This window comes from Pyrus communis, chromosome 11 (assembly GCF_041283825.1).
Source record: "Pyrus communis isolate YQ-2024b chromosome 11, ASM4128382v1, whole genome shotgun sequence".
In the NCBI taxonomy this organism is placed as follows: Eukaryota; Viridiplantae; Streptophyta; class Magnoliopsida; order Rosales; family Rosaceae; genus Pyrus; species Pyrus communis.
Window position 1 is genome coordinate 3,174,433 of NC_142575.1, and position 139,216 is coordinate 3,313,648.

General features: G+C 38.0%; 16 protein-coding genes across 39 annotated transcripts; 14 read left to right on the forward strand and 2 right to left on the reverse strand.

Moving 5' to 3' along the window:
* Positions 1-16: 16 nt before the first annotated feature.
* On the forward strand, positions 17-7,707 carry LOC137742170 (ABC transporter B family member 25, mitochondrial). The gene is made up of 18 exons (XM_068481957.2): positions 17-903; positions 1,034-1,095; positions 1,227-1,270; positions 1,464-1,566; positions 1,745-1,852; positions 2,486-2,569; positions 2,690-2,750; positions 3,285-3,430; positions 3,529-3,645; positions 4,020-4,105; positions 4,463-4,551; positions 4,839-4,894; positions 5,434-5,514; positions 5,658-5,723; positions 5,832-5,924; positions 6,111-6,175; positions 6,286-6,421; positions 6,901-7,707. Exons 1-18 carry the CDS (start codon positions 297-299, stop codon positions 7,042-7,044), a joined length of 2,148 nt encoding a protein of 715 aa, XP_068338058.2. The 5' UTR covers positions 17-296; the 3' UTR covers positions 7,045-7,707.
* A 232-nt stretch (positions 7,708-7,939) lies between these two features.
* LOC148692683 (uncharacterized) lies at positions 7,940-13,299 on the forward strand. 6 transcript variants are annotated; one of them, XM_088679737.1, is made up of 10 exons: positions 7,940-8,092; positions 9,582-9,805; positions 10,029-10,137; positions 10,219-10,285; positions 10,411-10,456; positions 10,544-10,642; positions 10,840-10,908; positions 10,982-11,231; positions 11,372-11,499; positions 11,810-13,299. In XM_088679737.1, the coding sequence occupies exons 2-10, from the start codon at positions 9,584-9,586 to the stop codon at positions 13,046-13,048; spliced, it is 2,229 nt and encodes a 742-aa protein (XP_088535863.1). In that variant the 5' UTR covers positions 7,940-8,092; positions 9,582-9,583; the 3' UTR covers positions 13,049-13,299. The 6 variants fall into 6 exon arrangements, with proteins under 6 accessions (XP_088535863.1, XP_088535866.1, XP_088535867.1 ...); XM_088679740.1 differs by having other exon boundaries at positions 10,994-11,231; XM_088679741.1 differs by having other exon boundaries at positions 10,035-10,137; positions 10,994-11,231.
* A 14,793-nt stretch (positions 13,300-28,092) lies between these two features.
* On the forward strand, positions 28,093-31,211 carry LOC137742680 (uncharacterized). The gene is made up of 7 exons (XM_068482607.2): positions 28,093-28,723; positions 28,844-29,014; positions 29,159-29,284; positions 29,608-29,754; positions 30,191-30,355; positions 30,575-30,754; positions 30,841-31,211. Exons 1-7 carry the CDS (start codon positions 28,430-28,432, stop codon positions 30,904-30,906), a joined length of 1,149 nt encoding a protein of 382 aa, XP_068338708.2. The 5' UTR covers positions 28,093-28,429; the 3' UTR covers positions 30,907-31,211.
* A 3,223-nt stretch (positions 31,212-34,434) lies between these two features.
* Positions 34,435-38,238, forward strand: LOC137742325 (KH domain-containing protein At3g08620). Its single transcript, XM_068482167.2, has 6 exons — positions 34,435-34,912; positions 35,554-35,702; positions 36,635-36,751; positions 37,054-37,170; positions 37,322-37,465; positions 37,743-38,238. The coding sequence occupies exons 1-6, from the start codon at positions 34,744-34,746 to the stop codon at positions 37,887-37,889; spliced, it is 843 nt and encodes a 280-aa protein (XP_068338268.1). The 5' UTR covers positions 34,435-34,743; the 3' UTR covers positions 37,890-38,238.
* Positions 38,239-39,835: 1,597 nt separating this feature from the next.
* LOC137743669 (putative disease resistance protein RGA4) lies at positions 39,836-97,418 on the forward strand. 3 transcript variants are annotated; one of them, XR_015953303.1, is made up of 11 exons: positions 39,836-40,152; positions 40,236-41,191; positions 42,222-45,435; positions 45,560-45,739; positions 45,843-45,912; positions 46,405-46,757; positions 46,848-46,917; positions 47,585-47,741; positions 47,862-47,904; positions 48,463-48,553; positions 48,653-49,048. XR_015953303.1 is itself a non-coding variant. In XM_088679628.1 (4 exons), the coding sequence occupies exons 1-4, from the start codon at positions 39,978-39,980 to the stop codon at positions 97,298-97,300; spliced, it is 4,353 nt and encodes a 1,450-aa protein (XP_088535754.1). In that variant the 5' UTR covers positions 39,836-39,977; the 3' UTR covers positions 97,301-97,418. The 3 variants fall into 3 exon arrangements, 1 of the variants encoding a protein (XP_088535754.1); XR_015953304.1 differs by lacking the exons at positions 47,585-47,741; positions 47,862-47,904; positions 48,463-48,553; positions 48,653-49,048 and adding an exon at positions 47,361-47,498; XM_088679628.1 differs by lacking the exons at positions 45,560-45,739; positions 45,843-45,912; positions 46,405-46,757; ... (3 more) ...; positions 48,463-48,553; positions 48,653-49,048 and adding an exon at positions 97,293-97,418.
* Positions 49,270-50,799, reverse strand: LOC137743670 (large ribosomal subunit protein uL16). Its single transcript, XM_068483602.2, has 3 exons — positions 50,211-50,799; positions 49,637-49,718; positions 49,270-49,533 (listed from the first exon to the last, which is right to left on the reverse strand). Exons 1-3 carry the CDS (start codon positions 50,720-50,722, stop codon positions 49,462-49,464), a joined length of 666 nt encoding a protein of 221 aa, XP_068339703.1. The 5' UTR covers positions 50,723-50,799; the 3' UTR covers positions 49,270-49,461.
* On the reverse strand, positions 52,251-60,421 carry LOC137742001 (putative LRR receptor-like serine/threonine-protein kinase At1g06840). Of its 6 annotated transcripts, none has more exons than XM_068481730.2 (21): positions 60,022-60,421; positions 59,436-59,628; positions 58,928-59,078; positions 58,451-58,522; positions 58,237-58,308; positions 57,846-57,989; positions 57,668-57,739; positions 57,478-57,549; positions 57,224-57,298; positions 56,802-56,870; positions 56,593-56,661; positions 56,346-56,417; positions 56,042-56,128; positions 55,820-55,888; positions 55,198-55,697; positions 54,655-54,813; positions 54,197-54,480; positions 53,755-53,806; positions 53,333-53,583; positions 53,109-53,243; positions 52,251-52,921 (listed from the first exon to the last, which is right to left on the reverse strand). In XM_068481730.2, exons 2-21 carry the CDS (start codon positions 59,542-59,544, stop codon positions 52,574-52,576), a joined length of 2,862 nt encoding a protein of 953 aa, XP_068337831.2. In that variant the 5' UTR covers positions 59,545-59,628; positions 60,022-60,421; the 3' UTR covers positions 52,251-52,573. The 6 variants fall into 6 exon arrangements, with proteins under 6 accessions (XP_068337831.2, XP_068337828.2, XP_088536499.1 ...); XM_068481727.2 differs by having other exon boundaries at positions 53,333-53,586; XM_088680373.1 differs by having other exon boundaries at positions 59,864-60,034.
* Positions 66,225-69,731, forward strand: RPT2 (Phototropic-responsive NPH3 family protein). The gene is made up of 5 exons (XM_068481665.2): positions 66,225-66,485; positions 66,675-66,744; positions 67,021-67,398; positions 67,490-68,215; positions 69,034-69,731. The coding sequence occupies exons 1-5, from the start codon at positions 66,424-66,426 to the stop codon at positions 69,529-69,531; spliced, it is 1,734 nt and encodes a 577-aa protein (XP_068337766.2). The 5' UTR covers positions 66,225-66,423; the 3' UTR covers positions 69,532-69,731.
* LOC137742413 (26S proteasome regulatory subunit 6B homolog) lies at positions 71,046-75,227 on the forward strand. Its single transcript, XM_068482273.2, has 6 exons — positions 71,046-71,741; positions 72,728-72,958; positions 73,173-73,331; positions 73,534-73,686; positions 74,139-74,222; positions 74,738-75,227. The coding sequence occupies exons 1-6, from the start codon at positions 71,241-71,243 to the stop codon at positions 74,870-74,872; spliced, it is 1,263 nt and encodes a 420-aa protein (XP_068338374.1). The 5' UTR covers positions 71,046-71,240; the 3' UTR covers positions 74,873-75,227.
* On the forward strand, positions 77,788-78,683 carry LOC148692684 (putative disease resistance protein RGA1). Its single transcript, XM_088679635.1, has 2 exons — positions 77,788-78,104; positions 78,192-78,683. Exons 1-2 carry the CDS (start codon positions 77,930-77,932, stop codon positions 78,443-78,445), a joined length of 429 nt encoding a protein of 142 aa, XP_088535761.1. The 5' UTR covers positions 77,788-77,929; the 3' UTR covers positions 78,446-78,683.
* LOC148692685 (putative disease resistance protein RGA3) lies at positions 79,285-97,640 on the forward strand. Of its 5 annotated transcripts, none has more exons than XM_088679629.1 (12): positions 79,285-79,457; positions 79,553-79,750; positions 79,838-80,793; positions 83,083-86,215; positions 86,352-86,549; positions 86,651-86,720; positions 87,214-87,566; positions 87,657-87,726; positions 88,170-88,548; positions 88,669-88,711; positions 89,270-89,360; positions 89,462-90,007. In XM_088679629.1, exons 1-5 carry the CDS (start codon positions 79,430-79,432, stop codon positions 86,375-86,377), a joined length of 4,341 nt encoding a protein of 1,446 aa, XP_088535755.1. In that variant the 5' UTR covers positions 79,285-79,429; the 3' UTR covers positions 86,378-86,549; positions 86,651-86,720; positions 87,214-87,566; positions 87,657-87,726; positions 88,170-88,548; positions 88,669-88,711; positions 89,270-89,360; positions 89,462-90,007. The 5 variants fall into 5 exon arrangements, with proteins under 5 accessions (XP_088535755.1, XP_088535756.1, XP_088535757.1 ...); XM_088679630.1 differs by having other exon boundaries at positions 88,392-88,548; XM_088679633.1 differs by having other exon boundaries at positions 79,318-79,457; positions 79,564-79,750.
* LOC137743666 (putative disease resistance protein RGA4) lies at positions 91,630-100,658 on the forward strand. Its single transcript, XM_088679634.1, is given in 14 exon segments — positions 91,630-91,893; positions 91,977-92,932; positions 93,959-94,115; positions 94,118-97,153; positions 97,293-97,440; positions 97,557-98,101; positions 98,258-98,334; positions 98,802-99,007; positions 99,120-99,195; positions 99,298-99,397; positions 99,533-99,606; positions 99,748-99,831; positions 100,064-100,138; positions 100,267-100,658. Coding segments are annotated over 5 exon segments (4,332 nt in total). The 5' UTR covers positions 91,630-91,718; the 3' UTR covers positions 97,301-97,440; positions 97,557-98,101; positions 98,258-98,334; positions 98,802-99,007; positions 99,120-99,195; positions 99,298-99,397; positions 99,533-99,606; positions 99,748-99,831; positions 100,064-100,138; positions 100,267-100,658.
* Positions 100,659-120,674: 20,016 nt separating this feature from the next.
* Positions 120,675-124,431, forward strand: LOC137741720 (putative inactive receptor kinase At5g58300). 3 transcript variants are annotated; one of them, XM_088680604.1, is made up of 4 exons: positions 120,698-121,139; positions 121,460-121,928; positions 122,037-122,813; positions 123,561-124,431. In XM_088680604.1, the coding sequence occupies exons 2-4, from the start codon at positions 121,538-121,540 to the stop codon at positions 124,184-124,186; spliced, it is 1,794 nt and encodes a 597-aa protein (XP_088536730.1). In that variant the 5' UTR covers positions 120,698-121,139; positions 121,460-121,537; the 3' UTR covers positions 124,187-124,431. The 3 variants fall into 3 exon arrangements, with proteins under 3 accessions (XP_068337529.2, XP_088536729.1, XP_088536730.1); XM_068481428.2 differs by having other exon boundaries at positions 120,675-121,139; positions 121,460-122,813; XM_088680603.1 differs by having other exon boundaries at positions 120,680-121,139; positions 121,463-122,813.
* Positions 124,432-124,775: 344 nt separating this feature from the next.
* LOC137743206 (Late embryogenesis abundant (LEA) hydroxyproline-rich glycoprotein family) lies at positions 124,776-126,144 on the forward strand. Its single transcript, XM_068483090.2, has one exon. The coding sequence runs from the start codon at positions 124,973-124,975 to the stop codon at positions 125,711-125,713; it is 741 nt and encodes a 246-aa protein (XP_068339191.2). The 5' UTR covers positions 124,776-124,972; the 3' UTR covers positions 125,714-126,144.
* Positions 126,145-126,865: 721 nt separating this feature from the next.
* On the forward strand, positions 126,866-129,863 carry LOC137741721 (ubiquitin-conjugating enzyme E2 28). Of its 6 annotated transcripts, none has more exons than XM_068481433.2 (5): positions 126,866-127,072; positions 127,280-127,357; positions 127,832-127,959; positions 128,925-129,029; positions 129,487-129,863. In XM_068481433.2, the coding sequence occupies exons 2-5, from the start codon at positions 127,288-127,290 to the stop codon at positions 129,628-129,630; spliced, it is 447 nt and encodes a 148-aa protein (XP_068337534.1). In that variant the 5' UTR covers positions 126,866-127,072; positions 127,280-127,287; the 3' UTR covers positions 129,631-129,863. The 6 variants fall into 6 exon arrangements, with proteins under 6 accessions (XP_068337534.1, XP_068337533.1, XP_068337535.1 ...); XM_068481432.2 differs by having other exon boundaries at positions 126,877-126,951; positions 127,248-127,357; XM_068481434.2 differs by having other exon boundaries at positions 126,877-126,951.
* A 4,367-nt stretch (positions 129,864-134,230) lies between these two features.
* LOC137742794 (pathogenesis-related genes transcriptional activator PTI6-like) lies at positions 134,231-135,622 on the forward strand. Its single transcript, XM_068482746.2, has one exon. The coding sequence runs from the start codon at positions 134,504-134,506 to the stop codon at positions 135,419-135,421; it is 918 nt and encodes a 305-aa protein (XP_068338847.2). The 5' UTR covers positions 134,231-134,503; the 3' UTR covers positions 135,422-135,622.
* Positions 135,623-139,216: the final 3,594 nt, after the last annotated feature.

The following is a 139,216-nucleotide window of genomic DNA, read 5'->3' on the forward strand; positions in this document are numbered from 1 at the left end:
GGACTCCCCCTAGCCATGGGGCTGATGCCCCTCTCCTTGGCCCAGCAACCTTACCATACGCTGAAAGAACCCAATATTCTCCTACAAAGTTAAAGCTTTGAACTTTGGAAGACCAACAATGGCTATGCTCTGAAAATCATCAAAGAATCAACCTTGACTTTCTCCCCCCTTCCCTTCTTCTCTGTCCTGATTCATCCTTCCCTCCCTCCATAAAGCCTTCCCAATTTAGGGTTTTCAGATTTTCCCTTTGAGCTAAGCTTGCTGGCTGGGTCCAAGCAACAGCCAACAACTAGAAGATGCTGGGTCCCACCGCGTCGAAGTGGCACAGAGCCGGCGGGAATCTCCTCCACCTGAAACCCCACCGGAGCTTCCAATCAAACGCCTTCACCACCAGAACCGCCTTCCACGGCAGGGCCATTCGTCTCCCAAAGTCTTTGACTTCGAACACCGTCCGTACAGCATCAATACTCCCTTTCCGCGTTAACGCCTTCATCGCCGATGGCACGTCCGCCCCTTCTCAGCCGGACGGGCGGTCGTTGTTCTCCACATCCCCGGACAAGAACAACCCGACTCCTACAGTGTCTAAGGGGAATTCCGTCGAACAGATTACGGACGTGCAGATTTTCCGAACTCTCGCCAGTTACTTGTGGATGAAAGGTAACTATGAATTCCGCATCAGGGTCATTGCTGCTTTGGGGTTCTTGGTTGGCGCGAAGGTACTCAATGTGCAGGTGCCTTTCCTTTTCAAGCTTGCCGTTGATTGGTTGAGCTCGGCCACTGGCAATGCCACTGCTCTGGCTTCTTTCACCGCCGCCAATTCGACCCAGTTGGCTCTTTTTGTAACCCCGGCTTCGGTTTTGATTGGATATGGGATTGCACGTACTTGCGCTTCTGCTTTCAACGGTACTACTACGCATAAAGTAATTGCTTTGCTCATACCATTGTCTTTGGATATTCATGCTTAACTGACATGTTTTTATGGAACTGGGGTTGTTGTTTATATCTAAAACTTTGCATAATTATATGGTTGTAGAATTGCGGACTGCCGTGTTTTCTAAGGTTGCGCTGCGAACAATCCGATCAGTATCTAGGAAGGTATGAGAGTAGCATTCCCCAACATGTTTCCTTTATTGGTTACATATATAGCATGCTTGGATTACTCCAAGAAATTAGATTCTCTATATCCTAAAGTTTTCCTTGCCAAATGCAATTTCAACATTTTGCAGGTCTTCTCTCATTTGCACGACCTTGATCTTCAATATCATCTTAGGTATCTATATCTATTACTCTCCATGTTTGTTTAGAATGTATCCATAAGTTGTAGAGGAGGGCTGAGAATTTAGTTGTCCTTAGGGGAGATATCGTGCTTTAGTTTGTAATAACAGCCTTTTCAATAAAGTTGATATTTTGAGCTATTAGTTGCATGCTGACAATTGTGTTATCCCTTGTCTACTTAATTTCAGTCGAGAAACCGGTGGACTAAATAGAATAATTGACCGTGGTAGCCGTGCAATAAATTTTATTCTCTCGTCTATGGTGTTCAATGTTGTACCCACCATCTTAGAGGTATGATTTGTACCTTTGGTTATTGTCAAGCTTGTTGACATGTATACACTGGACTTAGTAACGTTGTGCTCGTGCGAAGGTTGATGTTCCATCTCACTTCGTATATATAACAGAACTACATTACTAAGTTTCTAAACAAATTCAACTGATTTGACATGTACCTTTCGGTCCTTTCCAGATATCTATGGTTTCAGGTATACTGGCTTACAAATTTGGAGCACCTTTTGCGTGGATAACTTCACTATCAGTTGCTGCATATATCGCATTTACATTGACTGTCACACAGGTATTGTGTCTCTTGTCAATTGTTTGCTTACAGTTTGTGGAATGAATTGTGCACTTTTTTCCTGTTTGTTAGAGCATCTGCAAGGGACTAGCTAATGAAAGTGCCACAGCTAAAATGTAGAGAAATTTCAAAAAAGATGCCCACATCATACTACTAGCTATTTTGTCCCTAAAAGTTACTCAACCTCTACGAGCTCATACATATGAGGGAGAGAAAGTGATTCCTAGTGACTTACTATCTAATATTTTAATATAATTAGCGAGCAAAATTCTTCATTTTGAATATTCTTGAGAGAGAGAAAAAATTTAGAGACATTCATGACTACTTAAAGTAGGCAGCAGGGTTGGAGTAACATTCAAAAGTGGCTAGCGAAAATGAATTTTTTGTAATTTTAGCTGAATATGAAGAGTCCCCTTGGGGATGCTCTAATTTCTATTCCTTGTAGGTGACACCTTTTTTCTTTTATTAGTGATCTGTATTGGCATGTACTTTTTTCTTCATACATGCATATTATGCTGTATTGAGATATGTCTAGAAATATCTTGAACCATTTCATCATCTTATCCTGTCTATTAATATGCTGATAGCTTTTGGTTTATGAACTTTTCGTTAATGATTTTCTTGCCTTTACAGTGGAGGACTAAGTTTAGGAAGGCCATGAATAAGGCTGATAATGATGCTAGTACAAGGGCAATCGATTCACTTATAAATTATGAGGTAACGTGAAGTACTTTGTATGGCTTCTACTCACTTTATGCACAAGATGCCTTCAAGTCTCTTATCTTTTCAAGTTATTTTTCTGTTATTTCATCATCTGATGCTATTTTCTTTCAACAGACTGTGAAATATTTCAATAACGAAACTTATGAAGCCACTAAATATGATGAGTACTTAAAGAGTAAGTTTTTTTCTTTTTTATATTATCACAGTATGTAGTATGTTGCATGGTTATCAATCCTGAATTAGCATTGGTCTGGAAACTAATATGAATTATACCCACTAGTTCATGGTACACAAAATGTAAAAGCTGCTGTTAGTCTTTCTGATAAACTTAAAGTCATAAAATGTCAAATTATTTTGAAGTTATGCATAAACATGTATTTATTGCGACATATGCACTGCTTGCTTACTGGTCAAGAAAATTCTTTCATGAACCAACATTGATGCTTCCTTCTGTTTCATGCATTTATGGGTTTGCATGGTAATCTCAGGTGGCATTCCACCAAGCCGACTCTTATTTTACTTTATTGAGTGTTCTTTGTGGGTTATTTCTTCCCACGGTATTGGACTTCTTGTTCCACCCTGAAATATTTTGCTTTCACTAATAATAGTAGTTTCCTTAGTTTGAAATTGAGCACTTATGTACCCCAAAATGTTATTTTCATGGTTTCTTAATGCTTCTTCTGTTGCTTTTCGTTATTCTATCTTTCAGGGTATGAGGATGCTGCTTTAAAAACACAACGCAGTCTTGCTTTTTTGAACTTCGGCCAAAATATTATATTTAGCACGGCTCTGTCAACTGCTATGGTGTTGTGTTCAAATGGTATTATGAGTGGCAATATGACAGTTGGTGATTTGGTAATTTTCCTTTAGGTACTGACTTAGTTTTTGAATTTTTATGTATTTCGAAGAGATTCTCTAATGGTCATTCAAATTATGGGTGAATCAATACACAGGTCATGGTGAATGGACTTCTATTCCAGCTCTCGCTTCCACTCAATTTTCTTGGTAGTGTTTATCGTGAGACTATACAGAGTCTGGTTGACATGAAATCTATGTTTCAGTTACTGGAGGTAAATGAAGGAACTTCACAGTTTACTTGCAAGTTGGCTTTCAGTTGATGTATAGAGTGTTTCTCTTGATTATTTTTTATTCACTTGTTCACTATAAAAAAAAATCTATCTTATAATGGACAAAACCTATGCTCTTTCTATTTTCAAGCCTTGTTGGTCAAGAAACAAGAAGGAAATATATATAACACTCTTATTCTTTTACTTGTGAGTTTGTACTTTGTACTTATAACTTTTATATGGATGAGATAGATTTTGTTTGCCATTCAAGTTATTTCAATATTTGTTATCCTGTACGTTGGTGAGTTGGCAATTTTTCACTTTCTAATACGCTTTTCTTGTTTCAACTTGTACTTTTGTTTTCATCACTACCGTAGGTAAAGGCTGAAATTGGTGACAAAGCTGATGCAAAGCCTCTGGAGTTACGTGGGGGGAGCGTTCAGTTTGACAATGTACACTTCAGGTGGTGTATGCTTCTCTTTCTATCCTTCTATTATTAATAGAGCATTTCAAGATCATTGATTTTTAATATTTAAAGGCTGAGAGTTCAAGGACTTTGTTTCTTTTATAATTTTGGGTGTTTAAAAGAACTGGATCTCAGAAGAAGGCTTAAATTGGGTGCAAGTGAAGGCTTTGCTTGCCTTCCCTCTGAGTCGGCATTTCTCAACATCGTTAGCAACTTAGAATGATGATGTAAAGGGTTTCTTGGACGATAGACTTGATCTTTATGTCCCAGATTTGCATGTGATATTATTATAAGTGTATTGTTTGTATGATCCATTGCTGATGCACTATATTTTCCTATTTTCCATCTATTCAGTTACCTGACAGAAAGAAAGATTCTTGATGGGATATCATTTGTTGTACCTGCTGGAAAGAGTGTGGCTATCGTTGGAACCAGTGGAAGTGGTAAGGGGACCGTCTCTTGATACAATGTTCCTTTCCTCATAGATATAATTTAATGTTCGACATGAAATACTATATGTTTATGGTTTGTGTGCTTCCTTTGGTGACATGGTTCTACCATAGTTCTGCTCACATTGCTTGATGTAAGCCCGGCAGTTATTAGGATAAGCAAGTGATGCCCATGCATATTTATTTCTTTTATTTTTTGTATTATTGCATGATATAGCGTATGTTTATTTTCTCAATATGCATGGATTTATGAATGTATTGAATTTGCATTTTGCCTGCAGGCAAGTCCACCATTCTCAGATTGCTCTTCAGGTTCTTTGACACCCATTCTGGAAGGGTAAGCGAACTAATTCTGTTTTCTGTTATTGTTTCCTATTGGTACAATATGGGCCTTATTTACAAAGCATGCAGTGTTATCTTAGTGTTCGAGTCTGATCCTGATGGTTCAAGTCGTGAGTGGTCGTCACTTGTTAGGTTTTGCCTTGCTTATTGTCATTGCTGAAAGTTTTTATGCTGTTTGCAATTTCTAATCATTTAGACAAAGTTTTATGATGATAATAGTACTTTAAGAACTTGCCATCAATCTTCTCATCAGCTCGAAACATATTTTAAGCTGTTTTAAATTTTTAATCTGCTAGGTAACAGGAAACAGCTTGGTTATCACCACCTAGGGATGATTAAAGATTGAATTATTAAAAGGAAGAACAAAAATATTCCCTGAAAATAACAAGCTTTGTAACTAAACAAGGAATTGGATTGAATTATGACTTGAATTAGAGATGACCAAACAAGGGTTGAGTTAAGAGGTTTTAATAAATTGCATTTCACGTCAAATGGAGAGTCTTCCCATTCTCATAAAATGTTTGTCATTGACAGATAAAGATAGATGGTCAAGATATTCGCGATGTGACACTTGAGAGTGTACGGAAGTCTATTGGTGTTGTGCCCCAAGATACAGTAAGTCCAAATAAGCAACTTCAATTTTGTTTTGTTTCTGGTTTTAGTTGGTACTACGGCAAACCCTGAGGTGGCTGTGCAAGATCTTGCTGGTCTTAAGTAGTAACAGCCTAATAAGGAAATATCTTGTGGTTCATTGGCAGGTACTTTTCAATGATACGATATTTCACAACATTCATTATGGTAATCTTTCAGCAACAAAAGAAGAGGTATAAGATGGATGAGTATCTCTTTTAGTTTTATTCTTTGAAAAGCTTATTGTGCATTATTTAATCTACTGTGCTATTTTCTTGGCCTAAATAAATATTTTTGATAAGGTGTATGATGCCGCTCGACGCGCAGCAATACATGACACTATCATGAAGTTCCCTGACAGGTACTCTACTGTTGTAGGGGAACGAGGGCTTAAGGTGAGAGTACTGATACTGTCTACCAATTAATTTGTTTGCTGTAGTCATGGTATAAACATCCCCCTCTGAGGGCTAGGTTGGGTTAGGGTACTACATGAGTTTAATGTAATCTTTTTAATGTTGACTGTTTGTTAATCCTTCGTGGAACTATTGAATTCTGAAAAAATTGATAATAATTCTGTGCAGTTAAGTGGTGGTGAGAAACAGCGTGTGGCACTGGCTCGTGCATTCTTGAAAGCGCCTCCAATTCTGTAACCATTCTCATCTTTTTCCATAATTTTTTTTCTTTTTATTCATGCTTTAATCTCCTTTAAGGAGAAAGTAATTATTTTATGATGTTCTTTTTATTTGATATCCACAGCTTATGTGATGAAGCTACAAGTGCACTAGATAGTACCACAGAAGCAGAAATATTAACTGCATTGAAGTCCTTGGCAACTAATCGAACATCAATTTTCATTGCCCATAGGCTAACCACTGCAATGCAGTGCGATGAGGTAAGCATTCTTCCACCTGTGTGTGGATTCTCCTGCATTTTAAAATCTTTTTCACCTTAACATCTAAGACTTTGTAATTCTTAAGTTGGGTTCGTGGGCATGAAAGAGTGTGAGTTGCAGTTTTGTCATACCTTTTAAACTATTGAACTCCTTGTTTGATGGCTGCACTTGGCTTGCATTGGATAACTCGCTAGTTCAATGAATGTTGAATGAAAAAGTAGATATTCAGTTGAATAGTTTGTCCAAGTGTAGGTAGAAGATGGATTAGGAGGGATAAGTTTTCTTCACAATTAATCCATCTCATGCTTTCCACTTCATTCAACATGCATTGAATCTAGTGAGTTACCCAATCCCAGACACCAAATGAGGCATAAATGTTTTGTTATCAAAACCTTTGTTGGACTACCCTCTGTCCTACAATTCCTTTAACTTTTCATATTCCTTTTATCTTATTCCTCTCTTTTCGAATCAAATCTCAGATAATAGTTCTGGAAAACGGGAAAGTAGTAGAGCAGGGACCCCATGATGTTCTCTTGTCTAAGGCAGGAAGATATGCACAGCTCTGGGGACAGCAAAATAACACAATTGATGCGCTTGATTCTACCGTTAAATTGGGGGCTTGACCTTGTTCCTATTCCTCCACCCCTCTCCCTCCCAAAATAAGAAAGAGTGGCTTAAGAAGCTGTTTTTCTGTCAGTCTTGCTGTACTTTATTAGCTGCCTTGGATAATCAACTTATAGATATATTGAATTGGTATACATGAGGATGCACTTGGGTTTAAGCAATGCTCTCGCGTGCGCTTGAAAGATTGATAAATGGCATGTGGATTTCTCCATACAATTCTTCTATGATCTTCACTTGACTAAGTTTCAAGCCCATGCTTCTATGATAAGGTAGGTAGTGCTGCTTGGTTCCTTCTGATAAATTGTACAGAAGCCAGTTTAGCTTGGAGAAGCATGCACCGTGTTACCAGGGCAGCCTATGAACATCGGAAGAAATTTTGTGTAAATTATCTAACTGATACCTGAGGTAGCTTCTTAACTATATCCTTGCTGCTTAGGATTGAATTCAGTTCACTTTTATACATCATTTTAGGAAGGACTGTAGAATTTTGTGGCTTAGTGCTTTTAGTTCTATCCATCCATGCACAAGATGTAAATCAGTGTGAAATTTTGTCAATTTGTGTTTACACATGTATCTTCTTTTTCGCGCAAATTGCGCCTAGCATTTTGTGAATTTATGGATCTTTATTGTGTTTGTGGAGTGAAAGGTAAATTCTTACGTTATTCTTTTGTCGTATAGATAGCAACATTGTGTAACGTATTAGCGTTATGCCAAATCTGGCGTAACAATTGCATGTTGAACAGATTAGGAAGTCACTGGCACTTGTAGAAGTCGAGTTTGTTCATCGCACAGTTGTCAAAATAATCGTTGCATGTAACGCTTACTTGGCCACCTACCCCGAGCATGGACAAAAGTGCCCGGTGTATAAACTTATCTCTAGAGAAGTCCTTGATCACTTGAGTCTGAGAGTGTGACTTAAATGCATGTTATGTGATGAGAATTTGCCAGTTTTGAAAGAGTTATAGGGTTGTGACTGTTCATTTGGTAATTTTACCTGCACTTTCCCATTTGCTTTTACCTCAACTGCTGCATTGGCTCTCTCATAAGGTTTGTTCTCTTCTCTTTGCTCCAATCTACCTTTCCTTCTATGTAGAATCTGTACATAGCTGCATTTTTACAGGGTTTTTTTGTAACATCTTTGTTTCAAGCTTCTAAGGTCCGGTTGGCGGGGTTTTCCCGTCCCGTGTTATTTTTCTTATTTGGTTTACAGTAATTTTTCATTTGCCCGTATCCTTTATAACCATCCTTGCTTCAAATTTTGAAAGTACAAAAATTTACTTGTGCTGCAAAAGGAAAAAGAGGGGAGGAAGACTACCATTTGGGCTATGTAGCATTCTTTCCTATTCTCCTCTCCTTTTGCATGTACATATTAACACTGGATCCTCAATGTGGGAATTTGAAATTGAGTATTGAATTGAGGAAATCAAAATAGGATGTGGGAAAAGCCAGCAGGAATGCTTCTTCAGGAAGCACTTATGCAAACAAGCGTTTTTGCTATTCAAATTTGAATTAAAGTCTTAAATGTTCTTTTGAAAGTGCTTTTAATAAACTAGAAACACTGTTTATTTTTTCTGTCAAAAGTTGCCAAAGACGTATTTTTGGCTATTTCACAGCGTTTTTAGCCTTTTTGAAAGCACTTCTAGACAGATACCTTTAGAAAACAAGAGTTGCGGTTATTTCAATAAATTATCGGGGTAAAAATTTCATGTTCTACTTTTTATCATAAGGAAATATGTTTCAGGCCGTTATTGTTGACAGAAAGAAAAGAAAAAAAAAATTTTACCTTGCAAACCTTATCTCTTTGTTGAGGTGGTGCTTCAAAAATCACTTTTATATCTAAGCACTTTTGCTAGGAGTACGTTGAAATTTAATTAAAATCTAAAAAGTACTTGTAACATGCTTGTGTAATCTAAATGTACGTCAAACAGGGACAAAAATGCTTTTTGTCAATAAATCATCTCGGTAAAAAGTTCTAGTTCTACTTTTCATCAGAAGGAAATTTGTTTCAAACCGTTGTTGTTTGAAAAAAGTAGAAATATTTTCACCTTGCCAAAACCTTCTCTTTGTAGTAAAACTAGCAAAGAAAGTGACGTCATCAGTGATGAGCTGTAAAATATTTTGGTGATGATGCTGACGTGGTGCATCCGTTACAAATGAATTGGTGTTTTGCATTTACCGAATTACCAAACTATTCATTAGTTGTTTTCCTCCCCCTTTAGCAGTTAACAATTTAACCTATTAACACTATCATTTATAAATAAAATAAAAAAATGTTTTCATGTTCTTGAATTTCTTATAAAAGCTGATATCTAAATAGTACAGAAAATTAGAAGCGAATTATATACAAAAACTGATTACAAACTTTTAATAAAAAATGAAACTCGAGAACACTAAATCATGGTTTATGTCCGACATTATTATAGGTTTAGTATGCCTCTGGTTCTAGTTTTGACTAAAAGTTTGTAACCGGCTTTTTGTGCGCATTTTCTACATTACAAACATGGATTGAAATTAAAATGTATATGGCACAATCCAGCTATGGAAATATGGGAGGGAAGTGAACTAGTTGAAGGGAGAAGGAAGAGTGCCCGAATATCGGCATTGAAGGAGGCTAAGAAGAACAAACAAATCCCCAAATCCAAAACTAATGTCGGTAGCGAGAACGGTAAGACACCTGTTGCAGCAAAAGCAGCAGCTTCTGGTTCCAAGAGGGGCCGAAAGCGCAAAAAACTTGAAGATGTAGTTCTATCTTCTCAACAGGTCGTTCTGTCCCTGCCTTACTCTTACATTATGTATTGACATAAATTCTCTGTAGTGTATCAGTAACACATCGGTACTTATTGACAATGATATCGACACCTTAACGATACAATATGGATAGTTTGTTCTCTAATAATGAACAATGTTCGCTTAAGTGAAGAACTGACTTATATATGTGCATGCATAAATTGGAACTCTAGTTTATCTTGGATACTTATTTCAGCTGCAGGGTCCTTTCCAAAAGTTGCGGCTCTGCAATCCTTCCCTTCTCATTTGCCGTTGCATGCAAGTTTTTGAAGACCGAATACATGATGTCGACGCGAGCAAGATCAGTGAGACTCTTATTTGCAACATAGATTTTGTTTAGTTCAAGATTTCCGAATGCAGTAATGTAGTTATTGTTCATGTTGCAGATCAACTGTTATCTACGCCAGTGGCGGTGAAACAAGTATGCGAGTACATCCTTAATACGTTACAAAGGTGTGTGCACATTGTTTTCTTTCTTCTGGAATGCTTGAATTACTAGTTGGAAAATTACTCAAGGACGTGGATTGTTTAAGTACGTATGGTATGGTTTTTTAACCTAATGTGTCTGCTTTACATAGAAGGGATACACTTGATGTATTTGCTCAGCCTGTTGACCCTAAAAAGGTTAGCTCTATACGTGTTGCCAAATTTTTCTCACATTTGTTTCATCTTTCAAATCAGATAACAGTGATATGTTTCTTGGTTTCCAAGGTAATAACCTATTACACAACCATAAAAAAGCCAATGGATTTTGGCACCCTTAGAGATAAACTTCATGCAGAAATGTATGCAACCCTGCAACAATTCAAGGTTTGCGCCGAAACAAACGCTCTACCTCCTGTCCCTATTCTTTCTTCTTCTTCTTTCTTGCAATCTTCTACTCTCCTTTGTATCCGGTGTCCATCAGAAACCGGAAAACATTACCGCATCATTTTATGTTTTGAATTGCACCGAGTGGCATGTGTAATTGACGAAATTATGAACTTTTTTTTTCTTTGAATTAACAGCGTGATGTGCTGCTGATACCCAAAAATGCAATTCACTTCAACGGAAAAGCCACCATATATTACCAAGAGGTAGGCTAATTTATATAATTTTCCTTTTCATGGTTTTTGTTTTTATAAATATAAACTACCATGAAAATCTTAGTTTTCTTACCAGGCTCAAGGTATAAAAGATCTTGCCAACGAACTTTTCAGAACTCTGAGATATGATCGAAGGCGTTTTCTGTTAAAATATTACTTCCATGAAATACTCTGCCCTGATGGGAATGGTGGAGATATACACTCAAAGTTTCTTGAACCAACTGGGAAGCCAAAGTTTTTTGAACCAACTGGCAAACCACAGCGCTTGTGTGGCTCATCTCTCAGAAGAGAAAAACAAGCTGATCCAAATCCTGGTAATTATTGCAATGGCCTAGAGACTGTTGATTAGAAGATAACTAAAATAGGCGGAATTCGAAGAATTTTTCTACCTTCATGCATTTTTATGGATGGAAAAGGAAGCTAACCTGGTTTGCCTTTCCCTTGCTTTGAACAGGACTGAGAAATGGTAGGGGTTCAAATTTAGCCGAAGTGCAGAGCCGTTATAGTTATTGTACGCCTTCCAATGAGAATGAATCTTTAATCTCAGCTGTCTACAACGCCCCCAGCAAATTACTTGCCCATGTAAGTTACTATGATATAACCTCACCTCCATAAGGAAGCACAGCATGTTAGTTTTTTATACGCAAGATTTTTCGTAACGTCTGCACCGATATGTTTTCATATGAAAAGAGAAAAGGACTTACTTGGCTTGCAATTTGTTCCAAGACCGGAGACTGCGATACCCTGCCTGTTTCATATGGTGCTCATAGAACTTTATGGAAGTGTTTGAAAAATGTTTTAACTTTGAGATTATTTACTGGTTTCGGCAAACTTGTTGTATAAGTATAAATAATTAAATATATAACTTCGTTGCTTCTTCATGACAATGTAGATTGATGCTGGTTTCGGATACAAAGAAAGTCTCATACGGTTCATTAAAAATTTGGGGCCAACAGCTCAAATGGTTGCTAAGAAGAAATTAGAAAGTCTACTTGCAGCTCAGCATTGCCAGCCCCAGGCAACCCCTCCAATTCAGAACCAAAATTATCCGGCTTTCGCCCTATCTGCATCACCAGCACTTGGTCATCCTATTGGTGTTAATAGTTCTCAAATGGCTCATATGCAACATAATTCCCTGGATAATTTGCCAAGGGATGTGAATGCTTCTTATTTCCATGGCGATGCTTCTGCACAAGGATATGCCCCGGTTAGAGCCAGTGTATGCATCAATGAGGGTGCTTACAAGGGAAAGATGAATGCAGCCGACACATCCAGATTAGGCATGGAGGGTAATGTCATTGACCCGAAAGGGAAAGCACCCGAGGAACAAGATACTTCTGACAAAACTTTCCCGAAACGGATGGCTATTGACATAAACAAAACCATGGACTTCACCAGTCTTCCCAATGGCATAAGACTTCACGGGAGCAACATTGAAGGCAGGCCTCATCAATATCAGAACGGAAACGTTCAGTTGGGGTCGCACATTTGCGTTGTTAGAGATTTGGGTGGTCCTGGGACAAACAGCATAAAGTTTAGGACTGTGGATATGCTAGCAGAACGTAACAATGTAGGAAACCTGCTGCAGCAGCTTCCGCAAGCTCCGATGTCTAGGACTGCATCAAATCAGTCGAGGCTGCAAGAGATCACGTCGAAAACTAACACCTATCTGAGGCCTTCACCCGCTCCTGAGCTGTCGAGTTTGATCCAGGCAACAACTTGCTTCAATGGTTCCGACACGCAACTCAATAGAAACTATGCAGCTAACTCTTTTCGTGCAGGTCAGCTTCCTCAAATGAATAACTATATAGCTAACCCTGCACAGGCAGGTCAGCTCAAGCCTCATCCCAATGCGGCGCAAGGTGTGCAAGAAATGAGTAGCTTTCCGAGCATGAAACTGAAGCTTGGTGAGGATCATAGTGCAATGGCAAAGGGTGGCATGTATATGAGGAGAGAACAAGGGGAGGTGTCGCTGGCGGCTCGGGGAATGATGAAGCCTCCTCCCTTGTACAATGCATTTGGTAGCCATGAAAGAGCTTCTACTCAATGGTACCAAAGGGAGCCTACTACTGAATCTTTTCTGCCCTGGCAGGTGGATTCTCATCAGCCTAACTTGGCTCTTCAGCTGTGAGTTGAGTGAGCTAAGGGAGGGGCTCCCTTGAACTTTCATCCCATGCATGTTGATCAAATGGACTTGTTTTGTATTTCTCTTTTCAATGTCCTTTGCCTTGTCCTAAGTTCACAGACGGTTTTATGTTTTATGTTCTAATGTGTAATGTCTCCTTTGAGTTGTTCATCTATGTCGTCCCTAAACTGCTTTGGTAGGCACCTCAGACTATGTTTTATGTTCTAATGTGTAATGTCTTCATTTGTGTTCATCAGTGTCCATCCCTTATTAACTGTTTGGTAGCATATCTGACTTCCCTTTAGGCTTCAATTTTTTTTATTAATTATTGTGATATTTTAATCTAATTTAAACTATAAGAAAGGGGATTCGAATTTGCATATAGAGAAAAGAACACTAATCTAACCAACTTGACTAAGGTAGATCTACTAAGACTTCAAATTTCTTTTAAACGTCCGAACTCCAAATTGAATTTTTCCTTCACTTACAAGTGAAGTACAAGAGGCCAAAAGATGAATGTCGAAATCACTAACACTGATGAATTCTCACAATGCGGCATCAAAAGACTCGTAAGTTGTCAAAGAGGGCAAGTGAAAAGCAGACAAAAAGCACTCATTCCTAGTGAAACCCACTTCACTTGATGGGCTGGCTCCTTCCTTCAATCCTTTATAGTATGTATATTTTAATTAGGCTCGTGTGTACCATTCTAAACAGATACTTAACCATCCAATAACAAATAACTAAGTGAAAATTAATCATTAAACAACACATGCAGATATGTTAAGTTATTCAAATTTATGATCAACTTATCAACATGTCAACATATGATACGATGTTGGCAGGGTCATAACCACCTCTAACTATTTTAGTCTTTAGCTCTCAGGGAGGGGGGACCATTACTGTACGTATCGTTTTCACTGACTAGGGTTTACAAGAGAGGACCACCTCACATGTCAATGACTCAATATTATGATAGGCTGAAGCAGTTTAAAAAGTTGTGAATGATTATTTTATGACCCCTAGGGTTTGAGGAGATGTTTTTGGTTCTTGATCCATCTTTTGTGGAGAGCTTTGATAAGAAGTTGTGGTAGGGTGAAAGCACAATGCATGAAAGTTTCTAATTGGATCGTCCGGTTCGGATACATTTTTAACTCACGCCCTAAACAGTTTAAGCTGCTGAAGTCTAGTTGATGCATTGTTTCAGTTCTCGCAGAGAGTCTTACCCAAAGAAAACTCATTCAACCGATCTCCACAATCATATAGAAGCTGCAAGCTTACAAGAGCAGTTTCTCTTAGCATTGAGGAGTGTGAACTATTTTCCTTTTTCTTTTTAAATTTGGTAAGGTGGCCTATTCTTTCCTTGCCTATCTTGGTAACCAAAAAGGTAGAACCAGGCATTTAAGTTTCCAAGTTGTCTAGTAATTCACTTCATGTACTATTGCATTGTGGTTGATTTTCTAACAGTTAAGGCTTTTGCAATCCAACAATTGTTCATGCATCGTTTCAATTCGAGTATAAATATGACCTTTACCTGATAAAACCCGTCACGCCATGAGAGTTTCAAGCATAAATTGAGGAAGCAAACACAAGAAGTGGGATGAGGCAACAATTCCCACTCTCATTATATATGAATACAGGGTTCACTCACATCCAACCTCACTTCTTTCAAACCTAGCCGTGGAGATCGATCAGTTGTTGTGAGAAAGACACTGTATACGAGTCATATGAGAGCGTTCTCATTGGATTGAGAGATAGATGCCTTGTGTATGCAAGTAATGTCCTTCCTTGCCCATATTGGTAATGAAATTGGTCGAACTAGGCACTTGGGCTTCCAAGAAAGAAGCCTCGAGAAAGCATAAATATCCGTTGTCGTCTGGTAGATTACTTCATGCACTAGGCATTACGCAACGGCTATGGTAAGAAGATCAAAATTTTATACTAAATTATACATCACCAATAAAAAATATACATATCATTCAATACTTAAATAATAATCCAACCATTAATTACCACATCATTTGATTTACAAATTTAATTTAAAATTTTAGTCTCTTTAATGTTACCTGATACAGATTTCTTTGAATGAGATCAACAACATAATAAAATAGGGCAACTGACAATGTGGAAACACACCCCCATATGGAAAGGATATTAATTTTACTACAACATATGCACGTTACTCCATGAATACAATTAAAAATCTACTTCACTTGTACTTTCAATTTCTTTTTTTGTGTACTTCCATTATCGACAACCAATGAACTGGTTATTTTAATTCATTTCAGATCTTCATACACACACGTACAAATGATATACACGCACCACCTTAAAAAGGGTTTCAGCTACAAACAAACTAGAAAAACCCTACTCACAACTAAACTTCATAAGACTGCTTGACTCGTTACCTCTAAGAATCCATTGTATTCTGACACTCACAACTTGACACATGCACCTAAATAACTCACAACTTGACATATGCCCGTAAATAACTCATTAAAATCACACCAAAAATAAAAAACTTTTACATGCCAAATTGTAATTTATCAATTTGGGATGAATGAAAATGACCTAGAGAAAGCCATGAATTTTTCCCTCTTGATTTTTGCCCAAGGGAAGTCAAATTTGTGCAAGATAATGTTCAAGAAACAAACTTTCTGCTGATAATTAAAGACTAAAAAGAGATTGTAGGGTATATGTATATACAATAAAATATAGACCTCACGAATGCCGATGAAGCATGAAGTGCAGTAGTAGCATATAGCTCCAAGTTCCAACCACTGCAATTCTGAGAGACTGCGTTTTAGCCCCACCAGACGTAGACATGAGGCGGGATTTAAGATGCCAAAACGCATGCCATAAAAACCTACTTTCTAATTATTATGCGTTGCCAAACATTGCCAAAACAAAAAAGACAACCAACCACAGCCTCCATATTTCCCCAGCATAAACATGGACATGTAAATTGTAAGCATCAAATGGAAAGCCCTCTCTCCTGGCGAGGGTTCAGGTTCACTTGCTAAAGTAGACACTGCTGGACTTGTACGTTCTGTATAGTAACATGTTTCTAGCTCTTTAGGTTTTACTAGAAACAACAATCTCTAAGTACCTCCCGTAGGAGAGAAAACTTACAGATTTAGCGGGGATTTATCTACATACCCTCTCTCTAGTAGTATGTCTTTGACTCTTTACCTCTACCTCCGGGAGAGAAACTTCAATGCTGCGGGATATACGTCACCTCGCTCTAGCAACTTCTCCTTTTTTTTTTACTAAAAATAACAATCTCTAGTCAAGTGATGAGTAAGAAAGAGAGGCAAAATATGGTCGGGACAGGAAAGTTCTTTCTTCCCTCCACAACCCACAATCATTTTGTTCAATTCAATGGAAATGTTTTGAAGGGGAGGAGGTTGTTCACTTTCCCTTAAAGTTCCATGTCACTAATTTCACGAGTTGATCAGCCCCTTGCTCTTATTTCTTACTAGCCGCAGCCAAAATATAGGTAAACAACAAAAAACGTACCCAAATTTGTTACTGAATTTCAACGGTGTGACACAGTTTCACAGCATCCATTGTAATAGACATAGCACCCTTGACCAATTAAGTTTAACTCGAGCACGTTCAAAATGCATAAACATAAATTTTGGTGTAGAAAATTATGGAAATTAACGGAGAGAATTGTAAGTATAGTATCAGTAGAGAAATCAGCATAACTTATTTCACCTGAGGAATGTAACAAAAAAAGTGCGGAGATAACCACAGCTCTGATCACTAAATACATCATCAAAAAAATGGCAAGGTAAACAATATATACAACAAAGAAGACAGTAAAAGGGAGCTCCCTTCAGTCCAAGCACAGAGAAGAAAAGAATGAAGTTATCTCCCGCATCATTCACACATTCACAGTAGAAATATCCACTCCATTTCTACTGAGTTTGAATGAATGAGTCGGCAGCTAATTCAAACCCCTTGCCCTTCCATGAGTGGACTGAAGAAAGCTCACTTAAACTATCTCTAAGATCACATAATACACATGATTCCAATAATGTTTACTGCTCCATGAAAACTATTATTCACAGGGATCGAAAAATGGAAACAAACATTTCGGTACGTATATGCTAATTCAGAAGAGGAGAAACAAGAAAGACCACCAAGAAGACTCAATTTTCACATTTTCACTAATGACTAGCTAATTGAACAAAATATTATTATGATGTGGATGTAATTCCAAGTACATTTTTTGCTATGATGCAACCATAGAAAATTTTATACGATTTCCCTTAATCATTTTGACGTCTAATTAATATATTGAAAACAAGCAAATGACAAGTTAAATAGTGATCACAGTATTGATTAGGGCTTCCTTTTGGATGGAATTTGTGTATGAAGATGATTAGCATCCAAATTTCATGTTCAAGTATATTCCATTAATAGTTATTGCTGAAATGTTATAGAAATCCTGAAAGCAATAATATGAATTCTTACTGAAAACTTAATTATAGAAATCCTGCAAGCAGAACTAATATTTATATTACTGAAATCTTACAGAAGTTCTGAAAGAAGAAATGTTCAAATCTAACCTAATTAGTAACTGCTTAAAATCCTATCACTTTAATGTTACAGAGCTCTTAAACCCAATTAACATATCTGTATTTTTTGGGGCTAATTCTTGTACATATTCTCATATAGGTGTAGAACTTTTACAAATTATCAGAAAATAGTGTCTAATTCCTGACTTTCCATGACTTGTACTGTAAGTCCAAGACTCGCTTTCTCTCCATTTCTTCTGTTTCCATGACACATAATTAGGACCAGATAATTTAAGTGGGGTGTAATCCTTTTTTATTCATTTCTCCTCTTTTTTGGCCAAAATAGCATAGATCTCAAAGATAGTATTTCTTGCATAAACCCTAACCCTAAGTAAATTAAGTCCGAATATTATGAACCAGAGATTCACAACCACCAAAAACATCAGACCATATGTGCATTGCCACAGATGCCTATGAATTACCCTTAGCAAAATATATATAGTAAACAGAGATGGTATAATAGCTTTCACCACCACAATTTAGAAAAATTAAAGATTAAATTAGTAAAGATGGTGTAATAATTTTCTTCTACGAAAAAGAATCTCATGGTAAAATTGAGGACCATTTGAGCCAAATAAATAAAATTAAGGACCTTTTTTGGAGGTTAGGTGGGAACAAATAGATATAACGGGACGTGATAAAGGACCAACTTGTCAAAAATGAAGCAAACATATAAATGATAGACTCAAGGACTTTCAGACTTACTAATAAAGAAGCTCTACAGAAACGTCCTTACAACTTCACCAAAAAGTAAATCCTTGCAATTCAACCTCCATCAGCAGCCGCACTGTGAATAAGTCTCTGATGATATATTCAGAAGAACTGAAGAAAAATAGACAAAACCCATGAAAAATCAAATAACTGAATAATTAAATTTTAAATTGAGGAGAAGAAAAAAAGATAATTAATCAAAAAGAGTGATGCAAAAATCAAGGAGGGAGAGGGAGGAGGGAGAAAGATTTTTGGGGGGGGGGGAGATGAAGTGTCGCTGTCTGTCATCAGAATCAGAGAAGGGAAAGCGATATATTGGAGATCTCTCTATCTACCTGATCTCTCAACACAAATCTGGCAAAAGCACTGATGTTTTGTGTGTTACTATATACTAAAAGAATCAATAAGTAAAGAAATAAAATATAAAAAGTGGTATTTCCCTTTCTTTTCCGGGAGACCTATTGATACTTATGACCATATACTATCTAGTATTTACTCATTCAACATAGATACACTAGCATATAAGGGGCTCTCTCTGCATCTCCACATATATAACCAGAGACTCAAAGAGATGATTATACCACTGATGTATACAGCTCACCCTCTCCACTACTGTGCGGAGAAGAAAGAGGTGGTGGGGTTTCTTTGACCATAGTTTTGCTTGCCTCTCTCTCTCTCTCTCTACTGTTTACTACCGTGTGTTGCACTAGTATCTAGGTCTCAATCTTCTCTCAGTGTTTGTAGGGCAGAAGTACGCTATATATAGGGTTTGAGGTCACAGATGAGTCTGGCGGAGAAAGTCAGGGTCTCATACTCGTTGTGTCATTCTGATTACAGAAATGACTTACCTACCCCTCACCCTTCTCCCCGCATGTAGGGTCCAAACTAAATCCCATGATGACTGATATTGCATTGACGGAAAAGGATCATCTCCAGATCCATTTTGTGCAGATCTTAAGGCATCTCCAATTGAACGATTCAAAGGGTCAGAGGGATAAAAATAGTTTGAGAATCGTCTCCAACCGAGAACTAGGTCAATAGGCTTATGAGTATCTCAAGCCAGCCCTTTTTTTTTTTTTTTTTTTTTTTTTTTTCTTTTCCTTTTGCCCGGCCCACTTTTCTTTTTTTTTAATTTCTAATTTTTTCCTACACTATTTCTCACATATTTTTTCATCATTCCATACTATCTTATCTCATTTTATTTTAATTCTTCACATTCCATACTATAGCCCATTGGCCTTCGGTTGGAGATGGTTTTTTATCACAAGGTTATGTTTGGCCTATGACCTTCTAGTCCCTCGGTTGAAGATGGTAAGAAATATGGGTCTGTAATGTTCATTAAAATATTAATTTCTTTGAGGGTCATAGGGCTAAAACGAGCCATCTAGCCCACCTTCAGTTGGAGATGGCCTTAGGGATCCCCACATCCTAGCCGTTCATCGTACATCGTATGGTTTCGTCAGATACTATTTGTGTTTAATTTTAAATAATAAAAGTCCAATGATTTCTGACTGCACTAAGATGTGTGGATCCTTAGGATCCCCACAAAGTGGATCTGGATGGGATCTAATTCCGCATTTGACTACATATACAATACTCCTCGTCTGAGAGTAACTTATACTAATGCTAGAAAGATTAAATTTGTAGGCAAAATTTATAAATTAAATGACATAAAAGTTGATGATTGGATTATTACTTAAACGTTGATAAATGTGTTCATTCCTATTGGTGACACATCATTTAGTTTGTAAATTTTCTCTACAAATTTAGTCTCCCTAGTATTACTCAGTAACTTATATGAAATGAGTTTATCTTTATTTGGCGTCTCAATTAAATAATACAATTTTAGGTATTTAAAAACTTACATGTGTCATTATTATTAGAACAGAACGCCACAATGACAATAAACATGTTCTATATAATTCATGGGAATTGTTATTCGTACTCCAAAAATCTCATTTTGCACTCCGAACTTTCTATAATTAAAAAGAAAATTACACTTATGAGGAGTGTAAAATAAGATTTTTGGAGTGCTAATAACAGTTCCCTAATTCATTCTCTTTTTCTATAGCCAAAACTCAATTCAAGTCTCACTTATTTTTTTTGAAATTCAAATGTTGTCACTTGACTCCTTAAAACTTAATATGTGTCTCATTTTGCCTCCTATTGTCAAAGTTTGTTAACAAATCTGTTAAAATTATTTATGTGACACAAACAAAACTCATTGTTGCTAGGGTTGTAAACCAACTCGAAATAGCTCAAGCTTGTACTAGGAATCAACTCTTTTTTGGTTCGTGGAAGCTCAGTTTTTGAAAGAAACAAGCCAAGTGTATCGTACTATAGTTTGACTCGTAAAGCTTATAAGCAACTTATTTAAAATTCACGAGACAATTCGAACTAGATTCTACTTCACTATAATTTGCTTTGATGAAAGATCATGTTCGAGCTTTTGCTTTTGGATAACTATATATGTTTACTTTCTTTCTAACTTTAAATTGATTATCTTGTTCACCAAAATACAAAAAAAAAAAAAAAAAAAAAAAAAAAAAACCTTTAAATTGATTATCTTCACTTTTAATTTTCGTTAACACGAAGATCGATATTATGTTCCCTTCTCTTATTTTGTTTTCAAGGAGAACACAAGTGTGAAAAAAGAAAAATACTACTTTAAAGCATTAGCTTTTAAAATTATATGTCATACTGTTTATATATATATAATTGTTGTTGTCACAATTAAATTTTTGGAGTTTCAAAAAAATATATATATATATATATTATTAAATTGTGTTGGCAAGCAGCGAAGTTCTCTTGCAAAAGCATACCATTTTATTGTTTTAAATAGCTCAAATCAGTTTGAGCTCCTTATCGAACTTGAAGTTTTTAAGCTTACTCGAGCTCGGCTCCGATACAAAGCTAGCCAAGTCTAGCTTGAGCTCTAAAAATGAAACAAGTCAAGCTTAGTCAAAGTGATATTTAGTTTGACCCAGCTGTTACCTTAATTAACTGTTGAGATGTGTGTCACATATCTTTAAAAATATAAGATGACAAAGAATTTATGAAAAGTTTCATTTGTAAAAAAATCTTCTTAGTATTTTTGAATAAATATTACACCAGAGGCATAAATCTTCAGCTTATTAATTATGATCTTTTCATCTTTTGGCAAAAAAAATTATATTCTTTTCACCTCTGGGATCGATCACTGTTTCTTAATTATTTCAATAAATTGTGGGTGGTTGAAATGTTTTTTTCAAGCTTACTATTTGCGCATCATGCAATCATAATTAATATAGAAAAAAAGGATGATAGAACGTATTACTATTGTAAACGAATCAAAGTGTTCACAAGGAAGTCTTGCTTTAGATAAAAGTTAAGTAAGAAAAAGTCCCAATGTTTTGGGCTCATTGATTTTACATGTAAGTGGAGTGTAAAATTTCGCTTTTTCGAAAGAAAATGAGGATGCAGACAAAAGCGATGAAATAAAAGAGATTTGAGTGATTAGAAAGTAAAAAACAAGATCAATTCCACCTTAAATAAACATGGCGTAAACTCAATCCCGTTATTTTAGATTTTTTTTTTTTTTTTTGGATTGACCTTAACAAGAGTACAATTTGTTTGTATTTAACTGTTGCACCAAATTCAGTTTTCCCTTCAAACTTTTTAGGTTACTTAGAGCATCTCCAAAGGAGATGTCAAATTTTAAACATCAAAATGATAGTTGATAGCTTATGTGGCAATTTGACATTTTGTACAATATTTTGCTCCAGCCTGATATGTTAAGTAATAATGTCATTTAATAAACTTTTTATCTTTTTGTGGAGTCCAATAATTAAGCCAACCAATCAAATATTTCAAAAACATAACAACATTTATTATATATTATATTAATCTATTAAAAAATCATTTAATGAATTTGATATCTGCTGTCAAATTTGACTGTAAAAGGCTTTACTTTCAAATGACTTAGCGCCACATAAGAAATTGAAGGCTCGGTTGGAGAGAGTTTGCTGCCATTTTTTACTGTTATATGCCTACGTGACAATTTTAACATCTCCTTTGGAGATGCTCTTATTGGTTATAATATTGACTGAAAATTAAAAAAAAAAAAAAGGATAGGTGAATAAAAATTAGTAAAAAAAGAAAATTAAAAGCAATACAAGTATATTTATACAAATAAAACTGAAGCAGATGATACTTTTATCACAATGACTGCAGGCAATCATGTTTATGCATCTTTATGCAAGTTCGATTTTCACTAATCTCCCTCCTCTTAACAACTAACAATAAATCTACTTACACTATCTTTTGTAAAAAAGATATAAATAAAACTGACATACTTACTCTTACACTCTTATATATAGAACTCCCATAAGTATATAGTTGAAGATAGATTGGGTCCATTGGGAGACCTTGTCCAGGATTCCTGAGAGAATATGGGTGTCCGATCCATGTCCTCATCTCCTCGCAAAAGGACTCTCTATATGATGATTCCTTTATAGCTCAGGCAAACAAGTAAGTACGATCACGTGTGGTTATGTCTTCATGTGCGTGTGTACACCAGCACAATGTTGCAAAGTTGAAACGATCAATAACTCTTTAATTAATTTTCTTATAATTTGACACCAAAATAATGGAGTTTGCCACCGCCGTCAGAGCCACCCCATGTTTGTTTTGTCTGGGAAAAGGGTAGCCACTGGCCATGCCACGCTCTCTTTACCTACCATTTTCATATTTCATTCACACCACCACCACCACCACCATATTCTAACAACCAACATCAGAAAGCCGTGCGTACATTCAAAGTACTTATAATTATAGCACGTTCCCTTCATTTCAATTTGTAAATAATATAAGGGAGACTTTAGATGCGGTCCTTAGCTATGAATATTCTTTTATTGAAACGTTGTTAGTTTTTAATTTTTGGTCGAGGTCCCTGAAATCAATGTGATCATTTATTTATGTGTACGTTACTACATTTTTTAAATTAGAAATTTTATTTGTTTATATAAATGAGATTTTAAATAAAAAACCATAATTTGTGGGATTAAAAATATTAAAATATAAATATACTACTGTGTGTGTGTGTATATAAACATGGTACATTCATCAAAATTAACCAAAAAAATTAGGGATAATTTGATATAGATCCAATTTTGTGAGCCATTACTATAATTAGTCCACTGCATTGAAATAGGTCCAATAATTGATATTCCACGTGAGCTTATTTATAATTTGTACCATATTTATCCCTTAGACTTATAAATTGTAGTAAATATTCAAAATTTCTTAATTATATGATTATTTGTGGTTTAACTAATCCCTTAATTGTAGGATTAGTTATAGCAATAAAATCTCAACCCCCAGTCCGTTTCATCCCTCCTTTTTTTTCCTTCTTCTAAACAATTCCCTTTGTTAGATCATGGAATCAATCATCCTCTTTCTTCTCTCATCTTTCATGGGTGATATTTTGTGTTCCTCCCTCCAAATTCCTTCATGACAATTTCAGTTTTTACATAGCTTTCACAATTTTTTTACATATTCGTTCGGCAATACAGTATCAATTGTAAGCAATAATACAATATCATGCATTTATATTTGCTTTATTATATTTTTGTGCGTATCATAAGGGTAAACTTAAACTTAGTATTTGTTCCTTTTTTTTGTTTAGTATTTGTTCCTTTAATGGAGGTGTATTATATCATATTTCTATTCTAATGTTCTGCCATGGAGGTTCAGCAATTTTCTTCCTATACGGTAGTTTATTTTTATTTTGTTGGTAGATTATATCTATTTTGTAGGTATAAAACATTTTTCTTCCTATACAATAGGTAGTTTATTTTTATTTTGTAGGTAGATTATATCTGTTTTGTTGGTATAAAGTATTTTTCTTCCTATACAATAGGTAGTTACTAAATTATATCGGTTTTGTAGGTAAACATCATTAGGTGGTTACTAGATAATATTTTAGTTAGTATTTAAATATTCAAAATTAAAAATTGAATAAATGATACAAAAATTAAAGAATTTAGATATTTTTATCGAAAAGGGCAAAATTGGTATAAAAATATGTAATTGGATAACTGGACTTAGTTAAAAAAACTACCTTTGTTTTTGGACCTAGATCAAAAAGCCCCAAAAAATTATTGTATCAAAACATGGGTACATTCTTCAAAATCACCCAAAAAAAAAAAGATAGTAGGCTTAATAACATTAGTAAATTTCTTCGATTAAACTTGACATGGATACATTTTAAAATCAAAGAAAAAAGAATGTACCCATATAAGTTTAAAAATGGATTTAAAAAAATTGAATAGATTATATATATATATATAAAGGTACATTTTACATATAACAAATTGGTATATTTAAGAATGAGTACATTTTAAGATTAAAAAGTTTTACATGAATACCTATATAATTAGCATGGGTACATTTAGCAAAAAAAAAAAATATATATATATATATATATATATATATATATATATAATGGGTTCAAATACAAATAAACTTTAAAAAATATGGGTACAAATTAAAACTGAAAAGAAAATTGGTACAAATTAAAAAAGAATTAAAAATAAAAAATGGGTACAAACTAAAACTAAAAATATATGATAAAAATTTAGTTATAAATATAAATATACTAATTGTGATATCCCACATTGCCCAGGGGAGTGATCCTTATATGTATATTCTCATCCCTACCTAGTACGAGGCCTTTGGGAACTCACTAATTCAGGTTCCGTAGGAACTCCGAAGTTAAGCGAGAAGGGGGCTAGAGCAATCCCATGATGGGTGACCCACTGGGAAGTTGCTCGTGAGTTCCCAAAAACAAAACCGTGAGGGAATGGTAAGCCCAAAGCGGACAATATCGTGCTACGGTGGTGGAGCGGGCCCGAGAAGTGATCTGCCCCGAGCCGGGATGTGACAATTGGTATCAGAGCCTAACCCTGGCTGTGGTGTGCCGACGAGGACGTCGGGCCCCTAAGGGGGGGTGGATTGTGACATCCCACATCGCCCAGGGAAGTGATCCTTATATGTATATTTTCATCCCTACCTAGCACAAGGCCTTTTGGGAACTCATTGGCTTCGAGTTCCATAGGAACTCCAAAGTTAAGCGAGAAGTGAGCTAGAGCAATCCCATGATGGATGACCCACTGGGAAGTTGCTCGTGAGTTCCCAAAAACAAAACCGTGAGGGAATGGTAAGCCTAAAGCGGACAATATCGTGCTATGGTGGTGGAGCGGGCCCAGGAAGTGATCCGCCTCGGACGGGGATGTGACACTAATTGTAAGATTTTTAACATTAAATGAATATATGTAGAAATTAAAAAAAATATTTTATTATTAAAATAATTAAGATATTATTAATACCCAAGGACCTTGATCAAAAATTAAAAAGGAATAGGTTGTTGGTTTTTAATTTTTGATCGAGGTCCCTTAAATCAATATGATCATTTATTTCTGTGTACATTACTATATTTTTTAAATTAGAAATTTTAGTTGTTTATATAAATGAGATTTTAAATAAAAAACCATAATTTGTGGGATTAAAAATATTAAAATATAAATATACTATTGTGTGTGTGTGTATATATAAACATGGTACATTCATCAAAATTAACCAAAAAAATTATTGTATCAAAACATGGGTACATTCTTCAAAATCACAAAAAATAAAAATAAAAAAGATATTAGGCTTAATAACATTAGTAAATTTCTTAGATTAAACTTGACATGGATACATTTTAAAATCAAAGAAAAAAGAATGTACCCATAAAAGTTTAAAAATGGATTTTAAAAAATTGAATAGATTTTATATATATATAAAAAAAGTGTACATTTTACATATAACAAATTGGTATATTTAAGAATGAGTACATTTTAAGATTAAAAAGTTTTACATGAATGGGTACATATAATTAGCATGGGTACATATATATATATATATATATATATGGGTTCAAATACAAATAAACTTTAAAAAATATGGGCACAAAAAGAAATTAATATATGGATACAAATTAAAACTGAAAAGAAAATTGGTACAAAATAAAAAAGAATTATAAATTTAAAATGGGTACAAACAAAAACTAAAAATATATGATAAAAAATTTAGTCATAAATATAAATATACTAATTGTAACATTTTTAACATTAAATGAATATATTTAGAAATAAAAAAAAAATTATTATTAAAATAATTAATGATATTATTAATACCCAACGACCTTGATCAAAAATTAAAAAGGAATATGATTTTAATCAATGAAATAGCAAAATGAAGGATGAGAACCTAATTTCTCCGTAATATAAAGACAATGTCTCGCTTGGTGACTCAGACGTGACAGAATAAGAGTAATTAAAATGGACATGAACACGTACAAAACTCATTTTAGGACCTAGCAACTATTTTCAAATTTGATATTTTTATGTCTTGTACTGTATACAAGATATTTCGCATGGACGTAATGGTTTTCGATTTGATTGGTTTTATATGGTTTTAATTGTTTCCTCAATTCTCAATCCAAGATCCCATCTATAGCATTCTCCTTAAGTCAAGTGTACAAAGACAATTGTTTTTGGGTGTGCTATCACACACCCCTTTTCATTTTTCACACACTTTTGTTAATTTTTGTCCATTGATCTTCTTCAATTCATTTAATTCGACAGTTGAAAATTGAGAGTGATGTGTGAGAAGTAAAAATACGTGTGCATATAAGATTACCCTTATTTTTAACTTGAACTATTAATTAGTTGGTAACACTTTTGTTATGCAAGTAGCAACTGTGACTTGTCCATGTCTGCTATTATATAGTGTGTTATTGATAAGAGCAAGCAACCCAACTAAGGAGTCATTGTTCTTTTGTTGCGTATATAACAAATTGATTTGAATACCAAAAAAATGGCAAAGAAAAAACTGGACTTAAAAACAATGAACATGACCAATAAGCTCGTAGTGATGCCCTTTTTTTTCAATATTTAAAATGAGTTCAAAATTTAAATTAGTTTTCCATCCAAAAACAGAAGAAAAAAACTTGTTATATGTTGATCGAGTGTAAGCATATATTTCGTATTGGCATTTTAAGTTTCAAGTATGTAGTGTCAAACATGTAGATTGAACGTAGAGCACGAATTTTAGAGTGTCCTTTGACTTTTGGACATGGCTAGGACATGATTAAACAATTGTCATGACATGTTTGGGGTCAGTTTGTCATTATATTTAAAATTTCAGGACTCAAATTGAAAATTTTAAAAACTATACGATCAAACTATAAAATTTGAGAATTCTTTTAAAGACCCAACCCCATCTCCCTATTCACACTTAATCTATTTGGAATAAGACATTAATATTAGGGTTTTTTATATGCAACGCAACTTTATACTAAAAGGACGAGAGATTTGTTTTCTTGGTTAAGAGTATTTACTCTTGTTTTTGAGCCCCTAGTTCGATTCCTCCTTTCCTTAAGATTGCCTGTATCAAGAAACAAGGAGCAATTTAAGCACAATTAATCAACATAACAAGTTAATATTGAACTCGCCATTCACTGAAGCCGAACCAAATATACCTCTTACTACAAGTGAAACTACAATTGTCAATTGTATAATTGTATTTAGATTTTGGCTTACATACTGTTGAAATTGGAAAAGAAAATGGGTCCCTTTTGTGACTATGTCTTGTGTACAAGAAAAAGGCCCATCTCCGAAACCCTGGGCCGATCAAAGCACTAGGCTCAAATCAAAAGAACAGTAACTCTGTTTCAAAGGAAAGTAGGAGGGGCGTTGACGAACGCAACACAGACAGACAGGTGAGTTTCGGAAGAAAGAGAGCCGATTCATTCGGCTGAAGGCGGAGGAAGGAGATCTTATTCTCTGTGACTGTACTAGGGTTTCCAAAAACTAGGGCTTTCGTCATCCGCCCTCTTCAGTTTCCAATCCGTGCAGTCGCAGGGAGACTCTGTTTTTCCGGAAGCAAAACGCAGGAAAAAGAGAGCAAAAGCTCGGGTTTTGAATGAGAGGCGAGTGTCATAGGCTCAGAAATTGATTTGGGAATTACGGTTTTGAAATTCGATTGCGTGGAGGAAAGAGGGTAGTCGGAAATGGCTTACAGAAGAAGGCAGCAGGTTTCGTCGTCGTCATCGACATCAAGCACGAGCTTTCGATTTGAAGAAGAGGAAGATAAATCTCGGTACCCGCTACCTTTGCTGCAGTCCGACGATTCGCTTGCGGCCAAAGCTATTCGAGCCTCGTCGGCGCATCGCGACTCCTCTCTCTCCTCCGCTTACGCTGCTCGCGGTGCCCAGGCTCCTGTCAACTCCTCCTCCCCAACGTCCTCATTGGCTTCCCGATATTCCAACCCCTCCACTACTGCATCCTCTTCTCCGTCCTCCAAGGTCTTTGGATTCATAGGCTTTTGTGCTTTTTCATCCGTGAATTGTGTGTTTTGTTGCATCCGGTTGCGGTTTTTATTCTGCCAATTACTTAAATTTTGTTGCTTTCTGTCGGATTTTCAGCCGCATGAGTATACTTCATTCAAGAATGTGAATGAATCCAAACATGGGTTTTGGGGTGTTCTTGCTAGAAAAGCCAAAGCCATTCTCGACGACGACGATAATGGGGCTCAAGATTATGATTCACCCCGAACAACAAGGGTGGACATGCCATCTACACCTACAAGGGGTAAGGTGAGATACAGTCTTCATCGTGCCTTTATAGTAGCTTGGCATTTTCAAAAGACTTATAGTTGCTGCTGCATTGTTTAATGATTGTGTATTTTTAGACTAATAGCATCTAATACTCGAATTTGTGTATCTACTAACTATTTGCAGTATCCTGAACCAAACCAATTTGTTGAGAGCCGCGGAAAGACAGAGAATCCCCCATTACAGAAGGGATTGGGTGCATTTACATCATCACTTAGTTACATTAGTGGCACCATTGGGAATGCTTTGGAGGTAGGCAATGTGAATTTTTGTTAAATTGACCTTTGAGTTTAAACATTTTTCTCATGCTTCCAAAAGTAATTCCAATATTTCACCCGCTGTTTCACTTTTTTCTTGAAACGTAGTATAGGTATCCTGGTGTGTTTATAAATAATGCTAATAAGAATGGAACATTGACTCTATGCGTGTGTTTTTGCATCTGGACAAAGTCATTGCATTATGCATATTTATGCAATTTTATCTTTGACTGTCTCTATACTCTGGAGTTGGTCCAATAATTGGTACTTGTGTGTATTTGATCATATATGCACCGTCTACCGTTCACTCTTTGACAGGAGGGTCGTACGATTGTTGAGAAGGGGACTGCAGACATTATTCAAGAGACTCGTAAGCATATCAGGAAAAAGCCTAGTGATTCTGCGCAAAAATCACAACCTCAGACGCAAGCTGACCTCGAACTCCAATTGAAGGCATCTCGCGACGTAAGGTGGCAACTTTTGTGTCACTGGTTGATATAATAGATGTTTCTTGGTGTGGGTTGAGCTTTTCAAATTTGTTATTATAGTGGGATATGAACAATGTTGGAATCTTGGAATAGTTTAATAGGATGCAACTAGTTTTCTTCTATCATGTATGAAAATCAATTGAATCTGATGTGCCCCTACACTTAATGGAATGAAAAGTCTCGAATGACTTCAATGCTTCATCCATAAGCTTTGCAATTGGGCTCATGCGTAGCATCTTTTGAACCATGGGCATAGTGCCGCCCACTCTATCTTATTTATAAGAGCAGGAAAAAGGAGGAATTTTAAGATGGCCGAGTTTTATACAAAATGCCTTCTATCATAGTTGTTTGATGTTTTTATGTTACTTGTAATAGTAAGATGCATGATTTGCCCTTTTGTTTTTGCACTACAGGTTGCAATGGCAATGGCTGCCAAAGCAAAACTTCTTCTTCGGGAGTTGAAGACTGTCAAAGCAGATTTTGCTTTTGCGAAGGAGCGATGTGCTCAGCTGGAGGAAGAAAACAAAATCCTTCGGGAGAATCGTGAAAGGGGAGACAACCCTGAAGATGATGATATGGTATCCATTTTTTTCCATTTCTTCACTTCTAGTGTTTTTTTGGTTCATTCTGTCACATTGCCACTTTCCTTTCTTAATTTCTGTTGAGACTTGTGAAAGTTACGATATTCCGGTACCGTAATCTCCTTGTTTACATTGCAATGTTTGTGCATCATATCTCTTTCTATATCCATAATGGCATTGGGTTGCAATGTGTTTGATAATAATATTTCTGTTCAGATAAGACTGCAATTGGAAACCCTTTTGGCAGAAAAGGCTAGATTGGCACACGAAAATTCAGTATATGCACGTGAAAACCGCTTCCTAAGGGAGGTTGTCGAATATCACCAACTCACTATGCAGGATGTTGTATACTTGGATGAGGGAAATGAAGAAGTCACCGAAGTTTATCCCATCAAGGTACCTTCTAGTTTCCAGTCTTTCCTAGTCCCTGTTTCCTCCACTGCCTTCTTGACCGACTTTGACAGAACTTTTCATCAACTCAGGTCATCCCTCCTTATCCTTCACAGCCATCAGAAGTCCAGGGAGCTTCCCAAAATACTTCCCAATGATGGAAAATGGTACCGAATAACGCTGAATCTTTTCCTCTTTGATTGGCAAGGGAATATGTACTTTCAACAAAGGCTTGAAGTTGTAGCAATATTATCTGTTGTTTGTAATATACTTTTTGCCATGTATAATCGGTCCTCCCAATCGCTTGGCCTGTATGTGATGTAGTTCATGTGTTGTGAGTTTTAAGCTTTCAAGCTTGTGATTCCACAATGTTAATTTATTAGTGCTTGGGAGTTGAATTATCTCTTTGCATATTTATACCAACAGCCACAAATTTGAATGGACGAGAGAAATTTACATGCAAGTGAGATGATAAGCTGGTGGTATCCGGAGCCTATCATGACGTCATGTGTTTTAGTTTCTCACATAATATTGCGTTTTTGGTTTGTGATACCGCAAGTTTGGGGTCCCAGTTGCGTGTAATTTATCCTCGATATCAATGTGCAACAGAGTAGATGTATTAAATATAATTGAACAGATGGTCTCATCCCCTTCACAAGCTTATTTTTAAAAATTGAATGCTCTATAAACTTGGGGTATGAACTTTGGTCACATGAAATGAAAGGTTTTGGACCAACAAATCAAATGCGGTGTATAAATAGTATTCCACCTGCCCATGTGACATTTTACTAAAGCATTAAAAATCATGAAATTCTGAAGCATATGCCAACTACACAAGGTCGCCATTGATTATTTGTTCATATTTGGCGACTACTGAATAGTTTGGAAAAATCAACAGTTTAGATTTTACATATAAGGATTTAGTGGATCTTGCAATGATTAAGTCTTGCATAAAACGTTCATCACTGAGTGGAATGTAGCATTTTAACTGAACATACTTCGATGTCAAAGCCTTCAAACAAGAAAGCAACTTTAACTAAACAGTTATACCGCTACTCTATAAACATGTGTTTATACATGACATTATATTATTGACATGAAACACCGCAATAACGATATACAATATGCCATGAAATGAGTCATCTTTATATAGAGTCATGGGTACTAGTGGGCTCATTTTCGTACAACTAGATGGACTAATGATTCAGAATCGGACTGACTACTTTTCTTTATTTCTTTTGAGGAATCAAAGAGATGGATAGATAGCATGACGGTTAGTTTAAAACAAGGAATATTTGCCTAATATAGTTTTAACTACTTTCCTATGTGCCAGTTGAGCAAACAACTTCAAGACAGATGTAATGTCCAAAGCTTGTGGACAGCTCCTTGCTGACCTTTTTTTTCCTTAAGAATTCATTTCATTCGGCGCCCTACTTATGCATCAAATCTTTAAATATATGAACATAATTATATTGGAATGCTACTCTGAACTTTTCAATCAAACTTTCTCGTTTTATCTGTACGGTTGTCTGTATCATTTTATAACGTTGTATTACAGTTGGAACCGTTTATTTTTTAAATTAAGCTTTAAAGATAAACTTTAACAGAAGAAAATCAACAAATCAGAAATTGTTTTTGTTTTATTAACGTTGGTGAAATTTTAGTATCTAACTAAATAACAAGGTTCATTAGTTACTGACTGTCCATAAGATGACTAAACGATTTTAAATTTAGTTGATTATTGGCGGAACTGATTAAAAAATGAATTAAAAAACAAGCAATTTGAATCTTCGTGCATATTCTAAGATGATAGGGTAAAACGAGAAGATTTATAAAAATAGGTTGCTAGAATATATTACTCTAATTTTAGTTTACAAAAACAGAGTGATTAAACTACCTTGTTGGTTCGTTTTTTTTTTTTTTTTTTTTAAATTGTTTTTTGTTTTACTTTTCTCTTAAGACATGGTTGGAAATGAAGCATAGCTGCATAGGATTCCTCTAATAGGCAAAGCACGTTGCGCCGGAGACAACAATGCAGGTAGGGATCAAAACAGTCCCATGTCGCCTTTGGGAACCTCCCAAAATTATTAAAATCATGCACATCTTGCAAAACCCTAATGACATTGTTTTTGTGTATTCATTTAGTTATACCAAACACAACTTACCACCATTATATTAAAAGGGGTTGACCCCAAGTCAGCAAGGCTCTCCGTTTTGTGTGGGGGTCATGAGGGGGGGGGGTGGGGAGAGGAGGGAAAAATGTCTATCCTACGTAGTCGTACTCCTGTTTTGCAAAGAAACTGTTTTCACGACTCGAACCCATAATCTTTAGGTCACAAAGGAGCAACATTTCCGTTGTGCTAAGACTCGCCCTCACAACATTACATAGGATGAGGCAAAAATAAACTAAATCAAAATACTTTTGAGATGCATTGAGGCTAGATTTTGGTGTTCGAGCGTTGTTGTATCCCTCTTTACCAGTAATTATAATGTGTTAAGTTCAATTTTCATTAATGATGAATCTGATGCCAAATAAAAAAGTAGGGAAACTCCATGAACCAAAAGTACAATTATATTTAAAATTATATACGCCAACAATACATGTACAATTGTATTTAGTATTCATCGTTGATACGTGGTTACGTAAATGAATAAAGAAGTTTCTCATTGTGTAGAGCGTTGGTCAAACTAGCTGCCATCAAAATCATATCCTATGACCTCAAGTTTCCAAGAATACCAAGTTGTGGTTCATAGAGCAACCGACTTCAACTAACCAAACTCTTTATATTCCAAGAACAAGAAGACAACTTGACACTCCCATCCTTGCATTAAGACCATTATTGCACTGTTTTTGTAAATTCATAATTTTTTTTTTATAAAGGGAATCAATTCGTGTTTTGGTCAGGGTAGTTCATTTTTTTTAGGACAAGTAAGACCAGAGATATTTCAGCTTTTCCTAGCCACCATCATGATACCAAAGCCAAGAATTGAACCCAAGATGTACCGTGTGGAACACAGACCTAAAATTTGTCCCCAATCACAGGACCACTTCGTGGTGGATAATTTGTACTAAACATAATTAAAAAACAAACCATGCTTTAATAATCCTCTTCTACATGTGAACAATCATCGGATATAAATAAGGGAATTGTTATTGGCACTTCAAAAATCTCATTTTACACTCCAAACTTTCTATATTTGGAAAGAAAAATACACTTGTAAGGAGTGTAAAATAAAATTTTTGGAGTGCTAATAATAATTTTCATAAATAAATACAATAGAAATACGTAACTACTTGTGTACAATAATCAATATAAATCGTAATCATAACCTATTAATAGACCGCTACTAGTTCTTAAATATATTAACAGTTGACAATTACTTACGCGATTATTAATATTAGTCTCATCTCTAATTGTATTTTTTTAAACAAAAATTGGATAGTGTAGGAGGTGTGGACTAACGATGCGAATATTCAAGGGAGTGAAGGAGGAACGCGAGCCCCACCTGAGAAAGGAGAGTGGTTTTCATTTGCACTACTCACAAGCTGGATCCGGCCCCACCCCGCGGCCCCTGGTCCCACATCCGGTGACCTTTCCACAGCAGCCGATTGGATCCACGATTCACCCGCTGCGAAAGCGCGTGGTTTCACTCGCTATCCTCCTCCTGTCAGTGTCGGCGTGAGGTGTCGATCGTAAAATCTTACAGCAACGACAGAGAAGGAAGGAGCTAGAGAGGAGAGAGAGTGTCTGAAAATCTGAAAGATATGGAGTCCGCATCGCCTCTCTCTCCTCTCTATTTCTCTCTCTAGCTAAAGCAGGCAAGCAAAAGACGCCATTAAAACCCTCTCAATTCTAAACCCCACCACTCTGCCCACCATTACTTTCACTTCTACCCAGCAAACTCAGCGGACCAGCACAGTACAAGTCTCTCACCATTTCACTCAATTCTGAATTCTGTACCCTTCTTAGCTCTTTTCCTCCATTGGGATTTCAATGTCGGGTTCATACGCTCAGAATTTCTCACCGGCGAGAGCGCTTTCTCCGCACCTGAGAACGCTGCCCGATGTGGACAGCCAGTACTTGACGGAGCTGTTGGCGGAGCACCAAAAGCTCGGGCCTTTCGCTCAGGTCGTCCCCATATGCGGCCGCCTCTTGAATCAAGGTTTCTACCAAAACCATCTTTTTACTATCGGATTAAGTTCTTATTTTCTGTGTTCTGATTCGGATTTGGAATTGTTTTGGGTGTTTTTGAGCTTTTGTTTGTGAACCCAATTGAGATTGTGCAATGGAAAAGCTCTGTATGCTGTTCTCTCTCTGTGTGTATTGTTTAATAGCTTTTCTGGATGTTGTTTGTGCTGAAACCGGAGTCTTTCATCTTTTTCCCGTGACCCAATTGTGATTATGCCATGAAAAAGCTATACCTGCTGTTCCTTTCTGTATTTCGGAATTGGGTAATTGATGAACTATGAAATGATTGAGGAAAAAGGATCTGAACTTGTTGACAAGGAGAGTATAATGTCAAATTTTCTGCATATAGGAAGGGCATGAAGATTTAACTCTTTGGGGTAAAATGGAACACTTCTTTTTCTCCCCAGTGTTGGAGTTGACTTGTATGTTTGTTTACGTTATGTGTTCCATCATTTCGTGTAATCACTAATCACTCCTACTCATGAGTTTTCTATTCGTAATATTGACGAGCTGAACTCAGACAGGAAACTGATTCCATGCTCTATATTCTTGTTTTCATTGTGTTCTATGTTGAGTAAGGAAATTGCTGACTTGGGTACTCTTCTGTATTGATAGAGATAATTCGCGTCTCTGGAATGATGCCCAACCAAGGGTTTGGTGACTTTGACAGACTGCAACGTGGAAGTCCTAGCCCTATTGGTTCAGACATAATGCCAAAATATAGAGGGTCAGGCCTCGGTGGCTGGAACGGACGGCCTCATGATGTAAGTGTTGGCAATTATATACTCCCTAAGGCAACACCATTATTTTGCACATCCGCACTTTCATTTTATTTTATATATAACACAGTAGTTTATTGATTATCTTTCTTGCTGCCCCCTGCCTGATTTAATTAATATGCATATGCCTAAATGAGTTTCCTGCTAGATTTGTATGTTTGTCTGTGCACACCTTCGTAACTGGTATGAAAAGAATGTCAGTCTGAAAAACTAGTTATAAAACTCGTAAATAGCAGTGTGGCATTCAGCAAGAAGAAAGCATATTCAGGTCCTGAGAGATAGCCAGTAGTATTCCACTCGGAAGACTTGGATCTTGCCTGAAGTGGGATTAGAATGTGCAATGCAGTATGGGGAATATGGAAGTTAATTATGGTGGTCTTCTATCCACAGGTTGAGACACAGTGTTGCTTACTCTTTTTGTGGACTTGAGGACTGCCAAAACATTCTTATGTATCAGCCTACGGCATTGTTTCTTCCTGGGTCAGTTATCCACTGACTTTTTCTGAATTCATGTGTTTGCATTAGGCGGCTTTCTCAATTGTGAATTCATTTTGATCCAGGATATAGTCAAAGTGTGGTTAAGGCAGGAGTTTCAGTAAATGCACTGGCTTCATATACCACTAAATCCATTATTATATGGTAAATAGTGGAAGTTTCAGCTTTATAATACGGTTAAAGTTTAATTGATTTTATTTACTCTCTTGCCATTTTATGTTGCTTGACAAGTTTGGATTACCACTACGTTGACTGTATTATAATACTCTTTTTTCACATTTATTTTATATGGAATGCGCTACGGGTTCCCATCTTCCCTCTTTTTCTCAGTTTTATCTTTTTATCAGTACCGCAACATTACATCTGTTCATCTTTTTTGCGTCTAGTTTCAATAGTTTGGCTTTGGTTGTCTAATGTAACAGAGATTAGGTGGTCCACAAGGGATGAATATGGAGTGGCAAGTTGCACCATCAAGCCCAAGTTCCTACATTGTGAAGAGGATTTTGCGCTTGGATATTCCAGTAGACAGCTTTCCAAATGTAAGCCACTCATATAACTTGACAGTGCGTTAAGAAACGTTGCTAAATTGCAATCTTAAATTCAAGGTAGTTGGTTTAATGCTAACAAAAACATGTTACTGGGAGGTATTTGCATGCGCAAGCGCACACACACACACAGAGTTATTATTTAATAAGGTTCTTAAAATAAGTACATGTTTCTCAAAGCATCTCAGAATTCTCAGCCGCACATGATTTAATGATCGACTGAGAAAAAAAGTTCTTATTTAAGGACCTTATCTCAGAATTCTCTTGTTTGTGGTACTGAAACTTGTATTTTGTAGTTCAATTTTGTTGGCCGGCTTCTGGGTCCTAGAGGCAATTCACTAAAGCGGGTGGAAGCTTCTACAGGTTGTCGTGTGTACATAAGAGGAAAATGTTCAATAAGAGATATTGACAAGGTAGAGTTATTCCCTGTTTTGTCATTTATTAAGAAAAGAAATTTTCATTATTTCAAATCAAGTTCATTTTTTTTTCCTCTTGTGTTCCATTTTATGCTATCTATTTTGTTTATATATTTTGACACGTGTTTCTTGCCTTGTTATTCTCAAGGAGGAATCGTTGAGGGGAAGACCGGGTTATGAGCATCTGAATGATCCACTGCACATTATAATTGAGGCTGAATTGCCTGCTAATATTGTTGATATGCGGTTGAGACAGGCAAAACAAATCATAGAAGAACTTCTCAAACCTATGGTATCGTTTTTGACTCGTCCCTTCGGCTTTCCAATACAAATACTTATTTTGCTTTTACGCTATCAGGTATCTTTTTTCTCAAATACGTATTGCAACAAATCATGAAACTGATTTTCCTTCCCTCAACGGACAATACGTAGATGTTCTTCATTCATATAAAAGTGCTTCTTGGTCTTTAATCGCATTTTTTCACACAAACTGTGAGCTATAACTCTCGGTTTTTAATCACATTTTTTCACAAAAATCATGGATATTAAATTGTCATTTTTCATTTCAGGATGAGTCACAAGACCACTACAAGAGGGAACAATTGAGAGAACTAGCTATGCTGAAATCCAATTTACGAGAAGAGAGCCCTCAACCATATGGTAGTGTCTCTCCTTTCACTTCAAGCGGGATGAAGCGTGCCAAAACTGGTCTGTAATGGTTCACTTAACTCTTCTATTGGTTCGTCCTCCCGAACGACTCTTGAGCTTGCTTGCCAACGTATGCTTCTCGGTGTAATTCAATTCTGTGTGCAAACTGTTAAGGGACGACGCGTTGTGGACCTGTTTGGTGAGCATCAATGCAGGGGTTTTCTTCCATGACATTAAGATATACGGATGAACCGAGATATTCTTTTGTTATAGCTTTCGTGTTTGTAGTCGATTGTGATTGTAGAAGTAGAACAATTATGTCATATAAGTTATTCTTTGTTGTGCTGACCATGTATTTGTTACTAATTCGACGTTGTCTAAACTCGAAAGTGGAATATGCATCGATCGTTTATTTTACTTTTAAGTGGGATGCCGTAAGCTCGACTATGGGCTCCTTTAGATGGTGAATTCAATGCCAATTTAAGTCCGACTCATTAGCTTACCCCTAATTCTCACCCCAAATATTGTTGCTTGAAAGAAAAAAAAAAAAAAAAAGATGACTTGGTTGTGTGAAAAACAAAGGAGTTACTTATATATAACAGATTCACTGCCATGTGGTATTTCTGTTTAATAATGCAATGTCATGCCCAAGAAAACTTACACATTATATTGTATTATCAGACTGAAACGTTATGGTGAACATGTTCCATATAAGTCGTTTTTGATACAGGGTTGGAGACCGGGCTAAAAGTGAATGGGCTTGAAAATGTTATCTCCCCAATTTTTGTTTTATGGGCCTAACAACGGGCTTTGATTGATACAATAAGAAATAAAGTTGCGTAAATCGTAAGGCAGAACATGAATTTCACATCAGAGAGGACGACGGGTGCTTTTAGAAAGAATAAGAAAGTTTAAAGCAATTTAGCAAAGGGTAAGATTAACTGTGCATATAGAGTGCTACTCGTATCTTTTATAGGGGTTCAAAATTGTTGATTGATATTAACTGTGTATATGGGGTTTTATTCTCTAACGCACGCATGATTTCTTGTTTATGATTATTTGGTGAAAAAGAGCTAAAGCGTTACGTCGACATCGATGACACATAAGGGGCAATACGTACAGTGAAGGCATCAAGAAACGGAGTTAGAACTTGAAAGCAATTTAGTAAAGGGTAAGATTCTCGGAAGCAATGAGGAAGGAAAGAACAAGTGAATGAGAAAGTTCTCATAAGTTAGAAGGCAAAAGTATTGCCCTACTAGAGAGAAAATTCAGAAACACGATAAGAATCTAGACAAGGAGGTACACCCAAGGAAAAGGAGGAGGAGGTACACTCAAGGCACCAACAAGGACGTATTCAATTCAAAACGTAAGATACTTGAAAGAACTATGGAAGGAAGAAACTAGACGTGTCTAAAGCAAAGGATCAACAAGGACGAATTAAATTCAAAATGTAAGATACTTGGAAGCACCAATGAAGGAAGGAACTAAACTAGTCTAAGCAAAGGATCGAATACATCCTCCAATTCTTGTTTATGATTATTGGTGAAAAAGAGCTAAAACGTTACGTCGACATCGATGAGATATAAGGGTCAGTACGTATAGTGAAGACATCAAGAAACGGAATTAGAACTTAGAAGCAATTTAGCAAAGGGTAAGATTCTCGGAAGCATTGAGGAAGGAAAGAACAAGTGAATGAGAAAGTTCTCATAAGTTAGAAGGCAAAAGTATTGCCCTACTAGAGAGAAAATTCAGAAACACGATAAGAATCTAGACAAGGAGGTACACCCAAGGAAAAGGAGGAGGAGGTACACTCAAGGCACCAACAAGGACGAATTCAATTCAAAACGTAAGATACTTGAAAGAACTAAGGAAGGAAGAAACTAGACGTGTCTAAAGCAAAGGATCAACAAGGACGAATTCAATTCAAAATGTAAGATACTTGGAAGCACCGCGGAAGGAAGGAACTAAACTAGTCTAAGCAAAGGATCGAATACATCCTCCAATTCTTGGATGCACCGCCTTTTTCACGTTATAAAAAGTTAAACCGACCAACATTTGTTGTCTACCATATCATCCTCCATTGCCCTTGTACTGTAATTTGTACCCGAGAGAGAAATTAAACACTGTGATTAGCTGAGTTGCAGGGAATTGAAGGAATGGCAGCTGAAGTTGTGCTTACTTTTGCTGCGGAGGGAATACTGAAGAAGGTGCTTTCACTTGCTCAGAAAGAATTCAAATTTGCATGGGGTTTCAAAGCTGAACTCGAAAAGCTTAAAGAGTCATTCACTAAAATTGAACTTTTGTTGAATAATGTTACCGACAAACCACAAGGTATTTAACTTGTATTCATTCTCTAAGCCCGCACACACATGCTACATTGACAAGGTATTTAACTTGTATTCATTCTCTAACAGATCCGCCAATGGAGGCATGGGTGGAGAAACTCAAAGACGTGGCTCATGATGCTGAGGATGTCTTGGATGAACTCGAGTACGAAGGTTATCGGCGTAAAGTCGAAATCCAAAACCATATGAAGAAAAAGGTTCTGAACTTCTTTTCACTCTCCAATCCACTTGCATTTCGTCTTCAAATGGCGCCTAAATTTCAGAAGATCAATGCATCCTTGGTGGATCTCAAGAGTGAAGCATCTCTTCTTGGACTAGTTTCCAAGAATAAAGATGCAACCTCTCGGGGGATTAGATGGGACAGACAAACCAACGCATTCTTTGGCAAAGATGAAATACCCGTTGGAAGGAAAGCTGATGTGTCAAAAATAGTCACAACCTTGACCGACTCCAAATACAATCAAGAAAATCTTGCGGTCATGGCGATTGTGGGTATGGGAGGCCTCGGAAAGACAACGTTGGCCAAGTCAGTTTACAATGAGGATTCGATACACAAGTTTTTTGAAAAAAAAATTTGGATTTGTGTATCCGACACTTTTGACGTCAATATCATCCTACTTCAGATCTTAGAATCTCTTAACTCGGCAAAAGCCCCTTCAAAAGATAACCAGAATGCAATTCTTACAAACCTGCAAGTAGAGTTGAAAGATAAAAGATACTTACTCGTACTTGATGACGTTTGGAACGAAGATAAAGGAAAATGGGAGCATTTGGTGGACTGTTTGTCAAAGCTCAATTCTTCTGGGGGATCCAAAATTATTGTCACTACTCGCAGTGGCAACGTCGCATCAATCGCAGAAAAGCTACTTCCAAGACATGAGCTGGGAAAACTATCAGTGGATGAGTGTTGGTCCATCATGAAAGATAGAGCTTTCCCCAATAGCAGTGCTCATATAGCTCCTGAGTTCCAGAAAATAGGAAGGGAGATTGCTCGAAATTGTGGTGGTGTTCCGTTGGTTGCAAAGGTGAGTCCTATTATTACGTATCATATATAACATGATATTTGCACATATTCTTTACAAATATTTTCATTTATATTATTTGCAAGATGATTGAATTGAGTTCAAATTTTGAGAGTACAATTTGCATAGATTGGTTTTCGAAAGGGAGTAAAAACTTTCATGCACACATTACTTACTCATTAGATGATATACAAAAATGTGGTCTCTCTAAAAGTTTCTTATTGAAAACCAAAATTAGCAACTTATTGATTTGAACTAGGCAGAAAGTGAAAAAAAATTAATGCATTACCCCCAACAAATCAAGAATAAAACGTGTTTTAACTAGTGGGTATTTTGGCAATTTCGTCAAAAGCCATAATTAATGGAAGCTAATATCATTTTGCACATGGCTTAGATTTTGGTTTTTAGGCAAGGGGATTCAAAATTAAGTAAGCAAAAACTTCTTATTTTATACAAGTCCCTGTTTTCTACATTGTTTTAGGATACCTATGAAACACCCTAATCCAATCAACAGATTTTGGGAGACTTCTTGCACAAATAAAAAGTATTGAAGAATGGTAATCATTAAAAACAGTTTCGTAATAATCATATAAAGATCATCTCTATAAAAATTCATTCGTTCGGAGTTCCTTTAATTCTATATGTGCATTGAAGATAACCATAGGTCATGTATTTGACTTCAACTTTTTCATGTGCGTTGAAGATGACCATAGGTCATGTATTTTTTAAATTGTTTTAGGACAACTTGGAAAGTTTGAAACTAGCTAGAAACTGTTTCCTTTCTTTCTTTTAATTTTTTTTTGTCCTGTCTTTTTCTCTTCTTTTTTTTTTTTTTTTTTTTTTTTTTTAATTAAGCCAACAACATTATTATTAGATGAAATATTTAGTTATGACTAAAGTTATTTCTGCATTGTCTTGGAGACCTTTGAATTTAAATAGAACTATTCCCTCTTTTTCTTTTTTTCATCAACTTTAGTTAACTACGATAACTATAGATCATTATGTGATAGAAACTCTCTAATCCAATCAACAGATTTTGGGAGGCATTTTGCACACTAAAAAAAGCATTGAAGAATGGACGTTGTTTAAAAACAGTAGAATATGGAACAACTTACCGAAAGGAGAAGATGGAATTATGCCCGTCTTGAAGTTGAGTTTTGACAATTTAGAATCACCATCATTGAAGCAATGTTTTGCATATTGCTCAATGTTTGAGAAAGACTTTGAAATTCAAAGAGATAACTTGATTCAACTTTGGATGGCTCAAGGATTACTCCACCCTTCGTCTGGCGAAAGTAAAGATATGGAGGAAATAGGCAATGAATATTTTGATATTCTATTGCAGAGCTCCTTATTTCAAGATGCTAGAATGGATTATCAAGGCATTATTAGCACATGCAAGATGCACGATCGTGTACACGATCTGGCAGAACTTGTGTCCAAATCTGAAAGCTTGATGGGAGACTTATGTGGCAGAGATAATACACTTGAGATTCGACATGTTGCTCGGGTTTCTACTTCTACACTGGAAGATATTCTAGCAAGAAGTCCTTGGAAATTGCGGTCACTGTTTGCCGACAACGGTGAAGTTCCTGCTAACATTCTTCCACGGTTCAAAGCTTTACGCGTCTTGAATTTATGGAATGCTAATATTGAAGAACTTCCAATTTCAGTTGGTAGGCTGAAACACTTAAGGTATCTTGACATTTCTAAAACAAGATTCAAAGCACTCCCCAAATCTGTAGGCAAGCTCTATAACCTTCAGACATTAAGAGCAGTGAATTGTGCCCTTGAAGAGTTTCCGAAAGAACTGCAAAACTTGATCAACCTGAGACATATTTATTTTGATGAGGTTATCAAATTCCCACAGGGGATAGGGCGGCTGACTTGCCTTCAAACATTACGTTACTTTCCGGTGGGTAATGAGATTGGTCGTCGAATTGAAGAGTTGGCTGGCTTGAAACAATTGAAAGGTCAATTAATTGTTTGTAATCTGGAGCACGTAAAGAATGGAGAAGAAGCAAAGAAAGCTAAGTTAGAGGATAAGACGAAAATACGCCATTTAATCTTCCATTGGACAAAAGATAGGTCAACAACTGACAACAACGAGGAGGAAGATGTCCTAGAAGGCCTTCGACCACATCTTGGGTTGGAGAGCTTAACTATTATAAACTTCATGGGCGATAAGTTACCAACGTGGATGATGATGATGAGTGGGTTGAAGAAGATTGAGTTACTTGGATGCGACAAATGTGAAGGAGTCCCACCGCTCGGTCATCTACCCAATCTTACGGAGCTTAATATTAGAGGAATGGCTAACTGGAAATGTGTTGGAGCTGAGTTCTATGGTTATGATCTTGTCCACAATGCAGCCACGACAAGTGAGGAGATAATTACTTTATTTCCAGCGCTAAAAGGATTATATGTTTCTGAATGTGCTAATCTAAATGAATGGATGCAAGCATCGACAACGTCAAGAAAAAAAGTTGTGGTTTTTCCTTGTCTCGAGATGTTGACCGTCAAAAATTGTTCCAAATTGAGAAATGCTCCGAGTCATTTTCCATTTCTCCAAAAGTTGGAGATATCTTCCTGTGATAGCAGAACGCCAATAGAAGAAATAAGCAATGGATTAACAACTCTCACTTCTCTCAAAATAAGTGGTATTAAGGAGCTTACTTGTTTGCCGCCTGGGATTTTGAAGAAGAATAATAATCTCTCATCCTCTGATATAAGTGGTTGCAATGATTTAACTTGTATTACCCAAGATGTAGTCGGTTCTTGCGGTTCTCTTGAAAGATTGTGTATTTGGAGTTGCAAAAAGCTGAGGCATTTGGCGTATGGGCTAGACACTCTCCCTCTCCTTGAGGAACTGACTATCAAGGGATGTCCTAGTCTAGAGTTGATTCAAATTGAACAGGGCATGGCATCTTTACAGAAATTAGAGATTGAAGATTGTGGACGATTGTCACACCTACCGAGTGGGTTAAAGAACTGCACCTCTCTTCAGGAATTGAGTATAAAGGAATGCGATGGATTATTAGGCCCATTGAGTTTATGGGTCTCTCTCGTGGAAGTGAGTATACGGAATTGCAATGGAATATCAGGCCCATTGAGTGTATGGGCCTCTCTCATGGAATTGCAAATTACGAATTGCAACAGTCTGACATCAATTGAAATGAAAGGTAGTGTGTCCCTCACCGCCTCTCTTCAGAAATTGACAATCAGGGATTGCAGTGAATTAGCAAGCTTACCTGCTCTTCCACAACAGTGTCCCTCTCTTCAGGAATTGGAGATATGGGAATGCCCAAAGCTATCATGGTTTGGTGTCAAAAGTGGGAGAGTTGAGGAGGAGGATTGCAATAGTCTTGGACAACTGTGGATATGGAGTTGCCCAAAGATAGCGTCCTTTTGTGCCCAAAGTAGCAGAATTGACGAGGAGGAGTGCATTAGTCTACAATCTACTTCAGACTTGCGCACCATGACCTCCCTTCGACGACTAGAGATTAGAGGATGTGAAAGATTAGAAAGTTGGGTGAGCAGCCTACAATTCCCACTCTCTCTTAAGACTCTGTCAATAGAGGATATGCCTAATTTACACATTCTTCCAAGTTTAGACCACCTCCATTCTCTCCGTACTTTGTCGATTAGAAATTGTGAAAGATTAGGAAGTTGGGTGAGCAGCCTACAATTCCCACTCTCTCTTGAGGATCTGTCAATACGTGGTATGCCTAATTTACACATTCTTCCAAGTTTAGACCACCTCCATTCTCTCCATCATTTGTGGATTGTAAATTGGCGAAACCTAAAATATCTGCCAACGGGGCTACAGTGGCCCACTGGCTTGGAGACATTGATTATCGGTGGGTTTTGGGATGAGCTCGATTCCTTCCCTGATTTTGAAGTTGGATCATTAATGCATCTTAGAGTGTTAACGTTGTATGGTTGGCCTAAGCTCAAGTCTCTGCCTCAACAAATTCAACACCTCACTTCTCTAACAGAATTGGAGATACGGGGTTTTGAGGGAGTGGAGACTTTGCCAGAATGGTTGGGTAGCCTTACATCCCTTACATGGCTGCGGATTGATGATTGCAAGAATCTGAAGAATTTACCAAGTGTCCAAGCTATGCAACGCCTCACCAAATTACAAAATCTATTAATTTTTGGATGTCATCCCCTTTTAGAGGAAAGATGCAGGAGGGACAGCGGCACAGATTGGCCTAAGATTTCTCACATTCCAAATATCTACAGTAAGTTTTTTAAATTATTGAAATCAAATTATAGAGCTAACGTTTCTACAATAGTACTACACTCAAATTTAAACTAGTATAACATAATTTGTTTATCCTTCTCCCTCTTCTTTTAAATGATCAGTATTGTGAGACAAGAGTTGGATTGAAGCTATGCAACGCCTTGCGATACTACAACAAATGTGTATTGGGAAAACCAAATTTCATGGTGTGCAAGGCCACACTTCTCCGTGATTACTTGTATTCCAATTTTATGTACAAACGACTCCAAATGGCTCAAACTCTCGCATTGAAATTAAGTCATGTAAGATTTTCAAACCCATACCTCCTCTTCTCTTCTACTTCTAATTCATCAACACCTTCTACTGTTGACTTCTGACTTACTATATATGTTGTGTGTTTCCCAGTGCCATCTATATTTCTTTTGGTATGCTGTGGCGTTTTTCATGATGCTCGATAGCTGTAAACTGACTCCAGGTACTGATGCACACGATATTAATTCTCTCGCTCTACCTTCATTTCTCAATAATATACCTCTTTTTATAGGCCTTGGGCATTCTCCTTTACATGTTATCTTTCTTAATTCCGGCAACATCAATCAGTATTTTAACTTTCTTTAGTTCACCTGTGTGAGTACTGAACCACTAGCTTGATCACCCATCACGATATTGAATCTTGTTTAATCACACACTGCCAGCACCCAACTAGTGTTAGATGAGTAATGCCAATAATTGTCATCGTGTAAAACCATGTTCATATAATATTTAGAACTACTGCAATTACCTTCTGTTTGTTATTGTTATCCTTATGAAGATTTTGGACTGATATTTTTATGGTTACTTGTGATTTATGAACAGATTTTCGAATCGTATAAACAGTGATTTGAATTTGGTTGATTTATTTATCTCTATTTCATATCCCTTGACTAACTTGATGAAATGTCAAATACCCCATTATTGCAAAAATTAGGTAAAAGAATCTTCAATTACTCAATAATTTTCAAGCCTGCAATTCCCACTCTCTCTTGAGACGCTGACAATAAGAGACATCCCGAATTTAGAGAGTCTTCCAAGTTTAGACAGCCTCCATTCTCTCTGTTATTTGGAAATCGGTGGGTTCTGGGAGGAGCTCAAGTCTCTGCCTCAACAAATTCAACACCTCACTTCTCCTTTTTAAGTCATACAGCAGTTGAATCGATGGTAGGCAGTACCTTACCAAATTTCATGGTGTGCAAGGCCACAGTTCTCCAAGATTATTTCTATTCCAGTTGTATGTACAAACGACTCCACAGGGCTCCAACTTCTGCATTGAAATTAATCCATGTAAGCTTTTCAAATCTGTACCTCCTCTTCTCTTCTAAATGCTTAGTAGTGTTGACTTCTGACTTACTATATATATTATGTGTTTCCCAGTGGCATCTATATTTCTTTTGGCATGCTGTGGTGTTTTTCAGGATGCTTCATTGGTGCAAACTGAGTCCAGGTACTGATGCACAAAATATTAATTTTCTCGATCTACCTTCCTTTCTCAATGATATACCTTTAAGTTACAGTCCTTATCAAGCTAGCAAGCCTCTTCTAGTGGTACCATGTGGGCATTCTCTTTTACATGTTATCTTTCTTAGTTTCGGCAACATAAGTTAGGTATATGTTTACGTTATTTAGTTCATCTGTATGAGTGCTGAACCGCAAGCTTGAATATCCATCATAGTATTGAATCTTGTTTAATCACACAGTGCCAGCGCCCAAGTAGTGTTAGATGAGTAATGCCAAGATTTGTAGTCATGTAAAACCATGTTCATATAATATATAGAATTACTGCAATTGCTTTTTGTTTGTTGTTATCCTTATGTAGATTTTGGGCTGATATAATTTATGGTTACTTGTGATTTATGAACAATGATTTGAATACCTGCATTTTTGCAGAAATTAGGTAAAAGAATCTTCAGTTGCTATGCTATATGATATTTCCAAGCATTGTACTATCAGTTGAAAAGTTTAAATCTGCTAGAAGGTCTGCAATAATGCAAGAAATTGAAAAAAAAAAAAAAAAAAAAAAAAAAGGCCATTGGCAGGTTCTGGGAGGAGCTCAATTTCTATCCTGATGTTCAAGTTGGATCACTGGAACTTGAATCGTTACATTTGAACAGGTGGCCATTGCTCAAGTCTCTGCCTCATCAAATTCAACACTTCACTTCTTTAACTGCTTTATGTATCGACTATTTGAGGGAGTGAAGGCTTTACCAGAGTGGTTGGGTCAAAGCCATGCGACACCTCGCCAATTTACTGCGCACTGAACTAAGCAACGTAAGTTTTTCAGACTCCCACCCCCTTTTCTCTTCTAGTAATTAAGTTAACTTAATATACATATGCTGTGCTTTCCAATGGCATATATAATTCTGTTGGCATACTATGGTGTTTTTTCAGGACGCTCTTACTCGAATGTGCAGTAGGTGCAAGCAGAGTCTAGGTACGGATGCACAAGATATGTTTTCCCAGCAATGTGGTGTTTGTTGTTTTACTTGGAGATATTAGTTCATACTTTCATCCATTGCAAGCTAATGATTTTTTATCCTGATCACAATGGTAGTGGTAGATTTATCACATTTGTTGCTTCCATCTCCTGCAGTTTACTTATTCCATTGGTGCCTGCACAATGAGGAAAATTGTTTATAATATCTCGAGACTTGTTTTTAGGTTAACGATGTTAATATAATTATAGAATTGCTGTAATTGCTTTCTTATGAAGATTTTAGACTGAGAATTTTGGGGCTACTTGTAATTTATGAATCATATGCACAGTGATTTGAATTCTGTTGATTTTGTGTCTGTAATTGATATCGCTTGAGTAACTTGATGACTGTTGAGTACCAATTTTATTGCTGAAATTATCAAGAGTGATATTATTATGAGAGTAGCCATATGAAATGTTCATTTTGCAGCAAGCTCATTGAACTTTGATATGACTCATGCCAGTCTTCAAGGGCTTTTTTTGTTCATGGAACTCACCATGCCTCAATGGTGGCAGGGTATGCTGTTGACGATGTAAATTTCTACCGGATAGGAAACGAAAATGCTAGAGGAGAGGGATTCATGCTGCCAAAATTGCAACTTACACAGTATGCGAGCTTTTCTGCTGCGGTCTTATCAGGCTCTCTGTTTTACTGTACAGAATTAGTTTGAAAGTTAATACTCATAGTAATTTTTTTTTCCTGCAGCTTCTACTTGCTGTTGGCACTAAGTTGGATCATGTAATTTCTCAAATGTCTCGTGGGGATGCTGAGAAATATACGATGCCAACGAATTTGGACTTAATTGTTCATCCTTCAGCGGATTATCCTTCGTTCCACAGGCCCAGACTTGTTTCTCTTTGTGATTTTAATTCAGCAACTCTTCTCAACTGGCATTTTCTTCGTTAGCTTGGATTGACAATCGAGAGTTACAACTTCCGACGAACCAGAGGACCTGTGGAGTTTCTCGATTAGTGGCATTGTGAATCTGAAAGTGTTGAACCATTTTCAATTTTTTTGTTTCTCACCAAATCCTTTTCAACCGGATGATCAAAACACTTGCATGGATTCTCCCAACGTATAATCACGATAAAATTTTTATAATCACGATTGTTCAATTTTTGTATCATATTTATGATAAACCGTTCATTTATGTCATCTGACATTGGAGAGTGAGGATAGTTGCAAGATGCGAACAGTCGATTGGTGCAATAAAGCTAACATCTTCTGTAAATAGTGAAGAATTTAACAGAGATGGAGATTATATCAACGTAACAAAATCAAAGAGAGGCAAGGATGCAATATAGATCTCTCAAGACAAATAGTTTAAAGAACAGAGTTCTTGTGACATTGAATATAACCGAAAGAAATTACGCAAAATATGAAATACAACTCCAATATAAGTTTGCCCAAAATTATAACATCTTAAACACAAAATCTAATAAACGGAAATCATAACAAAAACGGAGTTTGGATTACATGAATACAATTCCTAGCGGAAGTTCGATTACATGAAATCAGTTCACAGCAGCATCAATGAATGCTCCACCAGGACGACGCAACGCCAAAGATCCATGGCATCCCAAGAGCTGCAAAAACAACAAATGGATCACTAATTCGTACAAAGAAATAGGAGAAAACCAAACTCAATTCCAGCAATAAAACATGCTAAATCGGAAGAAATGAACTAACCTTGGCATTGACACCATCAGGTACAATTCGTCCCTCAGACTTCAACCTCACATAGTCAGCTCTGCTGAACTTGGTGAATCCCCTGACAAGTTACAAAGTTGCAACATAAGGTTCAATTCTAAACATTTCATCAACATAAACGACCCGAAATCAACGACCGAAGCCATGGAAGCATTCCAGTTTGAATTCATAATCACTAGTAGATATCAAACTACTCGAATTCGAAACACATTATCTACAATGCCATGAATCAAACCACACCAACTTGAAGCATAATAAGGTCAAATTCTACAGAACCCATGATACAAAACAATCAAAAACATAATTTGCGTTCTGGGTTTTGAGTTTTAGAGTTCACAATCCAAAATTAAACGATTACAGTCATAAATTTCAACAAAAACATGATAAATGTCAATATTACAACATAATACGGTTTATCTGTACCCTACTTACGACAAGAGAAAGTTTCAATTCTACACAACTCAAGAGAAATTACAACATACAAATAAAAAATTAAATCTTGGGTTTAAGTTTATAAGCTCAAAAAAAAAAAACCAGAGGTGATAATTCATACCATTTCCTGCTCTCAATGATCTTTTGGCGGCCCGGAAACTTGAACTTGGCACGGCGGAGGGCCTCAGCAGCGTGGCTTTTGTTGCTTTCCTTGCAACGAACAGAGAGCAGCACCTGCCCAATAGCAACCCTAGCGCAGGTCCCGAGCGGCTTCCCGAAAGCTCCGCGCATACCAGTCTGAAGCCTATCGGCTCCGGCGCACGAAAGCATCTTGTTGATTCGGAGGACATGGAAGGGGTGAACCCTAACCCTCAGGTGGAACGTATCTTTTCCGGCGAACTTGGTCATGTACTTGTTGCAGGCGATTCGCGCCGCCTCGAGAGCCTCGCTCGAAACGTTTTCCTTCTCCCAGGAGACGAGGTGAATGCAGAAGGGGAACTCGTCGACGCCCTTCTTCTTCATGCCGACATCGTAGATTCGGATCTTGGGGTCGGGCACACCGCGGCAGAAGCGGGATTTCGGGTAGGGTTTGTTCTTAATCTGGCGGTAGCATCTGGCGGGTCTTCTCCCCATGGCAGCAGCAGCGGCTGGTTTTCAAAACCCTAGATTTTCTGGACGGGGAAGAAAGAAGGAGCAGGTAGAAGATGAAATGCGGGTTTGGCGTTTGTATATATAGTCTCTGAAATCGGATGCCCTAAGGCGATGGTGGAGCATGTGCGTATGGGCTTGCGTCATGGGAACCTTGGGTCTGCTGGTCGGTGGATTTAGCCCAAATCAATGTTTTGGGTTGCTTGTTGGACCTGACTCATGTTCTTCAGGCTTTGAATCTATCACGCGTTTTAACTTTCAACCACGCGTTCGTTATCAACAAGCAAAGAAGCCTATGAAGAGACGTAATGTCTATCAGGTCTACAGCTCGGCTAAAGTGTTTTCTAACCACTTTTAGTCGAGTGGTGCCCTCAGTACATGTCGATCCGTGCACTTCCTGTCGATCCATGCAACAAAACCATGCAAGTAGCTGTGATCGAATGTCACTTCCTCTGCACATGTCGATTAGACAGTGGAGAAGTGGCTTTTATGTCATGCTTAAGTGTTAGGCCCTTTAAATGATAGGACAGTGGGAGATTTAAGAGCCCTTGATTTTTGGGGCTCACTAAGACCTCTATAAAGCAAATCGAGTCCACCAGAATAAAACTACACACTATTGTAGACATCTCTTATAATTCACATTAAAGATATATCAGACCACTACAACCAAGCTCACCAAGGATCAGATTATCGGTAACGTAATTCTCTTCCCAATGTTGAAAGATATCTCAAATTCGAATAGTTTTTCACGTTTAATTAAAACAAATAGATATGTCAATTGAAAACTTTGTAATATGATAATTAACTTTTCAACTCATTAATAATTTAATTAGTCTATTGTAATTTGTCTGTCTATTGTTCATTTGAGGATAGGTTTACTGTTTGTGCAGGACCCTTTTTTCCGTAGACCAGGTTGAAGGCCCCGGTAAGGTTTTTATCGAGGCTCATTGAGCACACTATCCTCAGTTTGTACATATTCTATGTTGCTTAAGGAATATCGTACATTCTTCAAAAAAAAAAAAATAATAACTTTTCAATTCATTAATGATTTAATTAGTATTCGTACAGTCAACTTTGAATGAACAAAAAAATCAACAAAAACCTTCAAAACAGGCATCTGATCAACAAAAACACTATTTTACAGCCAAGATCCTAAAAAAAAAAATTTCCTTCTAGTAAAACATGATCTTTAGGAGGGCCAAATCCTCTGCTAACGGAAGTAACCTGTCCCGGACACCGTGAGCATTTTTGTTAGGAGGCACATATTTGCCATGTCCAGACGTAGGACGTTTATGATCGGTAGAATTCCCACACGACGAGCCCTGATATGATTTAATTTTTAGTTGCCAGAGAGGCCGTTCGCTTGGCTACCGACATTGGAAATTAGTTAAGATCGCTTGGTGCTTTGTGTGCTTGTCAAGTCCGGGGAATTTCCAATACAGTGACACATAGATTGACCAGGTTAGCCTTGTATTTTTATACCGACTTTTTTGAAGATTGAAATCTCTCTCAGTTCTCTTAATAAAATCGGTATTATTTCTCTTGAAAAATCTTCTTATAACTGTTCATTGTAACTGGGCGCCAACCACCGCCTCCTCACTGGCTGCCTCCCCTAGCGCCGCCCTTCCCTCTCTGTTTCTCCTCTTCCCTCGTTCCCTTGCAAACTCAACGATAATCATATCCGCATTTTGCATACTCAACTTCAACAACTGTTTTGACTGCTAAAGTATACTGGTTTTACAACAAAAGGATCAAAATATGTACTCATCTACCTCTCAACCCTTACAAAACCAACTGCAATAAGAAAGGATGCGGCTATGGTTCTCTCTACGGTTGCTATCTTGGCGTAATTGTAGGTACGACTCCGCTAACAAGGTCGCTGCCGGAGACATCTGAAGAGACGTAAGGATGCCTCGCTGCATTGGATGAGGATGGTGGAGTCACTACCTTTCCACCGCTACCATCGGTCACTGATTCCGTTGTTTTGCTGTCAGACTCCGGCACCATAAACCATATGTTTTCGAGTTCCCGAACTACCTCTGCCATTGAGGGCCTCGCGTCTGTATCATCTTCGCAGCACCTGAGAGCCAAACTCAAGAACTTTTCCACACACTCGGAAGGATAAGACCCCATTCTTCCATCAATTACTGAGAAGATCATACCGGATTGGAATGCAATGTTTACCTGAAGTGCATGAAAACTTGTAAATAACACTAAAACCGGTGCAGCTAGTCGGTCACAGGGACTAAATAGCATTAACAATACGCGATCTTAGCTTGACAAAGAAGTTATATTCTTACATGCAAAGCATAGAAGACGGTTTATATATATAGTTATCCAAAACGGTCTGTAATTAGGTTCGAGTAGTTACCTCTCGAACAATGTTTTTGCCATGTGAGATTGGCTGCATCCCTGTCAAGAGCTCCAAAAACACGACACCGAGGCTATAAACATCGCTCTTATCCGTTAGCTTATGAGTTAAGAAATACTCTGGATCAAGGTAACCCTGAAAAATAAATTCAAATAATAAGAGAGTTTTCAATTTGTATTGCTGTTAATTAATAATTTGGTAAGAACAATGCTTATGGGTCTTACCGGTGTCCCCTTCACTACTGTGGATACATGAGCAGGCACAGTCCCTTCGAAATCTGGAACTGGGGCAAGTCGGGAAAGTCCAAAATCAGCAACCTTTGCAATAAACTTGGAGTCCAATAATATATTGCTGGCCTTGATATCCCGATGAAATATCGGAGGGTTGGCTTCTGTATGGAGGTATAGGATGCCCTTGGCTGATCCTAGGGCAATTCTTAATCTCATCTCAAAACCCAGCGGTTCTTTAGACCTAGCTGCTAAGACACGTCACAATCATATGTTAAAGCTTGTCGAATGGCATGTTAATCGAAGTCCCTATTGTAAATTCTTAGTCAAACATTTACGAGGAGTAAATTACTCTGCCAAAATTCAGAGAGAAATGAAGTAAGAACCAAAGACAGTAAAAACTAGAATGTTAGGTTTACCCGAAAGGTGATCCCTTAGAGTTCCGTTGGACATGAACTCATAAACCAACATCTGCGCGCACAAAAATAACATCAAGTTTGTCCCAAATAAATTTGTTGGTTCCAACATAAAGAAAAGAGAGCAAGAAGAGGAGATAAAGTGGCAATAAGTGCCTCTGCCTCGTACGTTCTGGTTTTGATTTCTTTCATTCGTTTTCCATTACTAAATGATATATATAATTTGATATTATGGATTTCGTTTCCCTAGCTCTTCTAGAGTTAGCATTCATTTCCAATTTCTAAGTAGATGAAAAGTATTTCCTGATGCAGTTTATATTGACCACATTACAGACGGAATTTGATAGACAAACATGGAGATGACTACACCTTTTTCGTTTGGAATGAATAAATCGTCTGAAGAAAATGTAGCAGAAATACATTCAGAAAGGATAAGCAAAAGTACCTGTTCCCCTTCTTCATCACAATACCCGACTAAGGACACGAGATTCCTATGATGTAAGGGTGACAATAATTCTATTTCTGTTAGAAACTCCTTCTCGCCCTGTAATGATCCCTCTTGTGCACGTTTTATGGCCACAACTGTTCCGTCAGCAAGGGTGCCTTTATAAACCTTTCCATAACCTCCTTGTCCAATTTGAGCAGAGCTGTTAAACTTGTCTGTAGCAGTGGACATTTCTCCATAAGTAAAAGCCTTGACACCTTCAATTTTAACGGAGCTCTTGGATGCTGCGGATAAACAAAGGCACAATGTTAAAAACGAAATTGTTTAGTCCAAGACGTGATGCGCCTGCCCAATCTTATTAGATTCAATTGAGTGTAGGGCTTCTCAGGATTCATAAGCCCTATGGAATTTATCATTTATGCTAATAACCTTTCGCCTTATGATAGTAAGATACTCACTGTGACGTCTTCTTGAAATTGCATGGCGGTCCTTCAAATGTTTTCTGAATATAAGAAGAGAAACAATTGCAGATAATGCGACGGCACCAGCAATAGTCCCTAATATTATGCCCGCCAGAGCGCCCTTGCCTAGACCGGAATTTGAAGAGAGGGCAACCACTGTGACATCAATAAGAACCATGAGATCAACAGATTGAAATCAGCAAACAGTTTCACATCATAGATACATGAATGAACAGATGAATGTATTAACTAATGCATATTTGATAAATGAACCCGTTCACTACAGAATGTATTCAATTCTATTATCCTATAATTTTAAAATGCACAGCATCGGAATTAAATGTAATTTCAACAGGAAGGCAACAAAAGAAAAAGTAGTTAGGTCTGATTAAACCGGACACCCGGCACAAGCTACTGAACTGTGATAAGAATAGTCAAGCTAAGCAAACATAAGCCCCCCACTATTCCGAATTATCCCACTTCTCCGACAAATTCATGTAGAAAATGAAACATATAAAAAATAAGGTTCTTGAGACAAACCATCCTTGTAAGGCCCCAGTAGAATGAAGCCGAGAAGTTCATAGGGTCCAAATACATCACTGTCAGGAATTTTCCATGCTGTGAACATGGTCATGATTCTTTTAACTTCACTTTTATTGAAAGTATGGGAATTATTGGCCTTATCAACATATACAGGAAAAAGCTTCAGAGAAATTCTCAGTCGAGGTCCCTTTTCCCATACAAATGAAGTAATGTCCAGCTGATCGAGATCTAATTTGAGACCAGAAGTAAGATACCACTCAAATGTACTTTTGTATGGGCGAAAATCTGTGAATCCGGGACTTTTCAACCGATACTCAACAAGTAGAGGAACAGCACAAAAACAAGCTACAGGAAGATATTCGAAAGGGGGTGGGCATGCTTGACTCAAACAGTTGGCAGTGGAGTTAATCGAAATCTGACTGTCATTTTCGTCACCACTTTCGGTCCCACAGAATTTATCAAGGCTGGCATCTGAGCAGAGCGGATTTCCCCGAAGCCTGAACAACAGTAATCAGAAGAGAAAGATTAATGAAGTTTTTCATTACAGTGCTAAATATTTGTTATATTGTTAACTTGCACTTAGAGATATGTTAACATAGAACAAAGTCCAGAAGCAAACCCGACAGTGACATTTTGCGGAACTTCTGTACTGCCGTTTACACTTGTAAGGTCATTGTTCTGCAACTCCCTGCAACATCAGAAGCCACATTACACTTGTTAACCAAATTTATAAACAGCGGCATCCTAACACCAGAAAGTGTAAATTCACACACACACACAACCCACTGGGCCACTCTCTCTTCACCAACAGAAGTAACAATTTTCTCACTCCAGTTCTTACAAGATTAGTCTTTCTGTCGCGTTGAGTTTCCTGTTTTGCCAAAGCGCTGCTGGAACGGAGCCACTCAATGAATTGTTTGCTATAGACCTGCCATGAGAAACAAATTTTCTCACTTTACTTCATAACATAGTTTTTATTATTGGCAATGCTAAAACATTTGATAACATCTTAAAGAAAATAACTTCAAACTCTTCCTATTTACAAAGTAAGATAGACGGAAGCTCGAATTTGAGCTAAACAAAGATTGATCAACAATATCACTAAATAATCCAAAACATCAAAAGAGCAGTTTGAAGTGGCTCACAATCTCTGAAGATTACGAAGATTTGAAAAGTTGCCAGGAATTCTTCCGGTCAGAGTGTTGTTAGATAAATTGCTGCACACAAAGTTCATACTTTGAATATTAAAAATCCATGTAATCCTTTTACAATTAATTATATGATCTCTAAAGCGTAACACTGCTTTTTAGAGAACATTTAACAAGAAAATCCTGCTAAACGTTAAATATAATACATATGGGCATATCATTTGCAAGGTAAATAGCGTCTTACATCGTCGTGATTTGATCAGAGAGTTTACCCAGAGGCAAGGATCCATTTAGCTGATTTGAGCTTAGATCTCTGAAAATTGGTATGAATAAATAACGAATTACTTAAGATACTGTTGAAACATAATGTACATTATATTCCAAGAATTTAGAAAAGCCAGAAAATCACTAAAAATAATAGGGTATGAAGTGACACTTCTTGAATGAACTTACACATAACCGAGGTTTGGAATCCTACTCAAATCAGGAATAGGCCCTTGTAAGTTGCAGTTCCTCAAACTCCTGAAAGAAACAACAAAAACACAAAGACATTCAATCTTGACATGATTCATTGTGTTAAATGTTAAGAGCTACTTCTCGATTGTCATTCCAAACCAGCACCATCACCTAATGTGATATAACATCAGATAGAAACGGGAGATGTTCCCCGCACAGTGGTTGGAAATATGTTTTTCCCAACAAAAACTATAATTCCCTCTATTTGTTGCTATGATTAATTACAAATCTTTTAGATTTTCATCTCCGTAGTTGGGGCTTTAAATCCGATGTATGAATAAACAGAGATTCTAGTCCTTAGATCACACACTTTTACCTTTAAACTTACTAAAAGACAGAGAATCAGAAGAAGAACTTACAACTTCAACAGTTTAGACATGTTGCTATACGTATCTGGAATTGTAGTCCCATCAAAGTTGTTGTTGTCAACTTGACTGCAAAACAAATAAGATTATAGGGCTAAGAAGCTTGATACGGGATTGCATCCCTCAAATTATGTCATAGAAAAAGGAAAGTCCAGAGAATTGTTCCCAACAGTACGAAAATTCAAGAAGGGAAAGGATGAAAACATAATTAAGGCACAAATTATGTCCCGAAAAATAAGAAAACATACAGTATTAATAAGTTTGGCAACTCCGAGAACTCTGGCGGAAGATACCCAGATAAGTTGTTGTTGTCAAGAAGACTGCAAAAAGTCCGATACATTTATTCAACTCAAGATGGCCGTACAGAGAAATGAAGAGGGCAAAATGAAACTAATGAACCAAGTTGAAGATTCTGAATGTTTCCAGCGTACTACTTACAAGTGGACAAGACTTGGTAATTTGGAAAGCTCAGGTGGAATTTGCCCGCTAATCGAATTGTTGTTCATGTGACTGCCCAAAACGGAAAAGATGTGAAACATAAGAAAGACAGAACTATAACAAACACAAGATAATATTACACTTTTTAAACTAAAGCAGCATTTGAAAAAACCCTTACAAATGCTTTGTCTTGTTCAAATTTGCAAATGATTTTGGTAATGGTCCTGATATTTGGTTCTGGTCGATTTGTATTCTGTCCAATTTTGGAAAATAACCGAGCTCTTCGGGCAAGGGACCTGATAATTTGTTTCCATTGAGGAGCCTGTAAACGCAGAATATTTGATGTATAATGAAAGTTATGAAATTTAGCAACGATAAGTTATCATAAATTGAGGTATACTTTGAATAATTGATTCAAATATTGGGAGTATCTCATAAACAATAAAACCTACATATGTGTTCTTGCTTTCTAATGCTGTCAACATAAAACATTACCATGTGATGAAAATGTACGTTCGGCGATTCAGTCTAACCAAATTTTGCCAAAAAGTCAAAACAGCTTAACTTACAAAAGTTCCAAGGTTGTTATGTTGCCAATCTCCTTCGGTATACTTCCACTCATGTTGTTCCACATAAAATCCCTATCAGAAGAATAGATGGAGGAATATGGATCAGAAGAGAAAATCATACCCATCATATTAAGGAGAATAACAAATTTCCCAGAACACTGAGAAGAGATTGTCCAAGAATTTAAAGCTTCTTTCAAGGTATGTGGTGCCGTACAATATTTTCATATAAGATAAGCTGCCAAGCTCTGGCGATAAACTTCCTGACAGATTCATATTTAGTAGTTTCCTGCATTAAAGAAGGAAAACTTGTCATCATAGCCAAAGTCTACTTGAAGTTTAAAAGTTCAACATGTTTTTGACGGTAACAAAATATAATTTTCATGTCACACAAGACATTCAAACATTACTTGATTCTGTAAACCCTAGATGACTACTGATTGATCTTAGGAACAGGGTCGACTTGGCAGATTTTCTTATTTCGTTTAGATATTTCTACGAAGTTCATAATTGAATCACCTACAAGCAGGGAGTTTTTTTCATTGAAACCGCTCAGAACCAGAAAAATGAAAATGAAATCTTTCCATGAATGGAGGAAAGAATGAAACAAGAACAGGCAAAGGTGAAAGGGGATACTCCGTTTAGTCACCAATCATGCAAAGTATAAATGAGAATCAGAAAGATTAAAATATACAATTCTTGAACATGATGATAGCCATCATCTGATGCTGTGTTGTAGCAAAGCACTCCTGTCCAGTTTGCTGTACATGGGTCTCCTCGATTCCAGTTGCTCAGATTCTTGTTGGGATCAACCAAACTTCTCTTGATGGCCTGCAGCGCCGTCACTGCAATCCAACACAAATGATGATCCTTACTGATTAACACAGCCAAACTAAATTTTTCTAAAAAGACCAAGTATGAGGATATCCAAATCAAAAAACAAGGCAATTTCATAATCATGCTATACATCAGAAATGAGTCCAAAAATCACAAATGTTATTATTGGAGTGCATGAATCTGCTGGAAGTGGACATAAACATCAATCCCTAGAAGACAGTAAACGTGAAACAGGTCACTTATTTGTCAAATGAAGTTACAAATTCCTGAAGAACTTCTAAATCGATTTCACATCATAACAACTGTACTCAAGCATTCCCTATACTAGAAAAAAAGCCGAGCTTCAAAAACATAAGCAAAATCACCTTCTGCAGGGTGGGTGATACCAAGATCTTGTGCTCCAGCTCGTAGCGAAGACCAGCACAAGAACATGCCGAAAACCCATGCATATGTCCAAACTGTTGATGGATACATCCCGAGATCGCAAGAATCACTACAATTCCAACCTACCCTTTACAACACAATAGCAGAATTTTATGCAGAGCTGGAATAGTCCCCCTGATATCAAACACCAAGCACAAAAAAGATTGCAAATTGAATTAGAAAGCAACCGAATATGCTGAAATAGTGTGCCTAACAACTGAACTGAATCCTCAAGTCCTCAAGCAATTTAACACTAAAACCAATGAGCTCCAACCACTTCAAAACAAAACATATAAGAATCTAAAGTGAAAACTCATACGGCAGACAGCTGGGAGACGAAATAAAGAAAACCCAATTGCCAGAAACTCACAGAAGCATAGAAAAATGTAGACATTGATAGCTTTGAAATTTATAAAGAAGTGATGCAAAAAGAGAGAAGCTTTTGGTTTTGGATTGAATTTGATTTGAATATACTACCAACTACGAGAAGATTCAAATAATAGCATGAAAATAATACATAAATGGCACCTGGGAGTTGGTTTGGTATTTTTCTGACCAGGTCTCCATAACTAATGCTGGATAGATGATCGAAGTCGGTGATGACGATGATACAGCCCATCGTTTTCTTTTGCTATTTTTTATTGGAAAAAAATAACAATTTGGTGAAATATTTTGTATACAAAAATGAAAAAATGAAAAGGGAGTTAGGGTGTTGATGGGAGTTTGAAATTTTATAAAGCCAAATGGTGGTGGTGGGGTGGGGGGGTGACAAGAAACTAACGTCTGAGAAAACGGCCAACTACCTAATGAGCGCCGGGAACAGACTTTTTTGTGACCGTTCTACGTCGGCGCTCGATATTGTTTCTCACAACATGAATTCAATTTTGGACGGTGAAAACTTTAACAATGTATCTAGAGCATGTTTACCAACTTCAAACCGGAATAAGAAGAGATTAAAACGAACATCAATTGGAGTTACTAAGAGATCAAAGTTTTCGTTGAAGCGTTTACTAATTATCTATCGCGAATTAATTAGTTTAAGAGGTTCAAACTTAAGACATTTCACTTACAAAATAATAATAATAAAAAATTATCATTAAACTGTAATACTAAACGATTAATGCTCTCACCAACTTGATTAGCTGATATGTAATTTTCGATAAAGCGTTTACTATAAATTATCACGAATCAATTGTATGGAACTCGTAATTCGAGTTATTTGAACCTTAAACTTTTCACCTCATAAATAAAAATGAATATCATTATATTGTATTACTAATAGATGATTGCTCTTACTGACTTGATTAGCTGATAAGTAAAAGATATTTGTAAAACACAAAGCCATTAATTATTAATATTGCAAGAATAATCATCATAACTATTGCAGGAATAATCACTATGGAGTAATATTATATTTTTTATACCACGTCATTAATAGACGTTGGATCCACCAATATCAAATAGATAAAGATGTTAACCTACTCACATGTAGCAAGTGAGAACACATATAATTCCGTCAACCAGCACGTTTTTGCATGACATCTGTGTTGTCTATTTAGTCCGAACCTTAAAAATATTTTCATGAATAAATAAATAAAAAATGTGCTCTTCACACTAATCAGTGGAAAAAAAAAAATCCTGCTGGTTGTCTGCAATTCGATCACACGCAACAATATTTCCAAAATATTATTTAAAGAAAAAAAAATACCCAAACGGCAGTGGTGAAAGCGAGGGCATGGAACATGAAGTCAAATTTAGATAGGATTTTAGGGTAAATTATATTGGAGTAGTGGATGAGTTTAGACTTTAGACACATCATTTTACCATCAAAGTTGGATTTGGTGCAAATATCAAATTCTGGCCCAATATCATCATCAACATTTTGAATAATTACATTAACGTGTTTTAAATTGAAAGATATATTTTATTGGAATTTACGAGAACAACGAGGGAGAAAAGTAATATGTTAAAATTATGATAAAATATTGTAGACGTGATCGAAGTCGCAGTTGTGTCCTTTCCCTCCCCTTATGTAAAATCTACAAGTTGTATGCAATTTTTTTAAAATTCTTCGTATTGGCCTTCTTGGGAAGCAAAGCCTTGTTCCACCAAAAATACATAGTAAATTCTTAAAATTTGCTCAAGCGGCAAAGGAAAGTGAAGTGATATGTTTGAATTATGATACATGTAGGCATGGACGAAGCTGCAAAGGCACGTGTGCATGAAGTAGCAGCATCATTCCCCCCCCCCCCCCCTTCTCCTCTCCCATCACCACTACCGCCGCCGCCGCCATTTTAGCGACTTCATTGAAGTGTCGGCAAACTCTACAGAGTTATATGGAATTTTTTATAAAAAAAAAAAATTCTTAGCATCGACCTTCACAGGTGGCAGAGTTTCGCTCCGACACTAAATTAGGGTTCAATTTTCTTCAGTGTGATAAAAAGTTGCAAAAAATCATCCAATTTCCTTAAATTAGGTAAACCTTAATTAATGCATGTGGACCTTCAAGCTTTTAATTATGCATAATTACAAGGAGATAGAGTTAAATGGAACCCTCCCACCTTTAAAGAAGGAATATGAACATCTGCCTACCTCATCACATTTTGACTCTTGCACAAGTTATTCACTGCAAAACGAGCCAAAGAGGCAACCAAATATTTCCACACTACCTTTTGTTTGGAAAGTAATGTTATGAAAGGTAGTTTGCTCGCTTGACCAAAGAGAAAGATTGAAATAGTCAAGAACAAAGAAAACCTTTTAAGTAGACAAAAACTCTTTAAATCTAGATAATTTAACCAAATATCCAATCCTTCAATGGCGGGGGATAGCAACCAAAGGAGCCACTTGCAAAGGGTTGAAAGGGGACATATGCCATTGAATCGGATGTGATATGCCATCAAATCGGATGTGAACAAATTCTTTAAATCCGCTCTTAGAGTTCAAGAAAAAAGAGTAGATATATATCTTTCTTAAACATCTTATACTTTTGTTTTTTATTTTTACATTTTAGCTTGCATCATACAGAAATTTCAAAATCATGTGATGATGTAGCTATCAAATTATTAATTTGAAAGGATGCGTGGCCGTCTAATTGGAACTCGTACCATTCACCAACCTCATTCCATAAGCTTGACGACCCAAAAAAAGGAAAAAGAAAGAAGAAACTCCCATGTATTGGGCCTTGGGACCAATGGGCTAATGCAATATTTTGAATGGACTGGGCCAATTCTTATGCATGATGAGTAAGACTGGTCTTTTTTATCGATTGGATGTCTGCTTGAAACTGTTTTATATGAAGTACTTACGCTTATAAGCACTTTTACTGAAGAAAAAAAAAACTTTTAATAGAAGAAAAATGTTAGAAAGATCACATTTGATAACACACATGTGAACCGCCTCTCTAAAAACTTTTAACAATTATCCGCCTAACGTTGGGAAGCTGGCTAATTTTCGTTTTAGGATCAAGCATGAAACAACAAGGACCTACCTTTCTAAAAAATACACTTCACGACTCATGCCATTTTGTTTTCTCAAACAAAACTAGAAAAGTAGGTTTGATTTCAGTCCACAAATTTGTTACACATCAACATTCATCGCCAACGGAGAAGGGGACCAACCTCTCTGCTTTCCCACAAGAAGTTGCAACTAATTAGCAAATCCCACGACAGATGTTGCCCCCACATGCAAAAGCCATCAACTTCGAGTAATCACTTCAGATTTGAACGCCCTTCCAATTGCATTTGTTCACCATTAACCCAGGCAGCTTTCGCCTTGTAAAGCTCATTTGTAGCTCTCAACTTAATGTCATATGCATGCATGCAGTTGTAAATTAGACGCAAACCACTCGTAATAAGTAAATTTAAACAAGTTACATGTAAATGTTTGAATGCATTTGGATTTACAACTTATTTCGCTCGTAGCTCACAATTGTTTTGTTGAGCTACATGTCAATTGCTTGAGAATTGACATTATGATCATTGGACAAGGTAGCTGCTAGTATTATGCCTTGCATGCGTTATTATGAGCATTTGTTGATAAATTCACTCGACATATGTTGACATGTTCGCTCAAGAGTTATTGACACATATTTGCTAAAAAATTGTTGGTCTCTATTGACAGACGTGTAACATAACTCGGTAAACAACCTCAGGCCCACCAATGCTGGATGAAATGTCCAAAAATTTCAGCAAATAATGTAGGTAGACATATATATCTTTCAAAAAGGGTGGAAATGCGACGCGTGCACACATCATTGGCTATTTGGATTCAAGTGGGAGCCCACCTCGTTCTCCTGCATGTCCTGTTCACAGCCAACATGTCAGCCGCCCGACGTGTAGGGCCGCCGGAGTTTACAAATTAGAACGTATGATGACGTGGCCCTAAGGAGGCCAGTTGTTTAGTGAAGTCGACGCTGGCGCGAGTCCTAGTCACTTGTGTTTTGCGTGGCAGAGATATGCAGTGAGACCGGACCATTAAGCCCTAATTTGGTACAGAGGTGATTCTGAAAAAAGTGGCTATGAAAAAAAGCTGGGAGCTTTTTTTTTACAATGTTGGGTGAAAAAAAGCCAAAAACACAAAGCTGCAAAACACAGCTTTGAAAAACCAGTTTTTTTTCACATCTGTTTTACATAAAAGTTTATCAAACACTATAATACTACTTTTTTTTTTTCAAAAGCACTTTTACAAAAAAGTTTACCAAACACTCTACTGCTTTATTTCACAGCTGCTTATTCTCACAGTACAGCAGAAGCATATTTTTTTTCAAAGCACATCAATATCAAACCAGCCCTAAGCCAGATCCCAAGATTCAGTAACACGTCCCATCCACCATAATTCCTCTAAAACGACGTCGAATGCTTATTTTATGCACTACATTATTCCTAAACATTCAAGGTTGTTAAGCGTACCTGCATTTTTGAGTTTTACCTTGTGACATCCCACATCGACTAGGGGAATGATCCTTATATGTATATTCTCATCCCTACATAGCACGAGGCCTTTTGGGAGCTCACTGGCTTCGAGTTCTATCGGAACTCCGAAGTTAAGCGAGTAGCACGCAAGAGCATTCCCAGGATGGGTGACTCATCGGGAAGTTCTCGTGTGAGTTCCCAAAAACAAAACCGTGAGGGCGTGGTCGGGGCCCAAAGCGGACAATATCGTGCTACAATGGTGGAGCGAGGCTGGGAAGTGATCCCGCCCAGGGCGGGATGTGACAATTTGGTATCAGAGCCTAACCCTGGTCGCGTGTGTGCCGATGAGGACGTCGGGCCCCTAAGGGGGGTGGATTGTGACATCCCACATCGACCAGGGGAATGATCCTTATATGTATATTCTCATCCCTACCTAGCACTAGGCCTTTTGGGAGCTCACTGGCTTCGAGTTCTATCGGAACTCCGAAGTTAAGCAAGTAGCGCGCGAGAGCATTCCCAGGATGGGTGACCCATCGGGAAGTTCTCGTGTGAGTTCCCAAAAACAAAACCGTGAGGGCGTGGTCGGGGCCCAAAGCAGACAATATCGTGCTACGGTGGTGGAGTGAGCCCGGGAAGTGATCCTGCCCGAGCCGGGATGTGACATACCTAGCTAGCATAGATGAACAGTTTAAACTTGATGATGTGGAGTACGTGTGGTTTTTAAATGTCATGTGTGATCAACTTAGAATATATACAGAGGACGTTAAGCGTCGCATGTGGTCAAGCCAGCTATAAAGAAAGCTAAAAGTTCTACTCCAAACTGATCAATTAGCAATTGTTGAATAACTCAACTTCTTATACATGCTTGCAAAGTTTTTTAACGGTCTAATGTGATACATTCTTTGCAAACTCACAATTAATGTGCGATGATAAAGCATATCGCAAAGGGTTCGAAATATCTAAAACCGAAGGATAAATGTCCAGCAAAATAACTTAAAATCTTTGACATTTTCCACCTATTGAGAACTAGTTTTGCGTTCGATATCCACTCCAATGCGATATCACAACAAATCATCTATGAGGTAAACTCTACAGTTCCACATGATCTCACATGTCACTCAATATGATTTGTCCATGTAAAAACGTCATACGTGAGAGATAAGTTAAGCATATCCCACATCGAAATATAGATGTATAAGCTAAGAGCAAATTGAAATCCAAAATCCATTCCAAAGCCAAAGAGATTAAATGATTAAAAGGCTACGAAATAGGGAAAACCAACAACTTTTCACGGGAAATGACCAAATAATACGTGATATGCTTATGCTCAGCTCTGTTCTGTCAAGTAGTGACAATTAGAATTAGGACAAGCAACGTAGAAAAAGAAAACTATAGCTTAAAATGGAATACTTGTCAAGCTAGTCGTTGTATAACTAAAGATAAGATCAATGGCAGATTTATGATTCGAACCTTGAGAGTTTTATTGTTAAAAGTTTAAGTTTTTTTTAGACAGATATGGAAAGTGAAGCGTGTAAAAAAAATTTAATTTATTCATTGAGATATTTCGTCGAACACTTGGTAAACTTGTTATTGTTGGTCAAAAATCAAGTCACGAACATGTCAATGATATCAACGTATGCCGAAACAATCTGATGAATGATATTAAGAGAATTTGTCTAGACTATTGACATAACCTGTCGAGGTATGTCTAGCAAACATTACATCAAACACTTCGTGGACACAAAAAAAAACTCATACCAAATATTCAAAGAGTACTCCCAAAACCTTCGTATATATATTTTCTGAACTCCAAATAGTTCTAGGACCACCTTGGTCCCAATGTACATTCGTCCTAGACAAGACTTATATGCATGATTCAATAATTTCTAGCTAGTATCCAAGAAAGCATGGTAAATAAAAGCTCTTTATGTAACCCGCCATTGTGACCCCATTTATTCAGAGACCATACAATCTCTCTCTTCTCTCTCTGCACAGCAGCTCCAAGCTCCTCCCACCTCACATGGCTTCCCCTCTCAATGGCAGCAACAGGCTCTCCCTTGCCATGGAGCGCACTGGCCAATGGTACTACAACTATCAAACCCTCTCTTGCATGTTGCCAGTAAACCGGATTCGGCACAGCGGTGGTCCGGTCACTCAGATCGAATCATCGCCGGCCGGACATATATCCATCCATACAGCATGCACGCCGACTAATTTCTTTGTTTAAAACCTAATTAACAAGCTTCTGCTCATCTTTATGTGTGTTTGTAGGATTTTCTCTCAAGATATCCCGTCAGATGTTGTGGTTCAAGTTGGTGAAGCCAATTTCTCTCTACACAAGGTATTAAATTCACTAGATCGAGTTCCAATCTCGTTCGAATTTACACGTTTTTTAACGTGCTTATGTTCTATAGAGTTCGTATTTTGTTCGAAGGTATATATTTTACGTGTTGATATCGTGCTTATGTTCGAGATTTCGAGCTTGAAACCATTGTTTCACGTGTTGATATTGTGCTTATGTCGCGATTTCGTTTCAATTTCGAGTGCATGCATGCTTAACTAACGTGATTAACAAATTAACTACACGAAATTACCAACTTAATTATTCTATTTGCAGTTCATGCTTGTGGCGAAAAGCAACCGCATAAGGAAACTAATAATGGAGTCAAAACAACCGGACCTAACGAGAATCGACCTCTCCGACGTTCCCGGAGGCCCGGAGACGTTCGAGAAGGCGGCCAAGTTCTGCTACGGCGTCAACTTCGAGATCACAGTCCACAACGTCGCCGCCCTCCGCTGCGCGGCGGAGTATTTGGAAATGACCAATAAGTACTGCGACAACAACCTCATCGGCCGCACTGAAGATTTCTTATCTCAAGTCGCTCTCATGAGCCTCTCCGGCGCCATTGTCGTGCTCAAGTCCTGCGAAGACCTCCTTCCCATGGCGGAGGACCTCAAAATCGTACAGAAATGCGTCGATGTCGCCACTTCCAAGGTACTTAACTGTAATTAACTTCTAATCACGCAGTATTACAGTCTAACGATATTCTTTTGATCATAATTATGTGATTAATTGTTGATTACAGGTCTCAATCGAAGCAAAATTTCCGAGTCGATCGCCGACGAATTGGTGGACAGAGGAATTGTCGATTTTGGACATTGAGTTCTTCGGCAGAGTTATCTCCGCGATGAAGCTGCGCGGGGGGAAATCATTGACCGTTTCCAGCGCTATCATAACTTACGCTGAGAAATGGCTCCGAGATATCGTCCGAGACCGCTCTGGACCCGCCGCGAAATTGGCCGCTTCGGACGACTCCGAACTGAGACTCCAACAACGGGAGCTTCTAGAATCGATCGTCGCGATCTTACCAACTGAGAAAGCTGCTATGCCGATCAACTTCCTCTGCTGCCTTCTCAGATCTGCGACCTTCGTCAAGGCGTCCAGCACGTGCAAGACCGAGCTCGAGAGGCGGATCTCGTCGGTCCTGGAGCACGTGACAGTCGACGACCTCCTGGTGCTGTCGTTCACCTACGACGGCGAGAGGCTCTTCGATCTCGAGAGCGTGAGGAGGATTATCTCCGGGTTCTTGGAGAAGGAGAAGAGCGTCGCGGTCTTCAACGCCGGTGATTTCAGGGAGGTTTGCTCGGCGGAGATGATCAGAGTCGCGAAGACTGTCGACGCGTATCTTGGTGAGATCGCCACGTGTGTTGAGCTCAGTATCTCGAAGTTCAATGGCATTGCCAACCTCATCCCCAAAGGCGCGCGTAAAGTCGACGATGATCTCTATCGTGCCATTGATATTTACTTGAAGGTAGGTAATTTACTAATTACGAATTGATTAATTATTTTTACACATGCACCATTATTTTATATTAAATCGCACATTACATTTCTATTGACAGGAATCGAAATCTAAAATATTTATTTACGAGTAAAAAGACCACAAGACCATCATGTTATTAACTCGAATTTCTTTAATTGATTTTGGATCATAGCTGAGAATTTGCTTGAACTCGTGAATTTAAATAATTGTTGAATTTGATTTTCAAACCAGAAATTTAATAGATGCAAACTTAGTAAGTTTTCAAAATTTGACTTGCGCTTTCACGTTTTAGAATAAAATCGGAAAGTAGACCAAACAAGAGTTCAATTTTTTCATTGAAATAGGTTATCAAACAGCTCCTTAGAGTTACAATTTCCAAAGCTCAAGTTCTGTATTAGAAAACTCGTAAGACAATCTTTCAATCTTGCTAACAAAACTTATATCAAAACCACTCAGGGTATGTTGTCTTGAATTCAAAATCTGAATTTGATTAACTTTAGTTATCACAATTTCAAATAGAGTAATGCTACACTGACCACATATTTGTACCATCATTTATATAATTTCTTTAATAGAGATATGGCTCGCCAACGCATGCGAGTTCATCTCTATTCGAAATATGATGCAAATTATGATATAAATATGTGATACGAGTAGAAGTTTTGTTTCAAATATATCTTTCAGTAAACATTTTGTAATTTAGTTGATCAATAACATTAACTTTGCGTCCAAGGTTTGTAGATAAAATTGCACTTTATTGTTAATTAATCGTAAATTATGTGTTGTGATTAATTACTATCATGCAGGCTCATCCGAACCTTGATGAGATAGAGAGGGAGAAGGTGTGCAGCGTAATGGATGCATTGAAGTTGTCATACGAAGCGAGAGTCCACGCTTCGCAAAACAAACGACTCCCAGTTCAAATCGTACTGCACGCGTTGTATTACGACCAGCTAAAGCTGAGGAGCGGGGTGGACGAAAACGACGTGCAAGACGCAGTAACGACGAGGAGTCAGGTGCAACATGACGTCTCGTTGGCGAGGGAGAACGAGGAGTTGAGAACGGAGTTGTTGAAGATGAAGATGTACATTACGAACCTGCAGAAGACTGGTTCTGCAGGGATTGCAACGACATCATCTGGTAAAGGAGGTGGCGGGCCCAAAAAGGCCACATTTTTCTCGTCTGTGTCGAAGAAATTGGGGAAGTTGAATCCCTTCAAGCAAGGGTCGAAGGACACATCGAATATCATGGATGAGGGTGTGGATATAAACAAGCCTAGAAGGAGAAGGTTTTCTATTTCTTAATTAATCAAGTCTTCGAGGGAGTTTTGGCGCAATGGAAATGTTGCTTTGTTATGACGGAAAGGTCACAGGTTCAAGTCGTGGAAACTGCCTCTTTGTAAAACAAGATAAAGCTGTGTACAATAGGAGTTTCCTGACTCTCAAAAAGTAGTGATCTTGTTGGTTTGGACTCACTATTTTAGTTAATCTAAGTCTTTGCTTTTTGTGTTGGTGTTAATTCTTTTTTTTTTTTTTCCCTAAATCTTTTTAATTTGTTGTTTTGTTGAGATTTATTTGTCTTAACTTTGGACTATTTGGTCCAATTGTGCAGCTACAAATGTTTATATGTAGAATATATAATATGACTGGCAACATATGAATTTTAAAAAGGGCATGTCCTGAGTTTTTTAAGTCTCGGAAGCCAAAATAAGTGCTCTAACATAACTTATAAAAAAAATTATTTGTTTGATTGTTTTGTTCTTATAAAACGTAAAAAATAGCCTTTAATAACGTTACATTTAGAGAACACTTCTAATACAATACTTCAAAAAGACGAGAAAATCAGTTTACTTTGTAATGGGAGAAGGGCACCCAAAAAATTCAGTTTACAAGTTGATAGATGATTGTCCTCAATTTGAGCTCTTTTAAGTCTTTTTGTATAAAACTTATAACCAAACTGGAAATTGTAAATTAGGAAAAAAAAACATAGATTGTACAATTTGAACCCAAGACGCCTTATTCAAGGGTGTTAACGAAAATCAGTGCAACTAGTGCCACTTCTTTAGTATAATTATATTATGAATGAATACCAAATATTTTGTGTGCCCTCCATTTTTTGATGCTTGGGGCGGTCATTGGCTCGCCTTGGGTCAGAGTTGGCCCTGTTTTAAAATCAACGAGTATAGGGTACTTGGCATAGTGTATTGCCTCAGTGGTTGAGCCCTTGTAAAAACACTCACTACTCATGGTTTCAAAACTCTCTCCCCATCCTATTGTTAAAAAAGAAAAAGAAAAAGGAAAACAGTGAGAGTATGTGTCCGTTTTTCATACGTGCATCATCATTTAACGATCAAAATGAAAGATATGAAACAAAAGTCTAACATTACAACAAATTCTAACATCAAGTTTTCTCCTGTTATGCTCATCTGGCTGCTTTTCGAGCAAAGTGTTACATGGAGGGTGAATCTTTGGATAGAGGTTCTACAACTAGGAATGGCGATGTGCACGGGCACTTCCCAAGATTCTGAACAACCTAAAAAATGTGATCACCACTAACCCCCCACCTTGTTAATCATTTTCCATTGTGAATTTAGGCCTAATCGAAGACCACCTTAATGCTAATAGTAAAACATAGGTTATGTTTAGATACATTTAAAATAATTAAAAGCGTTTTAATAAAATGCTTCTCGAATTTAAAAATACTTTCACTAAAAAATGAGATGATCATAGGTGGTTTTAGCCATTTTGGGCCAGGTTATTGGGTAATCCAAAACCTGTTTGGGCTCGTTTAAGAGCCCAAGCTAACGGCGTTCTTCAACACAGTTAAACGACGTCGTCCTCTACACTATCACCTATGCTATAGAAAGAATTCAGAGTCGGAGCTGTGTTTTCGTTAGGCACACTCTATCTCTCCCGTCTCTCCTCTCTCTCGTCTCTCTCTCTCGTTGCTTCTCCTCTCCATAGCGAACCAGAAGAATCGAAGCACCAAACCTAAACCCTCCCAGAGCGCAACAATGGCACGGTCAGACATGGTGTTGGATCCTAAGCCCTTGCCGGAGCCACCGGCATCGATCCCCTCCATAAGATCCGACCTCCAGGGCTACACCGAGCAGAGCCAGGCCTCCGACGAGGATGATCTCTACAGCCGCCTCAAGACCTACCAGAGGCAGCTCGAGTTCATCGACATCCAGGAGGAGTACGTCAAGGATGAGCTGAAGAATTTGAAGCGCGAGCTCCTCCGCGCCCAGGAGGAGGTCAAGAGGATCCAATCGGTGCCGCTCGTCATCGGGCAGTTCATGGAGATGGTCGATCAGAATAACGGGATCGTGGGCTCCACCACTGGGTCCAATTACTACGTTAGGATTCTCAGCACCATCAATCGGGAGCTCCTAAAGCCTTCCGCTTCCGTCGCCTTGCACCGCCACTCCAATGCCCTCGTCGATGTTCTGCCTCCGGAGGCCGACTCGAGTATTTCCCTCCTCAGCCAGTCTGAGAAGCCCGACGTCACGTACTCTGTAAGTTATGCCCAATCGATGTGATTAGTGTTATGACTGAATTTAGGGTTTTTTCATGTTTTTTACTATCTTCTATGAATTTTTTGCATTAAATGCTTAATTGGTTTAATAGATTACTACAAGGGTTTTGGGTTTGTGGAATTTAACGATATTCAGGTGCCACTTTTGAGGAGAACTGTGGCTATAAAGTTAGCTGTTCTGAAAACCTCACCCTATATTGGTGTCATCTGACTGCGTCTGAGAGTTGAAAAACTAACCATATATCGGTGTCATTTGACTGCGTCGAGAGTTGATTCTCTATGCTCAAGTGTCTTTATGTTAGGAGGATTTGAGTGGAGCCCAAAAGTTTAACCGTTGTTCAAGTTCTATGAGTCTAAGATTGGAAACTAATCATTTGTCTATGCATAACATTGTCAAGCTTTAGGCTTGATAGAGTCTTTTCAAGCAAGAGATGGACTGCCTTTTATTATTCGGTGATTGTTGTTTAAACTAGGAAACTCATTAATCTTTCTCTAATTTATACCTTACTTGAAAGAACTGGTTGGTACATTGCCGGAGTGTTGTTTTAGTTTGTTATGAGAATTAACTCTTGTTTTAAAATGTCAAATTGTTGAGTACAGTGCCTGTTACTAATATTTTCTTAAATTCACCATTAAGCATCCAATAATGGAATCGATATTGGAATTTTACTAAGTACAACTTTAATATAAGAGATTGAAGAGCCCTTGTTTAAAAGAATATTGAAAAAAAATTTAATGAAATTCATAACTTAATATGATTAAGTAGTAGACTAGTACTATGTTTCAGTTCAGTTCCCTTTTTTAAGAACCGAACTTAACCAATCTAAGTTGTTTCCATGTAATAAAAGCAATTTGCTATGTGTTTGCATCTTCCTTCCTCTTAGCTAAATACTCCATAGACATGTTGGCATTATCATAATATAATAATGATAATCCCTTGTCCTTTTTATTTTTATGGTGTATCAGGATATTGGAGGATGTGACATTCAGAAGCAAGAAATTCGGGAAGCAGTAGAACTGCCACTTACTCATCACGAGTTATACAAACAGATTGGAATAGATCCCCCACGTGGTGTATTACTCTATGGTCCACCTGGAACTGGTAAAACCATGTTAGCAAAGGCTGTTGCTAATCATACTACTGCTGCCTTCATCAGAGTTGTTGGTTCAGAATTTGTTCAGAAGTATTTGGGAGAGGTAAGCTTTTATATAAGATCACTTATCTAGTTTTTGTGTGTTATCTTGTTTCTTACGTTCCACATATCCTTTTGATTGTTGGAATAGCAAATATTGTGGTCAAGTGTTGTGAGGGCACTATGATATTCTCTTGTTACCTCACTATTTGTGGATTTATGTTTATTTACTAAATGAGAAACATTGTGAGCACTTATTTATTTATTTATTTGTCAAGGGTCCTCGCATGGTTCGTGATGTTTTCCGTCTTGCCAAGGAGAATGCTCCTGCCATCATCTTTATTGATGAGGTGGATGCTATTGCTACTGCAAGGTTTGATGCTCAAACTGGAGCTGACAGAGAAGTTCAGCGAATCCTCATGGAGCTCCTTAATCAGGTAGGTCAGGAGGTTTTGATTTGAAAGAACAAGTAATCCGAACGAACTAAAACTTTAAATCAACCAGAACTTGGATGTTCAACGCATTGCTATGGGGTTGGAGAAAATATTTGAACAAATGACAAACGAAAGTTTAACCCTGAAACATTCTTTATTCTGCCTTCTCTTCTCAAAGTTGATTTGGGCTTGATATCTTTTGCAGATGGATGGGTTTGACCAGACAGTGAATGTTAAGGTTATTATGGCTACTAACCGAGCAGACACCTTGGATCCTGCACTTCTACGTCCTGGAAGGCTTGATCGAAAGATTGAGTTTCCTTTGCCCGATAGGAGGCAGAAAAGACTTGTTTTCCAGGTAAAATAACATGTTTAAGTATCTTTCAACGAAAGAATTATTACTCGTAGAATGTTGTTTGTAAGCTGTGAGGTATTCCTTTTTCTCATTAGCATAAGATTTGTAGCTTCTGCGATGTCCGTGCTGTGGCATCCATATCAGTTGACCAGTTACTTCCCTTTATATCTTAATTTTGGACTGAACAGGAGTTGGGCAGCTCAAAACACACCTGCACCCAATGTCTACATGAGATTATCCCATTTAATCCTGTGTCAACCTTACGTCTTACCATAGTTATGAAACTTGGCATCAGATTTCTATATACCTTTCCGTCTATATTTTCTCTTGCAATCGTGATGTCTTACTCTTGTTTTCTTCTATATTTTCTCCTGCAATTGTGGTGTCTTACTCATGTGGATTTTTCGCAAGCTGTTGCAAACAATATAATGTTAATGTACCCGCTTGTCCTGCAGGTTTGCACTGCTAAAATGAACTTGAGTGATGAGGTAGACTTGGAAGATTATGTCTCTCGGCCAGACAAAATCAGTGCTGCTGAGGTGAGACATTAATTTCTTTTGGGAGAGAATATGCTTATAGTTTTAATTCTTCTACCAACGTTAAACCCTGTTACTGTTATGCTGTTGGGATTGTGCTATTATCTTGAAATACTAATATTTGCTTAAAGCTCTTGGTTACAACAATTATGGCGATAGAAATATACATGCTCTTTTTAACAGTCAAGGTGTTAGACAGATAGTTGTTTAGAAGAATTATGGTGTTAAGATTCTTAAGAATATACATGTTTTATATGGGACGGATCTGTATATGTTGCTAGCTTTGGAGACTTTACCATCGTCAAATGGGGTTGGATTTAACCTTCTAATGGTTGATAACAAAGACCTCAATACGAATGGGTATAAATTTGAATATGAGTTCTCTTATTTGACTTCCCCTGCAATATTCTGTGTCCGAGCGTAAAGATATTGATGCTTTATGGTGGTCTCAGATCTTTAGTCTTTCCTTATAAAAATTGAGTCTTTAGTAACTGTTGTAAATGGTTCGGTTTGTACAGATTTCTGCTATATGTCAAGAAGCAGGAATGCATGCAGTCCGGAAGAACCGGTATGTCATACTCCCGAAGGACTTTGAGAAGGGTTACCAAACCAACGTGAAGAAGCCCGACACTGACTTTGAATTCTACAAATGATCGGTGCTGGAAGCTCATATAGTAGTTCTGTTGCTCTGGTTGATTAAAAAATGTTCTGTTATGTTTAATTTGGTCACTCACCACGCAAGCCGCATCGGGAGGTATTGGTTCCTTTGAACAATTGCAGCTCAAAGTAGGGATGCCTTTTACGACATTCCGAATTATTGCGGTGATGATGTATGATATCGAGCCATGGAATTGTTTTATTTTCTGTCTTTCGGATAATGTGGGTGATTTTTAGTTGGAGAATTGTTTAGGGAAAACTGTAACAATGTATACTGAAATTTACGTTCCATTCTTACTGTTTGTAGAGATGGCACAGTTTGCAGCACTTTTGCTATTCATATTTTCGGCACAGATGTTGTGGTATTATCCCTACCCAATTAAGCATTGCGATGTGTTTATTACTAGTCCGCATGGTAGTGCTCGATTTATTGACTTCTTAATTACAGGAAAGTTTCTCTCAACTCAATGACAGTGGGGATGTGTTAACCAGACATTTTTAGTCTTCAAGCCTTAAGCCAAGGTATTACAGTATGGTTTTAAATTTACCTTTAATTATAGGAGAGCAAACTTACATGGAATGAAATGGGGTTCTCACACACGTGGTATCTCATTTAATAATGTAGTAGCATGTGTAAGTTTTTTTCGTTGGACACATAGGATATTATCTACATTAAAAGCATTTACACCCATCGGGCAAGGGCAGCCCAATGACAGTTATCATTTATTTTGAATAGTAAATTGTCTTTGTCAACTTCACCTATTTTACCATTGCCAGCACGATTACTCTTCACAAATATATAAATATATATATATATATATTTTTCTTTTTTAAATTCACAATTGCCAATTTATGAAGCAAGGATGTAGAAACTGCTGAAAATGAAGGCGAACTGAATCAAGACGAGAAGTTTTTTAGTGATCAGAATCCAAACTGATAACAAAAAAAGGCTAAAAAATGCATACCACTATACTTTTATTATGTTACGTGGCTTACCAACTTGTATTTATTATGTTTACTAAAAACTGTTTACTAATCCAACACAATCAGTCACTGAACGAGGTGCAGCCACCTTTAAAGTAAGTTTGTCCTCAATGACTTGTTATTACAGGAAACTACCCCTCCATTATTGATTTGAACAAGAAAAAAAGTGTTGTGCGATCCAACCGTCCTACAGAGAAAGAAAGGGTGAGAATTTAAATTTAAAAAATGGGGGTATAGATAGAAAAAGGAGTACTAGGGATTAAATTTATAGCGCATTTATGTAACGGTAATGAAAATATGACGAATTGAATTGAAGAGGAGTTAGAATGAGGAGAAGTCAGAATCGGATTATTGTTGAAGCTGTTTACTTAAATATTCTGGAATCGGAATAGAATTCTATAAAACTGTTTACTAATTCAACATAATTGAAATATAAACTAATATGTTTACTAAAAGCTGTTTACTAATCCAACACAATCGAGTCACTGAACGAGGTGGAGCCACCTCTAAAGTAAGTTTGTCCTCAATGACTTTTTATTACAGGAAACTACCCCTCCATTTTTGATTTGAACAAGAAAAAAAGTGTTGTGCGATCCAACTGTCCTACAGAGAAAGAAAGGGTGAGAATTTAAATTTAAAAAAAGGGGGTATAGATAGAAAATAGAGTACTAGAGATTAAATTTATAGCGCATTTATGTAACGGTAATGAAAATATGAGAGATTGAATTGAAGGGAAGTTAGAATGAGGAGAAGTCAGAATCGGATTTCTATTGAAGCTGTTTACTTCAATGTTCTGGAATCAGAATAAAATTTTATAAAACTGTTTACTAATTCAGCAGAATTAGAATATAAACTAGTATGTTTACTAAAAACTGTTTACTAATAAAACACAATCGAGTCGTTGAACGAGGTGGAGCCACCTCTAAAGTAAGTTTGTCCTCAATGACTTTTTATCACAGGAAACTACCCCTCCATTATTGATTTGAACAAGAAAAAAAGTGTTGTGCGATCCAACTGTCCTCGCAGAGAAAGAAAGGATGAGAATTTAAGTTTAAAAAATAAAATTTTAACGAAAATTTTACAGTACTGTTTAATTAATAAAAAATCATATTTTTACAAATTAATTATGATACTATTTACTTTATTATTTATTTTTTTCTTATTATTAAAACTCAAAGCTTTTAAATATTTTTTATTAATTTAAAAAAAAAAATAGAGGTATAGATAGAAAAAGGAGTACTGGGGATTAAATTTAGAATTATTGATTGATATTATTATTAACTATATGCATAGACTACGTACTGTTGTTTTCTTATGAAAGCACAATCCCTTTTTCATGATTATTTAATATAAAAAAACGCAGCTTTACGTCGATAACGAAAAGATAAGGCACTACTTACTGTAAAGACAACAAGAAAAAAAAGTTAAAGAAAAAAACAATTTAGTCAAAGATAAAATTTGAAAAGAACAAATGAACCAGACACGTATCGATTCCAGCACTCAAAGTGTTAAAAGTACTTTTGAGCACTCAAAGCAACGGAAGGAGATAATTACTTTATAAAAAGTAATTTTGTCTGATACGAATATACCCCTCAATTATTGGAGGAATTTTTCTGGAATACAAATGGTAAACTATGTATTATTATATAAATAATAAAAAATTTAATTTTTTAATATATATATTCTATTATTTATATAATAACGCATAATATACGCTCTTATATTTCGATTACAATGAAAAATCGTTTCAATTATTACATAGAGCACCATGTTTTTGACGTTAAATTTTTCGCACAACCGAACAAGGGAACAAGGAGGAGCCACGTCTAAAGTAATTCTATCCTCAATTATTTGTTTCTGATAGGAATAATATCTCGTTCAATTATTATCCATCATCAATTATTTGGACGATGCACCACTTTTTCACGTTATACAAAGTTAAACCTACCGGCATCTGTTGTCTATCATATCATTTTCCATTGCTCTTGAATTGTAATTGTAATTTGTATTGAAGAGAGAAGATAAACACTGTGATTAGCTGAGCTGAGTGGAGTAGGGGAATTGTAGGAATGGCAGCTGAAGCTGTGCTTACTTTTGCTGCGGAGGGAATACTGAAAAAGGTGCTTTCACTTGCTGAGAAAGAACTCAGTCTTGCATGGGGTTTCAAAGCTGAACTTCGAAAGCTTCAAGGGTCATTTAACGACATTGAACTTTTGTTGAATGATGCTGCCCACAAACCACAAGGTAGTATATATTTTTGAATTCTCTTATAATCTCTCGCACACATGCTACAATGACAAGGTATGTTAACTTGTTTTCATTCTCTAACAGCTCCGGCAATAGAGAAATGGGTGAAGGAACTCAAAGGCGTAGCTGAAGATGCTGAGGATGTCTTGGATGAATTCAAGTACGAAGTTGATCGGCGTAAAGTCGAAATCCAAAACCATATGAAGAGAAAGGTTCTGAACTTCTTTTCACTCACCAATCCACTTGCATTTCGTCTTCAAATGGCGCATAAAATTCAGAAGATCAATGCATCCTTGGTGGATCTCGAGAGGAAAGCATCCACTTCCACTTACCCCTAATTCTCACCCCAAATATTGTTGCTTGCACAAAGGAGCTACTTATATATAACAGATTCACTGCCATGTGGTATTTCTGTTTAATAATGCAACGTCATGCCCAAGAAAACTTACACATTATATTGTATTATTAGACTGAAACGTTATAGTGATGGTGAACATGTTCCATATAAGTCGTTTTTGATACAGGTTTGGAGACTGGGTTAAAAGTGAATGGGCTTGAAAATGTTATCTCCCCAAATTTTGTTCTATGGGCCTAACAACGGGCTTTGATTGATACAATAAGAAATAGAGTTGCGTAAACCGTAAGGCAGCACATGAATTTCACATCAGAGAGGACGAGGGTGCTTTTAGAAAGAATGAGAAAGTTTAAAGCAATTTATCAAAGAGTAAGATTAACTGTGTATATAGAGTGCTACTCATATCTTTTATCGGGGTTTAAAATTGTTGATTGATATTAACTGTGTATATGGGGTGTTATTCTCTAATGCACGCATGATTTCTTGTTTATGATTATTGGTGAAAAAGAGCTAAAGCATTACGTCGACATCGATGAGACATAAGGGTTAGTACGTACAGTGAAGACATCAAGAAACAGAGTTAGAACTTGAAAGGAATTTAGCAAAGTGGAAGATTCTCGGAAGCAATGAGGAAGGAAAGAACAAGTGAATGAGAAAGTTCTCATAAGTTAGAAGGCAAAAGTATTGCCCTACAAGAGAGAAAATTCAGAAACACGATAAGAATCTAGACAAGGAGGTACACCCAAGGCAAAGGAGGAGGAGGTACACTCAAGGCACCAACAAGGACGAATTCAATTCAAAACGTAAGATACTTGAAAGAACTATGGAAGGAAGAAACTAGACGTGTCTAAAGCAAAGGATCAACAAGGATGAATTAAATTCAAAATGTAAGATACTTGGAAGCACCACGGAAGGAAGGAACTAAACTAGTCTAAGCAAAGGATCGAATACATCCTCCAATTCTTGGATGCACCACCATTTTCAAGTTATAAAAGGTTAAACCGACCGACATTTGTTGTCTACCATATCATCCTCCATTGCCCTTGTACTGTAATTTGTATCCGAGAGAGAAATTAAACACTGTGATTAGCTGAGTTGCAGGGAATTAAAGGAATGGCAGCCGAAGTTGTGCTTACTTTTGCTGCGGAGGGAATACTGAAGAAGGTGCTTTCACTTGCTCAGAAAGAATTCAAATTTGCATGGGGTTTCAAAGCTGAACTTCGAAAGCTTAGAGAGTCATTCACTACCATTGAACTTTTATTGAATGATGTTGCCCACAAACCACAAGGTAGTATATATTTTTGAATTCTCTTATAATCTCTCGCACACATGCTACAATGACAAGGTATTTTAACTTGTTTTCATTCTCTAACAGCTCCGGCAATAGAGGAATGGGTGAAGAAACTCAAAGGCGTAGCTGAAGATGCTGAGGAAGTCTTGGATGAATTCAAGTACGAAGTTGATCGGCGTAAAGTCGAAATCCAAAACCATATGAAGAGAAAGGTTCTGAACTTCTTTTCACTCTCCAATCCACTTGCATTTCGTCTTCAAATGGCGCATAAAATTCAGAAGATCAATGCATCCTTGGTGGATCTCGAGAGGAAAGCATCTCCTCTTGGACTAGTTTCCAGGAATACAGTTGCAACCTCTCAGGTGATTAGATGGGATAGACAAACCAACGCATTCTTTGGCAAAGATGAAATACCCGTTGGAAGGAAAGCTGATGTGTCAAAAATAGTCACAACCTTGACCGACTCCAAATACAATCAAGAAAATCTTGCGGTCATGGCGATTGTGGGTATGGGAGGCCTCGGAAAAACAACATTGGCCAAGTCAGTTTACAATGAGGATTCGATACACAAGTTTTTTGAAAAAAAAATTTGGATTTGTGTATCCGACGCTTTTGACGTCAATTTCATCCTACATCAAATGTTAGAACAGCTTAAACTGAAAAAAGCCCCTTCTCAAGATAACCAGCATACTCTACTTTTGTCCCTTGACAAAGAGTTGAAAGATAAAAAATACTTACTCGTACTTGATGACGTTTGGAGCGAAGATTCCAAACTATGGGAGAATTTCATGGAATGTTTGTCAAAGCTTAGTTCTGCTAAAGGATCCAAAATTATTGTCACCACTCGCAAAGATCTCAAAGATAAAGTCGCATCAATCTCAGAAAAGCTACTTCCGCAACATGAATTGGGAGAACTTTCTGTGGATGAATGTTGGTCCATCATGAAAAATAGAGCTTTCACCAATAACAGTGATCCTAAGTTTGATACAATTGGAAGGGAGATTGCTGAAAATTGCCGAGGTGTTCCATTGGTGGCAAAGGTGCGTACTATTATATATAACATGAGATTTGCACTTATTTTATATTATTTGAAAAATGGTTGAATTGAATTTGAATTTTTAAAGTAGAATGATCTTTTAGATGGTGTGGAAATTTCACTAAAATTATTAATTGACATAGCACATACACATCACTTATATGTTATATAGTATACAAAATGTGGTGTCTCTAACCTTTTTTTTTTTTTTTTCCCAAAACCAACAATAGCAACTTATTGATCTGAACGAGGCAGAAACTAGATAAAATTTGGGTGATTTGGTATAAAATCAATAAAAAGTTACAATATTAACAATATATCAATCATATTTATGTTAATTATAAATACATCAATCATGTATTGTGATACTTAAATACATTTAAGATAAACAAAAATTACAAAATGTGCTATTACAGCTGACATCCACTTTAAATGACAATCATTTCTCATATTTTCATATTTTGGATTAAGTCAATACGGATTTAGACACTGCAACGAAGTGTCTATTTTTTTATTCTGGTTTTATTGGATTCAGGCACTGCGTTACAGTGTTAGTTTTCTGGTTTTGTTTTGTTTTTGATTTTTTTTATCACTCACACGCCTCTTATTTTTCATATCTCATGCAACTCCTAATTAGACACTACGTTTGTTTCCTGCTCTGTTTTTTATATTATTTTTACATTTAGACTCGAACACTACAATGCAATGTTCGTTTCCTGGTTCTGTTTTTTACATTTTTATTCAAACACTGTAATGCAGTGTTTGTTTCCTGATTCTTTTTTTTTTCTTTTCTTCTTTTATTTTTACGTTGTGATTTAGACACTATGTTGCAGTGTCTTTTCTGGTTGTTTTTTTTTCATTTCCTATGCTTCGCACTTGTGCAACCTTTTATATTTAAATTTAAACACACGATGTGTCTGTTTCTTGATTTTGAATTGCAAACTGCAAAACTCTTTGCAAACACACCTTTAGTTCAAGAGGATTTTGATGGACACTACCCTTAAGACAATCTCCATGTCCAAAGCCTTTGAAGATTTGCTGGATATCTATTACATCACTTTCTTTTTTTTTGCCGATTGTTGCACTTTTTTTGGAATTTCATTTTTTTCTCTCGCCATTGTGATTGTGTTTGGTAATGGGGAAGTTTCAGAGCACTGGGATTAATCGAACTATTTATTGAGGTTTGATGGAAAAGAGAGAAAGATGGAGAGGCATGGATGAGAGAGATAAACATGAGACAGTGAAGAGAAAGAAGGGGAGATAGAGACATGATAGAAAATTGGGAGAAAATGAAGTAAATTAGGAGAGTGAAAGAGATAAGGAATGGAATAAAGTGAAGAGAGAAGGGTATAATAGTTATTTTATAACTAGTTTAAACTTATGTAGCATGCTCTATTGACCTATGCATAATTATTGAAAATATTTCATTAATTATGTCCAAAAATAAAATTATCCATTGATATATGGCTAATTAGTAAAAATTTTATTGACCATTGGTCAAATATCCTATAAAATTAATTCATTATCCCAACAAATCAAGAATAAAACGTGTTTTTAAGTTTTAACTACTTAACGGGTGCTTTGGGAAATACGTCAAACACCAAAAATAATGGAAGCTAATATATGATTTTGCACATGGCTTAGATTTTGTCCTTTTAGGCAAGGGGATTCATAATGAAGGAAGCCAAAACTTCCAAATTTTATACAAGTCCCGATTTTCTACATTGTTTTAGGACACCTTTGAAACTCACTAATCCAATTAGCATGTTTTGGGAGGCATTTTGCACACCAAAAAAAGTATTGAAGAATGATTGTCGTTTGAAAAACAGTATAATATGGAACCGTTCATTTTCATGGTTGTCGTTCAAATTCATTTGTTTGGTAGTAAACAAACAGGTCTAAGCCCCTTGAATTTTGGTTATATTATTTGCAAAATGATGAATTGTGTTCGAATTTGAAGATTCAATTTACATTGGTCTTCCAAGAGGGATAAAAGCTTTAGAAAAAGGAACAAGTCTAGTAAAAATCAGTTAAATTAGTTGAAGCGGTTTAAAGCATTTGCATTGTTATTGGATGAATTATTTTGTTATGACTTAAATTGGTATTTTGTTAGGGCATCTCCAATCTAATAGTTTAAAGTTTAAAATCAATTTTAGATCTAAACTACTCCCAGTTTTTCTTGAAATTAAATCAAACTATTCCCTGTTTTTCTTTTTCTTTTCCATCAACTTCAGTTAAACTACTATACGCCATAGATAATTATGTGATAGAAACTCTCTAATCCAATTAACAGGTTTTGGGAGGCATTTTGCACACTAAAAGAAGTATTGAAGAATGGTCATCGTTTAAAAACAATAAAATATGGAACAACCTATTAAAAGAAGAAGATAGAATTATGCCAATCCTGAGGTTGAGTTTTGACAATTTAGAATCACCATCATTGAAACAATGTTTTGCATATTGCTCAATGTTCGAGAAAGACTTTGAAATTCAAAGAGACAACTTGATTCAACTTTGGATGGCTCAAGGACTACTCCGAGCTTCGCATGACGGAAGTAAAGATATGGAGGACACAGGCAATGAGTATTTTGATATTCTATTGCAAAGCTCCTTGTTTCAAGATGCTACGATGGGTGACAATGGCATTGTTACCGAATGCAAGATGCATGATCTTGTGCACGATTTGGCAGAACTTGTGTCCAAATCTGAAAGCTTGATGGGAGACTCATGTGGCAGAGATAATACACTTGAGATTCGACATGTTGCTCGGGTTTCTACTTCTACATTGGAAAATATTTCAGCAAGAAGTGTTGGGAAATTGCGGTCACTGTTTTCCGACAATAGTGAAGTTCCTGCTAACATTCTTCCACGGTTCAAAGCTTTACGCGTCTTGAATTTATGGAATGCTAATATTGAAGAACTTCCAGTTTCAGTTGGTAGGCTGAAACACTTAAGGTATCTTGACATTTCTAAAACAAGATTCAAAGCACTCCCCAAATCTATAGGCAAGCTCTATAACCTTCAGACATTAAGAGCAGTGAATTGTGCCCTTAAAGAGTTTCCAAAAGAACTGCAAAACTTGATCAACCTGAGGCATATTTACTTTGACATGAGGACGAAATTTCCACAGGGGATAGGGCGGCTGACTTGCCTTCAGACATTACCTTACTTTTCTGTGGGTAATGAGATTGGTCATCGAATTGAAGAGTTGGCTTGCTTGAAACAATTGAAGGGTAACTTAATTGTTTGTAATTTGGAGCATGTAAAGAATGGAGAAGAAGCAAAAAAAGCTAAGTTAGAGGATAAGACGAAAGTACGCCATTTGAGCTTCAATTGGACTGAAGATAGCTCAACAACTGACAACAACGTGGAGGAAGATGTCCTAGAAGGCCTCCGACCACATCTTGAGTTGGAGAGCTTAACTATTGCAAACTTCATGGGCGATAAGTTTCCAACGTGGATGATGAGTGGGTCATTAATGCCCACCAAATTGAAGAGGATTGAGTTACTTGGATGCGACAAATGTGAAGGAGTCCCACCGCTCGGTCATCTACCCAATCTTGCGGAGCTTATTATTAGAGGAATGGCTAACTTGAAATGTGTTGGAGCTGAGTTCTATGGTTATGATCTTGTCCACAATGTAGCCACGACAAGTGAGGAGATAATTACTTTATTTCCAGCGCTAAAAGTATTATATATTTATGAGTGTGGTGATCTAAATGAATGGAAGCAAGCACCAACAATGTCAAGAAAAAAAGTTGTGGTTTTTCCTTGTCTTGAGAAGTTGACCGTCAGAAATTGTTGCAAATTGAGAAATGCTCCGAGTCATTTTCCATTTCTCCAAAAGTTGGAGATGTCTTCTTGTGATAGCAGAACGCCAATAGAAGAAATGAGCAATGGATTAACAACTCTCACTTCTCTCGAAATAAGTGGTATTAAGGAGCTTACTTGTTTGCCGCCAGGGATTTTGAAGAAGAATAATAATCTCCATTCTTTGGTTATAAAGAATTGCGATGATTTAACTTGTATTACCCCAGATGTAGTTGGTTCTTGCGGTTCTCTTAAAGGATTAGTTATTTCGAATTGTAAAAACCTGAGGCATTTGGCGTATGGGCTAGACACCCTCCCTCTCCTTGAGGAATTGACTATTGACATATGTCCTAGTCTAGAGTTGATTCCAATTGAACACGACATGGCATCTCTACGGGAATTAAAGATTAAAGAATGTGGACGATTGTCACGCATACCGAGTGGGTTAAAGTACTGCACCTCTCTCCAGAAATTGAGTATATGGACATGCGATGGATTATCAGGCCCATTGAGTTTATGGGCCTCTCTCGTGGAAGTGAGTATAGGGAATTGCAATGGAATATCAGTTCTATTGAGCGCAGGGGCCTGTCTCGTGGAATTGTATATACAGTTATGCAGTAATCTGACATCAATTGAAATTAAAGGCAGCGGGTCCCTCACCGACTCTCTTCAGAAATTGAGAATCTTTGATTGCCGTGAATTATCAAGCATAGCTGCTCTTCCACAACAATGTCCCTCCCTTCAGGAATTGAATATAAGTAGATGCCCAAAGCTATCATGGGTTGGTGTCAAAAGTAGCAGAGCTGAGAAGGAGGAGGAGTGCATTAGTCTACAATCTACTTCAGACTTGCGCACCCTTCGACTTCTGTGGATTGCAGATTGTGAAAGATTAGAAAGTTGGGTGAGCAGCCTACAATTCCCACTCTCTCTTGAGGATCTGTCAATACGTGGTATGCCTAATTTACACATTCTTCCAAGTTTAGACCACCTCCATTCTCTCCGTAATTTGTGGATTTCAAATTGTGAAAGATTAGAAAGTTGGGTGAGCAGCCTACAATTCCCACTCTCTCTTGAGAATCTGTCAATACATGATATGCCTAATTTACACATTCTTCCAAGTTTAGACCACCTCCATTCTCTCCGTACTTTGTCGATTGTAAATTGGCAAAACCTAAAATATCTGCCAACGGGGCTACAGTGGCCCACTGGCTTGGAGACATTGATTATCGGTGAGTTCTGGGAGGAGCTCGATTCCTTCCCTGATTTTGAAGTTGGATCATTAATGCATCTTACAAGCTTATACTTGTATGGTTGGCCTAAGCTCAAGTCTCTGCCTCAACAAATTCAACACCTCACTTCTCTAACAGAATTGTGGATAGAACAAATTGAGGGAGTGGAGACTTTGCCAGAATGGTTGGGTAGCCTTACATCCCTTACACAACTTTACATTGAAGATTGCAAGAATCTGATGAATTTACCAAGTGTCCAAGCTATGCAACGCCTCACCAAATTACAATCTCTAGAGATTTATGGATGCCATACCCTTCTAGAGGAAAGATGCAGGAGGGACAGCGGCACAGATTGGCCTAAGATTTCTCACATTCTAGATATCACAAGTAAGTTTTAAATTATTGAAATCAAATTAAAGAGCTAACGTTTCTTCTTTTATTTCGTGTCTCCACTAGTACTACACTCAAATTTAAACTAGTATAACATAATTTGTTTATCCTTCTCCCTCTTCTTTTAAATCAGTTTGGGGCGAAAGAAACTTCTTCTGAGACAAGAGTTGGATTGAAGCTATGCAACGCCTTGCGATACTACAAGAAATGTGTATTGGGAAAACCAAATTTCATGGTGTGCAAGGCCACACTTCTCCGCGATTACTTGTATTCCAGTTTTATGTACAAACGACTCCAAATGGCTCAAACTTTCGCATTGAAATTAAGTCATGTAAGATTTTCAAACCCACACCTCCTCTTCTCTTCTACTTCTGATTCATCAACACCTTCTACTGTTGACTTCTGACTTACTATATGTTGTGTGTTTCCCAGTGCCATCTATATTTCTTTTGGTATGCTGTGGCGTTTTTCATGATGCTCGATAGCTGTAAACTGACTCCAGGTACTGATGCACACGATATTAATTCTCTCGCTCTACCTTCATTTCTCAATAATATACCTCTTTTTATAGGCCTTGGGCATTCTCCTTTACATGTTATCTTTCTTAATTCCGGCAACATCAATCAATATTTTAACTTTCTTTAGTTCACCTGTGTGAGTACTGAACCACTAGCTTGATCACCCCTCACGGTATTGAATCTTGTTTAATCACACACTGCCAGCACCCAACTAGTGTTAGATGAGTAATGCCAATAATTGTCATCATGTAAAACCATGTTCATATAATATTTAGAACTACTGCAATTACCTTCTGTTTGTTATTGTTATCCTTAATGAAGATTTTGGACTGATATTTTTATGGTTACTTGTGACTTATGAACAGATTTTCAAATCATATAAACAGTGATTTGAATTTGGTTGATTTATTTATCTCTATTTCATATCCCTTGACTAACTTGATGAAATGTCAAATACCCCATTATTGCAAAAATTAGGTAAAAGAATCTTCAATTACTCAATAATTTTCAAGCCTGCAATTCCCACTCTCTCTTGAGACGCTGACAATAAGAGACATCCCGAATTTAGAGAGTCTTCCAAGTTTAGACAGCCTCCATTCTCTCTGTTATTTGGAAATCGGTGGGTTCTGGGAGGAGCTCAAGTCTCTGCCTCAACAAATTCAACACCTCACTTCTCCTTTTTAAGTCATACAGCAGTTGAATCGATGGTAGGCAGTACCTTACCAAATTTCATGGTGTGCAAGGCCACAGTTCTCCAAGATTATTTCTATTCCAGTTGTATGTACAAACGACTCCACAGGGCTCCAACTTCTGCATTGAAATTAATCCATGTAAGCTTTTCAAATCTGTACCTCCTCTTCTCTTCTAAATGCTTAGTAGTGTTGACTTCTGACTTACTATATATATTATGTGTTTCCCAGTGGCATCTATATTTCTTTTGGCATGCTGTGGTGTTTTTCAGGATGCTTCATTGGTGCAAACTGAGTCCAGGTACTGATGCACAAAATATTAATTTTCTCGATCTACCTTCCTTTCTCAATGATATACCTTTAAGTTACAGTCCTTATCAAGCTAGCAAGCCTCTTCTAGTGGTACCATGTGGGCATTCTCTTTTACATGTTATCTTTCTTAGTTTCGGCAACATAAGTTAGGTATATGTTTACGTTATTTAGTTCATCTGTATGAGTGCTGAACCGCAAGCTTGAATATCCATCATAGTATTGAATCTTGTTTAATCACACAGTGCCAGCGCCCAAGTAGTGTTAGATGAGTAATGCCAAGATTTGTAGTCATGTAAAACCATGTTCATATAATATATAGAATTACTGCAATTGCTTTTTGTTTGTTGTTATCCTTATGTAGATTTTGGGCTGATATAATTTATGGTTACTTGTGATTTATGAACAATGATTTGAATACCTGCATTTTTGCAGAAATTAGGTAAAAGAATCTTCAGTTGCTATGCTATATGATATTTCCAAGCATTGTACTATCAGTTGAAAAGTTTAAATCTGCTAGAAGGTCTGCAATAATGCAAGAAATTGAAAAAAAAAAAAGAAAAAAAAAAAGGCCATTGGCAGGTTCTGGGAGGAGCTCAATTTCTATCCTGATGTTCAAGTTGGATCACTGGAACTTGAATCGTTACATTTGAACAGGTGGCCATTGCTCAAGTCTCTGCCTCATCAAATTCAACACTTCACTTCTTTAACTGCTTTATGTATTGACTATTTGAGGGAGTGAAGGCTTTACCAGAGTGGTTGGGTCAAAGCCATGCGACACCTCGCCAATTTACTGCGCACTGAACTAAGCAACGTAAGTTTTTCAGACTCCCACCCCCTTTTCTCTTCTAGTAATTAAGTTAACTTAATATACATATGCTGTGCTTTCCAATGGCATATATAATTCTGTTGGCATACTATGGTGTTTTTTCAGGACGCTCTTACTCGAATGTGCAGTAGGTGCAAGCAGAGTCTAGGTACGGATGCACAAGATATGTTTTCCCAGCAATGTGGTGTTTGTTGTTTTACTTGGAGATATTAGTTCATACTTTCATCCATTGCAAGCTAATGATTTTTTATCCTGATCACAATGGTAGTGGTAGATTTATCACATTTGTTGCTTCCATCTCCTGCAGTTTACTTATTCCATTGGTGCCTGCACAATGAGGAAAATTGTTTATAATATCTCGAGACTTGTTTTTAGGTTAACGATGTTAATATAATTATAGAACTGCTGTAATTGCTTTCTTATGAAGATTTTAGACTGAGAATTTTGGGGCTACTTGTAATTTATGAATCATATGCACAATGATTTGAATTCTGTTGATTTTGTGTCTGTAATTGATATCGCTTGAGTAACTTGATGACTGTTGAGTACCAATTTTATTGCTGAAATTATCAAGAGTGATATTATTATGAGAGTAGCCATATGAAATGTTCATTTTGCAGCAAGCTCATTGAACTTTGATATGACTCATGCCAGTCTTCAAGGGCTTTTTTTGTTCATGGAACTCACCATGCCTCAATGGTGGCAGGGTATGCTGTTGAGGATGTAAATTTCTACCGGATAGGAAACGAAAATGCTAGAGGAGAGGGATTCATGCTGCCAAAATTGCAACTTACACAGTACGCGAGCTTTTCTGCTGCGGTCATATCAGGCTCTCTGTTTTACTGTACAGAATTAGTTTGAAAGTTGATACTCATAGTAATTTTTTTTTTTCCTGCAGCTTCTACTTGCTGTTGGCACTAAGTTGGATCATGTAATTTCTCAAATGTCTCGTGGGGATGCTGAGAAATATACGATGCCAACGAATTTGGACTTAATTGTTCATCCTTCAGCGGATTATCCTTCGTTCCACAGGCCCAGACTTGTTTCTCTTTGTGATTTTAATTCAGCAACTCTTCTCAACTGGCATTTTCTTCGTTAGCTTCGATTGACAATCGAGAGTTACAATTTCAGACGAACCAGAGGACCTGTGGAGTTTCTCGATTAGTGGCATTGTGAATCTGAAAGTGTTGGAACCATTTTCAATTTTTTTGTTTCTCACCAAATTCTTTTCAACTGGATTGTTTCTTCAATATGTGAGAAGGATTGAAATTTGTTGTCTATATTTTTCTTAAGTTGTTTTGGTATTATATTTGTAAGGGGAGCATTGTGATTCCGATCAAAACACTTGCATGGATTCTCCCAACGTATAATCACGATAGAAATTTTATAATCCAGATTGTTCAATTTTTGTATCATATTAATGATAAACCGTCCATTTATGTCATCTGACATTGGAGAGTGAGGATAGTTGCAAGATGCGAGCAGTCGATTGGTGCAATAAAGCTAACATCTTCTGTAAATAGTGAAGAATTTAACAGAGATGGAGATTATATCAACGTAACAAAATCAAAGAGAGGCAAGGATGCAATATAGATCTCTCAAGACAAATAGTTTAAAGAACAGAGTTCTTGTGACATTGAATATAACCGAAAGACATTACGCAAAATATGAAATACAACTCCAATATAAGTTTGCCCAAAATTATAACATCTTAAACACAAAATCTAGTAAACGGAAATCATAACAAAAACGGAGTTTGGATTACATGAATACAATTCCTAGCGGAAGTTCGATTACATGAAATCAGTTCACAGCAGCATCAATGAATGCTTCACCAGGACGACGCAACGCCAAAGATCCATGGCATCCCAAGAGCTGCAAAAACAACAAATGGATCACTAATTCGTACAAAGAAATAGGAGAAAACCAAACTCAATTCCAGCAATAAAACATGCTAAATCGGAAGAAATGAACTAACCTTGGCATTGACACCATCAGGCACAATTCGTCCCTCAGACTTCAACCTCACATAGTCAGCTCTGCTGAACTTGGTGAATCCCCTGACAAGTTACAAAGTTGTAACATAAGGTTCAATTCTAAACATTTCATCAACATAAACTACCCGAATTCAATGACCGAAGCCATGGAAGCATTCCAGTTTGAATTCATGATCACTAGTAGATATCAAACTACTTGAATTCGAAACACATTATCTACAATACCATGAATCAAACCACACCAACTTGAAGCATAATAAGGTCAAGTTCTACAGAACCCATGATAAAAAACAATCAAAAACATAATTTGCGTTCTGGGTTTTGAGTTTTAGAGTTCACAATCCAAAATTAAAAAATTACAGTCATCAATTTCAACAAAAACATGATAAATGTCAATATTACAACATAATGTGGTTTATCTGTACCCTACTTATGACAAGAGAAAGATTCAATTCTACCAATTCTTGTTTATGATTATTGGTGAAAAAGAGCTAAAACGTTACGTCGACATCGATGAGACATAAGGGTCAGTACGTATAGTGAAGACATCAAGAAACGGAGTTAGAACTTAGAAGCAATTTAGCAAAGGGTAAGATTCTCGGAAGCATTGAGGAAGGAAAGAACAGGTGAATGAGAAAGTTCTCATAAGTTAGAAGGCAAAAGTATTGCCCTACTAGAGACTAGAGAGAAAATTCAGAAACACGATAAGAATCTAGACAAGGAGGTACACCCAAGGAAAAGGAGGAGGAGGTACACTCAAGGCACCAACAAGGACGAATTCAATTCAAAACGTAAGATACTTGAAAGAACTAAGGAAGGAAGAAACTAGACGTGTCTAAAGCAAAGGATCAACAAGGACGAATTAAATTCAAAATGTAAGATACTTGGAAGCACCACGGAAGGAAGGAACTAAACTAGTCTAAGCAAAGGATCGAATACATCCTCCAATTCTTGGATGCACCACAACTAAACTTGTCTAAGCAAAGGATCGAATACATCCTCCAATTCTTGGATGCACCGCCTTTTTCACGTTATAAAAAGTTAAACCGACCGACATTTGTTGTCTACCATATTATCCTCCATTGCCCTTGTACTGTAATTTGTACCCGAGAGAGAAATTAAACACTGTGATTAGCTGAGTTGCAGGGAATTGAAGGAATGGCAGCTGAAGTTGTGCTTACTTTTGCTGCGGAGGGAATACTGAAGAAGGTGCTTTCACTTGCTCAGAAAGAATTCAAATTTGCATGGGGTTTCAAAGCTGAACTCGAAAAGCTTAAAGAGTCATTCACTAAAATTGAACTTTTGTTGAATAATGTTACCGACAAACCACAAGGTATTTAACTTGTATTCATTCTCTAAGCCCGCACACACATGCTACATTGACAAGGTATTTAACTTGTATTCATTCTCTAACAGATCCGCCAATGGAGGCATGGGTGGAGAAACTCAAAGACGTGGCTCATGATGCTGAGGATGTCTTGGATGAACTCGAGTACGAAGGTTATCGGCGTAAAGTCGAAATCCAAAACCATATGAAGAAAAAGGTTCTGAACTTCTTTTCACTCTCCAATCCACTTGCATTTCGTCTTCAAATGGCGCCTAAATTTCAGAAGATCAATGCATCCTTGGTGGATCTCAAGAGCGAAGCATCTCTTCTTGGACTAGTTTCCAAGAATAAAGATGCAACCTCTCGGGGGATTAGATGGGACAGACAAACCAACGCATTCTTTGGCAAAGATGAAATACCCGTTGGAAGGAAAGCTGATGTGTCAAAAATAGTCACAACCTTGACCGACTCCAAATACAATCAAGAAAATCTTGCGGTCATGGCGATTGTGGGTATGGGAGGCCTCGGAAAGACAACGTTGGCCAAGTCAGTTTACAATGAGGATTCGATACACAAGTTTTTTGAAAAAAAAATTTGGATTTGTGTATCTGACACTTTTGACGTCAATATCATCCTACTTCAGATCTTAGAATCTCTTAACTCGGCAAAAGCCCCTTCAAAAGATAACCAGAATGCAATTCTTACAAACCTGCAAGTAGAGTTGAAAGATAAAAGATACTTACTCGTACTTGATGACGTTTGGAACGAAGATAAAGGAAAATGGGAGCATTTGGTGGACTGTTTGTCAAAGCTCAATTCTTCTGGGGGATCCAAAATTATTGTCACTACTCGCAGTGGCAACGTCGCATCAATCGCAGAAAAGCTACTTCCAAGACATGAGCTGGGAAAACTATCAGTGGATGAGTGTTGGTCCATCATGAAAGATAGAGCTTTCCCCAATAGCAGTGCTCATATAGCTCCTGAGTTCCAGAAAATAGGAAGGGAGATTGCTCGAAATTGTGGTGGTGTTCCGTTGGTTGCAAAGGTGAGTCCTATTATTACGTATCATATATAACATGATATTTGCACATATTCTTTACAAATATTTTCATTTATATTATTTGCAAGATGATTGAATTGAGTTCAAATTTTGAGAGTACAATTTGCATAGATTGGTTTTCGAAAGAGAGTAAAAACTTCCATGCACACATTACTTACTCATTAGATGATATACAAAAATGTGGTATCTCTAAAAGTTTCTTATTGAAAACCAAAATTAGCAACTTATTGATTTGAACTAGGCAGAAAGTGAAAAAAAATTAATGCATTACCCCCAACAAATCAAGAATAAAACGTGTTTTAACTAGTGGGTATTTTGGCAATTTCGTCAAAAGCCATAATTAATGGAAGCTAATATCATTTTGCACATGGCTTAGATTTTGGTTTTTAGGCAAGGGGATTCAAAATTAAGTAAGCAAAAACTTCTTATTTTATACAAGTCCCTGTTTTCTACATTGTTTTAGGATACCTATGAAACACCCTAATCCAATCAACAGATTTTGGGAGACTTCTTGCACAAATAAAAAGTATTGAAGAATGGTAATCATTAAAAACAGTTTCGTAATAATCATATAAAGATCATCTCTATAAAAATTCATTCGTTCGGAGTTCCTTTAATTCTATATGTGCATTGAAGATAACCATAGGTCATGTATTTGACTTCAACTTTTTCATGTGCGTTGAAGATGACCATAGGTCATGTATTTTTTAAATTGTTTTAGGACAACTTGGAAAGTTTGAAACTAGCTAGAAACTGTTTCCTTTCTTTCTTTTAATTTTTTTTTGTCCTGTCTTTTTCTCTTCTTTTTTTTTTTTTTTTTTTTTTTAATTAAGCCAACAACATTATTATTAGATGAAATATTTAGTTATGACTAAAGTTATTTCTGCATTGTCTTGGAGACCTTTGAATTTAAATAGAACTATTCCCTCTTTTTCTTTTTTTCATCAACTTTAGTTAACTACGATAACTATAGATCATTATGTGATAGAAACTCTCTAATCCAATCAACAGATTTTGGGAGGCATTTTGCACACTAAAAAAAGCATTGAAGAATGGTCGTTGTTTAAAAACAGTAGAATATGGAACAACTTACCGAAAGGAGAAGATGGAATTATGCCCGTCTTGAAGTTGAGTTTTGACAATTTAGAATCACCATCATTGAAGCAATGTTTGAGAAAGACTTTGAAATTCAAAGAGATAACTTGATTCAACTTTGGATGGCTCAAGGATTACTCCACCCTTCGTCTGGCGAAAGTAAAGATATGGAGGAAATAGGCAATGAATATTTTGATATTCTATTGCAGAGCTCCTTATTTCAAGATGCTAGAATGGATTATCAAGGCATTATTAGCACATGCAAGATGCACGATCGTGTACACGATCTGGCAGAACTTGTGTCCAAATCTGAAAGCTTGATGGGAGACTTATGTGGCAGAGATAATACACTTGAGATTCGACATGTTGCTCGGGTTTCTACTTCTACACTGGAAGATATTCTAGCAAGAAGTCCTTGGAAATTGCGGTCACTGTTTGCCGACAACGGTGAAGTTCCTGCTAACATTCTTCCACGGTTCAAAGCTTTACGCGTCTTGAATTTATGGAATGCTAATATTGAAGAACTTCCAATTTCAGTTGGTAGGCTGAAACACTTAAGGTATCTTGACATTTCTAAAACAAGATTCAAAGCACTCCCCAAATCTGTAGGCAAGCTCTATAACCTTCAGACATTAAGAGCAGTGAATTGTGCCCTTGAAGAGTTTCCGAAAGAACTGCAAAACTTGATCAACCTGAGACATATTTATTTTGATGAGGTTATCAAATTCCCACAGGGGATAGGGCGGCTGACTTGCCTTCGAACATTACGTTACTTTCCGGTGGGTAATGAGATTGGTCGTCGAATTGAAGAGTTGGCTGGCTTGAAACAATTGAAAGGTCAATTAATTGTTTGTAATCTGGAGCACGTAAAGAATGGAGAAGAAGCAAAGAAAGCTAAGTTAGAGGATAAGACGAAAATACGCCATTTAATCTTCCATTGGACAAAAGATAGGTCAACAACTGACAACAACGAGGAGGAAGATGTCCTAGAAGGCCTTCGACCACATCTTGGGTTGGAGAGCTTAACTATTATAAACTTCATGGGCGATAAGTTACCAACGTGGATGATGATGATGAGTGGGTTGAAGAAGATTGAGTTACTTGGATGCGACAAATGTGAAGGAGTCCCACCGCTCGGTCATCTACCCAATCTTACGGAGCTTAATATTAGAGGAATGGCTAACTTGAAATGTGTTGGAGCTGAGTTCTATGGTTATGATCTTGTCCACAATGCAGCCACGACAAGTGAGGAGATAATTACTTTATTTCCAGCGCTAAAAGGATTATATGTTTCTGAATGTGCTAATCTAAATGAATGGATGCAAGCATCGACAACGTCAAGAAAAAAAGTTGTGGTTTTTCCTTGTCTCGAGATGTTGACCGTCAAAAATTGTTCCAAATTGAGAAATGCTCCGAGTCATTTTCCATTTCTCCAAAAGTTGGAGATATCTTCCTGTGATAGCAGAACGCCAATAGAAGAAATAAGCAATGGATTAACAACTCTCACTTCTCTCAAAATAAGTGGTATTAAGGAGCTTACTTGTTTGCCGCCTGGGATTTTGAAGAAGAATAATAATCTCTCATCCTTGGATATAAGTGGTTGCAATGATTTAACTTGTATTACCCAAGATGTAGTCGGTTCTTGCGGTTCTCTTGAAAGATTGTGTATTTGGAGTTGCAAAAAGCTGAGGCATTTGGCGTATGGGCTAGACACTCTCCCTCTCCTTGAGGAACTGACTATCAAGGGATGTCCTAGTCTAGAGTTGATTCAAATTGAACAGGGCATGGCATCTTTACAGAAATTAGAGATTGAAGATTGTGGACGATTGTCACACCTACCGAGTGGGTTAAAGAACTGCACCTCTCTTCAGGAATTGAGTATAAAGGAATGCGATGGATTATCAGGCCCATTGAGTTTATGGGTCTCTCTCGTGGAAGTGAGTATACGGAATTGCAATGGAATATCAGGCCCATTGAGTGTATGGGCCTCTCTCATGGAATTGCAAATTACGAATTGCAATAGTCTGACATCAATTGAAATGAAAGGTAGCGTGTCCCTCACCGCCTCTCTTCAGAAATTGACAATCAGGGATTGCAGTGAATTAGCAAGCTTACCTGCTCTTCCACAACAGTGTCCCTCTCTTCAGGAATTGGAGATATGGGAATGCCCAAAGCTATCATGGTTTGGTGTCAAAAGTGGGAGAGTTGAGGAGGAGGATTGCAATTGTCTTGGACAACTGTGGATATGGAGTTGCCCAAAGATAGCGTCCTTTTGTGCCCAAAGTAGCAGAATTGACGAGGAGGAGTGCATTAGTCTACAATCTACTTCAGACTTGCGCACCATGACCTCCCTTCGACGACTAGAGATTAGAGGATGTGAAAGATTAGAAAGTTGGGTGAGCAGCCTACAATTCCCACTCTCTCTTAAGACTCTGTCAATAGAGGATATGCCTAATTTACACATTCTTCCAAGTTTAGACCACCTCCATTCTCTCCGTACTTTGTCGATTAGAAATTGTGAAAGATTAGGAAGTTGGGTGAGCAGCCTACAATTCCCACTCTCTCTTGAGGATCTGTCAATACGTGGTATGCCTAATTTACACATTCTTCCAAGTTTAGACCACCTCCATTCTCTCCATCATTTGTGGATTGTAAATTGGCGAAACCTAAAATATCTGCCAACGGGGCTACAGTGGCCCACTGGCTTGGAGACATTGATTATCGGTGGGTTTTGGGAGGAGCTCGATTCCTTCCCTGATTTTGAAGTTGGATCATTAATGCATCTTAGAGTGTTAACGTTGTATGGTTGGCCTAAGCTCAAGTCTCTGCCTCAACAAATTCAACACCTCACTTCTCTAACAGAATTGTGGATAGAACAAATTGAGGGAGTGGAGACTTTGCCAGAATGGTTGGGTAGCCTTACATCCCTTGCATTTCTGTTTATTAAAAAATGCGAGAATCTGAAGAATTTACCAAGTGTCCGAGCTATGCAACGCCTCACCAAATTACAATCTCTCCATATTATTAGATGCCATCCCCTTCTAGAGGAAAGATGCAGGAGGGACAGCGGCACAGATTGGCCTAAGATTTCTCACATTCCAGATATCAGAAGTAAGTTTTAAATTATTGAAATCAAATTATAGAGCTAACGTTTCTTCTTTTATTTCGTGTCTCCAATAGTACTACACTCAAATTTAAACTAGTATAACATAATTTGTTTATCCTTCTCCCTCTTCTTTTAAATGATCAGTATTCTGAGACAAGAGTTGGATTGAAGCTATGCAACGCCTTGCGATACTACAACAAATGTGTATTGGGAAAACCAAATTTCATGGTATTGAATCTTGTTTAATCACACACTGCCAGCACCCAAGCAGCGTTAGACGAGTAATCATCATGTAAAACCATGTTCATATAATATTTAGAACTACTGCAATTACTTTCTGTTTGTTATTGTTATCCTTATGAAGATTTTGGACTGATATTTTTATGGTTACTTGTGATTTATGAACAGATTTTCTAATGGTATAAACAGTTATTTGAATTTGGACAACTGTGGATATGGAGTTGCCCAAAGCTAGCATCCTTTTGTGCCCAAAGTAGCAGAGTTGACGAGGAGGAGTGCATTAGTCTACAATCTACTTCAGATTTGCGCACCATGACCTCCCTTCGACAACTGAGTATTGAAAAGCGTTAAAGATTAGAAAGTTGGGTGAGCAGCCTGCAATTCCCACTCTCTCTTGAGACTCGTACATGGTATCTCTAATTTAGAGATTCTTCCAAGTTTAGACAGCCTCAATTCTCTCCATCATTTGGAAATCGGTGGGTTCTGGGAGAAGCTCAATTCCTTCCCCTTCCCTGATTTTCAAGTCGGATCATCAATGCATCTTACAAGGTTAGAGTTGTGTGGTTGGCCTAAGCTCAAGTCTCTGCCTCAACAAATTCAACATCTTTGATAATCTCTCCATATTTCCGGATGTCATCCCCTTTTAGAGCAAAGATGTACCAAGGACAGCGGCATAAATTGGCCTAAGATTTCTCACATTCCAAATATCGACAGTAAGTTTTTAGATTATTGAAATCAAATTACAGAGCTGACGTTATATGTTTATCACTTTTCTTATTTTATTCTGTGTCTCCACTAGTACTACACTCAAATTTAAACTAGTATAACATAATTTGTTTATCCTTCTCCCTTTTCTTTTAAATGATCAGTTGAGGTCTGTGACAATACTCGGATTGAAACTACGCAACTGGAATGATGTAGTGCAGTAGGTGCAAACAGAGTCCAGGTACTGATGCATAAGATATTGTTTTTTTTTTTCTTTCCAGAAATGTGGTGTTTGTTGTTTAAGATATTGTTTCATCCTTTCATCCATTGCATGCTAATGACTTTTTATCCTGATCACAATGGTAGTGGTAGATTTACCACATTTGTTGCTTCAATCTCTTACAGTTTGCTTATTCCATTGATTCCTGCACAATGAGGAAATTTGTCTATAACTCTATATTATCTCAAGACTTGTTTTCAGGATAACGATGTTGATATAATAAATAGAACTGCTGTAATTGCTCTCTTATGAAGATTTTGGACTGATAGTTTTAGGGCTACTTGTAATATCTGAATTGTATGCAGAGTGATTTGAATACTATTGATTTTGTGTCTCTAGTTGATATTGCTCGAGTAACTTGATGAACTGTTGAGTACCCAAATTATTTAGAGCAATATTATTGTTGATTTTTGTGTCTTTCCTTGCAGAACATTCAAGATCTTGAGACTTTTTGGGATTCTGTGAGAAAGTTAGTTGAATTGCAAGTATCGAGAGTTATTGTTGGTATGTTCCAAATTAAAATCATGGATTAATGACTTTTTATCCCGATGAAAATTGTAGCACTTCCCCTAGTCATTTGATTCTTGGATAATGAGGAAAGTGGAGCAAATGTTATTCCAAGATTTGTTAGCTGGTAAAACCATGTTCATATATTATGTAAAATTGCTGTAATTGCTTTCTCTTTGAATCTTTGTTATTTTTATTATCACTTGTATCTTTTGAACAGATATTTAAATTGTATGCAGAGGGATTTGGATTCAGTTGGCTTTTGTCTCTGTGAACTTGATGAACAGAATGTACACATACTATTGTAGAAATTAGGTAAATGAATCTTCAGGTCCAAGCTTTTTACTATCAGTTGCAAAGTTGAAATTTGTTGTTTATATTTTTATTAAGTTGTTTTGGTGTGTTATCTTTGTACAGGCAGAATTGGAATCCGATCAAAACTCATGCATGCATCAATATCATTCTTCAACTTCAATCATGTTTCCTTATCATCAAACCTTAATTTGGATACAAATCGGTAATCTTTTATCTTGTCAATTACAACTGGATCAATATTCTTTGTTTGATACTCGTCGCCAAATCGAAATGCATCCTTATGTGTTTGCACAGAGATTTGAATTCACTTGATTTTTTGTGTTGTGTGGATCTTTAGAAGCTTGGGCTTCCTAGCGTCCTTTGTGCCCTGCATTGATGTGAACGTCTGTAAAATCAGCTCCAGTATATAAGGTGTTCTTTTCTCCTTTTATTTTACATTGAACAATCTAAGCACACATTTTTTTTTTCCTTCCCATTTTAAGGTTTTCTCCATTTCATATTCACCATGTACTTATTAGTCATTATGCCATGATGATAACGATGTCGGTGTAGGTCCATATTGGGTACTTTGGGTCACTCGTCCTGTTACCATTGTCTCAACACCACAGTATTTTACAGATTCTTCGGGCTGTGAAGGTAATACTGTCTCCCTTGAGCCACTTTCTTATGCCATTATAAAGGATTAACATTTTTATCATTGAGAATTAATCGTGTTTATAATAAATTGTGCATTGCGGATATGAAGGAAGTAGCCTCTGTTATTTTAAGCAGAAAATTCAAGCTGCGACAAGTTACTTCTACAAACACATGTGCATTCTCTACCCCAACTTTCTAGGATAAAAAAACGACGTCTTTCATTTTTCTGCAGTTGTGTTGTGGCCGAGGACATCGGCATAGGCCTTGCAGCAGACAGTTGATGGAATGAAGTGTATCATAACCAAAAGTGGGTAACTTACTTTCCTATATGAACGAAAGAAGAGTGCTTCCATATATGCCACCTTCCTGATATCTCAGATTATACTTCAAATTTGATAAACATGTTCACTTCATCTCTTCAAACTCCGGTTTCAGGGACACAGCTGAAGAAGACTTCCATAATGCAGATTTAGTCTTTGACTTCATTGGAGATCTCCCGGAGGAGCGAAATTTCATTCAGTGCCGGTCCTCCATCTACAATACCTCTTGATGGTGATTAGGGTTTCAGCTAAGATAATAGACAAATGACAGTCTGCGTTCGATAGTAATCCTGCTGTAGATATTGCTGTTGAAGTAGTATTTCGATTGTATACAAGTTTTTCTCGTTATTCATGATTGTATATAGAGTCAAAGCATTATATGCAACTTTTTTCTTTCTTTTGAAAATGATGACTCAATGTTGTTTATTCCTCCTCCTTACAAACATAAACAAGGCAAAAAGGTCCTACACTACCTAATTTATGGATCATGTCCTTGATTACTAGAAAGATGGTGTGAAGTGCAAACAAAGAGCCTTGATTTTTATTTAACTAAAAGGACACCTCCATGTGTTAGCTCTTGCAAAGTAGAGAGTTTACAAAGAAATTAGACCAAATTGTCATTACAAACTTCAGTCTGTAATACATCATTCTTCTTAGATTTCGTGGTTCCTTGCACATCTTCAATGAGGTCAACCTACCACATGTATAGGAGGACAGTCGAGTACATTATTATCGTGATTTTTTATATCAATGATATAAAATTATGTGTATGTTTATGTATAATGTTGTACAATCCGCATGAGATATCACGGTGATAGTGAACATAATGCTATGAAAGTTGCTCTTCACATATATATTATTTTGGCTCAAACTTTTGGGTGTGACTTCAATGCTACGTATCATTCAATACTAAAAGTATTTTAACTTACTTTTTACAGCTGTTTAAATCTTCTATTTTTAATTTCTTTCAATGATACGTAGTAGCGAAGAAATTTCCAAACTTATTCTTTGTATTTTTGAAATGTTTTAGTTGGGTACTTGCCTTGTAAGGGTGGATATTCTGTGTCAAATGTTTGGGGCCACAGCTGGCATTTGGCACAGCTCACTCATCAGTAAGCAATCTTTCACTCTCAGTCATGGGCCTTCTGGGACTGAGCTTGTACATTTTATTGCATGCATTCAACTCTCTCCTTTCCCACTCTGCCTCTTCACACATTGCATGCTCCATTGTGAACACTTTACTTACTTGAATCGAGAAAGTCATGAATTAAAATGGTACATTATTGTTTAGGTATAGTGGATTTGAAAATTGAACTAATACTTAATTTTTTATTCTTTATATGTTAGTGTAGACATCGAAATTTCGGTGAAATGAATGTTAACCAATAATTAAAATTTCAACGCTCACGTGTCACATAAATTTTACATGTAGCGTGTGACTCAACGAAAAAATCGAAATAAATTGGAAAGGTCATCAAATAGGACACGTGTCAATATCTGGCAGAAATGATTTATTTCATCTGATTATTTAAATCCAAAAATCAAGTTTTGGAATTCTATAAATAGGAGGCCAAGGCATTCATTTGAAAAAAAGGGGAAGAAGAGAAGAAAGAAGGAAAGGAGTTTACATCACACCAAAACCTTGAAGCCTCGAAACTCTAAAGCTCTCAAGCAAATCCCGAAGGATCAAGAAAACACTCTTCGTTCTTCGTCAAATCCTCCTTCAAAGGTCAAGCCCCAACGGCCCTTGAAGAACTTCCGCCGACTCAAGATCAAGCCCCGACGGCCCCTTGAAGAAAGTGTTCATCATCCGTTCGTCCTAAGATCAAGCCCCAACGGCCCTTTGGATCAACAACCTCAACAAATCCATACACTCAGTCTTCAAGATTAGGCCTAAAAGCCCTTGAAGATCCGCTCATCCATCAACCCTCAAGATCAAGCCCCGACGGCCTCTTGAAGAAATCCATACACTCAGTCTTCAAGATTAGGCCCAAAAGCCCTTGAAGATCCGCTCATCCATCAACCCTCAAGATCAAGCCCCGACGGCCCTCTTGAAGAAATCCATACACTCAGTCTTCAAGATTAGGCCCAAAAGCCCTTGAAGATCCGCTCATCCATCAACCCTCAAGATCAAGCCCCGACGGCCCTCTTGAAGAAATCCATACACTCAGTCTTCAAGATTAGGCCCAAAAGCCCTTGAAGATCCGCTCATCCATCAACCCTCAAGATCAAGCCCCGACGGCCCTCTTGAAGAAATCCATACACTCAGTCTTCAAGATTAGGCCCAAAAGCCCTTGAAGATCCGCTCATCCATCAACCCTCAAGATCAAGCCCCGACGGCCCCCTTGAAGAAATCCATACACCCAGTCTTCAAGATCAAGCTCAAAAGCCCTACGAAGATAGAATCAGAGGATCAAATTACAAAGAGATTGTAACCCCAAAATCATTAAAAAGTATATTTTGTACACGTATTCTTGTCTCTTGTTTCAGGAATTTTTCGTGTTCACAAATTTGGCACGCCCAGTGGGACATCTCTACCTCTCATCTCTATCCTCCAATCATCGAAAAACGCAAATGGCATCAAGAAATGATCAAGCTGTTCCTGCAATCAAAGCAAAGAACAAGAACATCATCGCCGCAAGTGGTGATATTTCAGGCATCATGACCCGAAGTAAGGCAAGAGCTCTTTTTGCTGCGGCTTCCGCCCCTGCATTGACTCTGTCAAAGGAACAAGAGCACCTGAGCTACGAGCATGTGATCACCCTAGCCTCGCTAAGGGCATCAAGGGGGGAAAGCCCGAAGAAATACTCAGAGTCCCTACTCTCCGACGCTGATTCGAGCGGCAGTACAACCATGCAAGTCATGACCACTGGAGCAACTTCAATCGAGGAGCAGCTAGCTCAGATGAATGAAGCAATCGCAAGGCTCACACGGACTGTGGAAGAGAAGGACTTGCAGATTGCCGCACTTGTCAACCAACTAGATGCGCTGCCCGATGTGAAAGTCGACCCAAATATTGGCCTATTAAAGAAAGAAGACGACGAAGAAGAGGAGCCACCAGTGGAGAAAGTTGAAGAGAAGCTGAAGCTAGACCAATCAACGGCATTCATGGGATCTCTCTCTATCCAGCAGCTACAGGAGATGATCGCAAGCACTGTCAAGACACAGTACGAAGGAAGCTCGCATGACTCCGTACTGTACTCAAAGCCTTACTCCAAGAAGATTGATGCTTTGAAGATGCCAAGGGGTTATCAGCCCCCAAAATTCATGCAGTTCGATGGAAAAGGCAACCCGAAGCAACATGTCGCCCATTTCATTGAAACTTGCAACAATGCTGGGACAGAGGGAGACTACCTCGTCAAACAGTTCGTGCGTTCGCTGAAAAGTAACGCTTTTGACTGGTACACTGACCTCGAACCTGAGTCTATCAACAGTTGGGACTAGCTAGAAAGGGAATTCCTCAACCGTTTCTACAGCACTCGTCGTACTGTAAGCATGCTAGAGTTGACCAGTACGAAACAGTGGAGAGATGAACATGTCGTCGACTACATAAATAGATGGCGCTCCTTAAGTCTGGATTGCAAAGATCGGCTTTCTGAAACCTCTGCCATTGAGATGTGCGTTCAAGGCATGCACTGGGGGTTACATTACATCCTCCAAGGCATAAAACCAAGAACATTCGAAGAGCTAGCAACTCGTTCCCACGACATGGAGCTGAGTATCGCTAATCATGGGAAAAAGGAGCCAATTACTAACTTCAATAAGGAGAAAGTATTCGCCCCAAATATAGACAAGACCGGGAAGAAGCCAGCTAAGGAAGCTTTCACCGTCAACACTACCCCCATCAAGACCTCTTCAGCGCCCATCAAGACCTCCTCAGCGCCCATCAAGACCTCCTCAGCGCCCATCAAGATCTCCTCCAAGAAGAAAGCGAAGGAGATAAAGACAAGTGAGCCTTCTCGCACCCAAGACAGATACAAGAGCACCTTGAGAGAGTTGGAACAGAAAACGTACCCTTTTCCTGACTCTGACATGGCTGCCATGTTAGATGACTTGCTGGAAAAAAAGGTGATTGAGCTACCCGAATGCAAGCGTCCTGAAGAAATGAATCGCACAAACGATCCTAGGTACTGCAAGTACCATCGTATTGTGAGCCATCCTGTTGGCAAGTGCTTCGTTCTCAAAGAACTCATCATGAAGCTAGCACAACAAGGGCAAATTGAGCTCGACCTTGAGGACACGGCCGCAACGCATACCACTACAATTGCGTTTGGATCGTTTAATCCTGTGCCTCTCCAAATGACACCTGACCGTTCCCGTGAATGCTTAAGTTGCACGGCACCTCCTACACAACCATCACTGGAGAGAAGCGACCAAGATACACATGCTGATGATGAAGAAGGATGGATATTGGTAACCTATAAAAAGACAAGGAAACCAAGACCACAAGTCATACAGCCAAAGGTGGAACAAAGAAGAAATCACCACGGCCGCAACAATGCGAAGCCTAAAAGAAACATAAAGCATAATAAAACAACATATGCTAGGGAACCTATGGAGCAGGAGCCACGCATTCCCGTTTCCTTACGTGAGTACTTCCCGAATGACTTTTTCCAACAATGCACTACCGTGGCCTGTCACATGGTTGAAGTAGAAATAGAAGAGCCCTCAAAAGGCAAAGCTATCGCCACTGAGGTAGAAAAGACCCTTACACCTGGAGAAGGTCTGCCAACACACTTTAGCATCGAGGAAGCGCTACCATTGCCAAAAAAGATGCGAAGAGCACTAGCAGCAGTCTTGGCAGGTCCCGACGACCACGAAGTGCAAGAAAGTAACGACGAAGGCTCGAAGCTTCAGCCACATGAATGTGCCACATGTTGTGCCACCCATGACGTAATTAACTTCACTGACGAAGACCTACTGTTGGGATCAAAGCCTCACAACCGTCCTCTCTTCGTCTCCGGGTACATAAAGGAATACAAAGTCAACCGCATGCTTGTGGATGGTGGGTCGGCCATAAACATCATGCCAAAATCAACAATGACCATAATCGGCATCAAGGTGAATGAACTATCCCTGAGCCGTCTGTTGATCCAGGGTTTTAACCAAGGAGGACAAAGGGCGATAGGCATGATCCGAGTAGAGATGACCATGGGTGAGCTCAAATCAAGCACGATATTCCACGTGATTGATGCAAGAACTTCCTATAGCTTGCTCTTAGGAAGACCTTGGATCCACGCAAATGGGGTAGTGCCGTCCACCCTTCATCAATGCCTAAAATTTTACCGAGAAGGAGTGAAGGTGATCCAAGGTGATACCAAACCATTCACCGAAGCCGAATCACACTTTGCAGATGCCAAGTTCTACATGGATGAAGAGACGGTACCCGAAGCCCTTCCGGAAGAGATCAAATCCACGGGCAGAGCAGCACCTAAAAAGCAGGAGTGGCAAGCCATGCCTAAAAAGCAAAAAGAGCAGGCCGTGCCATCTTCAAGCAAAGACGATGACGAGCTTGCTAAACCTGCAACAACCAAAGGGAGTAGGATGCCGTCAGAAGGACCGAACGCACCCATATTCCGGTATATCCCAATGTCAAGAAGAAAGAATGGTCAATCTCCATTCGAAACTAGAAAAGCCGATACACAGTGGCACACGGATAATGTGAACTTGCTCAAGACAAATGCAGTTTTGCCTTTGACACAGCTCGGGGGTGCTAAGGTCGCAAGATTACCACAAGGCTTCATAAAAGCTCTACCAAAGAAGGTGGAATCAAGCTTTCTTCCAACCAAGAGGACCGAGGAAGGTTTCGACCCTAACGCTTACAAACTCATGTCAAAGGCCGGGTACGACTTCGCTTCTTCTGCGGTGGCTGGAAAGAAGGTTTCAAACACTGTCAATGACGAAGAACGTAACCTCACCAAAACTCAAAAGAAGTTGAAGGAGCATGGTTACGGAGTTGACAATAACAAAGCCGGACTTGGTTTCACACCAAATGCACCTGTGATGATTTCAAGCCAAGTGAAAAACACTAGCACTCAATATGTCAGCATGAGCATTGAACAAGATCAAGAAGAGCCTAAACCCTCCCCTCGGACGTCGGTCTTCGATAGGATGAGCCATTCAAGCTCCAGAACTTCAATGTTTAATCGCATTGGTGGTCAAGATCGAACCTCTGTCTTCAAGAGACTTAACGCGCCGACATCCCAAAGCTCTGTTTTTGAAAGGTTGTTAAAGCTTAAGAAACAAAGCAACACAGTTATCTTTCCTCTGCGACGATCAGCTTCAGAAAGATTTGAAGATAATGAGAAACCTTTTGGAAAGAGGAAGACAACCCCAAAGGGAGAAAAGCTCGATGGGTTAGGAGAAAATGACGACCTTCGAAGCCTGATTCCTTCAAGGATGAAGCGCCAAGCAATCCTAGAGGTTGACACAAAAGGACCACTGAAGGTAAGGAGGCGCATCATCATCCACACTGGCAAATCTTCATGCCAACAAACCCAAGAGAACGGCACTGAAGATGAAATCCCTAAGAAAGATGTCACTTCTGGCTCTTTCGACTCAAAGTCTTCACCTCAACCGCTGGGGGCATGCTCCAAAACCATGTCAGTCAAGTCAAGTGAAGATGAAGGATGGATTCATGTCACTCCTAAGAAACTGCACGAGAAACATATATCTTGTCCACAAGTTCACCAATCGGAAAGGGGGCAAAGCAGTTACCGTCAACCTTCAAAGCTACATGAAAATGTTGAGGATGATGAAATTACAACACAAAGATCGTTCATGCGGGATCTTTTCTTCCTCGAAGACGTCTTCAATTACTCAATCAAGGCTCCTTGCTATGAAGATTGTGAGGAATGCATTTCGAAGATCGCTTCGAAGAAATTGGACAAGCAGCAACCATCTTGTCCACAAGTTTATCAATCAGAAAGGAGGGAAAGCAGCTTTCGCCAACCTCCAGAACAATGTGAAAGTGTTGGAGATAATGAAATTTCGACACAAAGATCGTCCATCCCTATCACAATGTGTGACCTCTTCCCAGAAGACTTCTTCAATTACTCGGTCAAGGCTCCTTCCTATGAAGATTGCGAGGAACGCCTCTCCCAGAACACCAGACAATCCTTATGCCAACAAGCTCGAGAAGACAGCACTGAAGAGGAGATCCAAGATGTTTTCCACATCACGGTTCAAGAAGGTGAAGAAGACGAAATCCCCGAGGAAGATGTCACTGCTGCGCCACCACAGCTCGAAGATGGGGGGCAAGCCACGGTCGATGATCTCAAGGAACTCAACTTAGGTACAAGCAAGGAACCAAAGCCTATCTTTGTAAGTGCATTATTAAGTACAAATGAGATAAATGAGTATTATCAGCTGTTGTTAGAGTACAAAGACGTCTTTGCCTGGACCTACAAAGAAATGCCCGGCCTAGACCCTATCATCGCTGTTCATCATCTTGCGGTCAGGCTTGGAACACGACCGATAAAGCAAACTCAAAGACGCTATCGATCTGAGCTTATCCCACAAATCGAGGTCGAGATCGACAAGCTAATCGAAGCAGGCTTTATTCGAGAAGTGCAATACCCCAAGTGGATCTCCAACATCGTCATTGTCCTTAAGAAATCAGGACAAATACGTGTTTGCGTAGACTTCCGGGACCTCAACGATGCTTGCCCAAAGGATGACTTCCCCTTGCCAATCATTGAAATCATGGTGGATGCAACCACTGGCCATGAGGCATTATCATTCATGGATGGCTCTTCTGGGTACAATCAAATTCGCATGGCCCTCGAAGACGAGGAACTAACAGCCTTTCGTACTCCAAAAGGTATCTACTGCTACAAGGTAATGCCCTTTGGTCTAAAGAACGCTGGAGCTACGTATCAACGCGCAATGCAGAAAATCTTCAATGACATGCTACACAAAAACGTAGAATGTTACGTAGATGATGTGGTGGTTAAGACGAAGAAAAGATCAGACCACTTGAAGGATCTACGAATAGTGTTTGAAAGGCTGCGAAAATACAACCTCAAGATGAACCCGTTAAAGTGTGCGTTTGGCGTCACCTCTGGAAAATTCCTCGGCTTCATCGTCAAGCACCGTGGTATTGAAGTAGACCAATCAAAGATCAAGGCCATTCAAAGCATGCCTGAGCCAAGAAACCTGCACGAGCTGAAAAGTCTACAAGGACGGTTAGCCTTCATCAGACGCTTCATCTCCAACCTCGCAGGGCGTTGTCAACCGTTTAGTCGCCTTATGAAGAAAGATGTTCCATTCGTATGGGACAAAGCATGCCATAATGCTTTTGAAAGCATAAAGAAATATTTGTCAAGCCCACTTGTCCTGGGGGCACCTGTGCCTAGGAAACCACTCATATTGTATATTGTTGCTCAGGAAAGTTCAATCGGAGCACTCTTGGCGCAAGAGAATGAATCCCAAAAGGAATGAGCACTTTACTACCTCAGTCGAACTCTCACCGGCGCTGAGTTGAACTATTCCCCAATAGAAAAGATGTGCCTCGCTTTGGTGTTTGCCATCCAGAAACTCAGACATTACATGCATGCTTACACCATCCACTTGGTTGCTAAAGCCGACCCTGTCAAATACGTTATGACTAAGCCAGTCTTGACAGGGCGACTCGCTAAATGGGCTTTGCTTCTTAATCAATACGAGATCATCTACGTCCCAGCTAAAGCCGTCAAGGGACAAGCGCTAGCAGACTTCCTGGCCGATCATCCAATCCCGGCTGATTGGAAAATCTCAGACGATTTGCCTGACGAGGAGGTGTTCTACATCGACATCTTCCCGACATGGACGATGTTCTTCGACGGATCCGCACGAGCAGATGGAGCGGGGGCAGGAGTAGTATTCATGTCACCACAAAGGCACATACTACCTTACTCCTTCCAACTGAATGAGCTATGCTCCAACAATGTTGCTGAGTACCAAGCATTGATCATCGGGCTCCAAATGGCGATCAACATGGAAATCACAGCTCTTGAGGTATATGGCGATTCCAAGCTCATAATCAACCAACTCTTAACTGAATATGAGGTGAGGAAAGATGATCTCGTCCCATACTTCCGGCTAGCGACCCAACTGCTACAAAAGTTCGAAGCTGTGACACTAGAACATGTGCCAAGAAAGGAAAATCAAATGGCAGACGCTCTCGCCAATCTAGCCTCGAGTATGACACTAGGAAAAGATGAAGTTGCAGACGTGCCGGTTTGCCAAAGATGGGTGATTCCGCTCGTTAATGAAATGTCACTAGATGATACAAATGTCATCTCAGTACTCCCAGTCGATGCTGAAGAGTGGAGACAGCCGCTGATCGACTACTTAGAGCACGGAAAGCTTCCAGATGATCTTAGACACCGTTCCGAAATACGTCGACGAGCGCCTCGTTTCCTTTACTACAAAGGAACACTCTACCGACGCTCTTTTGAAGGACTGCTCCTGAGATGCCTAGGTGAGGAAGAAGTTAATCAAGCCATGGAAGAAGCACATTCAGGTGTGTGTGGGGCACATCAATCTAGACCAAAGCTACATTTCCAGCTTAAAAGAATGGGTTACTACTGGCCGAGCATGGTGAAGGACTGCCTGGAACACGCCAAAAGGTGCCAAGCCTGCCAATTCCACGCCAACTTCATACATCAACCGCCTGAACCATTACACCCTACAGTTGCTTCATGGCCGTTCGACGCATGGGGATTGGACGTTGTAGGACCAATTACGCCAAAGTCATCTGCAGGGGAAGCTTACATCCTAGCTGCAACAGATTACTTCTCCAAGTGGGCTGAAGCCATACCTTTAAGGGAAGTAAAAAAGGAAACTGTTGTTCGTTTCATCAAGGAGCATATCATCCACCGATATGGGGTGCCTCGCTACATTATCACTGACAACGGAAAGCAGTTCTCCAACCGACTCGTGGACGAGCTTTGCGACAAATACAAGTTCAAGCAGCACAAGTCTTCCATGTATCATGCGCCAGCCAACGGCCTCGCGGAAGCATTCAACAAGACGCTGTGCAACCTCCTGAAAAAGGTAATCGGCCGAACAAAGAGAGACTGGCATGAAAGAATAAGTGAAGCACTTTGGGCATATAGGACTACACATAAGACTCCTACCCAAGCTACACCTTATTCTCTCGTATATGGCGTAGAAGCTGTTCTACCGCTTGAAAGTCAAATCCCCTCACTAAGGATGGCTATACAAGAAGGCTTGACTGATGAAGAAAATGCAAAGTTGCGCCTTCAGGAGTTGGAAGCGTTGGATGAGAGAAGGCTCGAAGCTCAACAACACTTGGAATGCTACCAAGCACGGTTATCCAAGGCATTCAACAAGAAAGTCCGCCCAAGGTCTTTCCAAGCCGGAGATCTCGTGCTGGCATTGCGTAGGCCTATCATTACAACTCATAAGACAAAAAGCAAGTTCACATCAAAGTGGGATGGACCCTACGTAATACAAGAGATCTACACCAATGGCGCCTACTTAATCATGGCAGAAGACGGGTTGGAGATCGGCCCCATCAACGGCAGATTTTTGAAGCGCTACTACCCCTAAAGCAAACGTACCACGCTCCTGGCCCGCAAGAGCATAAACTGTGTACGGCAAAACCAGCATCAAAACCATCACTCATTTGAACTACGTTATGACTTGATCTCTTCTTTGGAAGAGTACGTAGGCAACTTGAAACTTCAAAACTTCAAGTACAGTCACATCAAAATAAATAAATAAATGTTTCATTAGAAGAAAGTCAATTTTATTACAAAAAAAAAAAAAAAAAAAAAAAAAAAAAAAAAAAAAACAGCCACAAAACTTGAACAGCAGGACAACAGACAGTGCAATGGTGTGCAGCGAACAGTGCAGCGATGACGGTGCAACAAGCTCCAAGCAGCAGCAAGAGGCACAACAACGTCACCACCGAGGAAAATTATGATCAAAAGGCACTACACAGCATAAACTCGATGCAGTCTTTTGCACAACCCCACACGGTAAAAGTGACGCACTGGAACAAGCTCCAGGCAAGCAGCAAGGTCAATGTGCACGGCAACGTCACCACCAAAAGGCACTACACACTCGCTGTAGTCTTTTGCATAACCCCACATGGTAAAAGCGACGCACTGCAACAAGCACCAGGCAAAGAGTACAGTTGCACCCACATCTTGCTCACTCCGTCACCAATTCCAAATTCACAAGAAGCTGCCACCAATTGTGAACATGGGTAATCTGTCAAAAGACAGCAAGGAAATCTATGAATGTACTTTTTGCAGAGGAAGAGAAAGAAGACTTGACTCTTCTTATTTTCACAAAAGCAAAGAAAAAGGTGAAAGTTCCACCATCGCAGCCACCAGAAGACACGGCTACTGCAGCAATCACTACCGCCAGTGTTAACCTCCCCAGGGACAATGCAACAATTCCTCCACTTCAGGCTTGACACCTTGCACTACCTCGAGCTCGTCATTCTGGCCACCATGATCAAAATCAACGAAGAGCTTCATTGACCGCTGTCAAACGACTAGCCGGTCTTCAAACTCGACGCCTTACACTCTGCCTCAAGATCTGGCTGCTTCTGCACCTCCGCCATGGCTGCTGCCTTTGAATGTGATCAACAAAATCAAAGTTTGTCAACTCACACCCAAAGATCTCATCCGTCTGCTTGCCTCTGCTGCTGCTTTTGAATGTGATCAACAAAATCAAAGTTTGTCAACTCACACCCAAATATCTCATCCGTCTGCTTGCCTCTGCTGCTGCCTTTGAATGTGATCAACAAAATCAAAGTTTGTCAACTCACACCCAAAGATCCTCCGCCTTCTCTCTCTCGGACTCAGCCTGGGTTTTCACCCACAGCCTCAGATCACTATATATAGGAAAAAAAATGATGGTGTAGAATAAAAAAATAATAAAATAAAGTAAAATGAAATGATGATGTTGGGAAGTAATGATGAAAGTAAAGAATAAAATAAAATTAAAAAAAAAAAAAAAAAAAAAAAAAAAAAATCTTTCGTGGATCAGCCACCGAAAGCAAAAAAAAATAAATAAAAAAAATAAAATAAAATAATAAAAATAATAAAATAAAGTAAAAGGAAATGATTATGTTGGGAAGTAATGATGAAAGTAAAGAATAAAATAAAATTAAAAATAAAAAAATAAAAAAAAAAAAATCTTTCGTGGATCAGCCACCGAAAGCAAAAAATAAAATAAAATAAAATAAAATAATAAAAATAATAAAATAAAGTAAAAGGAAATGATTATGTTGGGAAGTAATAAAAAATAAAATAAAATAAATAATAATAAAAAATTTGGTGGATCAGCCACCGAAAGAAAAAAAAAAAAAAAAAAAAAAATCTTGGTGATGTATATATTTTATTTGTATTTAGCACAATACACTGAATAAAATAAAGCATGTCCATTGATCTCCGAGAAATTACAAGTGTGTACAAAAAAAAAAAAAAAAAAAAGATGGAGCTTTCACAAAGGTTGTTCACGTGAAGCCCCATTACTTGGGAAAAACTACAGAAGTGGGAGGCATCAAAGAAGAGGCCTCAATACTTGGTGGAACACTAGATGAGCCAGGAAAAATATGCCTCTGGAAGAAAGCCGCAAGCCTTTGACGGTCACTTTGACGGTTACTTTGCATTCGACCATTGGATTCTTGCAGCTCATCAAGCTTCCTCTTCATGCCCGACGAATAGTTATTTGCAAGCACATGCAAACTTCTATTCTCGTACTTAAGCAGTTTGATCTCTTGCTTAAGACTTTCCACCTTCGCCATCAAGGATTCAACTTGGCGGGAGCGAGCAAGTAGGCGTTGGCCCATGTTGGACACAGAGCCTGCACACTGAACACTAAGAGCGAGGGACTCTTGAACGGCCAACTCATCGGACCGTCCTGAAAGCAGCCGACTATCTTCAGGAGTGAGGAGGTTCCTAGCTACTATCGTAGCTGTTGTTGCGTCCTTCATCACAGAGTCTTCACCTGTAAGAGGACCGTTAGAAGATAAAAAAGAAGGGCGCCATACATTACCTTGATGGGGCACAACCGGATCGCTGCTGAGACTCAAATCTAAGCAAAGGTTCGATGAGTTAGTCATTTTTCAAAGGTGTTCAAAGAGAAGGGATATAAAAAAAAATTTCAAAGGGTCGGAGACAATTTTTCAAGAATGGGCAATCTTCAGAGTGTGAATGTTGGGGTGATCAATACCGCTATAAAAAGCCAAGGCGACACGACCACCGATTCAAAAATCCGGATTTTCCTGCGTGAAGTTCGGCGACGCGTTGGCAGCTTTTCAGAAAACGCGTTCAACTTTGTCAAAATATATCTGACAAAGTCGAAAACACGTGGAGGCCATCATCGCGACTGCACGTCTTTAGCCGACAAGCGCAAAGTTCGGCGACGCTTTCTCTGCTTTTCAGAAAACGCGTGCAACTTTGTCAAAAGTGGCGCTCGTTCAGAAATCGAAGAGGCGTCGTTCAGATATCGAAGAGACGTTTGTCGACAAGGGTAAAAGAACGGTACCACCACTTGCTATTAAGAAATCCCTATATGTGTCGACCTTCGTCTCTTATGGCAAGGCAGACCTGAAGAAAATGCCCAACTCTTCCTCACCTCTGAAGGCGCACTCCCAGCAAAGCATCTCGAAATACTCAATTCTTCTTCTTCCCTTGAGAAAACCTATTCAACCTTTGAAGATACCAGATGCCTGGAGTACAGATGACCCAGGAGGAAACAATAGATTGAAGCATGTGTTGATTCATTCACCGCTTCTTAAAAAGCAAAGGTATCTCATATCATCAAGGGCGAAAGCATAGGTATCTCATATCATGCTTTTTCCCTATCTTTTCCTTTGCCCTTGTTCTCACCTGCCAAGACAAGGACAGAGGAAGCAATATGTCGGAACCTCCACTCAAACCAGTTGCCACCAAGGAGTGAAGCACCATTTAAATGCAAAGGTTGCATTCAACTCCTGCATCGGAGGACAAATACTACAAGAGAAGATGCTAAACCTGCATAAGGAAATACCACTTCTGCAAAGGGGAGCAAGTAAGGCAAGCGAAAATGATACATCGAAGCATGTGGAGACAAGCACAACAAATATATGTGCTGATTTATTCGCTGCTTCTTCGAAAGCAAAGGTATCTCATATCATGCTTTTTCCCTGTCTTTTCCTTAGTCCCTGTTATTACTCGCATGGCAAAGTGAAAGAGAACAGTCAGCGGCACTTGGAGTCAGTCTTCCGATCTGGAACCGACTACCTGGAATCTATTCCTGATTGCTTACCTAGTATTGCTCTCGAGTAGTCATCTTCAACGGTTGATACACTGCCAGAGAAGGGACAAGGAAACTTCAATCTTTCCAACCCTCTTCAATACGAATTGGAAAGATTGAACAAAGAAACAGGTCAGCACCTCCACCTTGTACTTGCCTGCCATATCCCGAAACCGCTCGTAGACCTTCGGGGGGAGACCAAAAGAATCCTGCTGCCCAGTTCAAGAGTAGCACAAAGGAAAATCAACGATTGGAGGAAACCAGAAAATCTTCCAGTCGAACTCAAGATCAAGCCTCAATGGCCCTTGAAGAAATCACAAGTCCGATTCAAAATCAAGTGTTCACCACCTTTGAATCAAATTCAACTCCAGATAAAAGGAGTAAGTTCAGACCTTCGGAGGAGACCAAAAGAATCTTCCAGCCCAGTTCAAGATTAAGCTTGTGGGAAATCAACGATTGGAGGAAACCAGAAAATCTTCCAGTCGAACTCAAGATCAAGCCTCAATGGCCCTTGAAGAAATTTCCAGCTCAATTCAAGATCAAGCCTCGACGGCCCTTGGGTTGACATCTACATTAAGGGACTTCAAAACGCATCTTCTACACGTGACAAGCACATGTCAACGACGCGCCTTGAAGTGGGGGCATTTGTAGACATCGAAATTTCGGTGAAATGAATGTTAACCAATAATTAAAATTTCAACGCTCACGTGTCACATAAATTTTACATGTAGCGTGTGACTCAACGAAAAATCGAAATAAATTGGAAAGGTCATCAAATAGGACACGTGTCAATATCTGGCAGAAATGATTTATTTCATCTGATTATTTAAATCCAAAAATCAAGTTTTGGAATTCTATAAATAGGAGGCCAAGGCATTCATTTGAAAAAAAGGGGAAGAAGAGAAGAAAGAAGGAAAGGAGTTTACATCACACCAAAACCTTGAAGCCTCGAAACTCTAAAGCTCTCAAGCAAATCCCGAAGGATCAAGAAAACACTCTTCGTTCTTCGTCAAATCCTCCTTCAAAGGTCAAGCCCCAACGGCCCTTGAAGAACTTCCGCCGACTCAAGATCAAGCCCCGACGGCCCCTTGAAGAAAGTGTTCATCATCCGTTCGTCCTAAGATCAAGCCCCAACGGCCCTTTGGATCAACAACCTCAACAAATCCATACACTCAGTCTTCAAGATTAGGCCTAAAAGCCCTTGAAGATCCGCTCATCCATCAACCCTCAAGATCAAGCCCCGACGGCCTCTTGAAGAAATCCATACACTCAGTCTTCAAGATTAGGCCCAAAAGCCCTTGAAGATCCGCTCATCCATCAACCCTCAAGATCAAGCCCCGACGGCCCTCTTGAAGAAATCCATACACTCAGTCTTCAAGATTAGGCCCAAAAGCCCTTGAAGATCCGCTCATCCATCAACCCTCAAGATCAAGCCCCGACGGCCCTCTTGAAGAAATCCATACACTCAGTCTTCAAGATTAGGCCCAAAAGCCCTTGAAGATCCGCTCATCCATCAACCCTCAAGATCAAGCCCCGACGGCCCTCTTGAAGAAATCCATACACTCAGTCTTCAAGATTAGGCCCAAAAGCCCTTGAAGATCCGCTCATCCATCAACCCTCAAGATCAAGCCCCGACGGCCCCCTTGAAGAAATCCATACACCCAGTCTTCAAGATCAAGCTCAAAAGCCCTACGAAGATAGAATCAGAGGATCAAATTACAAAGAGATTGTAACCCCAAAATCATTAAAAAGTATATTTTGTACACGTATTCTTGTCTCTTGTTTCAGGAATTTTTCGTGTTCACAGTTAGTAAACGTTTGAAAATTCAACAATTGAAATGATATTAATTTCTTGAGTACTCATTAATAGTAAGTCAACGTGTCATAAGTTAAAGAGGCAAATTTATTAGGAGAAATCATGAATCAGGATGATACCTTGTTGTTTATGTATAGTTGATCTCTTAATTGAATTTGATGGATGTACCCCACCTAGGATTTTTTATTATTATTTGTGTTTTAGCAAACACGAGAAGTTAGAAGTCAGAATGATGCTAATTTCTTAATATTCTTTCGTAACAAGTGAACATACAAAGATGAAACATTTTCTTTAAGTTGAAAGCTTCAAGACATATAACATAAGGCTGACATTAATTGTACATGATTAGCTGCTAGATCATGATTAAAATGGATTGTCTGCCAAGCTGGGAGAATGAGAGATTAAATACAAGTGGATACTTTAAAACAAGAGTAAATTACATTGTACCACATCAGGTTTGAGGTGTATTATAACCTCATACAACATCTTCAAAACATTTCACTTTCATACCTTAAGTACTATTTTATTTCAATATAATACATCCGTTATATTTTCTATCCATTGATCCGTTAGGAGCAGACGTGGCTGCCAAATTTATGCCACGTGACAATTTTTTTTTTATACATTAAAAATATTATAATAATTTATCTTATTTAAAAAAATAAAAATAAAAAACTGAAAACCCATTCCCCGACCACCTCCCTCTCCTCCACTCTCTCGACTTCCCCTCCCATCCAAAAACCCACCCCAACCCCACCTCCCTTGCAATTATCTGCAGATTTGTAGATACTGGGCAAGTACCAAGAGAAGTGGCCAATCGCAAAGTTGCGGCGCTGACTCAGGTGGTGGAGAAGTTCGCCAAGGACGAACCTTCCCCAAATGGGTCGCTGGTCTCTAATTTGATGGCCGCGTAGAATAATCTAGAGGAAGGAGAGGCGGCTGAGGTTGGGCATACTGTGTTGATCTCTTCAATTCCCTCCGTGTTTCAATTTCCAACCCCATCCACCATGATTTGTGTTTATGAAAAAAAAAAATTGCTTGCTGGTTTTTTGAAATTGAGAGCAGATGAGTGGAGAGAGAAAAATGAAAAGATCAGAGAAGGAGAGAGAAAGAGAAAGGGGAAGGAGAAGGGATCGGTTAGGGGAGGTGAAGAGAGTGAAGGAGAGGGGTGGGGGGTTGCGGTGGAGGTGAGGGTGGGGTGGGGGTTGCAGGGGAGGTGGGTGTGGGGTGGGTTTTGAATGGGAGGGGAGGTGAAGAGAGTGGGTTTTCAGGTTTTTTTTTTTTTTTTTTTAAATAGGATAAATTATTATAATATTTCTAATGTATAAAAAAATATTATTTTTTACCATGTGGCATAAATTTGGCAGCCACGTGACCAAATGTGGCAACCACGTTAGCTTCTAACAGATCAATGGATGAAAAATGTAACAGATGTATTATATTGAAATAAAATAGTACTTGAGGTATGAAAGTGAAATATTTTAAAAATGTTGTATGGGGTTGTAATAGACCTCAAACCTGAGGTAGTACAGTGTAATTTACCCTTAAAACAAAGTTTAATTTTATGACCAAAACAATTAAACTAAAATTCATGTGCTATTGTCTATTCTATTGTGTTTTTAGTACATTATAATACACCTTTGAAAATTCCATGTAAAACCAACTTTCACAAACATAATAAATACAAAACAATTAGGCTAACAATATTTTAGGAGACTGACCTAGAAAATTCTTCTTTCACACCCAAACTAGGCAGAAATGTTGACCTGTAGGGTATACATTTTGTACGTATTTCACTCATAATGCGTTATTTCAACTCTTACATGTTAAGTCACTTAAGAAGTGAGATAGGCACGAAAATGATACATCTCATTAAAGGTATATAGGTTCCTCTCCAACTCACGAGGTATATAATATTATGTATGTTTAATCATGAAACCTTTGAAAAGTGCTGCTACTGAGACATCATGATCGTGAGAAGGGTTACCACTTCTTATTCGTGCATGAATTTCTTTTGGCATTATCTAGTTGTTGCAGAGTTAGCTTGTTTTGGATGTTTTAAACCATGCATGTACAATTTCACCATGACGATCTTGTTTGTAACTAGAGATATATCTCTGTTTCTCTATCTTTCTCATCACGAGAGAGATACCAAAAAGGGAAATATATTCCGATGTCCGGTTGTATGACTGAATCTCTCCTCTAAATTTTCATAAGTTTTTAGTTCACAAATTCTTACCTAGTCTTACTTAATTGGTGAGAAGGTAAAGTATCTTCTTTCATGTGATGAGCTAAGAATTTCTTTTTGGAATTTTTGCACTTGGCATGGGGTGTTGGTGAGCATGCAGATGATGGAGTACCTAAAATGTAATAATGGTAGGTTAAGGTGGTTGGCAATAAAATGGAAAAGGTGGGGGTAGTGGTTGAATCAAGGTTTCCCTCCCCCCAGTCCACAACTCTTCCATCAAAGATCCCATGTCTCATTAGCTTCAACCTTCAATTAAATTGGTAACTTCTTTGTCTTAATTTAAGTCATAATATCATCATCATCATAACTTTAACACATATAACCCCAATGGGTTAGATGGGTGGAAAACTTGGGAGTGTTGTAATAGCAGTTGTTCAAGTTCGATTTTCAATCAACTCAAACATGGTTAATTTTTAAGATAGATATTTGTCTCGATTTAACTATTGCACAAGTCGTGAGGCCAGTTCTTGAAACCTGGGTTTTGCTTTTGTTTCTCTCTCGTGTATACCAACTTCGTAGTTGCTCGAGAATACTTAAGTAACCTTTGAGAGCAAACATAAAGATACATACATTACATATGAAATTCATAGGAAGCTAGCAATTTTTGTGACCTATTTAGAGTCACTATTGCTTATTTATTCCCACATTCTCTATCAGAGATCTGACTATATGCAATGGGAAATAGTATTATTGATGAAGCTTGACATTATAACTTTTCACATGTATGTGTTTATGCGGGTTCAAAATTTTGAAAACCCTCTTGCAGTCCCCTGCAGCATGAAACCTCATTGACCAAAAAAGCGCCCGTTCCCACAGGGCAATGATGAACCGAAGGAAGCTGACGGAGCTAATGTCGCTGCTGGTTTAGCCTACCAATATGGGAATTTGAAAATTGAATGTTGAAATGGAGAGGTTCTTCTTTGTACTCAGAACACCGTCTAAGGTTATCAGGTCACTATAATTATGACACATGCAAATATTTATTATTTATATATAAATTTGAAGTTGAAAATATTAAACATATCGCTCATCTATATTATAATAAGCAAAGTATTACACAACGTAACGTTTCAAAAACACAATTAAACATTTTTCATTGAAATGAAACAATAGCTACTTTTTCGGCCACAATAAATCATATTGGAACGATTCAATGATTGTTAGCCAGAGCATGCATGCAATTGCATCTACTTAATTTCCCCTACCTAGTTGACCCAAAAAGTTCCCCTGCCGAGTCGATATGAGTAGCGTGAAGAAGATTTCTGGACGTACAAACAAAAACTGACGTGCATTACCTCAACAATTTCTCAAAAGAGTGAAGGAGAAAACAATCAGGAGCAGTATAATGGTAACGGCTAGGAAGATTACGAGTAATGTCTTAATTCTTTGAATTGAAAAGCAAATCGGTTCAAAATTTTACCATATACCATGATACTATTTAAGAGCAATGCCAAAGAGATTCTTAAATTGGGTTACACTCATCATCTCACAACTTAACGTTAATTTTTATGCTAATATTATAAAACATTGTGCTAAAAATATGATGTGGCAGAGAGTTTATAAAGAATCCAATTTTTTTCGAGAGTCTCCTTAACATTTCTCGTGTGGAGATGTAGGTTAAATCAACTAACTAAATGTTTAAAACACAATAGCCATTCTTTTATATCCGTGTTTAAATATCTCTTTTCACAAATTAAAGTAATTTAAGAAAAAGATGTTTTAATTCTCTTGTACTCGAATTTGAATTTTATATTTGTAAATTACAAAAGTTTATTGTTGTTTTACAACAAAAAAAAAATTAAAAATAACGTGTTAAGCCAAAAATAAAAACAGTGGTACTTTTGAGTGGAAAAGGATCCCTAGGATCCCTAGGATATGGAGGAGATCCTTTTTTCTTTTGAGCTAGGCTTTGTCTCTCTAAGTAGGCTCATAGATCATTTTTAAAAGATAAATGTTAATGTTAATTTGATGGCTGACAATGTTTCATTTTTTCCAAACGATATGTTATTTTTGTTACAAATGATATTTGAAAGACCTATTTTAAAAAGATATCAATTAAAATAAATTTTCAAGATCTGATTGAAGCATTAATGAGACTCACATAATAAATAATTAAAAATTATTAGACATTACATTTTACTCATATCAGTTAAGCTTGTTTTTACCTTCAAATATAATTACATGATATTTCACTTAAGATTTGGGATGATGGTCTTGAAATGGGCACACAGCTCACACACACAAAGGGCAGTGCAGCGCTCTCAATCTCCCCTTTCTTTTTTTCCCTCTAATTTACTCATTCCTTAATCTTCTTTCCCCTTCCCTTCTCCTTTCTCCCCTTCCACTTTTTCAATTCAAACACTAAATTTTCCTTTTATCAATCTCAAAAACCAAGCTTTGAACTTTCCCTTTTGCTCAATTGTCTGGTAAGAAAATTGGAAGCACTTTTTCCTGCTTAAAATCCCACCAAATTCTCAAAAGTCTCGGACTTTTGTGCTTTTTTTGCACCCACATTTCTGCTGAGTGAGTGGTTATCTCAGAAGAAACCTGTAATGCCTGGATTGGATCTGAAGCTTTTTACTTCAAGGAAGGAGCTTTACCCTATGCTATTCAGCTCGGGCAGCTCCTCAGCTCTCACTGCACTCTCTGCTGCAAACTGCGGGTAAAAAAAAAAGTGCTTATAGATCTGAACTTGCTATGCCTGCCATTGTGAAAAGTGCTTTTCTTGTGTTATCTCCTTGCATGAATGCCTTACTGCTAGTTTTTCCACTTAACTTCTGCTCAACCCATCGATGATTTTCTCAGTTTCATTCATTTTACTATATTTAAAATGTTGAATTTAGTCAATGTGGTTGCTTTGGACTAAACCCACTTTTCTTGTGACTGTTGGATTAGGTTTTAATTTGGTCAAATTACTTAATGTAAATGCTTTGTATTATTGTCTACCTAATCTTCATTTTTTTCGTTTTCCTGCTGAACCAGGAGACTGTAAGCCCTGCAGAGGTTGCATTCTGGTTTTTCTCTTGTCACTTTCGTAGACTTTGGTCTTAACAGCTCCCCATGAAGTCCTGTCCTTTTTTAGTTATTCACGTCCTTTTTGGCATTGCCATTCTTCTTCCCCTGGTTTTCTCTGACCTGACTTCCGATAGGCAAGCACTTATTGACTTCGCTGACGCTGTTCCCCATCGTCGAAAGCTTAGTTGGAACCCTGCTACCCCTGTCTGCACATCTTGGGTTGGCATCACTTGCACTCCAAATGGCGCCCGGGTTATTTCCCTCCGACTTCCTGGAGTTGGACTGTTGGGCTCTGTCCCACCAAACACCCTTGGTAGGCTAGATGCCCTCCGGATTCTTAGCCTTCGGTCTAATCTCCTCCGCGGTGTCCTTCCTTCTGATATTACCACCCTTCCTGCACTCCAGCACTTATACCTGCAACGTAACAACTTCTCTGGTGACATTCCTACCTCCTTTTCACCTCAACTCAATGTATTGGATTTATCATTTAATTCCTTCACAGGCAACATTCCACAAACAATGCTTAATTTGACACAACTCACAGGATTGAGCCTCCAGAACAACACCCTTTCCGGACCTATACCTGATCTCGACCTACCTAAGCTCAAGCGTCTAAATTTAAGTTACAACCGTCTTAATGGCTCTATACCATCATCCCTTCAAAGGTTCCCCAATTCATCTTTTGTGGGAAATTCACTTTTATGTGGAAGGCCTCTTAAGCCTTGCTCGCTCGTCCTTCCGCCGCCACCTCCTACTTCCAATCGACCACCACCAGTAGCTCCTCATAAAAAAAGCTCCAAGAAAAAGTTCAGGTTGGGATACATCATTGCTATTGCAGCTGGAGGGTCTGTTCTGCTGTTGCTGTTAGGCCTAATTATAGTTCTCTACTGTTTAAAGAAGGACAACGGAGGAACTAGTGTATTGAAGGGGAAGTCTTCTACCGGCGGAAGGAGTGAGAAGCCCAAAGAGGAGTTTGGGAGTGGGGTGCAAGAACCCGAGAAGAACAAACTAGTTTTCTTTGAAGGTTGTTCTTACAATTTTGATCTGGATGATTTGTTGAGGGCTTCAGCTGAAGTGTTAGGAAAGGGAAGTTATGGTACTGCGTACAAGGCGGTCTTAGAGGAGGCAACAACAGTGGTAGTTAAAAGGTTGAAGGAAGTGGTCGTTGGGAAGAGGGATTTTGAACAGCAAATGGAGATTGTGGGAAGAGTTGGACAGCACGCAAATGTTGTTCCACTCCGTGCTTATTATTACTCAAAGGACGAGAAGCTTCTAGTTTATGATTATATCTCAAATGGGAGCTTATCTGCGCTTTTACATGGTATGCATGTCACTACTCCATTTCTTTCTTTTATATCTCTTTCATAAAAATAAACACACCATTTGTAAGTGAGAACTTGTGTGCATATCTAAAAGAAAATGCAGGTAATTACCGTGAAGAGTATATAGTTTCTGTAGAATACTTGTAGAGAAACATCATTTTTAAATTAAGGAGTTTTCATCAACGTAGTCGAGCAGGATATTCGATAATGATTGTGTTATGTTGGGATTTCAGAGTTCTAATTACGTGCTTTGCAACTCGGATGCATTTCATCTGCATGCATCCCACGAGATTGTGAATTTTGGTTTGACCTCCGTATGCCTAATGGTTTTCTAGTCCTCATTGGAGGAGGCATTGTGATACCCCATTCTTCAACCAGTGTTACTGACACTGAAAGTCACCTATTACTTTTCCTAATTATTTCTGTTTCCTTTTGCTTGATGGTAAAACATGCTCATCTGTTATGCGTAATAAAAGATCAGGTTAGCGTTCTACTTTCTATCCCCATAACCAATACGAAAGATACTACAAATTTCCGAGTTCAGCAACTTGCTGAAGTGTGCAAAGCAGCTTGCTACCTTCAAATTTTCTTCTCTGTATTGGCAATCACTTTTAGTTCTTCTTTCGAAAGTCTGTAATGGATCTATTCAGGACAGGCTATTTAGATCACCTTTTTAGAAAATTCAGCTGTATGTTGAAGTCACTGTCCTGTGCACCACACTCAATTTTTATTGAATCTTATGGCAGGAAACCGAGGAGGCGGAAGAACTGCATTAGACTGGGACTCGAGGGTAAAGATTTCCCTTGGCACCGCGAGGGGAATTGCTCATATCCATTCTGTGGGTGGTCCAAAATTCACTCATGGAAATATCAAGTCCACAAATGTCCTTCTCAGCCAAGACCTCAATGGGTGCATCTCTGATGTTGGCCTGACTCCTCTCATGAATGTTTCTGCCACTGCTCGGAGTGCAGGCTATCGCGCTCCAGAGGTGATTGAAACCCGCAGGCACTCTCATAAATCAGATGTGTACAGCTTTGGTGTCGTCCTCCTTGAGATGCTGACTGGAAAAGCTCCCCTCCAGTCACCGGGGCGTGATGATATGGTTGATCTTCCTCGGTGGGTCCAGTCCGTGGTCAGGGAGGAGTGGACCGCAGAGGTGTTTGACGTTGAACTGATGAGGTACCAAAACATTGAAGAAGAAATGGTCCAAATGTTGCAAATTGCAATGGCGTGCGTGGCCAAGGTTCCGGATATGCGACCGAGCATGGAAGAAGTTGTTAGAATGATTGAAGAAATCCGGCAATCAGACTCAGAGAACCGGCCATCTTCCGAAGAGAATAAATCAAAGCACTCAACTGTGCAGACTCCTTGACCGCTCAAACTTGTTTTATTAGGATCTGAGAAATTCAAGATAGAACTGTACATTTTTTGTACATGCCTCTTAAGGTTTTCCCAAGCATTATTCAATTACATGCACGGCTTTGTAGAGTGGCAATTTATGATCAGTCCAATTGTGAGATTTTTCTAAGTAGTTTAGGTGGGGTATTTTCTTTTCTTGATTTGTTGTAATATTGAATTTTAACATAATGAATTAATCGACGATCTTTGATAATTCAATAGTTTTGTCTGATTTTTGTTTTAAGGAAATGATTTCCGCACATTCATGTTTATTTCTGACATTTGGATTGAATAAATCAAATAGAGAATCAAGTGACAAAAATAAGCATTGGCGTGCGGAAATCGTTTCCATTATTATTTTCTATTCCTATAATCACATTTTGATCACTATAAAATTGACGTTGAAAGTACACATCATCACATTATGAGACAGCGAATGTGGTTAGAAATGTTGGTCACTTGGTCTAAAGCTACTCTTACGGAGATGCACGTTATAGGCCCTTGAAAATAGGGGGGTATATATATGTATTTAGGGGTTACATTTCCGTTGTAGGTCAGTTTCTCTCCAAGTCTGGCGATTCCAATTTCCTTTGCATGCCAACTCCGATTTTCCGTATATAGATTGTGGTCCTCAGTTTCCAGCCAAGAAATGTACTATGTTTCTCTAAACACATGAAGGATCGTTCAAAAACTCATCACCTTTATCGTCGATTGCTATCCTCCGTGATCTGGCGAGGAGGTGCTAGCTAGAGTTCCAACAATGGCAGACGGTTCATCCTTGCCACCACCTCCTGGCCGCAACCAATCAAAGGCCAGCAGTGTGCGGCATGTTGCCTTCTCTGAAACTGCCTCAGCTCCCAGCAAGGTCCGCGAACAGCCCTATCCGGTTCCTGACCTTGACCATGAGCGTCCCAAGCGTATTCGTCCAGGCTGCTACGCTTGCTGCGCATGGTGCTGCCTGGTCTTCTTCGCCATTGTGATTCTCGCTCTCATTATTGGTTTCATTTGCGTGGCCATCTTCCATTCGTATCTCCCAACAATCTACATCCGAAGATTCAACGCCACCAGCCTCAACTTTACTAAAAACCACAATAACATCGTCTTGAAGGGAAAGGTAGATTTTCTTGTGGAGTTCTTTAACAAGAACGACAAAACTGAGCTCAAGTATGGCGCCTTCAAGATCAAAGTTACGTCTGCGCACATCCCGCTAGGTATCACCCAGTTTTCTCAGTTTACTCAGGGCCACAAGAACACCAAGTCCTTGAATGGAACTGTTAGGGTTAATAAATCCAAGATTGACAAAGACGACGCAGACCAACTCAAGATCGACATGAAAAATAGGGACATGACACTGAATTTAGCCATGACCGGAAGCGTTAGCTTCCCCATTGGAGGAATTCCGTTTAACGACATTCCCATCATTTCAAACTGCGATGCCAAGCAAAGGGAAATCGATTTCGGAAACAAGGCTAAATGTGATTATAAGATTATCCCCATATAACAAAATCCTCGATGATCTCCATCCGCGTTCTCTATGTTACGGATAGTAGTTTAGATCCCGCGTTTTTCCTCAACTCTCTGACATGATCGTGGGATTACTTTAGACGAGACCAGAGAGACTCAAAGTGGTGCAGGAAAAACGGCTACCAATAGTGATGAGGGAAGAATGGTTTGAGCCATCATATATCATACGTCGATTGGATATGTAAGGTTTGATTGTTTTGTTATGTATTAGCCTATCAGGTCTAATCTTAAAAGCTTTTCCTTCTTTTTGTGGTGCTGGATCTTTCATTAGTGTTGAGAAACTTGTTTAGAACCATTAAACATGTTTAAGGTTTTAAATACTAGTCTTATATGGTGATCAAATGTATTACATTTTGTGTAAGGGGGTGCAATCTGCAGATGAATGTCTGTATTTTGCTTTTGTTTTGATTTCTTTCCTCATCACCTTATGAGTTATGGCCTAAATACGCAGAAGAATTATATGTTGACTAATCGATAAAAGCCGTTTGAAACACAATCACACACGATATTGTCGTTCCGTTCCGTTCAATCTGCAAACCCGTCTCAGCAAACACACAAATCGATACCCAACGCAATTATAAGCCTACTTGAATCTTACAAAATCCCAATTATTTGTAATTAAATCCGAATTCCCAATTACATAGCAATCAAAATAAATTGCATCGAACAAGGTAAAGTGAAAGACACGAGAACAAAGAGAGGAACCACAAAGCCAAAAACCCAATTGAATAAAGCAAAGAGTTCGGAGAAGCCTACACATAAAGTGACAAATTCAATTGAAACAAGCAATCTTGGGTTCACTTGAACATGCCTACGCTTCAATATTTTAGGCAATAATGTGAAAAATTCGAAAGGTTGTGCCTGATCTGAAACAAAATAAAATGTGAGGGGATGTATTTTGCAATGAGTACATTTTTGCTCATCACTTTCAAATGGTGATAATGCTCGTCAACCTGCTTATGATTATTGGATGAAGTTTAAATTTTAATATTTGTTTTCATTTATTATAAAAATCTTAAAATTTAAACTCATAAAACAGTAATAATGCGGTGATGAGCATCAACATCAATCGGTGAAGAAAAATATCTTCTTTTGTAATTAGCTTTAAGTGGAGGGTATGAAGGATGTTGCAAATGAAGGATGTTGTAACACGGAGGAGGACATGGATCCCCTCCCACGCCAAGTTGGAATATAAAGATAGAAAATTCTAGAAAGGTCTTTTTTCTTTCTTATCTTTTTCTATATATGTGATACAAAAATACATTTCCCCAATTTTTTACCTTCTCATTTTCTTTCAAACTCGGATTCTGTCAAATCCCAATCGCGCAATCTCCTGGTATTCTTCCCCATCTCATCCAATTCTCAACTACTCTGAGATTTTTGTTTTTGCTTTTAATTTATATGAAATAAAGGTATCCGCTTTTGTCTGTGATTTTGTGGGAAATTAGGGTTTGTTTGGGCTCGCGATCTGGTTTTGATTAGGTTTTTTTTTTTTTTTTTGGGTTTTTCAGGTTGTGTTTTGTGTGATTGTGTGTGTTTGTAGGTGTTGTCATGGCATCTAAACGTATCTTGAAGGAGCTCAAGGATTTGCAGAAGGACCCCCCTACCTCATGCAGTGCTGGTATTTGCTCCTTTTCCTTGAACAAATCCCTTGTCTTTTTGTTAAATTTGGATCCCATATATAAAATTGTCTTAGAATTGTAGATGGTTGTCCCAATTGCAGCGAATTAGCGGGGTTTTTTTCCGATGATTTCAACTGTTTCCAGCTCCCATTTTTATCAAAATATTGGCCCCCCTTTTCATCAATTGGACAGAACAGAAAAAAAACTGAAATTTTAACCCTTTGCTTTATCGATTGGGAAATAAAGATGTAGCAAATTTGTGCATGGTCCATTTGGGAGCGAAACCATCCTCCTTTAATGGTTTAGCTGATGTAAAATAGTGATGGTAGGATATTCTCGCATTGTGGCTGGTTTTGTATAGGTCTAGTATGCTGGCTCATGCGTCTTATGTTTCTCGGGTGTATTCATATTTTGATCACTTTACTGAACTTGGCATACATTCTTCTTGTGGGTTTCTCTTTCATGGATTATAGGTCCTGTGGCCGAGGACATGTTCCATTGGCAGGCGACAATTATGGGACCTGGTGATAGCCCATACACGGGTGGTGTTTTTCTAGTTTCAATTCATTTCCCTCCAGATTATCCATTCAAGCCTCCAAAGGTACAAATAGAAAAACCGGGTCCTCGTGTTTCTATATGTTGTTGTGGTCATGTTCCTCCGTACAGTATCATTATTGAAATATGAGCTTTTGTGAGTCGTATAATGGGTGATATGGATACCTGCACATAGTCTTTAGTTATCTACTCATACATGCAGGTGATCCATTAAAATGTTCTCTGCAGTTTATGTGAGGGATTTTCATGTGTATCATATGTCGAATTGTATTTTAACCATACGTTGCAGGTGCATTTATTGGACACGGTTCATTTTTAAGTAGTTGTTATTCATGATGTACCAGGCCACATTATAATTATATTTAAGCTTTTTTCTTCTCCCGTATTTTGTTTTGGAGGGGGTTGGGAGAGATGTGTGTGTGCGAGAGAGAGATTGCATTTTGAAGTAGGGTTGGTTACTGATATTGCATTTCGATTTTATGTCTGTTTGTGGGACTGTTATATAATACCAAGTTAGAAACTGTCTACAAACTGATTACTCCTTTAGGGGCTTTAGGTTCGTCTGCCATCAACATTCAGTTAGCCAAAATATCCTGTATATCAGCTGTGGCCTTTTGTTTTGAATCTTTGTTTAAAGTAATTCTTCTTTTTATTTGATTTTAATGTTAAAATGTTATTTTTATTCACAATTGATATTCCGGATATTCAGGGATATGTGTTTCCGAAGTCAATAAAGTGGCAAGGTGTTTCTCTGTTCCCTCAGTTTTTCATGAATCATGTTTATCTGAGAATACTTTTAAAATTGTACAACAAAAGCTTATTATTGTAAAATCATCTTATCTATAGCAGGTGTTCATTTTATGTTTTTGGCTTCTTAGTTATCTCTGGTAGAATTTTAGAGGCGAACTCAAGTTGCGTGCGTAGTCTAATGCTTTTGGTCTACCTGTGTTTGTTTCAGAATTCGTCTCTTGATAGTCTAGAATGTAGAGTCTAACTCAAGTTCCATTTCAGGTTGCATTTAGGACCAAGGTATTCCACCCAAACATTAATAGCAATGGAAGCATATGTCTTGATATTCTCAAAGAACAATGGAGCCCGGCACTAACCATTTCCAAGGTTTGTGTAATTATTTTCTTCTTGTCGGAGTTCGTCTTGTGTGTGGGACTACAAGAGCTGTGGCTTATGTCCCCTTATCAGATTAAAAGGAGATGTCCTGTGGCTGCATCCTAATGATCCTACATCTCATTCCAAGCCCTGTTGCATCATGTGACTTGCAACTGGTGCTGTGAGACGTACTCATCATTCGTGATCCTACTTTTCACTCCATGTCCTGTTGTATCACTCGAGATGGAATGAGTGATACAGCTCAAGCATGTGGCTGTGCCTAAAAAGGATGAGATGTAATCATTTTACAGAGCAAGTAACATGGTATGCTCAACATAGGATGAGATGTCGTCATTTTTTGGGATGGATTTAAAGTTGATTCCTTTTAATGTGATAAAGGCACTAAATCCAGTTCCGTAACTTCTTTTGATATGGGTTGTAATGTCTATCAAATGAACTTGTGTTTCAGGTGCTGCTGTCCATATGCTCTTTGCTGACGGACCCCAACCCCGACGACCCGCTTGTCCCCGAAATTGCACACATGTACAAGACGGACAGGGCAAAATATGAAGCCACTGCTCGCAGTTGGACTCAGAAGTACGCGATGGGGTAAAACCAAAGGTTCCGGCATTTGTTAAAGGCTTGCAAATGCTTGAACTCCATCTCCTTTTAAGTGAACATTGGAAATATTGAAAAGTTATCTATTTGTGAGACTTAAAGTTGATCAAGGAACAAGTTCGCATTTGTGAATATTCATTTGAAGGCATTCGAGATGGAAGGACAAAACAAGTGTAATGTATCGTTGCTATGATATTTAAGTGAATGGTTTGTTTGTTGAAGAAATAATGCTTTTTAAGTGCACGATTGCTTTAGAGTGCCTAGTTAAACACCATCCAAATGAAAGCCATTTTTGTGTTCAGGTCAAAGAACCCGTTCGGAAGTGATCCTTGGAGGGACCAAATCACTTCTTGGAAGAAGCACATGAGAGGCGCTTCTCCGTAGAACTACCGCCCCTCGTGCTTTCAGAAGAGTGGCACTTATGTCCGTCTTAGAATCACTTCCAAACATGAAACGATGTGTTGCACTGAATCCATTTGTATGTGTTACTAGACGTGGGTTAGGCCAAGTGGCCATAAAATATCCTGCTTTCTTGCTCCCAAGTTCGAGTCCCTTTCCCGAGTTTAGAGCAACTAGAACTATTCCTTTCGTGCGTATATTGTGATGCTTCTTAAGCTCTTTTATGATGAAGGGAACATCGTATATATCTGCGATATAGAATATTGTCTTCATATTTCTTTTGTTTTGTTTTTTATGATCGGAAAAATCTGTCCAACTTACATGGGGTCGCGATCATTGGTAGCTATAAAGCGCAGAACTTGTGAATTGGATGCGAACGAGTCACAGCGATGGGCACTTGTGGTTGTGGTGGTGCAAGGTTTGGCACCGAATGATGTGCTCCGTTTGCATTTTTATGTCTAGAAGCCACGTGGCATCATGGGTTCTTCTCTTTCCAAGTTCCAATATCAATCTTCTAGATTTACTTTTATTAGGTGAAAAGTTTTCTAGATTAACTTTAATACATCCGATGCTAAGTGAGAGATTTAAAACACGATATCTTAGGTGCATGAAAAAAGTTACAGGTCGGTTGGAGTAAAGAGGTAGCCGAAGCACACACCCCTTTCTTTCACCACCCCCACCCCATCCTTAGCTCCCGTAATTCGCCCATTGCCATTTCTCGACCCTTTCTGAAGAATTGTCAAAAATTTTGCTCCCATGATAGTTAAACTTAAGGGCGAGTAAGGGCAATAACCTTCGTTTGACGTTACGTGTATCCATCCCTTAATATGTGAGTCATAGATTCTCGATACCTAGGTAACATGGACAGTCCTAAATTCTTAAACTAATAATACAAGGAGGAGTTAGGTCATGCATGATTTAAAAAAAACGTCATCGAAAACTGCCGGAAATTAACCCGATTTTAGTTCCCCATTAAATTTAAGTGTGCACTTTGAGGGGCCAAATTAAGATATCTTTGATTAACTTATCGCTTGGCTGACAAGCAACGAACCTCCATCACCAGTCTCTTTGTCCCAACCTTAATAATGCATGATTGCTCACTTTTCTCACGTGCTGGCTGATGGATTCGGGGTCTATCGTTGCCTTTGCTTCCTCCCGAAGCATAAACCAACCCTATCAACTTTTCGACGTTTTAAAGTGGTTTTAATTTAATTTAATTTAGAACCTATCTCTATGTATGTAATGCCGCCACAAGGTGTGATAGGTTGAAGAGAAAAGTAGGATTACATATATAATTATTAATAGGTTTTGACAAATTCCCTTCCTCTACGGTCTACCTATGTTATTTTGACTCAATCCAACTCTTGATTAAAATAATCCAATGGTGTCTTCTTTTCGTGAACGCAGCTCGACCTCTTGTATATAACGAGCCGCTTATTTTTAAGTAAAATCATAATTTGACATTGTACAAAAAAAATAAAGAGAATCTGAAATAATGGAGTCACGTGATTAGACTTGTGTGACCGTCCAATGACAAGCAATTAAATGTTACGACTAGTATCAGTGTGCGGCTGGATGAAGAAAAACAGAAAAGTATTATAAGTGTAAAACAAAGTAGGATCAAACAAAACCGGCTATCCTACTGAATATTTTCAACCCGCGAATAATAAATGAGAATGAATAAGGCTTTTTTTGGGTAAAGGGATTAGGTTTGATGGGGTCAAAGAAAATTAAAATTGGGTCCATAAGCTGATATTTGTATACGATGATCATGATAAATATGGCCTGGCATGCACCTATCAGTCCATCACCCATGCGTTGAAGAAGAAAAAAGACACCGTCTGAGTCTCAATTTTTAGCACACAAACTCAACAGTTTCATATACGCTGCAGAGGCTGTGGACAGTAAAAAGTTAAAGCCACTGCTTCCCGATTCCTAGGTGGAAAACAGAGTCTAAGGAGCAGCATGCTTTTGGAGACGCACCACCAACATACCATACGGAAAGGGATATTCTTTGAATCCATTCCATTAAATCCACCAAATTTATCAATTTGGATCTTTAAAATTTGATTCAACGGTTAAAGTTATTAAAACTTTTAAAGGAGACTCATATTTTTAACTGTTTGATCAAATTTTAAAGGCTTGGAAAAGAGCTGCATGCTAACTGGAGAAAAAGAGTTGTCTAATGTTTTTAATTGTTTGATCAAATTTTAAAGGAGACTCATGTTTTTCACTGTTTGCCAAACACAGTAAAAGGCAGAGAAAAAGAGCTGCATGCTAACTAGAGAAACCGCGTGGTCGGTTTCAAACATGTAAAACGTGAATTAGCATTGTGTCTCCAATCGTATATCTCTTTGTATTCATCACTCTCGTTATGTGTACATCAGACGCAATACAAGTTACTTTCTCTCATTTAGCAAAACTTACTGTGCTATCTTAAGCAGAATACAAGTACATCCTCTCATTTAGTAAGACACATATAGGTCTCATATGACAACACATTACTAGAGCATAACTATCATTTACGATGCACGTGTAAACTATTTACACTTAACATTATTGTATATAGACACCACCTGAGTTCAGAAAATAGACATACAAGGTGTTTTGAGAACCCTCCGAATGTTTTGCACGGGTCCCTTTCTATCAACCAAGTGTTTGATGTAATACCTGCTAAGCATTATCTCGACAGGTTGCGTGAACAACACTGATCAACAAATTCTCTCGATATCACTCATCAAATGTTCGACGAAGTACCTAAGTGAATAAACTGAATTTTTATTTATTTATTTGCTCTGATTCTATCTAAAAAAACTTGAACCTTTAATATGGGAAGACCCAAGATTCGAATCTTGTATTTGCCACTGTACACAATATAAAAAAGGAAACTTTAACGAAAAGCTCTCAATATTGTTCACTTTAACGAAAAACCATATTTTTACACTAAAAAGTCAATCATGATACAATTCACTTTACCCTTTATTTTGTCCTTATCGTTAAAACTTAAAATTTGCAGGTCATTTTCCTTAATTTTTCTTATAAAAACAGTTTGTTGTTCAGGATTTTTTTAGAGAAAAGTTATGCATCCACCGACAATATATATACACAGATGTGTTGGCTGAGGAAACTCTACTTTGCTGTAGAATTTCAATATTAAATTGGAGAAGGAAAAAATCAAAGAGGGAAGGACTAATTGGAGGAAAAGTTAGGCAATTTGTGAGCGTGAGTAGTGGGGGGTTGTTTTTGTTTGTGGAAAGAAAACGAGAGGTTGGAAATGGCCTAAGAGGAACTGAGGAAGAGGGCAACTGACACGTCAACAGAGCCAGCTGGAAGCAGGTTTGTTTTCCCGCTTAACACTCCAGACCATGACCCATGACCCATGACCCATGACCCGCTCACATACATAATCCCCCTCACTCTCACGAGAATAATTTACACCCATTCCCTGAGTCAAAGTAAATATAAATTAAATTAAACAAAAGAAAACACCAGAAATATAAAACATAATAAACAGGTGTCACAGCGGGTAATTTGAACTTCGGTGAAAGAAAGCAGTACATTTTTGTATACGACTTAGTTTTATTGATTTTGAATATAGTTTGTAGCTTAATTAATTAAATGTATTCACTTATGCACTCGAAGTTCTGAGTACAACTTTTCACTTGTAGAAAAATAGAATTGGTATTCACACTTTACATTCATTCTCTCTGCACCACTATTTATTTTGAGAGTTATTGACATTAAAAAGATTATTCTTCTTCCTAAACATGTAAAAACAAAACAAAAGAGAACACGTATTTTGAAAAGTATGAGTAAAAACTTTTAATTAAAAATAAAGTCGGACGACGCTAAACAGAAAATAAGTGGTAGATAAATTAATTTTCACTAAAGTTTATGTAGGCGTTGTATATTTTCTTAAGAATAATGCTGAGAATGGAATTGGATCTTTTCCGAGGTAAATCTTTGGGATCCTCCTGATCCAATAACATGGACCGTTAGATTTTGATCTAACGGTTATAAAAAGGGAGCTCCTAAAAGTTATAATAATTGTACATTTTGGATCAAAATTCAAAAGCCAATTTTAGTGGATCAAAAGATTCCCGAGGATTTGCCTCGGAGAGGATCCAATTCCGCTGAGAATAACAACTAAATTTGGAAACCAAACCATTTCCACTTATGTGTATCCTATCCGCGACTTCCATGCACTATAAATATACTTTACCCTTCCCATTTTTCTCCGTTTTCCTTCTCTCCCAAACCTGCAAAGGGGTTTTATCAGTAGCTCACTCTCTGCCAAAAGCCTCCATACAGCTCCCCTTTGCCGTTCCTCCCTCTTCTCTTTTGCTCCTTCTTCTTCCTTCCGCTCCAAAAAGCTTCTCACTTTTACCCCCTCTCTCTGTCTCTCTGTCTCAACCTTCTACAAATTCAAAACCTCACTCACTGCAGCTCAGTAGTACAAACTTTTCTACATGCTTTCGCCGTCGATTCTTGATGTTGCTGCTTCCGACCAAACCCGCATCTCCAATTTCATTTCCTCCGCCTCCAAATCCATGAAAACCTTCCAACCCACCTCGTCCGCACACTCTGCGGTCAAATTTTCAGAGCAAATCACCACCGTGACAAAACCCATGATCCAGGAACCCGATAACCCGAACCCAGTCCCGCCAAAGCTCGTCCGGATCATACTCACGGACGCCGACGCCACCGACTCCTCCAGCGACGACGAAGACAGCGGCGTACGCAGAGTCAAACGACATGTCAGACAGATCAGCCTCGAGCTCTCCTCGCCTTCCTCTTCCTCTCCTTCGTCTTCGTCGTCGTTTTCTTCGGGTCAGTCGAAGAGGGTCAGGAAAGACCCGAAACCCGTGAAGCGAACCGGGTCGAAGTCGCCGGCAATGGATGCATCGCGCCAGAAAAAGTTCAGAGGCGTACGCCGGCGGCCTTGGGGTCGATGGGCTGCGGAGATCCGAGATCCGAATCGTAGAAAACGGGTCTGGCTCGGAACCTTCGACACAGCGGAGGAAGCCGCCAGTGTTTACGACAGAGCTGCCATCCTTCTCAAGGGTCCAGACGCCGTCACCAACTTTTCTAACGCCGTTACAACGGAAGAGAAAGTCGTTGCCGATGTGGTGGTCCCAGCTGCGGGGGAGGGATGCGGGTGCGTATCACCGCCGTCCAGCGAGGCTCTCTCGTCGCCCACCTCGGTCCTCCGTTACGAGGAGCAAACGCCGTTTGATGGTTTTATTTACGGAGACGTTGACGACTTCGTGTTTGATATCGACTTGCCGTTAAGCTTTCCAGATATTATGTTGTCGAGTAACAACTTTGTGCGTGACGAGTTCGGCGAGTTTGACGTAGACGATTTCTTAGCTGACGTCGTAAGTTGAACCCAGTACGATACACGTGTCAACTTCAGGTGGGCAGGATTATTTTGTAATTTCACTTGGGACTGTGTGCTGCAATTTAAGTGAAGTGAGTTTTGTAAAGTGGCACAAGCAGTGCATGGAATACCGAAAATACTGAGTGTGATATACAATGACTACGAATATAGCCGATTATCAATAATATATACGGCGGTTTTGTGAGAACTCGTTTTTGTAGTTTTATTTTATTTTAAATTATTTGTGTTTAATTGTAATTAAAGACGGATTATTATAAATTTTTATTGATATTTGTCAATTGAGAATAGAAGTTTGGAGACTATTGGAGTGTGGAAAGGAATAAAATTAAAAATCATAAATGAAATGGTGCTTTTAATTTCTTGGACATCCGTGGTTGAAAAATATATTCTTCTCTATGTTAAATATTACATTTCACTTATTTTAAAAAGAAATATATTAACCTATATTTACAAAGCTTTGAATTTTAATTGCGTTATAGTGATTTGTAGAGAGTCATTCACTCATTTGTTTGACATTGGGCTCGTTTGGAAGTCTATATGAAATGATTGAAAATTTTTTAGGTGAAATTTTTTTTAGAAATCGTCCTTAGTAAAAATTTAAGAGCATTCTAAAAAACTTTAAATGTTTTTTGCAAAAAATACATATCTGATGCTTCTTCCAATGTACTTTTGAAACTCAAAATCAATTCACATAATACATTTTCAGTAATTTTAAAAGCATTTTCACATGAGTCCATTAATACTAACAACAAAATTGTAATACCACAACACTAGTCCATTATAAATACGTATTACTATTAACATCTACATGAATCAAACATTTTGTTTATACATACATGAATCGAACCTAAAACTTTCATAATTAAATATCGAAAACTTTTACTGAATTAAATATTATGATTGGTCCTATAATATTCAATTGAACCGAAATCTTAAATAAAATACTATTGTTAGTGGCACACTTGGAAGCCTCAACAGTCAAGACACGTGTTTTTCATACTTTTTTTTTCATGTCAATTGCTTTCGGAATTGAGACAGAGAAAATATTAGTCTTTTTCTTAGAGTTTGGCTTTTGTCGGATATTCTTGATGGGCTACATCAAATTATTAGAAATATCAAAATTAAACGACAAAATCTAATTGCTTTTTCTTTTAGTTTTCTTTTCAAGTAATCTAGTTGCTTTGTTTTTGTTGATTTTAGTGAGTAAAAGTAGAAGTTTGGTGAGTAATTCGTAGGAGAATAAAAACATCAAGTAGTATCAATTTTGGCTGTAATAATTCTCGAATTCAGGTTCTTGGAACTAAATATGCGCATCGTTATGGGTGGTGGAGATGTCCAATCTCGTTTACCTGTAAAAGAACATACAACTGTGAGTAAGCTAAGGACTGGGATGTGACAGTCTAAAGTTATATGACGATCAAGTTAGTAAGTAATATTAAGAATGGGCAAGAGAATGAGTATGCAAAGATTATGTTATCATAGATGAACTCTAAAAGAGTATATTTATACTGGTCGAAGAGATAATCTTTTAGGATAGTAGAATTCTTATCTAGGGAGTAGATATTGCATCATTTTAGGATTTAAGAGCGAGATTCTTTGCGGGCACACCAATCCTTAAATGGTAAGAACTCCAAGATCATAGAAAATCTACTTATTTCTTGCAGAACAAGCATGATCAATCTTAACGAAGTCGTTAGACTTAGCTCACTGATTCCAGAATAGGATGATGGTGACATCATTTGCCCGTTTAGTTAGTTCCACATTGGAGATTGTTGAGCCTATGACTGAACTTCTGAGATATGAGTATTCAATCTTCTTTACTCCGACCCTGGAAAATTATGACCCCACACAAGTTAACTACTGCTAACTTTTGAAAGAAGTCGCGTTCTCATCATTTACCAAACACTTTAGACGTTAAAACAAGTTGAGTATCATTAGCCCTAATCAATTCATTCTTTGTTGTTTGAGATTTGCATCATTGCATGTATAAACATTTTAGAAGAGTGATTTTCCGCACAATCATTTTCTTCTTCTTCACGTCCACAGAAAAAAAGGGTGTGAAAATTATTCCCCATATCCTGACTTGTAGAACGACTAAAACAAAGAGAAATAAGAGCCAAGTAGGCTAGTGTGTGGGCCATAGGGTCCACATTGAATGGGTCGCTAGTCACTAGTGGCAAAATAATAGCCTATTGGCTATTGCCTTGGGGTCACACTAATGCATGATGGGATCTCAAATGGACTGGTACCATTCCAATACATGAATAAAGCTGGCTACCGGCGGCTACAACGTTGGAATGGTAATGGATATTTTGCTTAGGGACTGTTTGGGGAGAGGCAAATAAAGTTGGTTTTTTGCGTGCTTTAAAAGGCACCATAAGCAGTGAACTAGTCTCATGAGCAGGAATTTGGTGGGTCCTACTGGTTGGTGACCAAACAGATACGAAAATAACAAAAGCCCAAATCTGGCCCATCCATCCACAGCCGCCCCCCCCACTAATAGCGATTAATTAAAAATTTTAATTCAATCTTAATCCCAAATTATATGAGATGTAGTTGCCTTATTGCCAACAGATTTTGGTCTTAATTGTTCGGTTTTTTCCTCTGATGTGCGGTAAGTCCACTCCACATGCTATTTATAAAAATATTTGACGTAATATTGTACTAGTTCTAGAAAAGTTAATTTCTGCAGATCTTTGTCATAATTCGTCACTATTTGCTTCCTAATTACTCTTCTCTCTCTAATGAATTTTCTATGTGCCCAAACCCCAGCACAGTATACACAGCATAACCATGGATACTAAGTTCCGATTTTCCAGTGGTTCAAATTTGTACCAAGGTGTAGCGTGGTTATAATTGTTAACTCGACTACATTTTAACAATTAGATTGACGATTTATTATCCTCTATTTATATAGGTTGGTCACAATTTCGCTAATCTCTCTTCACCCATGAAGTCATTGAAGAAAGTTGAGGTTCCGCCATAAAACTAATTGACAATATGGAGAATAGCCCAACTTTTTATAAATTCTTGCATGATTTGTTCCTCCGTCGATGTGAAACTTTGTCCTTACATTCTCACACACCCCTCACGTGTGGCGAATTTTCAAGGCAAACACGTGGGCAACATGAATTGGAGGACTTGGAGCACTTGTGTTAGTTGGGCTTCACACTTGAATCAACATGCTCCGTTACCATCAAGAAATTTGAGGTTTCACCATAAAACCAATTATGAAGAGTAGTCAAATTACTTATAATGTGGAATAAATACTCTCAATAGATAACTTCACGTGTGGCGAATTTTCAAGCATAGCGCAATAACAGCACAAATAAAGTGACATAGATCACGTGTGGCCGTTGAACTTCACATGGGATAACTTACTTTGATATCATGATGAAAATTGAGGTTCCACTGTAAAATCAATTGACAATATGAAGAGTATTAGAAACCCTTGCATTATTTGATACCTCACTGATATGAGACTTTGTTCTCACATAATCCCACAATCATAAGTTATCCATATTATATTCAAATCGGATAGAGGATTGTATTTACCAATTTACCATTAAGTACGAGTTTGTGCTAAGATCCACCCCTCGTAATCATATTCGTAGATAAATCATTTGCTCGCTTAGAAAGACATCTGGTTGTATAGATATGGAGATCAAGATTTGTCGGCAGGATTATATATATGTTTTCTTCTAATCAAACAATTGAGGTGGAACGCACGAGACCACTCTCTAATTATGTATGCTATAGTACCTTTGTTTTGGTCAATGAC

Excerpts from the sequence above, each read along its gene's own strand:
- LOC137742170 (XM_068481957.2), top strand. The coding sequence starts at position 297 with ATGCTGGGTCCCACCGCGTCGAAGTGGCACAGAGCCGGCGGGAATCTC. Across the intron at positions 1,096-1,226 it reads TCCGATCAGTATCTAGGAAG|GTCTTCTCTCATTTGCACGA; the intron begins GTATGAGAGTAG and ends AACATTTTGCAG. Across the intron at positions 4,895-5,433 it reads TTGACACCCATTCTGGAAGG|ATAAAGATAGATGGTCAAGA; the intron begins GTAAGCGAACTA and ends TGTCATTGACAG.
- LOC148692683 (XM_088679737.1), top strand. The coding sequence starts at position 9,584 with ATGGAAATATGGGAGGGAAGTGAACTAGTTGAAGGGAGAAGGAAGAGT. Across the intron at positions 9,806-10,028 it reads TAGTTCTATCTTCTCAACAG|CTGCAGGGTCCTTTCCAAAA; the intron begins GTCGTTCTGTCC and ends TACTTATTTCAG. Across the intron at positions 10,909-10,981 it reads CCACCATATATTACCAAGAG|TTTTCTTACCAGGCTCAAGG; the intron begins GTAGGCTAATTT and ends TGAAAATCTTAG.
- LOC137742680 (XM_068482607.2), top strand. The coding sequence starts at position 28,430 with ATGGCTTACAGAAGAAGGCAGCAGGTTTCGTCGTCGTCATCGACATCA. Across the intron at positions 29,285-29,607 it reads CCATTGGGAATGCTTTGGAG|GAGGGTCGTACGATTGTTGA; the intron begins GTAGGCAATGTG and ends ACTCTTTGACAG. Across the intron at positions 30,356-30,574 it reads ACCCTGAAGATGATGATATG|ATAAGACTGCAATTGGAAAC; the intron begins GTATCCATTTTT and ends ATTTCTGTTCAG.
- LOC137742325 (XM_068482167.2), top strand. The coding sequence starts at position 34,744 with ATGTCGGGTTCATACGCTCAGAATTTCTCACCGGCGAGAGCGCTTTCT. Across the intron at positions 34,913-35,553 it reads CGGCCGCCTCTTGAATCAAG|AGATAATTCGCGTCTCTGGA; the intron begins GTTTCTACCAAA and ends CTGTATTGATAG. Across the intron at positions 37,466-37,742 it reads AAGAACTTCTCAAACCTATG|GATGAGTCACAAGACCACTA; the intron begins GTATCGTTTTTG and ends TTTTCATTTCAG.
- LOC137743669 (XM_088679628.1), top strand. The coding sequence starts at position 39,978 with ATGGCAGCTGAAGTTGTGCTTACTTTTGCTGCGGAGGGAATACTGAAG. Across the intron at positions 40,153-40,235 it reads TGTTACCGACAAACCACAAG|ATCCGCCAATGGAGGCATGG; the intron begins GTATTTAACTTG and ends ATTCTCTAACAG. Across the intron at positions 41,192-42,221 it reads GTGTTCCGTTGGTTGCAAAG|ATTTTGGGAGGCATTTTGCA; the intron begins GTGAGTCCTATT and ends TCCAATCAACAG.
- LOC137743670 (XM_068483602.2), bottom strand. The coding sequence starts at position 50,722 with ATGGGGAGAAGACCCGCCAGATGCTACCGCCAGATTAAGAACAAACCC. Across the intron at positions 49,719-50,210 it reads ATCATTGAGAGCAGGAAATG|GGGATTCACCAAGTTCAGCA; the intron begins GTATGAATTATC and ends GTAACTTGTCAG. Across the intron at positions 49,534-49,636 it reads CTGATGGTGTCAATGCCAAG|CTCTTGGGATGCCATGGATC; the intron begins GTTAGTTCATTT and ends TTGTTTTTGCAG.
- LOC137742001 (XM_068481727.2), bottom strand. The coding sequence starts at position 59,544 with ATGTATCCATCAACAGTTTGGACATATGCATGGGTTTTCGGCATGTTC. Across the intron at positions 55,889-56,041 it reads GCGACAGAAAGACTAATCTT|GGAGTTGCAGAACAATGACC; the intron begins GTAAGAACTGGA and ends CTGATGTTGCAG. Across the intron at positions 55,698-55,819 it reads CCGCAAAATGTCACTGTCGG|GCTTCGGGGAAATCCGCTCT; the intron begins GTTTGCTTCTGG and ends ACTGTTGTTCAG.
- RPT2 (XM_068481665.2), top strand. The coding sequence starts at position 66,424 with ATGGCTTCCCCTCTCAATGGCAGCAACAGGCTCTCCCTTGCCATGGAG. Across the intron at positions 66,486-66,674 it reads ATGGAGCGCACTGGCCAATG|GATTTTCTCTCAAGATATCC; the intron begins GTACTACAACTA and ends GTGTGTTTGTAG. Across the intron at positions 66,745-67,020 it reads CCAATTTCTCTCTACACAAG|TTCATGCTTGTGGCGAAAAG; the intron begins GTATTAAATTCA and ends TTCTATTTGCAG.
- LOC137742413 (XM_068482273.2), top strand. The coding sequence starts at position 71,241 with ATGGCACGGTCAGACATGGTGTTGGATCCTAAGCCCTTGCCGGAGCCA. Across the intron at positions 71,742-72,727 it reads AGCCCGACGTCACGTACTCT|GATATTGGAGGATGTGACAT; the intron begins GTAAGTTATGCC and ends ATGGTGTATCAG. Across the intron at positions 72,959-73,172 it reads TTCAGAAGTATTTGGGAGAG|GGTCCTCGCATGGTTCGTGA; the intron begins GTAAGCTTTTAT and ends TTATTTGTCAAG.
- LOC148692684 (XM_088679635.1), top strand. The coding sequence starts at position 77,930 with ATGGCAGCTGAAGCTGTGCTTACTTTTGCTGCGGAGGGAATACTGAAA. Across the intron at positions 78,105-78,191 it reads TGCTGCCCACAAACCACAAG|CTCCGGCAATAGAGAAATGG; the intron begins GTAGTATATATT and ends ATTCTCTAACAG.
- LOC148692685 (XM_088679631.1), top strand. The coding sequence starts at position 79,430 with ATGCACCACCATTTTCAAGTTATAAAAG. Across the intron at positions 79,751-79,837 it reads TGTTGCCCACAAACCACAAG|CTCCGGCAATAGAGGAATGG; the intron begins GTAGTATATATT and ends ATTCTCTAACAG. Across the intron at positions 86,216-86,351 it reads TCACATTCTAGATATCACAA|TTTGGGGCGAAAGAAACTTC; the intron begins GTAAGTTTTAAA and ends CTTTTAAATCAG.
- LOC137741720 (XM_068481428.2), top strand. The coding sequence starts at position 121,538 with ATGAAGTCCTGTCCTTTTTTAGTTATTCACGTCCTTTTTGGCATTGCC. Across the intron at positions 122,814-123,560 it reads CTTATCTGCGCTTTTACATG|GAAACCGAGGAGGCGGAAGA; the intron begins GTATGCATGTCA and ends ATCTTATGGCAG.
- LOC137743206 (XM_068483090.2), top strand. The coding sequence starts at position 124,973 with ATGGCAGACGGTTCATCCTTGCCACCACCTCCTGGCCGCAACCAATCA.
- LOC137741721 (XM_068481433.2), top strand. The coding sequence starts at position 127,288 with ATGGCATCTAAACGTATCTTGAAGGAGCTCAAGGATTTGCAGAAGGAC. Across the intron at positions 127,358-127,831 it reads CCCTACCTCATGCAGTGCTG|GTCCTGTGGCCGAGGACATG; the intron begins GTATTTGCTCCT and ends CATGGATTATAG. Across the intron at positions 129,030-129,486 it reads CGGCACTAACCATTTCCAAG|GTGCTGCTGTCCATATGCTC; the intron begins GTTTGTGTAATT and ends CTTGTGTTTCAG.
- LOC137742794 (XM_068482746.2), top strand. The coding sequence starts at position 134,504 with ATGCTTTCGCCGTCGATTCTTGATGTTGCTGCTTCCGACCAAACCCGC.